This window comes from Silurus meridionalis, chromosome 17, assembly GCF_014805685.1.
Source record: "Silurus meridionalis isolate SWU-2019-XX chromosome 17, ASM1480568v1, whole genome shotgun sequence".
NCBI classification, from domain to species: Eukaryota; Metazoa; Chordata; class Actinopteri; order Siluriformes; family Siluridae; genus Silurus; species Silurus meridionalis.
In genome coordinates, this window is record NC_060900.1 from 18,613,707 (window position 1) to 18,732,134 (window position 118,428).

The following is a 118,428-nucleotide window of genomic DNA, read 5'->3' on the forward strand; positions in this document are numbered from 1 at the left end:
GTGTCTGTTACATGGCTTGTATCTAAACAGTAGCCTACCAAGAAAGTCATAGTTCACTGTCTTCCTCCTTCCTTTCACAACAGTTTCTCTCGGGAGATTTTCTTATGGCATCGTTGTGCGTTTAAAAATCACCATCAAGATTTTCTCCCGATGCCGTGCAGCTCAGAACACAGGTGAAGTGCGTTTTTTCATGCCCGGTTGTTTTCAGCGTGACGAATGATTCGCATTTCCTGTTGACAGTCCGAGTGAGCGGCAGGTCAAACGTCAGAGGAACCGCATCCATATTTATGATGTGGTGACTTAACTGAAATCAACTAAGGTATACTAAAGATAATGTGGTGATAAAAATGAATAAGATGTTCTTTATAAGTGTAAGTTTGTCCCTGATAAACGAGCCAGTGGCGACTGTGGCAAGGAAAAACTCCCCGAGATGGCATAATGGGAAACCTTGAGAGGAACCAGACCCAAGAGGGAACCCATCCTCATCTGGGTGGCACCGAATGTCCATTCATTACAGATAAACGATGTTGTGGGTTGCAGTGATGGTGATCAGAAGCAAACTGTAGTCCTGAGTCAATGTAGCAGACTGTTAACTACAGTCCAAATCCATCCTCAAGCTCCTGTTCTTACAAATAGTTACAAATAGCAGGGGGGGTTAAGAGCCCCAAAGTTGCATGTTGGTGGTGCTAGGATCTGAGCTTACAGTCTAAATTTACAGTTAAACAGAAGTCCAAATGTTAAGCACTGAGCTACCACCTACATGCAAAGTCACTTGGTCATGCTGCAAAATGTTACATCAGAATATAAACACTAACTAAATAGAGGATGATTTGTCTAACAGATTTATGTAAGCAAGTCACATAAAATATTTGTAACTTATATACTTTATGTACTTTGGCTTTTATGAATGAGTATATAAAACCCACAATGCTGAACCTAGTTCAGAAAAAATCACATGCAGCATGTGGGCTTTGTGAAGTGGGTTTGCAGACATGTAAAAATATCTTGTTATGTCTGATTTTGTAAAGCTATGTTGAATCACTTGACTAGAGCAAACTATTAAACCTGGCAATGCGTTGACTCAGGTGTGTTAAGGGTTGGGAAATCCCCCAAATTAGATGTTCAACTGATGCAGACATGTCCACCCATGGCCTAATGTGTTTTTTTCACAAAATACGTTTTTTCAGTAGTTAAATATAAATGTCATTTGAGGGCAAATTAACTTGTTTTTAGGTTTATACAAGGTTGAGTAAACTACTTATTTCTTTGTCTGCAGTACAAACATTAAAAGTAGAGGTAAATAAGAGTTACATTTTCTTTCTTGCTTATATGTTTTCTTTTTAAAGCTTTAAATATCATTTTAACTAGATTTATGGAAAATAATGTTAAAGAAAAAAATTTAGGCTAAAGGGAGATATACCATATTTAAAATGTCTTACAATTCACATGAAACTGTTTGAACAGTGTAGCAGACAGTGTTAGTTTATACTGAGATGTTTTTTAAGATATGCTTGTCTGGGACAGGATGGAGAAATTCAAAAGTTCTTAACTATATATTAAATATTAACATAATTAGAAACGAGTTGTACAAATATCAAAAAGTAATACCAAAAGAAATAACACTGTGAATGTGATATGTGATACAATAATTAATAACATAAACCAAAAGGAATGACAAAAGAAATAACTAATATTAAAGTGATGTGCTAATGTAATATGTGCTACAAAAAACACCATACAATGCATTCTTTCCTTGGCCTGTGCATGCAAAGGGTTAAGTAATTACCTGATGAGTTAAAGCAGGTGTTTTCACCATTATAATGTCTATAAATTATTTGTGCATATGATGGATTATGAAATTGGCTCTGTAGCTGGCAAGAACCTTGGAACATTTCTGGCTGACAAGGTTAAACTGTCCACTCCCCCTCCCCGAAACACACACATACAGTTATCTAATAACCATAATGGCCACCTTGCACATCCTGTTATAAGTTATAAGACATACTGCAGTTTTGTCTTATTTTTAATGCAGCGTGTCCTCTGATTTTTTGGTGTTGGAACGCTTGTGTTAAAAGTGATCAGTGGATGAGGATGGTTGGAAAATGAAAGCTTTATATATTTGGCCTACAAACTAACTGTTCCAAACATAATATGTCTTATGTAAAAGAACCATCGATTGATGTGACAGATGATTTCCTGGAGTGTGTACGAGAAACAACAGAAATGCAAACCTGTCAGAATTTACCTATTAGACAGACAAAGGTAAGTTTGTAAAGTGATTAGTGTCAAGCACCATTTGTCTGACATTTAAATGCTGTCAGCAGTAGCCCATGCACATACCTGCATACACAGATACTGTAATACACACTCGTACAGTATCACCACAGAATTTTAGGCCACTTTGCAAAATCATGTGTTCTTTTGGATGAGCGTGTTTTTGAAATAACATCAACATTATCATGGTCTCTGTGTGGCTTTTAGGAATCCTTTTATGGCCACCCTGACTGAGTATTCAGGCATGTTTAACCTTGGCCTTGTTTTCTTTTATTTCATGTGAAGTAAAAGCATAGTTCATATAGTTTATCCAGTCTGGGTATAAACCCAACCTTTGTAGTTTAATCTTTAAAATAAAATTAGCTGAACCTTTATATTACCTCACATATTGGATTTTGACTGTACAGCTAAAAGTCCTACATATTACAAATATGTAAGGCCTTTCTTGAAAAAGATGTTAGAGTATCTGGATGGAAGAATGGATAACATGGTGAACTGTGTTCATGGACATTGATAGCTGGAGGTGTTTCTGAGTCCATGCAGTGATTTTCATTACAGAATCTTGCCCATTTTAAATGCAGTGCCACCTGAGGGCTCGAAGATCAAAAGCATCCAATATAGATTTTCACCCTTGTCCTTGCACACAGAGATTTCTTTATCTTTATGTCCAAATACCACATTTGATTATTATGTACTGTAGATGGTGTGATATTCAAAGTCTTCACAACTTTATGTTGAGGACCATTATTCTAAAATTGTTTCATAATTTGAAGAAGCAAAAAAGATGTACCCTATTCTTCCTTAAAACTGTTTATTTTCTCAGTTTAAATAATTAATATGTTATGTTTTGGCGTGGTTGTTGTGTGGATGACTGCCCCAGTAGGAAGATAACTTACAAAAAAGCATTCCAACAAAGCATTTTAAAAGTCTCTTCTGTCTATACTGCAGTTAAAGCGCACTGCTGTTTCTGCATTTACTTGTCGGTGTGCCCTTAGTTTGTGCAAAGTAATTCTGTACATTTTTAAGGCAATATATTAACTACTACATTTTTACAACCATTTCTTAGACTCCAAGCTGGAAACAGTGTGAAGAGGAAGGGTGTGTGTGGTGGAGAATCCACAATGAAGCACCTGCCCATCTCTAAATGGCTTAGGCAGCTTGGATTACCACAGTACTGCTCACTGTTTGATGAGGAATATGATGGAGTAGAGGTGAGATGCTCAAATCTACATGTTCAAATGTATACACATTCTGTGCAAACTTTATGAAAACTATGCTGTGGTGGACTACAAATTCCAACACAGCCACATCAGAGTTGGGCCATTTTGCACTTGGGTGTTCTTTTGATATTAAAACCTTGAATCTGTATATATGTATATACAGTACAGACCAAAAGTTTGGACACACCTTCTCATTCAAAGAGTTTTCTTTATTTTCTTGACTATGAAAATTGTAGAGTCACACTGAAGGCATCAAAACTATGAATTAAAACATGTGGAATTATATACATAACAAAAAAGTGTGAAACAACTGAAAATATGTCATATTGTAGGTTCTTCAAAGTAGCCACCTTTTGCTTAGATTACTGCTTTGCACATTCTCTTGATGCCTACTTTGAAGAACCTACAATATGACATATTTTCAGTTCACTTTTTTGTTATGTATATAATTCCACATGTGTTAATTCATAGTTTTGATGCCCTCAGTGTGACTCTACAATTTTCATAGTCATGAAAATAAAGAAAACTCTTTGAATGAGCAGGTGTGTCCAAACTTTTGGTCTGTACTGTATATATAATATATATAAACTTTTGGTCTGTACTGTATATATGTGGATATATGGTAATTCTACGTATCTTATCAATATGGCCAGCTTTGATATTTTTCATCTTTTATGTGACAAGGAAACAAGCTAAATTCAAGCTGAAAACTTATAAAACAATTGGAATCCAACAACGCCATGATTGTATGTGTGCACACCCTTCTTCAATATTACTTGCTGTGTTCAGAGTTAACTGTGGCCATTATACATACAGAATATAAGAATACTAAAGGTATTGTGTTAATCATGGAGCACTGCAAAGAGTTTGGAGAAAATGTGGCACCACAGGAAAATTAGCCTAGCTCAGGACAACCCTCCAAAGTCGATATCAGGACAAGGAGAAAACTTATCAGCAGGGCTACAAAGAGGCCTACAACAACAATCTCTCGTAACAAGAAGGAAGCAATTTCTCATAAAAAAAGGAACATTCGAAGCTGTCCAAATTTTACAAAATATATTTTTACGGTCTGGAGAAACAAAGGCTGCATATTTAAGGCCCCATTCACACCTGGTATTAACACCTGTCCCACAACAGGATGGCCAAGACACATAGCTGTTTACACCTGGCATTAGAATGTGTTTCCTGTGGCCACTTGCTTTCGGAATTCAAACATTTTTTTGCGAAATAAAGGGTGTCATACATGTTATTACACTATCATAGTATTAAATCAGCCTTCCACTGCACATATTTGTTGGCAGAAACATCCCACAAAATCCAGAATCAGTGTTAAAATGTCAATTCCTATGGTCTCTGCATCATTCACCAGGTTCCTTTTTTATTTACCACATTGTATGTTTTTTATTATATTCACTAGCAATGATTAGTTAGTTTATATTGTCTGGAATGCATCAAGATGATGCAGTAAGACCATAATCACCACAGACCACCTCCATATGTGGTCTGAGTGATTGGATTAAAGTGTGTCTTCAAGTACATTTCAAATTTAGCACTGACCCCTTATAATCTGATCACCCAAGATGCATGGGGCCTAAAATATTTTGTTTTAAAATGAATAAATTGTTTTAAGTGAATAGATAATGCAGCTACTTATCTAAAGAATACTATTCCTACATAGCAGCATAGTGATGGAAGCGTCATGCTTTGGAGATGCCTCTCTTCATCTGAAACAGGGCGTATAGTTTATAGTAGTGAGATTAGGATCGGCTAAGGTATTGGTACAAAACCTGCTTGCAGAATGCTGAAGAACTTCTCATCCAAGACATGGTTTCAGGCAAAGAAAGATCAAAGTTTTAGAATAACCCTGAGCCCAGAGAAAACCTGCAGAATGGCCTAAGGAGTGCTATGCAGATGGGGTTGCTTGGCACTGTGAAGGAGTAAAATTTTTTTCAAGGAATAGTAGGATAAGAATTTCAGGTATGCAAAGCAGATAAACGTCTCTCTACTAATGCTACCAGTCTCTTTACCAAATAATTGCTGTAATGCAAAGTGCACTATTAGAAAGTATTACAGGGTAGTAGACACTTATACAATCAGGGTATTTTAGGTTTTTCCTAATATTTTTTTTAAACACAGTAAATTAAATATTTCTGACATTATTGTATCACGATTTATGACTTTTGTCATGAAAATATATAATGGTCTGTAGCAGTGGGATTTTTATATGTTTTGTGTAGATTAGGGCTGTAGCTATCAGTTATTTTAGTATTCCAATAATTAAGCGAGCAATCAGATAAGAAGTACTTATTCTTTATTCAAGAGTAATACTAAATATACAAGAGAAAATAAAACTAAATTGTAAATTGTTTCCTTTTTAGAAAAAGTAACATTTGATTAAAAACTAAACCCATTAAGTGCATTTAATTGCCAAACTACTTTAAAATGCAAATACTGATATATAAATAAAAAATACAAACATAAATTTCATATTATTAAAAAAAAAAATTTAAATAAAAAAAAGTAAACACATGTATGGTGTTTTATTTATGTTTTAGTTTGAAATTAACCAAAACTTTGGAAACTTTTTGTCATTTTCTTTGGCCTGAATCCAATAGAAGCCCATTTCTGCCACACAAAAAGAAGTTAACATAATTACATAACATTTCTTTATTTTTTATTATGCAGTGTCTTCTGTGTTACCTGTCCAGAGCGCCTTCAAAGTTAAGTGGGTGGTGCGTCAGTAATAATGGTCCGCGGAGAAACACAATGCTCAGTATGTAGTTAAATGGACTAAACGAAGAATCAAGTAAAACTGTTTTGTATTTGAATTAATCGAGTTACTCGGGAATTGTTTCAGCCTTAGTGTGGATACTTCTTTTGTGCACCCATGTCTTTTGTTTAACCATGTTTAACCATGTTTAAGGATAATATGTGGGATTAAGTTGGAATGGTGCTATGCAGAGATCATAAAGACTAGCACTGGGTTTCACACAAACTATATAGCTGAAAGGTCTTATCTCTCCATCCAGCTCTCACGCATACATGTACACACATACGCAAGAAAATGAATATTATCTTTACAAGGGTTTGCTATTTACTACCAGACCCCGCAGAGGTCTGCGGAGATTTGTATGCTATCTCTGAAGAGCTTAGAACTGTCTTACCCCAGTATGAGTGAAATCTGGCAGCAATTCTTTGTTTAACGTCATTAAGTCCATCAGCAACCAACACTTAAGACTGACAGACATGTTTTGCCTGCCATTTTGCCTGTCTGCTTAATCTTTATTCATCTTCTCATAGCCCTGAGCTTAACCTGCAAAGCGAACTCTCACTCAGTGTTGGAATGCGCTATTGTGATGACAGAAGCATCCAGAGATCGTAAACAGTAGCAAGCAGGAGAATTGGCAAACCTCATCTCACGTACACAAACACCTGCCTACACATAAGCCCTCACACAAACATGCTTTACTGCTCTTTTTTGGCATTTGCTGTGTTAGGAGCTCATTCCACCCAGCCATTATTAAGACAAAAGCATGTATTCAGGTTCAATGCGTTTGTTTGTTTTGGCAGTGTCAGGGCTGTAAGTAGGAGGAGAGGTTCATGCTTAGGCCCAACAAGGAGATTTATGGTGAACGGATAATTGCTGTTACACTGATGGTTTTCATAATTATTACATGTCAGGATATTTTAACACGTGCAGAGGAAACATATGTCCATAAGAGGATAAATATTGGACCTGTTTCAGAGAGGGTGTCACTGTGAGTTTATTTTTACACAAATTATTTTGTACCAAAACAGTGGATAGATTTCATATGCAATTTCTATGCACAATTGTTGAAAAATTAAAAATAAACATCCCCTTATAATTATAATTAATGATAAATTAACTGTAATTTATTCCATTTTTAAACAGTTCAGATGTAGTTAATTCTGTTTAAATTCTCTTTAAAACCCAACTCATCTACCTCTGCCATGTAGAAGCCTTAAGAAGTCATGATAATCAATGCTTTGAGTGAAACACATTCACACTTGATACTTTCACACATGAGTGAACCCCAGAACACAGAGTTGTTTGAAATATATCCAGTGACAGCTGTTTGTGATATTAGATGGCAAGGGTAAAATCAAATATTTAGAATAGCATAAGCAGAAAACAGAACATTTGTAATTGTTTAACTCAAAACAAAAAAACATAAAATTCACTGTTATGTCCTTTTGTGTAATTTGTACTTTCATTAGAAAATGTGTACATATTTAAACTGTGCTTCTCATGCATGCAAAGGCAATTTGGAAAAAAAAAAGATGAACAAGTAAATAATACACCTTATTCGTGTTTATTACACCTATCTATGTGTGTTACATACACTTTATGGACAAAAGTATTAGGACACCCTACTTTTCCAGCCATATTGGGTTCTGTTTTTACAGAGTTCAAGGCACACTATTGTTTAGGATGAATTTGGATGTGGTCGCATTAAGATTTTTGTTAAACTAGGAGGCCTTAAGCGGTTGCAGCATGACAATATCTTCACTAACATCCTTGTAGCTGAATGAGCACAAATCTTCACAACCACACTCCAGAATCTATTGGAACATCTTCCCAGAAGAATACAAGTGATTATAACTGCAAATAGTATGATTGGATGTCCAAAATGTACATGCGAATCTTATGGTCAGGTGCCCACACACTTTCGACCATATTGTGTAGTTGTGCCTTCCTAATCATTGCATTTACCACTGAAAGAGAGCTCAAATCCATGGGAGGTTTTATTATGGAATCAACTAACATGAATATCATTGATAATCTCCCTAAATTTGCACTCTGTCTGTATGTGTATTTTCTTAGGAGCAAAGCAGTGGGCTTTACTCTGCTAGCAAATTTATATATTCAATTCTTGCCTGGACTGTACCCATGTAAAAAATTACAATTCAAGTTCTCAAAGATTGTAAATTTGTATTGTTGAGCCTGATTAATTGCAAAACCATTAAGATTGTGTGATGTGCAAACTAAGTAGAAAAAATATAGTTTTTATTTTATTAAATAATTAGTTATTGTACTTATTTTGATTTTGGAAATCATATAGAAAGTGTCCATACTGCATATTCATTAAGACAAATGGAAAATGGTCATCACATTTCACATTTAGTCGGAATTTACTCTTATAATTCCCTCCATTTGGGAAGCTGTTCCACTGTCCACTTTCCAGTGGACATTTGTGCTTCTTAACCACAAAGGTGTTAGTAAAATTAGTAAAGTGTGTGAAATCAGAGCTCTATAGTAGGCCACACAAAAACTTCCTCTCCAAACCATGTAAACCATGGTGCTCTCTTTGTTCACAGGGTCATTGCTTTGCTGGAAGAGGTTTGGGTTTCCAAAATCAAGTAAACACAAAATTGTATTATATTGCATCCAAAGGCATCCTACACAGTTGTGACCACACTTGGCAGAAAAGCCAAGTCCAAAAAAATAAATGTCACCGCCTGGATTTAACTAAGCAAATAAGTAAGAGCCTCCTATTGGATAATTACTGCATGGGTGATTATGTTTTAGCTGGCAAGTTATTTAACCCTAACTGATGCAGTGTGTAGCTTCTTATTTCTTAAACAACCATGTTGGAAGACACATCCTGTGGTCATGGAAAAGATGTTAATCTGTTTTAGAAGGGTCAAATTATTGGCATGCATCAAGCAAAGAAAACATCTAAGGAGATTGCGGAAACTACTAAAATTGGGTTAAGAACTGTCCAACACAAAAGTAACAACTAGAAGGAGATTGGGGAACCATCGCATTTAAAATTTAGCATTTAAATCAAATTGTAAAAAACAACAGTAGAACTCACGGCTATGTTTAATAGTAAAAGTAAGAGCATTTCCAAATGCACAATGCAAAGGGAACTCAAGGAATTGGGATTAAACAGCTGTGAAGATTTAAGAAAACAACTTATCAGTAAGGCTAATCTGAAAAAAGGCTTCAATTTGCTAGGGTGCATAAAGATTAGACTCTGGAGCAATGGAAGAAGGTCATGTGGTCTGATGAGTCCAGATTTACAATGTTCCAGAGTAATGGGCACATCAGGGTAAGAAGAGAGGCGGATGAACTGATGCACACATCATGCCTAGTGGCTACCGTACAAGCCTGTGGGGGCAGTGCTATGATCTGGGGTTGCTGCAGTTGGTCAGGTCTGGGTTCAGCAACGTTATGTTTAAAGAATGAGGTCAACTGACTACCTGAATATACTAAATGACCAGGTTATTCATCTATGGATTTCAGGGAGCATGAGACATCATTTTCACACATGGATTGGCCACCACAGAGTACAGACCTTAACCCCATTGAGGATCTTTGGGATGTGCCGGAGAAGACTTTGCACAGCAGTCTGACTCTCCCATCATCAATACATCTTGGTGAAAACTCGACAGGACAGGAATAAATGTTGTGATATTGCAGAAGCTTTTCCAAATGACAAATTATATATATAAGGATTATATTAGGGGTGCACCGAATATTCAGCCACCGAAAATCTTCGGCCGAAAATGGCCCAAAAGTGCATTTTCGGTTTTCGGCTGAAAGACTTTGAGCACAGAAAAAACATGGCCGAAACAGTTTGTTGTGATGACGCAAACCGAAACCGCGGCCTACACGTGCATGTCTAAAGCAACATGTCTGCGGTGTGGACGTATTTCAGTATATCTGAGAAAGACTTACGGATAGCGATTTGCAAAACATGTAATGCCGAAATTTCAAGATGGGGTGCGTCTGCAAAGACTTTCTCCATGTCGGGTTTTATTTATCACCTGAAATACAAACATCCCGATCGCTATGCTGAATATGAGAGAACGCGGCACAGAAAAGCAAAACCTCTACGAGCATGCGCACTCCGTCTGTGGCGGACGTTTTTGAAAAGGCAGGAAGTTTCCCAGTGATAGTGTTGTATTGTATCTTTAAGCAGTTTCACTTGTTCTGAATGCACTTTGTTTTTAGGAAAGAACATATTTAATTTTACAACCTTTCAGCAGGCCAGAGGGCCTGTACATTATTATTTAATGTACACATGAGTGCATTTAAGTTAAACATTTAAGTTAGAATTTTTATTGATTTTATCTTGTGCATTGTTGCAATGTGCTATAAATAGATATTTTCATAATTTGTAATTGATTTATTATTTGAAACTTTAATATTAATTAATGCAATTAAAATGCTTTGATTTTAGTAAGTTTAGTACACAGTCATAGCCATAAATGCAATGGTAATAATAATTGGCATAATTTCTTTCGGTGTTTCGGTTTTTGGCCTTGCTTTCCTCTTTTTCATTTCAGTGCATCCCTAGATTATATATAAAAGGGCAAAAAATAAGGATATATTTTTTTTACTTTTTTATTCTTTGTTTGTTTAACCCCAGGCAGTATTTAAAGATGGCTCACTCAGCACTTTTGGTTCCTCTGTGTCTGAGTCAGAGGGCTACTCTTAGCAAGAGCAGTAATGTCTGTCAGCTGCTGTCTGTGCTGCCTTTAGTCACTTACTCCAGTCAATACAACCCGTATTTTACCTATACTTATCATGTTGGACAAATACCACTGTTTTGTTTATGAAAGTCATGTCCGTCTTTCAGGAAACACTGAAATGAGACATAGACTCTTCTTTTCATTTGTCAAACTGAGTAGCAGTTGGCTTGTGCACAATGCCCTTGTGAAATATAAAAATTGTCACCTTACTATTTTACCGTAAACTTTCACTGCCTTCACCTCCTCACCACAGCATTTCCACAAACACAGAAAACAAATAAAAATAAAAAATCACATATTGTAAATTTGATGCTGCTTTTTTAAGGTTTAGATAAACGTATGATTTATGGACTTCTTATCACTTCTGTAATGAATCTCCAGCACCACATGGCAGACCCTGCAAGACGTAAAGAGCTAATGCCCATTACTGCTCCATTACTGCAGCAAGCAGACAGGCAGAGAAAAAAAAAAGCAGATGCTATTTTTGCCTGGATATAAATAAGAATGTGTACTGCTTGCGCTAACAATCTTGCCTACTGGCTTTAAAAATAGAGTATAGTAGCAGTATTCTACTAGCACATTTTGCTACTAGGTATAATTACCAAATGTAATGTATTCGTTAACTTGTTAGTTATTTTTGCTCAATCTCAATGTCAGTTACATCATGCTGAGAGGTAGCATTAGTTACAACAAATAAATTAACTAGTAGGCTTGTGCTGCCAAAATATACTGTAACACTGTAAATATAACAAGTATTTTATGTTAAACAGCACAGTAAGCCAAGAACTGAAAAAAAGACTTCTGGTAATATGATAGAGTATGAAATTGTATGGCAAAGCTACCTTAACTTATCTATTTCTAGTGAAAATAACTGTATAGTGTGAGCAGTTTAACCAGGCTCAGCAAGTGCAGCATCTACTGGATTGTTAAGAGAAAAGGGAGAAGCCCATGTAAGATTAATGACATTGGGAAACACATTCCACCAGTTTTCTGATAGCAAAGTGAAAGTGATAACTTGATGCTAATGCATTACAAATGTCCAATTTAGGTTATGGAATCTGAAAAAGATAATTGGAGTAAAGACAGATAATGACAAGGTCGTAACTTGGTCTGTTATAAATCCAGCATTAATAAATGGTGCCTTGCTGTTGCTAATTAGCTTAACAGTAACTGGGTGTTAACAAACTTTGTCCACATTCTAAAATGCTTTAAACGGTTTTCTTCATAATGAAAACCTCAACTTGCAGCAAACTCACATATACAGTACCCAGACACATGTACCTTCAGGATTGGGAAAAGAAATGTTACACTACGAACAAAAGTTTTGTTTTATATAACTTTTCTAGCTACATGTGGATCTTCCCACACTGTTACCACAAAGTTGGAGGCACACAATTGTATAGGATTTTGTTGGATGTGGATGTTTCACTGAAACTAGGAGAATCAAACCTATTTCAGCATGGCAATGTCCTTGAGCACAAAGCAAGCTTCATGTAGAAATGGTTTACATGGGTTGGAGTGAAAGATCTTGAGTGGGCTGTTATAGAGAGCTGACCTCAACCCTACTGAACATCTTTGGGATAAATTGGAACACAGAGTGCACCCCAGGCCTCTTCACCCTACATCAGTACCTGACTGACAGCCGTGACTGAATAACCACAAATCTCCACAAGCACTCTCCAATATCTAGTGAAAAGTTTTCCCACAGTAGTGGAGGCTATTGTAACAGCGCATGGGAAATAGGATATTCAATAGGCACAATTCAATCTTATGGTCAGGTGTTCACAAATGTTTATCCGTATAGTGTATTTAATTGCAAAGATTTTGTGTCAGGATTTTACTTAAGCAAAGTGTTTAAACAATATTCAATAATAGTAAAAAGAAAAAAGAAACTTTCTGGATATACACAATAATAAAAAGCAAAAAGTAAACGAAAATTTAATAATGGCATTTACATTTATAGAGCGACATAAAATTTGAGTTCATGCTATTGATGAACAGAGTATGGAGTACAGAGCATGAGGATTTATAGATAGTTTAATGGCCTATATTTTGAAAAATGTAAGGCACAAAAAAAAGTAGTTTTGTCATGGAAATGTAATTACGATTACAAATATTAACTTTTAGTATCAGTCAAGTGGAATATAAATATTGCAACCCAGCAACCCAGCTTGAATGTACATTTGTATACGGTAAGTTGAAAGGCATTAGAGAGACTTAATAATTTCATTGTCCACTGCTTTTGAAGTGTCTCTTATCAGAGTTGATTTGGACAGAAACAGTTTGAGTTGCATATTTGGATTGAGGCTGGTTTTAATCGTTGCTTGTTAAAAGTGGCTGTGATCTGGGAAGAAAGCCTATACACAAGGAACCCTTACCAGCATAGCACACTATCTGCTCCTTCTGTCTTTCTTTTTCTAACCAAACAAGCCTGAAAAAACAGAACATGATGAAAGAGGGTGAAAAAATCAGAGAATAGTTGTTGATAGTAAAGATTCAGCTGGGCTGTGATTGAACTCATAGGGCTTGTCAGATAAGATGCACAATGAGGCTAATGCAGCATAAATCTGTTTCTCCAGCCTAAGACCAACTGCTCCTACAGCTCACTGCATTTTTGCAATCACAAAGTATACAAACATAGCGTGGGAACAAGCACAAGTATTTTCACATGTAATAATATGATGTAGAAATCAACCATATTAATCAGACTTTATACTTATAAGTTAGTCCAATTCAAAATTTTATAATTTAAACAAGAGTGTGTTTTTTATTGAAAGAGTTTGGAATTACATTTCTATGAGTATAGAGTGTGAATTCCTGAGCACAGAAAATAGCTAACTCTTCTTGTTTTGTCTTGTTGGAGCATTTCATAAACAAACAACACCTTTTTCCTGCATCTCAGCAAGAATTCACTATTATTGGAACTCAAACAAAGTCAGACAGGCAGGACACAGATGTAATGACAGACTACTGGCTTAGCTCACTTATTTAGCAGTGTCAATAACAGTGATCAGGTGTAAGTGTGCATGGTGCCAGGCAGACTGCAATAACCCCTAAAACTGTCCATCTATTTCCTGTAGGACCTGTTGCACTTGACAGAATTGGACTTGTTGCAGTTGGGTGTTCACAGTCATCTCCATCGCATTCACATTCTCTCAAGCATCCAGGTTTTGCAGGAGAGAGAGATCAAAAGAGGTCAGTGTCACCATCAGGCCAACACTTTTCTCCCTGCATGCCTAGGAAGGTAAGGCTATGTGTGTTTCCACTGCAGTTACTATTAATTTTTTCACAAAATGGACAAACCTAATTAAAACGTAGATATAGTTTATTTAAAAGAGGAAACCAAGACACTAATGTACAACATTAAATAACACAAACTGGCCAATGGTTGTGAACATTCAGCAGAAATTGACACATTTGTACAAACAAAGCTATTGCAAAAAACACACTGATTTAGTACTTTTTTAGAAGGCATGTTTAACATAAGGAACTGTTTTAGGAAGAGTGCCAGAACCCCCTTAATGGTAAGTGGTAGCTCAGTGCTTAAGATGTTGGACTTCTGCTTGGAAGGTGAGTAAGTCAAAATTCCAGCAAGGAATTTGAGCAAGGCCCTGAAGCCTCATCTGCTCAGTTGTATAAGTAAAATAATTTGAATTTAATAAAATATTTTATTATAAGATTATAAGACTAAGATAAACTTGTTTGGCTAAAATAGTGTCCAGCATGTGTGACGACATCCTGGTGAGAAGTACCAAGAAAATTGTCTCTTGCCTACAGTCAAGCATTGTGGTGGTAGCATCATGGTCTGGGGCTGCAAGAGTGCTGCTGGTACTGGGGAGCTGCAGTTCATTGAGGGGAAACATGGACTCCACATTTACTGTGACATTCTGAAGCAGAACATGATGCTCTGCCTTCAGAAACTGGGCCGAATGGCAGTTTTCCAACATGAAAACAACCCCAAACACACCACAAAGATGATATCTGCCTTGCTGAAGGTGAAGGTGATGGAGGTGCCAATTATGTCTCCAGACCTGAATCCTATTGAGCACCTGTGGGGCATCTTCAAGTAGAAGGTGGATAAGCAACATGTGTCTAACATCCAGCAGCTCATGTCATTATGGAGGAATGGAAGAGGATCCCAGCAACAACTTGTGCAGCTCTGGTGAATGCCCAGGAGGACTAAAGCAGTGTTAGATAACAATGTTGCTCACACAAAATATTCACACTTTGGGTACATGACATGTTTACTTACGGTGTACTCACTTTTGTTGCCAGCTATTTTGACAATAATGGCTAATGGTATGTTGAGTTATTTTTCAGAGGAGAGTAAATCTGTACTGATTTCACATTGACTACTCTAAAATATCACATTGACTAAAATATATACAAGTTTAATTTCTATAGTATTGTCACTTTAGAAGATATAGCAATTAAAATGAATAGCATTAAAATTAATTTGCATTAATGCATTAATTTTGACAGCCCTGAAATATAATATACAAACAATCAGTAATGGTTAGTATGACCATACGGTAGTAGTTCTTGTTCTGTGGAGAATCTTCTACATTAAAATAAGGTCTTAAAGAGTTTCTAGACTTTTTAAAATTCTTGCTCTATGTAGGGTTTATAAACAATGCATCAATAAAGTTAACCCTTTTCTCCAGAGAATGCCCTACTCTCTGGATTGGAGAGATTGCATACTTTTTCACTCTTATCAGTCAGAGTGGTACTAGCCAATTGTGAACATCTGTGATCTCATGTATGTAAAAAGAGGGTGGATAGGGCGTTTCTTTTTGTATTATGCTGCCCTGTGATGTGTCTTAAGCAGCAGTTTGAAAAGATGCAGTTGGTCGGCTTCACTTGTCTTGAAGGAAGCATGTGTTAGCCTTCACCCTCCCCAGCTCGTATCTATATGAGAGGGGTGAGCTGGCAGGAGGGCGGGAATTGGCAGGTTAGGGAAGGGTCATGGAAGGAAAAAAGAAATGGATGAGTTCTACTTGTAAATGCATACAACCTTTTGCATACAACTTTTGTTCTAATTTTCATTTTGGAAAAAGTTTGAGTGGAAGAGATATGAATTATTCACAGTCAGAGTACATCTATAGCTATTTAGTGCCTTATGTGGAAATGTGTACTATGTAAGAAGTCTATGAGCCACTCTGAGCACAGTCATATGACTACTGTATGTGTCACATGATATACTTCTACATGACCTTGTTTCAGTGTTTGTAGGGAAAAACAACTATTATAAACTACCTTCCTCTTTCCAGATAAGTTTCATCCACTGTCACAAGAGAAGCACATAGACACACGCACAGCCCTGCTCTTTTCCCACCCAAACAAGCTTCATCCCAAATATCACAGGCTGACTAAACAAATCCAAGAGTTATCATATCTTTGCCAGTTGGGATATGACACTGACGGCTCACTCTGTTTTTGTCATTGCTACAATCTCTATCTTCGTTTGTTTTTATTGTACAGCCTGTGACTTTTAGGATGTAGTGGTTGCATTAATTTTGCTTGAAGAGGAGAGACAGTATGTCTGTGTGGTTTGGGATAAGACATTAGGCCTTATCCTACTAACAGACACCATTTCACTTAGGGGATAAAGGAAATGTGGATGTATCAACAAGGTTTAGTTAGGAAAACTAACCAGTGGAGCACAGAGAGGATGTGTGTGTGTGTGTGTGTGTGTGTGTGTGTGTGTGTGTGTGTGCGGGTCTGCATTTTCTCTTGAAGCCAGCTCAGCTTGCTTGGAGGTCTTCATCAGAGAAAAGTGTAATTAGATATTATGCTAGGATTTCAGGACAGAGCAGCACGAAAGAGATACAAGTGTGAAATTATGCAGCATGCTCGAATTAAGATCAGACAGAAGCTGAGCTGGAATCAGTGCCCGGGGAATACACAGTAACACTACACTGATAAGTTTACTGTCAAAACAAAAAAATTGTCATGCAGGGGCTTGTTACAGTGTGTGTATGGCGCATGAACACACACACACACACACACACACACACACACACACACACACACACACAAACAAAATAGCTGTTAGGGGGCATAAAGGAGGAGCAGGCACACGTTTGTAGTGTTTAAACTCCTCTCCCCTCAACCACAAACCTCACGGTTACTGCAGCCTTAGGGCTAATGTTCTCTGTGTGTAATTAATTCTTACACACACACACACACACACACACACACACACACACACACACACACACTCTCACAGTCAGAGTGCACACACTCACAGTCAGAGTGCACAGACAGGCTCAAGCTTGTTTGCCTGCATTAAATCTCTACACTTTTGCTATAGCAGCTCTTGCTGCATTTATACATACACGTGTTATGGTTTGATTTGGATCAGAAATCTCTGATTTCAAATAGAAGCAGCACTGATTGAATCTCTCAATTTTTTTTCTTTTCATTTTTTACAATATCTTGTTTTGGTGGGGTATTGTTAATTAGTATTATTATTAAAAATATTTGGAGGCACATTTGGGAAAATGTAAAATCTAATGTAGTTTGTTTCCTTGAATTAAAACTGAATTGCCTGCTGTCACACAGCATAAATTCCAAAGTGCATACTATCATTCAAAGTACCTGATCATTCTACTCTTTAAAGTTATATGCTATGATTCACTGTTTCAACATACTAATTAGTAAACTGCTATACAAATTGAAACAATACACATAGCTTGTATTATGAAAAGAGAAGGCTTATTGTTAGTATGAGAAATGATGGAAACTTAGAATAAATTTGAAGAATTCTGGAGAAATTAGATGCTTTAAAGTGGCAAATAAAATTCTTTACTTGATTACAAAAAACATTTACTTTCATCTCTATCAGACAGCATACCAAACACACCCATGTGAGTCTGACTGCAAGCATTTGCTGGTAATTATTTCATGGGCTCATGACAAATACCTCATGACAAATCAGTATGCTTAGCTTTAAAATAGCAACAGATTACAGAAGTCTGGTTTGATAAAAGTTACTTTTGTTGAAAAGGCAAGGTTATGAATATTGAGCATCTGGTTATTTACTTTATGAATATTAATGAGTAGCAAATAGTGTCAGTGAATTGCTGAGGCAGAAAAATATGTTTTACAAGTACATATAAAAAAGCACACATTTTCATACCATTAAAATGTGTTTAGGAGACACGTAGGCCTAATATATTTTTAATACTTTAATCTGTACACTTAAAAGATACAGAACTTTGATTTTTCTTTAAAGCTTTGTTTAATTTAGTGAATTTCTTTCAGTACATAAAGATGACCACTCCTACTTTTTTTGGAAAACAGTTTTTAGCTGTATGAGAAGTCAACAGGAGGTCTGCCCAAACTAGCTTCAACACCTCTAATGGTTCATCCTAAATGCTGCTCCACCTAGCCTCACATCCTGTGAGAAATGCTAACGCTTTTCACACAAAAGTTTCTCGGGAGTTGCATAGAACAAACAGCTCCTGTAGCTTCCCAGGTGTCTTTGGATGGACAATCAGAGGTCAGCGTGGTCTCTGAGGCGGCTTCCTCCCAAAACAAATGATAATGGCACTGTTGTGGCTGTTTCTTCATTCAAGGCTAACTACTGCTAAATTTTTATATCAGCCATTGTTTTGTTTTTTCACGGTGGTTTTCAATTTTAAATTCAGTCTACAAACACCCAGAGGCATGTATAAGAAAGTACAAATTAGTTTACAGCACGGACTTGCTCTTAAATTGCAACATCTTTGTTTCAGTGTTATATGTATGAGACTGTATAGCAAATACAAAGAAATTTAAGAAACCTAAAGGTTATTTGAAAAGAGCCCAGTAAGTAATCTGGCTTGGTTTTCAATATGTGGCACATGACTATAATTGTTCCTTGCATGGACTAAATAATATATACCCTTAAAGAGACACATGATATGGCACCTACCCTGCTATTTCTTTTTACAGATTGCAGATTTGTAAGCTAAAGTGGCAATTTTTGTGCATTGCCTGTCTTATGCAGAAGAATTTCTGACCTAGACAAGTGGACTACCAGGTAAAGAAAAACATTTTAAAAGTAAAGAAATGGATGTAGTGTTTAATTTAGCAGACTAAATCAATGGTTGCTTGGCTACCAAGCTACTATACTAATGAGTGGACTATCAGATAATTGCTGTTTATACTCAGCTGCTTTAGTGTTGCATTGTATTGCATCCTACTTGTGTGTTAAATGATTGGAAAATCCCAGCACAAACCAAAATATCACTGCTGGGTCTTTGAGCAAGGCCCTTAACCTTCAATTGCTCAGTTGTAAAAATGAGATAAATGTAAGTAATTTAGTTCTCAGAATTTCATTGTGTATATCTACATGTTTAGTTTAGTTATTGATCATTTATTCATTTGTTCAATAATGTTAAACAAAGATTAGCCAAACTAAAGTGCTCTTTCAGAGGGGAGTGGTGACTCAGTGGTTAAGGCCCTGGGTTACTGATCGGGGTATGTAAGTTTGGGGTTTAAGCCCTGGTAACGCCAACTTGCCACTCTTGAGCCCTTGAGCAAGGCCCTTAACCCTCTATGCTCCAGGGGTGATGTATCATGGCTGACACTGCGCTCTGACCCCAGCCTCTGAGCAAGCTCGGATATGCAAAGAACAATTTTCCCTGTGCTGTAATGTATATGTGACAAATAACGGGTATTCATCTCTCTGTTCTCATGCTGGTTATGAGGTTAAAAGTGTTCTCTGTCACTTCATAGCATGAACATACTGCTAAAAATGGCTCTAGTGTTTTTTAATCACATTGTAATGTTGTAAGCACATTATACATACATTACATGATAGCATATTAGGGTGTACTTTATAATGTAATGTAAGATAAGACAAGATAAGATATACCTTTTTTTGTCCCACAGTCAGGAAATTTCTCCTTTATAGCAGCAGAGAAAAAGAAATGTGCAAATATATAAAAAGAAAAAAGTGAAAACATAATACAGTATATACAACACAATGTATAAATACAAAAGAAGAAAAAGAGACCACCAATATCAAACATATTGCACAGGTTTTAAATTACTGTTATTACACATTTATTATATAAAAAACTTTGTTGTTATTATTGCTTCGTTAGAAACATAAAACTAGTGTATATTTTAGTGACTGGTTCACTGGGAGCAGCTCTGATTGTAAAGTCTAATAGCAGCAGGAAGAAAAGACCGTCTGTATCGCTTCTTCAGACACTTAGGGTTTAACAGTCTGTCACTGAAGGAGCTGCTAAAGGATGAAACTGTATCATACAGGAGGTGAGAGTCGGGATAGTTTAGTTACCATCCTCCTTTCTCCCACCTCCTGTACAGTGTCCAGGGGAATCCAGGGGAGCCTTCCTGATCAGCTTGTCCAGTCTCTTCCTGTCTGCAGTAGAGATGCTGCCGCACCATCATACCACACTATAGATGATGGCTGAGGCCACCACAGAGTCAAAAAAGGTCTTCAGTAGTTCTCCCTGCAATCCAAATGACCTAAGTCTCCTCAGCAGAAAGACTCTGCTCTGTCCTTTCTTATAAATGGCCTCAGTATTATCTGTCCAGTCCAGTTTGCTGTTCAGATGAACACCCAGGTATTTTTAAGAGTCCACTCTCACAATGTCCTTTCCCTGAATGTTCTCTGGTGATAATAAAGTTTGTTTGTGTCAACAGTAATCCACCACCAGTTCTTTTGTTTTTTCCGCATTTATCTGGAGGCAGTCCACAAAGTTCTGGATCAGTCCTCTGCACTCCCTGTCATCATCATCCATGATCAGACCGACGATGGCAGAGTTATCAGAGAACTTCTGCAGGTGACAGGTTGCTGAGCTGAACATGAAGTCTGCAGTTTAGATGGTGAAAAGGAACGGGGCCAGAACCGTTCCCTGCGGGGCTCTAGTGTAGCAGACACCATGTCAGACTCACAGTCACAAGTCCTCACATACTGTGTGCGGTCTGTGAGGTAATCCAATATCTATTTAGACAGATGATGGTCCACTCCCATGTACACCATCTTATCCCTCAGGATCGCAGGTTGGATGGTGTTAAAACACTAGAGAAGTCAAAAAACATGACTCTCACTCTCAACCTTTTTCAGGTGCAAAAAAGCCAGATTTAGGAGGAAGATGTCAGCGTCTTCCATTTCAATGCCAGGTTGGTTGAGGGGTTGCAGCATGGGGGGATTGGGTGGGGGCAATGAAGGATAGCTAAACAAATCTATTAAAGAATAGATTCGGATCAATTACCCACTTCTGGTCACTCTCAGCCTGAGAGCTGGGCTCCTTATGACCAGTGATAATTTTGAGCTTTTTCCACACACAGCTGATGTTGTTCTGCTGCAGCTGATCCTCCATCTTTCTCCTGTAGCATGCTTTTCCCTCCCTGATCATCTTTCTCAGTTCTCTCTAGACAGTTTTTAGCTCTTCCTTGTTTCCTGATTTAAAAACCCTCTTCTTCTCTTTAAGAAGAGTCTTTATATCAGGGTTGATCAAAAGTACATAAATATGTACATTAAATCATAAATGCTAACATTTATTAATTTAAATACTATGAAAATCATTTCTGTACAAAAAAGTATAGTTGATTTTTGACAGTTTAGAGGAGACACTTTACCTTGAATTTAGCTATATATATCAATTACACAAAAACCACCATAGACGGTGATGAAACAACAAATATTTGCCAGTAGTGTGTTTAATTACTCATATAGCACATTTAAAGGAAACATTTCAGCCAAAAATTTTGCATAGTTAGTTGAGTTGATAAATAATCAAAAGCATAAACAAATTAGTTTTATAACCATAGCATTATTAGGGTATGATTGTGCTGTGTGGCACTGCCAACCCTCAGCTCAAGAATGATGAGCTGTTTGATCATGAGCTGTGGGCTTTCTGTTCATATTCCTTTCATGTTCATGTGGGTTAATTCTGGGTTCTTGGGTTTCCTCCCAATATCCAAAACTATTTGATTTCTTCAGGGTAAAATTTTATTAGGTGTGAATGTGTGAGAATGTGTATACATGGTGCCCTATGAAGGATTGGTGTTTCAAACATGGTGAATTTTCCAGTTTCCCAGGATTGGTTCTAAATCCCCGTCCTCCTGATTATGATAAAGTGGCTGTTGAAAATGAATCAATAAAAGGGTGATGATAACTTTTACTACTATCTGGCATTGGACCAGAATGCATTAGTTTGTTTTTCATATCAGATATCAGCACAAATATCACAGTAATTTATTTAGCATATTCAGAACATTTATCTCAGCTATTAGTTTTACATTTTATTATAAAGGCCACTGCAGCTACCTTCAGCAGACACTTGTGTTTATTTGAGAAATGTCACTTCTGTATGTAGGATATTAGTCTTTGGAAAACATAGATAACAGTCGTAAAGTAACCAAGGTCACATATGTAGACTTGGATACTCAGCATGCCGACTGATTTCACTCGTGCTGACACTGACATCAATCTTTTCAACTGTTCATTGAGCAGCATAGGTCATAGTTATCCTGTTTCTGAATCAGCATGGCCTCTGACCATATAGGGTCAGCTTGTCCCACTCTGTCTATGTATCAGCTCTAAAAGTGAGCACTGTTAAATGTATTACTATGCTCCTGGCTTTTCTGTCCATCACCATGAACACCATGTGTGGATAGTAGCTAGACCACTAGACCTAAACCTGCTGACAGCACTGTTGTAATGTGAGAGGGAGGATGATGTTCAGTTATGTTAGTCATGTGAGCTGTCATTTCTTCCTGGTGAAAAACACTTGCCATAAAGAACTTATTCCACACTGTATCACCATGAGAAGCAAAGTTAAAGTCAAGTAACTGCTTCAGTTTTTAACTTAAAAAAGGGCATATTATTATTTTATTTTTTATGTAGATAGATTAAATGCAAAAAAATATATAATAAATGATATGATAAATAATAATAATAATAAACTTTAGATTAAAAATGTTAATGCCGGCAGTAATGATATCTTTAAAGTTTGATTAAAATACAGTGTTTTATCAGGAAATAGGAATTATTTTGAGCTGAAAATAATATCTGTCACACCAATGATTTAAAATTGTGAAATGTGGCATTTCACAAAAATAGCCGTACAGTTTACATTATGTGATCCCGACAAATTGCTCTTTCCTTTAGCCTTGGGCGGCGCACAAACCATGAGTTTCCTCCCTGAAAGGAAAACACGCAGAAGGAGATGGTGAGAGGCATCACAGGAAGGCGTGTTTAGTAGAAACAGACTTCCGCTTGTACTTGTTCTGCCTGATTGACACTGTTAAGCTTTGGCAAAAGAAATGAGTAATCCAAAGCAGATAACAGATTCGAATTAGTGACTCAGCGTTAATTAGTGATAGGGAGATTCCAGAGACGTGGTCTGCGTGAAATGCTTAAATATAATGTAATTACAGAAAGTGAGTCATATATGTATACATCTTAGACTCTTTAAGGTTTGCTTTTGAGTTCAATGCATAACTAGACCAAAAAAGTTTAGTCAATTTAGTGTCCTAAAACATTCCAAATTGATCTGCAATCCTTTTAATGTATCTCCACAAGTCTTTGAACTGTCTACTAAACCATTACTTATTACCCCATTATCATTTCGAGGTAATTACTTATCTAACATTGAGTGTATGTCATTGTGGCACAGTGCTGCAGTGTTCATGTTAGACTGAAGTGTCATTAGTACGCAGTATTTAGTGAAATCCAATGAGCTACTTGACAATTACATCATTCATGTTCCTTTAATGCTGTTGAATTATTTAATGTATTTGTTCAGACTGTGTTGATTCCTTTTTTATAATAAAAAGGTTTTTTTTTTCTATTTCAAGTCAAGTCAAGAGGCTTTTATTGTCATTTCTACTATACATAGTGGTACACAGTACACAGTAAAAACGAGACAATGTTCCTCCGGAACCCTGGTGCTACACTAAACAACAACAAACAAACAACATAGAGCAACAACACAAGCTACATAAAGTGCATCGAGTGCAACCTAGTGCAAACAGTGCAGACAGACAGTGCAGACAGACGTCACAAGACAAGACACAAAACCCAATATAGCGCTGACCAGTAAACCTACTGTATACTGGATTATACAGTACTGTACGAGAAGACTGTAAAAAACTATACAAACTAAAAACTATTCCCCGGAAGTGAATATAAACAGAACAATGTAGTGCAAAAATACAGCAGCAGTCGAAGGTGCAAAAAACAGCATGTAAACAGTATAATACAGTGATAAATGATAAATGTGCAAAAAACAGCAGTTAAGAGTGTGGTACGGTTGAGAATAATAAATAATAAATAAATGAATGGTGGTGGAATGGATTGAGATGAGTGATGAGTGTGTGTTAAGTGTTAAGCCCATCAAATTGTACAGTTCGGTAACACACATTTGAGTGAGTGTGTGTGTGTGTGTTTGTGTGAGAGTTCTGTTTCATTTCTGTGTATTGAGAAGCCTGATGGCTTGTGGAAATAAACTGTTGCACAGTCTGCAACAGCTGCAGTGTACATAAGTTTATAGATTATTTTTTATTTAGTAACAGCTCATTAACAGGGACTTCTATGACAGACATACTACATAATCAGTCCCCAATACTGAATAAACTATAAAATAACAAATAAATTATTAAGATTATATATATGTAACAACATTTATCATCACACCATTCATTTTTTTTTTTCATAAAACACACACACCTTAATGAAATTGTTCCTTATTCATCGCTTTTCACTTAATTGGTTAAGCAAGGAGACAGCTATTTAAGGCAGGTATTCATGACATGAAACAGTTTAAAGCAATTCCATTGCATTGCATTTATTTTAAATGTGGCATAAATTCCTTTATATAGTAATACCACTGAGGTTAGAATGAAGTAAGGACAGTGAAGTAAGGACAGTGTCTGCTGTACCCCCACTGCCCACCCACGATTTTGGAATAAATTGCTAGAGGGCTTGCAGGTGGACTGTCCAAGCACTCTGGTTCAGGGTTCAGGTTCCTAAGGAGATACAATTTATCAGATTAAAGCATTGAATGGGGGAGAAATGAATACCTGTAGACTGTCCCTCACAGGTATGGTCACATCAGGGTGCAACAGGCTAGCAGCTGCAGCCGCTGACTCATCACCTTAACTCACCTCTTCATAACATTCATCCTTTATTGTAGGAGTTGTGGAAGAAATGTGAATTTTTGTTTTAAATGCATGCTATCACAGGAGTAGTTTGATATTATCATCGCTGCTACAAATCTTTTTGAACGTGTCTCCACCTGACTGATCAAAATGAGTTATGGGACTTTATGGAGTCAAGGCGGTAACATAAGAAGATTCATCTTTATCCAGATGTTTTCAGTCTGATATTGTCTGACAAATGCTACATATAGTAATGAGTATATTGAGAACATATCTACTGTTACAGCTTAAGTGGGGGTTCTAAGTTTTCACAGACTGGGACCCATCTAACTGTAAAATAAATTACATAGATATGTAAAGTAGGATGGCTATTGCAGCCATATAATAAGTTTTGCAGCCATAAAACTTTCTATTCTTAAAACTTTTTCTTTCTTGAAGTATTTCAGTAAATCCATGCATTCAAATGACCAGTGACCAAATAATTGTATTGATATAATCTATAACTATATATACTGTAATTCAGCAATATTCAAACTCAACATGAATATGAATGTGAGTAAAAACACTACTCTGTAAATAAATATATCAGAGATTCCGAACATTTGTGGATCCCAGAACAGTTTGGTATGTGGGAGGTGGAGAGATGGGAAGGGGAGCAGGATCAGGGTCATGGGGTTATGTCTGAATGCATAAACAGTGAATACAGTGATAATGGGATTGATTATGATGTATTAGTGGAGAAAGTTATAGTATTAGCGCACCTATCCATCCAAAAGGAAAGAATATTTGGTTTATATCCACCAAACAAATACATACAGTATAACATTTTACCCCATTAAATGTTTGTTAAGGAGATATAATATCAAATCAAATCAAATCAAATCAAAATGATTTTTGTCACATACACATACATACAGAATATGACATGCAGTGAAATGCTTACGACTGACCGGCACGAGGGAATAGGATGGGGGAAAGAAATAAAACAAGGAAAAAAAGAAGGCAGATCAATAAATACAATAAGCTATGTAAAATATAAAAATATATAAAATATCAAATATCAAGTCTTTATCCCACTATTTTAAAATGTTTTCTTCATGGCATAGTAGTTTCAAGCAAGTATTTGGCAAACATTCTCATCCAAAGCAACTTACAGTGATGTTGTTTTACGCAATTAAGCAAAGGCCCATCAGTGATAACTTAGCAATGATGTGATTTGAACTCAGACTTTAGAGATGTTGACATAATAAAGAAGGGGCAGAAAAGCAAAGTACCTGCATCTGCTCTCCTCCTCCTTCTGTTTTCTTGTCTCATTCAAGACCACTACAGGCAGGAAGGGAAGATCGTAGCTCTGTTTGTTATCATTCTACAGACAATGAGGAGGAATCTGAGGACAAAGAGAGGGGAAAGTGTGCTTTCCACAAACAACAAGAGAACTCAATCTGCTCCCCCCACTGCTCCTGTGCTTTATTTGCCCACATTCAGTTATTTAGGCTCTTTGGCTTTACTTTGGATTGCATTAGGTAGCAGTAGAAATTAAACAAATTATTAATCATAGTTCAACAGAAGCTGTGCTGTAATAAATGCATAGTTACACACAACTAAAGATTATGTTCGAGGCCACTGACATGACGACATACACAAACACACATACTAAGTGACAGACTTGGGGGCAGGGGCCGGCCAAGCTGACTGGGCGGGAGAGAGTCGACTCCTCAAGTTCTGCCCAATGTTGAGGGTGTGTCTGGGAAATCCTAAATCACTCCCCTGAGGGGGAACACAGAGAGTGAGAGAGAGGGAGAGAGAGATCGTAAGACACCTAAAGAGAAAATCACTGGCACAGCTCATAGCGTGAGGCCACTGGCAGCAGAGCAGGAGTGTTTGTAGGAAAGGTGAAAGCTGTTTGGAGTGTTCATTAGTCTTGTCATTGGATGTTTTGCACTAGTTTATAATGTAATGGAGCTGTGACAGAGAGAAAAAATACACATCTGTCTGTTTACCCGGATATTCCAGTTGACGTTTAGACAGGTAAGGATCTAAGTTTTTTAATTAAATGATTCGGATGTTTTAGTTGTATTTTAAATACAAGGGAATTTAATATTTAAATCATATAATTGATTACAAATGTCAAATAATTTAATCCAGATCATTTTACATTTAATTACATGCAGTTTAATGGTGGACAGATAAGCAGGCATAAAACATGAATCCAGTTTCTGACTGTTGTTGTGTTGTAATGCCTAGTTTGTGTCTTTGCCTGGATTTATGAATGTCCTAGAGGCAGTGGCTGCAGGTTCAGTGTGTGTGTGTGTGTGTGTGTGTGTGTGTGTGTGTGTGTGTGTGTGTGTGTGTGTGCATGTGCATGCACTCCAGACGACCAGACTGGCAGACACCACTGTGAGTTTTAATAACTTTGTGACAGATATGTTTCCCATCTCTTGGCTTTCCTCATGCCCTGTTTGAGACACTGTGGGATGCATCATTTCAGCAGCAAAAAAAAAAAAAAAGGGGGGGGATTGGGGGCAGGGGGGCTTAGAGATACCCATGTCCTCTCACAAAACCCTGCTAAACACTTCTAAACAAAAGCAAGGATTCATGACATGTATTTTCGGTGTCATTTAGTGTTAAAGACTCCAAACACAATGCAATGTTTGCAGTCGGCAGTAACTTGTCAAAACTTGCTGTTGAGGACTTTGGAATTATGCTGGGGGGTCTGCTTGCATTTTGTTTTTATGAAAGCCAGTCCTAGCATTTGTTAATTAGTTTGCTGTGGATACACGGTTATGTAGGGATGAACAAACAGGCATGTCACATGTGATCTTGACTACATTTAGCAGAGGAAGTGCGGTGTTCACAGCTCTGCTTGTGTGTGTGTGTGTGTGTGTGTGTGTGTGTTAATATCTATAAAAATGTCTAAAGTGATGTCCATAGTGAAAACTATGACTGTGCCTGAAGTGATATATATGATATATATGGAAATCTCTATGGTGATGCTTATCATGATGACAATTTTATTGGTGATTTTTTTTTAGTAATGTCTTTGTCTTTGTCTCTTGTGCCAGTGTATCACTGGCTTTGGAAAATGCTAGGTCCACTCCACTCTATCGTACACATTTACAACACACACTGCATCTGCAAAGCCAGCAGCATTGTGAACAACCACACACACCCCTCACACACTCTTCACTCTCCTACCATCAGACTGACAGTTTTTTTCTTCAAACCATCAGAACTGAAATGTACAAATCTCACACACACACACACACACACACACACACACACACACTCAACTGTGTGTTACTGAACTGTTACAACCTGAACTCAAACACACACTCAATACTTATTTAAATTCATACACATCCATGTCTTCAGCACCACCCATATTATATTATAAACATATTATACTATTATGCTGTTTTCACACCCCTTGATTGTTGCTCATGCTGTTTTTGCACGACATTGTAGTTATGTTCACAAATGCACTCTTGTTTATAGTTCTCTTTTGCACATTGTGATGTTTAACATATTATACAGTAGGTTTACTGGTCAGAGCTATTATGTGCTTTGTGTCTATGTCCCACACTGTCCTGTATTGTCTGTTTGCACTGTTTTTTGTTTTGCACTGTTTGCACTCAGTTGCACATGATGCACTTTATGTGGCAAGGACAACTTTAGTCCTTGCTCTGTGTTCTGTTGTTTTATGTTGTGTGATGTAGCTGTTGTATATATAGGTTTTATGTAGCACCAGTGTTTTATGTAGCACCAGTGTTCTGGAGAAACCTTGTCTCATTTCACTGTGCTGCATCAGCTATATATGGTTGAAATGACAATAAAAGCTTCTTGACTTGACACAAGACTTGTCATTACATTGTTTCAAATTTACCTTCTAGCACATTTATAGTCTTATCTTCTAATCTTTCTGACCCCTTTTTGCATAACAGAGTAGAATCTTAATCACATCTAAGTTACTAAAATAGAAAATTATAAAATCATATCCAATAAGGCTGCCAAAGAAACATGTTTGAGTCTTGTAATAGGGATCAGGATAACATTAGTAGATAAAGCTCTGCATAAAAGCTGTTGTACAAAATAATTCAATGTTAGAATTAATTTCCCAAGATAAACCACTGGTGAAAAGTATTAGCTTTATTCTTATGGATTTGATCTGCTGTTATGTCAGTCTGAACTCTACTGTTTTCCTCTTTCAGTCTGTCTTGCTTGATGCATGACTCTGGCCTGAGAGCTCTTTAAACCCACACACTCACCCAGGCTTTTGTCCCTAGTGAGCAGGTTTGAATTAATTAAAACAGAACTGCATTATTCACAAGATTCCCACCAGCTCCCGTGGGGGGTTAGATGGGCCGTGAGAGGACAGAGGTTGAGAATGGTGAACTTGTTGTTTTGAAATACACTGAATTTTCTCCTCCTTCATGTATTTAACCTTTTGGTGCATGCGCCTTAGTGTTTGTCAATGTCTCAGTGTTCTCTGGAAGCTGTTTATACTGCAAAGAAGATTCTGATTTGTGTGAAGTTCATAATGTGACCTAGTCATGGTCTGTTATTATTGCTAATCAAATCCCTGCATGAGAAGATAATACCAGCCTTGTTTTATCCAACTAATCCCTGTAAGAATCAAGAAAGAGGGCAAGACATTGGCTCATATTGATCATTTGTTGATTTCTCTGTAAAATGCAAATGCACTCAAATAACAAAGTATGTACACCTCTGTGTGTGCATAGTGCAAAGGATGATGTCAGGAACAAACAGATGTCTTTTTAAGGCAGAAAAGTGAGCTCAAAAGGGAAGAGGAGTGAAGAGAAGGATAGAGATTTATTTTAAAAGCAAATGTTGCAATTTTTGCAAAGTTAGTGTAATTCTGAGCTGCATTCTTAAAGACAACAGCTGTCTCTCTGCCACACACAGTGAAAAGTCCTCTGGGCAGCGCCATCTCAGATACCAGCCTACGGTTATATAAAGCATGGTGCTTGACCCACACTGCATTCCAGTGGCGAAAAAAAACTTAATTACTGTACGTTTCAGGCATGCAGGGCATTCGGTGTGTACTGCTTACAATAGGAATGTGTTGTAAGAGCAGGTAAGTCAGTGTTTTGGATAAAGGTTAAGAGCCAGTACTCATTCTTAATATTTATGAACACTGTCATGGCGTTTCAGTCATACTGAGATGATCCCTGTTAAGTAGGTGTGAGGACGTGAGCTATCCTGTTGCTCACCTTCTCTTGTCACAATCTTGATGATACTGGATCAAATGAGTAATACAGCATAGCTCTGACTCATATATAGCTATCATGTCCAGGAACACATAGAAGATATCTTTTTTTTGCTGTTGCTATCTTGCTTCTATTGCAAAACCTTGTTCTCTATTTTCTAAACTCAGCTCAGGAAGTAGGCGGTTCTTATTTAATGCCAGCAAATGGTTCATTGATTATGTACAGGGCATTTGAGCCTACAGGACTGTATGCATGGAAAAAGAGGTGATAATACTGCAGGGGATTTCTAACCAGCCATAATCATTGGTCAGAGATCACTCACATAGATCTAGGGATGTCACCATAAGCTACCTGAGCCACACCACATGAAAAGTGGTAGGAGTGAATGGGGTGTTGCATTTCAAGGCTCCGGACACTTCAGGTGCTCCAGGTGTACAAGTCTGATGTGTAAACACAGAGCTGTGGTCTTTAGATTGTGTATAGTATTCTTGGTCATATACCTCCCATCAGGATTAAGTGATATGGTAGGATACATGCCAAGCTAAAAAAAAAGCAATTAGGAACAGGAACCTCTTCAGGAGAGTGAATAGAAAAGGTACATTTAATGTGCAGCATGATAAAATTGAGATTTAAGAAATAATGTGATCTTTCTGTTTCAATCAGTGATTGTAAAGATCCCATAACTGTATTTAATAATGAAAAAATAATAGCCTATAAAATGAAAGGTGTTGCATCGAAACAGGGGAATGATAGCACTGGTGAAACAAACTGGTCTAATGTCAGGCTGGAATCTGCCTTTGGTTGCAATGAGATCATGAGTTAACATCAGAGCTATAAGAGAGGACTTGTCATGTTCGGAGATTGAGTTTCAAACACACACACACACACACACACACACACTCACAAAAGGACAAAGGGTCATGTGGCAGCACAATCTCTGTGATGTGTTTGTGTGCCTGCATTTGTGTAGAGTGAACATTACACTTAAACGGGATCAATATGCACAAAGACTCGGTATGCGTCTGGGGCAGGGAAATCACAAACCCACAATTTTCACCTGGTGCAAATATGTGCATACATTTCATTAATAACAGTGGCTTTCAATTTGCTGGCATATATTTAAAGGTCCTGTATATAACTATTATAGGCATTATTGTATTATTCATATATACAGTAGGGTCCAAAAGTATAAGACTACATTGAAATTGTAGGAAATTGTAGGCTTTAGAAAAAAAAAAAAATGGAAGAAACATTCTTTAAGCTTGAATATTTAATATTCAAGGAAGTGCACTATTTCTTAGTCATTATGTAAATGTAAAGTAAATGTGATACTGACTCTTCCCTCAATCTCCTTTATTGAAGCACATGTTAAGACAACATTCTGAGGGATTTGATCTAAAATGGCCCCTAAAATTGTGAAATCCATGCCAGCTCAAGTGCAAACTGTATTCAATGCGAAACTGTTTATAAGGTCGAATATGTACCTAATCGTAATGCAGGTTTAAAATAATAGACACCAAATGCTTATTAATATCTGTTAGTTTGAAACAAACGTTGTATGTTTCAACCCCCATTAGATATGAAGTTCTTTTTAGGATATAAGTGAACGGAGATATTGTACTAAATGTTGGAATAAACAAAATCTAAAACTCCAGATGCCACCAGCTGCTGTGTTAAACTGATGTGTAAATAATTTCATAGGCTAGCAAAATACACTTAATTTCATGTGGAAGCCTGAGGTATAAACCCGCTAATAATGTCCTGTAGATTGATTATCACAGTGAGCTCTTCAAATGCTAGTGAGACACATTTGTTTGTGTTGGAAATTAATTACAGCTATATAACCAATCACACCAATCTTATTAAATAATTCCATGAAATGGTGTAGATAATTAGGGAATGGCATGTACAACTAAGTTTTTGTCAACCAAAAACACACAGCAGATTCACATTTCAATCTCAGTGCTGAGATCCTAAGGAAAGATTACAGATAGAGAGCCAAAAAGCACAGGTGAACATGACCTTACATGAGATGTTTATGCACAAAATTGACAAAGATTGCATTTTAAATGCAAAAAAACTTAAGGGAAATATCATAAATCTGATCAGATTAGCTCTGCATTTTCTTTTTTACAAGAAGACAAACAAACTCTGTGTATGTATTGTGGATCTTTGTAAATACGTACGTGAGTAAGGCGTTTGTGGTTGGACTTGTGAGAACAAGTGTAGAGATGTTATCAGACTGTGACTGTAGATCTGCAAGTAAAATGTGTCTGTCTCATGTGTAATGTTAAGTACAAAAAATAAGGCCTCACTTTTATGCCCAATTAGTGGTCCCACAGGCAGGCTGTGGAATGCTGAAGTAAACAGTTTTTTTGGAGAAAATGTGCTGCTCATGTGGTCTAAAACAATCCCCTCTAACCAGCCATATTACTCAGTCTGTCAGAGCTCTGTAATAGGAGTAAAGGATCATTTGTACATTTGCCTCCTATTTTTTGCTTTTAGGAACAAAACAGCACCAGTGTGACCATATTTTGATACCTATAAGATGTGCTTTTTCATTAACACTATATTACCTGTTCATATGTCCAACTAAACACCAGTGGAAATGACACCCAACAGCGAGACAGCTTAGGCAGGTGTTTCCCCAGAGCCACAAAAACCAAAGCTTAGATATTAAAACTCATGCAGGAAGTATAAAGCACATGCATCTGATTGTGGTTGCAGACCAACAAAACATCTAACTCTGACTGAAATAAATCAGTACTTATGCCTGTTATCTGATGTATTGTTCTCTTCAATGTCATTCACAGAGCTGAGAATGATGGCTGAAGGGAAGTTTGCCAGCCTGCCCCGAAACCTGCATATTAGTCGCCAGTGCACCTTGGCCTCCTCCATGGACCTGCTGAGCTCTGGCATGACAGAGGTGCCTTCCACTAGCTATCAGGGAATCTCTATCCATGGCACCCTGCCTCGAAAAAAGAAGGGAGGTGCTGCCGCTCATTCTAGGATGTGGGAGACGTGCGGGTCGCTTCAACGCCCAACACGCTGCCGCCTGCCCTCTTCACCACTCATACAAAACATCATAGAAGAGAACCATCCTTTTCAGACATGGAGGGAGGACTACACAGTACAAAGGTACCAGCAATATTTAACAACCAGCAGTCTATTATAGAGATATAGTTTCATCATAATGAAAATATATGGTAAAGGATCACAGGAAATGTGCATGAGTGTGTGTTTGACAGAAATAAATATTTTGGGAGAATAGGGAAGTACATAGAAAAAGAAGATTAGGTAGAATGAATTCATTACCAGTCTGTGCTTTCCAATCAAATTGCATTTACAAATTGAGTAGGTATTATTAGTGGTTAAGAAACATTGGCTAATTTTGCTGGCTTGTTTTGGGTGCACTTACTATTTTTAAGGAACCACCATGATAACCTGACCCACAGGTTTCACTAAAAGCTTTGACTAATAGAAAGAATGTAGATCATACTCTATGGCTGTCACAGTCTCCCAATGAAACCAAATGCACAAATAGGGAAGATTTTGTAGCGTTGTGTTAAAAGGATTTCCCAACCACCATCATTAAAACAGCAATCAAGAGAAAAGTCAACAACAAACAAGATGAATGAGCTTGTTTATATTGACATTGGTGACAGAAAATATATTCATTTACAAAAACCAAGCTGTAGGAAATCACACATCTTTCCATTCTGTGTTTAAAGTCATAAAAATGCTTAATTGCCACTGTGTTTGGACTCAATAGTCTCAGTAAGCACTAGAATGAACTAGGTTTTGAAATCCCATTTTACATTAATTTCTGCTTAAATATGAAATTGTGTTTGAAAGAAATAAACCCAAGCAAATGAGAAACAGGCCTGGGTTATATCACTAAATTAGGTTTGAGCCCATACACAAATAGAAGCCTAAGTCAGCTAATTGACACAGTGGAACAAAGTTGGCAAGTTGTAGGATTTCTATTCTTTCCGTTCCTTTTTTAGCCATGAAGCCTAAACATGATCTTAATTAGGAGATCTGGTAAACATATTTATTATGCATAATTGAAAAAACTAATAATTACAAAATCAGATGTTTCAAGAATGGCCTATTGTACAAAAGCTAGAACGTTAATGTGTATACTGTATGCAAGTAGAAGTGTCTACAAAAAGTGTAAAATTAAGATTTAAAGAATAGGCTAATCAGCCCAAATACACTACACCTTTATCTAAAAGCCATTATATCACATAAGAGTGATGTTGCTGGATTTCATATATATGAAGTTCATACAAATTCTCTTGGGGTTGCATTTGTGAGATGGTGCTGATTACATATCAAACCTTCACAGACTTTACAGGCCTGTTATACATTTTTCTATCAATCCTGAATTTTTGTGATTATAAGCAGATGAATTTTGACCCTTTGGAAAACGTATTTTTCTGCTCCTACATGCAGTAACAGTTTATTTTATTGTGCAAATCTAAAGAAATTTTAAATCATATTGGTTGCTTTCATCAAAGTCTTTAAAAGTTATTATATGGATTTTTATGAGGTCTATAAAATAAAGGTTTACCAAAAGGGTAGTGTGGAGAAATTTGAGTGTCCTGCACACCTTTAGGATGAAATGGAATGCTGACCGTAGCCCCAGGCCTTCCCACCCTACATAAATGCCTGACCTCACTAATGCTCTTCTGGCTGAATGGGCAAAAATTCCCACAGCCACTTTTAAAAGTGCAGTGGAAAATCTACTCAGAAGAGTAGAGGTTGGACTGTGAGTGGGACTTTGGAAAAGGGTTTGTTTAGCAAGGACATTCGGGTGTGATGGTCAGGTGTCCACAAACACTTGTCCATACATTGTAGCTATCAATAGCTATAAATACAAACAAGCACATAACCAAATTAACAAACAAACCATGTCCTGGACCTGATATCAAACTATGTTCCATTTTGCTTCCAGATTCAGGAAGCTGTTCATCAAGCGTCTAAAATTAGTAGATCAGTCATAACTCTAGGAATATTCTAAATGATGCAATTTTTGGCCAAATCTATTACACACAAGTAACAGCAAGTTATATACATTCCTAAGACAGGAAACGGAATGTAGAAGACATATCTGAGTTATTTTTTAAATGAGCACCATAGAGCAACCAACACACATCTTATTCAACCAGTATAGTGACCATTTAGGATCAAATAAGAGAGAATTCCTGTAATGTTAGTTATAGCCTCACAGGTTTTCTTAGGTCAGTGCAGCAGCGTGGGTCAGTCAAACAAACACTGTTAGCATGTTTCAGTATAGCAAATTTTTTACACAGCACTACACACGTCATTGACAATTGCACAATTGCATTTCGTGAGACACTCAAAAAGAAACTGTAAACAATATGCCAATAGTACATGCAGCCAGGTTACACCAGAATAACTGTTGAAACTGATAGAAGGATAAAGCCTCAATTGTTAGATTTTACAGGATAACAGGATGAAACTCCCCTTTCTCTCTCTTATCGGAAATCCAGAAAGTCTTGATGAATAAAGAAAGTACTGTTCTTTCTAACAGTTCTATTATCTTTCAATGATCCTTCTATCAGGATCATACAGTCGTCACAGTGTTAATCTCCCAATCAAAACAACACTCCAGTTGGACATACCTGCATACCATGTTTACACTCTTATTACCATGTGTACACTCTTAATGAGTGAAAAGGGAAAATGTGCTGCTCGTTCCTCATTACTCTGTATTTTAATTGGGTAAAGTGGTGGGTACTTGGTTGGGGTAATTGGTTAGTGTTTAAACATATGTTTGTCAGCTGTGGTAAACTTGGGATAACTGCTGTGGCAGTGAGGACATTCCTTCTATATTGTTGCCAGAGACCAGAAGTAAACAGAGATCATGAACTCGAACCTATTATGTTTTCCAGCTGCTGCTCTTCCCGTAACAGTAATAAATACATGTGAATGACACATGGTGGTTTTTAGAGGGGGACCAACCTCTTCAGCCTGCTTTACTATGTTATTATGTTTGACACATGCTCCCTTTCACCACTAAAGTGCTGCTTAAAGCAATGCATTCATGACACATCCGTTTCATGAAAGGCATACAGCTGTTCAGCATATCATTCTGTACGTTACAAAGCATATTACAGTGAATGAAGACTAACAAGATGTCCTGGGCATTTAAGGGGTTAATCTTTTTGATGGTGGTAGTAGTAGTATGGCTTTTCTTAAAAAAAAAAGTGTCCCTTCTCAGCTGTTTCTCTCTGACCTTGTTATTATACCTTTCTTGTCTCGCTGTTGTCTCAGTCCTCCTGTCCCTGTCTGACTGCTACACCGACAGACTTGTGTTTCTCATCTCTAGTGATATTATCACAATACATCAACAAAGCTGCACTGTTCTCATTTGTCCTCTACTTAACCAGGTCGCCTTTCTCTGATAACATCTCGGTCTCACAAGAGGAGACCTGGCCGGAGTGGCAATGCTCTTGACAAAACTAGAAAACATTTACTGAACACGCTTCAGAAGCAGCACAACAGAATAATAGGGGCTTATTGCTTCATTCTTAATTTTAACTTGTTTTCCTTAGAGGATAAATATGGCTTTGGTATTGGCTGAAATAGGTAGAAATTGTGCTTCTTGGCATTTTTTTATAATGTTTTTTTTTTGTTTTGTTTTGTTTTTTTGCACAGCCCTGACAAACCAGCAGCTGTATAACGAACAAGATAATTACATGCAACAGACATGGCCGTTTTTATTATCTACAGCAATAATACATCAAATTCACATGCCAGGTTAGAGCAAAATGTAACATTCATTTAACATAATAAATTAAAGTATTCTGTTTTAAAGCACAGAGAATAAATGCCAAAAGACACATTATTATGCATTAATAAGTAAATAATTATATAACTCTTAAAGATCTTTTAGCTCTGCGCATTAATGTTAACACTGGAATCTCCTTCTAAAAATATCAAATAAACTCCACCTCGTTGAGTTACACCATATTAATAACTATACATTTTTAATATATATTAGTCTAAGAACATGTACAACTATACAAATATAACTTTACAAATGGGCTGTTACTATAGCAGTGATAACGTTAGAAAAAAATGCACTAATGTAAATGTGATTTAATGTATGGCCTGCACTGCGGCCTGAGCTGCTGTTATAGGAAATTAATCAACCGCAACTTGTGAAGTGAAATAACTCATGAAATGGAAAATAAAAAAAATGTCTTTGGTGAAATATGATAATACTTTATGAGATACTTTCTAGCTGCTCATATTACAGGGCAGAATGATTATATAGTCTAGACATGAATTTTTACTCTGGTAGTGTCTTGCTATACAAACACAACTTCTGGAAATGAGCCAGGCAGGTAGGGTTCTAGTGCTCTGTGTGCTCTGTGTGTGTGTGTGTGTGTGTGCTAGCAGTGCCTTTGGCTTACCATAAATACAAGAGCATATGTCAGCTGACATTTAGAAGGTTACCAAACAAATGTCTGCTATTTTATTGTCACTGAGCACTGGAGAGGTGAAAAACGTTTATCGCACTCTAAAGAGCACCGCCAACTGTACAGCTAGCAACGTCCTCTCATCACCATAACAACACCTGGTTGCAACTCTGTGTGACATGTGGAAGGGGTGATGAAGGCTGTATTTGTGAGAGAGAGAGAGAGAGAGAGAGAGAGAGAGAGAGAGAGAGAGGAGAAATCCTGAGTGGACAGGAGAACATAGAGCAACACACACAAAGCAAGCTTTTCGCATATATTCCTGTGTACTTAAAGTTTTCTACTTAAATGTGGATTTAATGGAGAAGAACACAGCAGTTTGACTGGCTTTCAGGAGGTCTGGCCTGAGATCTGGTCTGTCATTTGAAGCACTGGAGTATGTATAGGTTCAGGTGAGTGATTGAGAGAATGTTTAAAAGCCATGCCTCCTTTTACCTGTAGTCTGAATCTAGTCTGAGAAGTTTGCAGATGTCATGCTTGCTGATGTATTCACTATTAATGTTTGGATTTCAGTGCAGAATATCTGATATTATTTAGTGAAATGGCTATACTAAGACTCAGAGCTAATCTACACACAGTGAAGTAGACAGAAAATTCTGCATTTGTATGATTCCATCCGGGATTTTGAATGGGAACGTGAGAGAACTGATAAATAGAAAGTTGAAAAAAATAATTAAAAAGCAGCAGGAGAATTTATTATGTATTTAATATTAGTACGAATATGGTACATTGTGTGTTGATATAGTTAGCAAATTAAACAACAAAATTCGAATTAAAATACTGCTAGATTAACCAGTAATACGGCAGAAACCAGTTACAATTTAATAAGTGGTATTACTAGTAAAAAAAAAACAATCACATTAATTAGAAGGGGTGTAAATATGAATAATATAAATTATAAAATAAATACATTCAGGAACCTTTCTGCCAGAGGTCTACTCTGTGTATAATATCTTTCATACAAACTGCAAGTTGCCTTATAGTGTTTTTAAGTGGCTGATTAGAAAAACATTGAGCCTGTGTTATAAACTTTTTGTAAACCTGTAAACTCAAAACATAGTGAACTTATATTTGCCTACTACATGGACTTCTAAGGAAAAGTCATTGGGCTTGCACTGAAGTAAATTTTAGTTCAGAGCGTTTTGTTTGTTCTCATGGCATACTATTTCAGATCAGATTGTGTGTCAAGCAGCCTTTTGAACATGAAAAAGTAATCATAATAGCAATTAAAGATGACAAAACTGGCACAGTATGAATACTACTGTGGGTGTGGCAGTGTAACTGTGGAGATGAAAGATAGTTAATGAGGGACACAGAGTACCGGATCTGATACAAACGTTTCCTCTTGAGCACCTAATAGCTGACACTGCTGATTATTTGTGTGTCTGTGTGAGCTTCTTCTGTAAGGGTCAGGCACACTAAAGGCTGACAAAAGCTGATTAAACATCCGCCTAATTCTAGCTGTTGATAGCCGGTTGATTGCTTTCTGCACCTGCGTCATCATGAAGCCCTTCTCTTCCTGGAACAGCTCAGTTTTTCTCACCTTGTCATCATCGTCCCCAAACAACTGTGATAAGTCCAGCAAACAAACAGAACGAAGCACAGTGCAGCCCCATGAATCACACTTTTCCCCTTCATATTCATCACTAATCAGATAAGCTGTGGAAATGTTTTTTGTTCGGAACTCGTGTCTTTTCTCATGCCTCGGTCTTTTAAGTTTGTTTTTGGATAATCATTCTCGTCTCCTGCGCCACCTAGCAGGGGGTTTAAGGGATTTCCTTTTACTGTGTGTGCAAACAAACATTTTTAACTATCAGGTTTGTGTTAGATTGTCTCTTACTTATTTCCGTTTTCCTCACACACACACACACACACACACACACACACACACACGCACGCACACACGCACACACACATACACCCTCGGTAGTTTAACTATAGATATCCTACACATGCATCAGTACCTGACTTTGCCAACACCCTTGTGAGTGAATAAGCACAAATCTCTTCAAGCACATGCCAAAATCTAGTGGAACTTCTTCCTGGAAAGAGTGGAGATTATTATAACAGCTAATGGTATCAAAATTTGAAATGGGATGTTCAAAAAACTCATATGAATCTTATGGTCAGGTGACTACGAACATTTGTCCAAATAGTGTATTTACATACATGGCATACATGGCAAATTATGGTTACAATAACAGAATTCAACTCTATAATCTCAGAGTGTTTGTGAGTGTGTTTATATGTGTGTGTTTTAAAGTGTGTGAGCGAGATAGAGAGCGAGAGAGAGAGAGAGAGCGAGAGAGAGAGAGAGAGAGAGAGAGAGAGAAAACCAACAGCTCAAGCATATACTCTAGCTATATATATACAGTCTCATAAAGTGTACATAAAGTATTTCACTTGCTACAGAAATCCAGACATGGCGTTTCTGTGGCCTGCTCCTGACCAGAGAGGTTTGGAAAAAATCAGCAGTTCAACTGGGTACAAATCGCTACTTTGAGACACAATGCAGCTGTGGTTTGGCAGAGGTACAGGAGAATGAGAAGTGAGATGGATGAGTGTCTCAGAATGGCTGTGTCCTAAATGCCTCAAGCTGCTCTGCGGGATGTAGACCATATGGGTTGTTTTGACGAGCCCCAGAGAGCTAACAAAAGCACTCCAAAGTGTACACAGGTATTCAAATACCGAGTTCTTTGTTTGAGGCACCAGGATTTGAATACTGTAATTCCTGTTTTGGTATTCATTACACAAATATTCATGCTGTGTTTTCAAATGAAGTTGGTGTGAAAACATATATACAAAAAAAGAGAAGAGCTCAGAGTGGCATTGTGCACTTCACAAAATTAGCACATTTTCAATGATTAAGTCTAAAAGTCAGTAGACACAGATGAGGGTCCTTAGATTCCCAGAATAAGACCATTTTACACCATAAGTGTTGCTGCACACTCAACCTTTCTATGACTAATAGTCCTTTTACACCTGACACTGCTCTGACCTGAGCCATTCATATATCTGTCATCATTCAATTGCTTGGTGGACAGAACATATATATGACTGCAATCACACAACAATAATCAATCTAGTTACGGACAATAGAATATAAGACGTTCATTTACAGTGAAAAAATAAAACAATAATTTATATATTTGGGGTAACAACAAATATCAGCTTATTGCCTGCTCATTAACATTTATGGATCTTTGAATATTAAATCTATACAGTATGAAAAAAGTGATTGTGATGCTCCAAGCGGCAGTATGCAGCTTTAATACAGATGGATTAAAACATGGTCTCATGTCCTTAAACATTTAACTAAAATGAGCTAAAGAAAAGAGTAAAAATGAAATACTTTCATTTGCATTTTTACTTTTTAAAGTTAACTGCATGTAACATGCTCATTATGTTCAATCTTTGTGAATGTACTGTCTATGCAGCTATATTTCCATATTGTCAGTATTATTTAAGGTATGTAGCTAAAGTATTTATGACAATACTTTTTCATATTGGCCATATGAATGGAGTTTAATGTCAGAAACAGCATAAACCACATGTGGCTTTTTCTGCAGATTTTTTAATGGGCATGTTCATCTTGTATATCCTACTGAAATAACAAATGCTCGAACAACACATTATATTTTATGTCCATCCATTCAAAAATATCTGCATCTCCAAGGCTACCTAAACTTAGATGTTTAATTGTTTGAATGTTTTATAAGATCCTAGGCTCTGGAACAGAACCTGAACACAAGCCTTTATTCCCCTGAGGGTGCAAGACACCTAATCACACTGCCTGCTGGAAATCAAGACAGAAAGAAGAAAGAGGGAGAGGGCGTCATAAAGAAGGGAGGAAAAAGAAAGAAGGCTATTTTTTTATGTAAGCCAAGATGAAAGGTGGTTAGCTGGGGGCAGGCCAGGTCATGGCCGGTGTGGTGGTGGAGACGGAGCTAAATGCAGAAAAAGCTGAGCAGCATGCCTCGCCACTTTAACTAACAATGCGCTGGGACGAAATTCTTTTCTGATTTTACCACCACATTTCCTGCTTTCCACGTTGAGAGAAACATGCAGCATGCAAGAGGACTGAGCATGGGTCACTGCTGCAGGTAGCGTAAATTATATGTGGATTACAATTTTAATTTCATTAGCAAAGTAATGAAACTTTATATTTAAAAGAAATATGTATATGTATATTGATTTTTGCTTTATATCAATGTACAGGTAGGCTTGTTTAACTGCTGAAAATTTTGTATATCGTGTATCGTGAGGCATTCAGTCTATAGTCCACTGACTGTAATCCAACTGAATTTCAGAAACTGGGGGGAGATTACCAACAAATTTAAGACTTTGGGTTTTCTTTTATATTCTTGGTTTTCTTCTCGTGACTTTATGTCGTTCTTCATGAGGTATTTCCTCTTGTACAGTATTTGGCTTGATATGATCTGTTATCTGTGGTTGTGTGTGTGTGTGTGTGTGTGTGTGTGTGTGTGTGTGTGTGTGTGTGTGTGTGTGTGTGTGTTGGGGTTTCTGAACTTGCATGGCTGTGTGAAGTGGTAAGTGATTAGTGGTCAGTGGTCAGTCTTCCACAAAAGCACAGACTGCAAACATTCAGGAACAGGGCAGCAGACAAAACTCTGTGAATGTGTTCATTAAAGAGAGTTCTGTCTCTTTGTCGCAGGGACGCTGGAAGCTTGGATCCTACCGTGGAGTATGTCAAGGTAAGATTTGCATTTGTGTGTGTATGTGTGTGTGTTTTGCTATTTCTGTTTAATGGCTCTTGACCTTGCATGCTAATGTACAAGGATGTGGTTTAAAGGGTTTTAGCAGAGTGGACAGTGTGGATATTATGTATGGGTTTATGTTAATGGTCTGCATAGGTCCTGTACTAAGTGATTACAGATCAGTAAGCTTAGATGTGTTACTAATAAAATTCACTATGGACCATATCTCTGATTATGTTCAAAAAAGATTCACACATACAGTGTTAGAAAAAAGTTCTGTAGATGCACAAACGCACACAGTTCCGCAAGGTACAAACCACACTAAATGTTTCTTCAAAATAATAACAACTGTCTTAAATGTACAAATATGTTCCTCTTACTTAAGCTCTGTTTAACAAAGGTCTATGGAAAATTAGTCCAAATACATTTTAGCATGATTTGATTTTCAAATTTAGGATCTTTTTCTCATTTACATGTAGTCTTAACTGGTGCTTTAGTAGGAAGAGCTGAGGACATGCAATCCCAAACCCCTAGAGAGCTGCTACTGAAACACAGGAAACACCAGAGTTTACATGAGCAACAAAACAAAAATTGGAGCACATAATTACATGTAAATGAGTTTGCTTGGAACTATATATGACTTTTTAGAAACTATTAAGAATTTTGCATTAATAAATAACCAAACACACTCCGTGTCACTGAGCACAGACAAGCAGGTTTTTGGAGGTTATAAAACAGCAGCACAATCTGTCCTCATAAGCTGTCCACAGACTGTGATACCAAGGAATATCATGTGATCCAGTTCTTATAAAGTCCTCCATCATTATCATCATCACCATCCACACAGTGACCTTGTTCCAAAGCTTTCGCTCAAGGGCTGTTGTTTCTGTAAATTGTGTGTTACCATGTGTATTGCCGGAATCACCTTTTTTTTGTGTCAGTTCACTCTGTCACCACACATCCAGCTCCCTCAGCCAGCCGAAATGCTATTTTTTTCACACACACTCAAACACTCACAAAAATCCTGATCATCTAAGGGTTTGCAGGTCTTTGTGAAGAGTAAACTCCTTACATGCCCACCTCAGACATACAGTACACACACACACACACACACACAGGGGCTGAATTTCATTCACCAGCACTCATAACACTGAAGCATTCCAGTTGATGAAGCACACAGTGAGTCAGATTGCTGACTGAATAGAGTCTGAATCACAATGTGATAGGATGTAACCGGATAATCCATGTATTATGAGATTTGAGTCAACCTCATAACAAAACTGCCTACTGCATGTCCAAAGCATGGAAATTTAAGATGCATAGGAAATTCAAATAAATTTGTGTTGTTTTCCATGTAAATAAACTACATGTAAAGGACGGCACATAATAACCACTATAAGTGGCTGTAGTGGCTGAACTGATTATCTAAGGAGTTTATATAGAGTATCAGATGTCATCTTTTAAAATCAGTGTCTTATTCAAGTCAAATAATTTTAATACCATACATTAAAACTAAGACCAATATAAAAATTCAGATGTTGAATTATATTTTTAATGTTTATCAGCTGCTAAAAAAGGGACATATCACTCATTATCATATCACTGATTTCTGTAAAGCTGCTTTGAGACAATGTCTGTTGTGAAAAGCGCTATAAAAATAAACTTGACTTGACTTGACTTGACTTGACTTGACTTGACTTGACTCAAAGGCCAGTGTAGGTTTGTAGATTAATGGTCAATGAAACGCAAGCCTTCAGCTTATATAATGTCTAAATCTGCAGTATTTAAGTGTGATTCAATGACGCAAGAGTGTTTTGGGAAATGTAAATCCTTATATACATGCAGGACCATCGAAACAAAAATTATGCTGAATCATTAAATTTATACTCAAAAGAGAGATGACTCTGCATGAATGTGTGGTCCAAAACATCTTTTATGCCAAGCCTACTACAAGTCCTACTTGGTTAATCCTCTAAGCCACTCGCTGTCCACATCTCCCTGGTAAAATGCACCCCGGCTTGGCCTCATTAGTTGGTCTAGAATTTCCTGTGATCTGCTAAAGTGACACTACAGCGACAGACACTTTATCATGTGTGACCCATGGACAAGTAGTAAGAGCAAATCTTTGTATCTCACTTTTACTAATGCACAGTATATGTGTACTGTAATACCACAACTATAAATCCATATATGACTTACACTATGAACTGACTCCTTCAAACGGTTTTTATAATTAATTAATATTCATATTGCTTTGAAGAAAACTGCTGCTGTTGTATTTGGTTTAGTCATCGTTTTACATCCCATCCCCTGCCTGGTTTAAACACTGCTGATATTGTTTTAACAGGAAGTCAATTTGAATGAATTTAAACATTGATCTATAGAAGACCATCACGTTCTGTGTTAGAAGGGGTGATGCCTGTTTAAGCTGCCCTTTAAGGTTAAATCAGGGATTTGTTCATTAGTGACGGAAAGTTAAAAATGTAACTTGGAGTCACTGATATAAAATTGTCATGATAGAGCCTTGGAACACAAGATCTCATCATACACATATAGACACTACACATGGCTTTAGGGCTCCACTCATTAAATCATTAAAAGATAAAAGATAATCCAACTTTTACAATGTTTATTACACTGCAAAAAAATAACAGCAAAAAAACACAATATATTATATATGTATATAAGTATATATAGTCTCTCTCTCTCTCTCTCTCTCTCTCTCTCTCTCTCTCTCTCTATATATATATATATATATATATATATATATATATATATATATATATATATATATATATATTTGTAAAAAAAAATATTTTTAACCCTAACCCTAACCCTAGATTTTTTTTAATGCCAATTATTTTTGCTAATTTTCTTTAAAATAGACAAGCTTAAATAAAAGTTGAAATTTGTAGGAAATAGGTTAGAAAGGAGGTCAACAGAACAAATAGAAATAGGTTGAATATTCAGGATATTTTTATTTTTGGTTTTACATTTATAGATATTTTCAGTATCTTGCAAATAATCTCACTTGCTAATATGTCCATTTTTGTGTTGTGTTTGATGTATATCTACTCAGTCATTGCTGATGATGTCTTATGAATATATCATGATTTGAAAGTATGGGCTAAAGAGAAATCAACTATAATATCATTATGTATATTTTAACTTATGGCTCTCAGTGGTTCTCCTGTTCTTTGCTCCACAATGAACAAATCTACTTTGCCCCATGTGGTACATGAGATAGGAATATGTGTCTATTTTTCTTTTCTTTGAAAGAGAAGGATGGATCAGTTCTGCTAACCCAGTTATATCAGACCTCTATAAGCAGACCGGCTTGCCGAAGCTGGTCATTTTGGTTAGAATAGTTCAAAATTCGTAATATTTTTGTACTACTGAGTTATCTTTATACACAGCATGGCATGATTAAGTGAAAGTGACAGGCATTGTTCTATCTTGTCCTCGCATTTCAGTGACGTCAATCTTTGGTCCAGCTAGTGTTGCATGTAAACCGGAGATCGCTTTTCTTCAGATGTGACATGAATATTATCATCAAAGAGTATTTGAAAGAGAAAAGGGAGAGATGGAGAGAACTGCATGGACAAGAGTGCCTAAAAATACCAGTGTTTCACTGGGTGGGGAATGCGGTGTTACCCCAGGGGGTTGAGGATGTTTTGGAGAAAGGGAGGCTGCATCATAAATTACAGTAGCAGAATTATACTCTTTATAGATGCAACCAGATAGTCTTTTGCCAATCAGGAAACAATGTCACTCTCAGATGTTTTTGAGCAAAAATCACTGGCTAGGTTAAGAAACAGGAAACAGTCATTATGATGACAAATTGAGAAGGAGGTAAGAAAAGTGGCAGCTACTTAACAAACGGCTGATCTCAATGTGACGAAGCAGAAACCTCTATCCAGGGCTGTTGAGAGACTTCTGTTTCTCACAAACACACAGCCAGTTGCACAGTAATCTACTAAGAGCTCATGAAAGAGCTTATGATGAACAATGCGCCTGTGTTCACGCTGTGAGATCTGCTGTACTCTGAGCCTTGTGAGAGACCCCTTCATCCTGGCTGAGCTCTGCGTCTCAGCTCACACAATTACAATGGCGTTTCAGGCAACCCATCAGACAGTCACTGACCAGTAGTTTCAGATTTTAGACTAGTTCTGTAATGCCTTCCAGCAGTGGATTTCATAACATGGATGATTAAGAGAACAGCTGGTCTTAAATCAGCACCTGAAGACAAATGATCCTTAGTAAGCCACATCATCTACCAACTTTAGATCTCTTTTAACTGGAGCAATTAGGCTTAATGGGTTAAATTGGTTAAGAATCACTGAAGGCCTTCATATACATTAAGAAAAAGAAAGATTTTTCATTAAGCAATGATAGATACTGCTGCAGAATTAGATTTGGCCATTACAGACATTTACAAAGTGGATCAATAGCACTATTTTAAACTGAGCTAAGAAGGGATGCTTGCAGTTTGGAAACAGATTCACACCCACTGTTCCTTTCTCTCTACAGCCATTGTGTCAGTGATGAGTGCAATAAAATTCTGCCTAACTGATTTTGGCTTGAAAGGTTTTCAACGCCAATCCCGTCACTCAGCTGCCGTTAAATACACCTGGTCTAAAACAAGGCCCGCACTCACCACGTCTGGAGCGGTGTACAATTTAAATAATGGTTCTCGTGTGCTTCCAGAAGGCACACCAGCCCAACAAATAAACACATCATGCAAAATGATTGGAATGAATAGATGTGAAAGAGATGTGAAGAAAATTTCTCTCACTGAAACTACATTACAAAGCCTGCTACGCTACTCCCTCTAGTGGTGATATCCGTTTATCACAGCAGTTTGATTAGAAAATCATGTTATAAAGGTGATAATGATGTTCATGATTTTTATATTAAAATTGTTTTTAAAAGTATTTAATTATAGCAACAGTTAACTGGTGTGCATATAAAAAAGTCTTTAAAATATTTACACTATTATGTAGCTTTGCTAGATCTTAAAATGACAAACAAGGCAATCTGATAATGTAGAAAAGTAGAAGACATTCATGGTTACAGAAAGCATTAGCATGAACATTATTATATTTTGTATTATATGTAAAAAGCATCCGTTTATTATTTTTTGAATGTATTTTTTTTAGACAGCAGCTTTAACAGATCTATTTACTTGGCAGAATTTGATGAAACCAAATTATTGCCTTGATATATTTAAAACTGTTATTTAAAAGTTACAGCTTCATTCCTGAATGTCATTGTTTTGCTGTTGACATGAGAACATGTGTAAAATATTGCGTGTGCAGTATTATAACACCCTGTTCCCATCCCAAATCTGTGAGACAGGAAGTTTGTCCTTGCCGTGTTCTAAGGTCCAGATATCATCACTGAGTTCACATGAATCTTTGTATATATAACATTTATATAATGTTATTTATCAACACGCAAATCGGAGGCACATAATTGCACTAAATGTTTTTCTCTCAGTGGAACAATGTCATAACTATAAGCCATTTTTATATTTGGATATCTTTCTTGCATTCCTTTCTCTAAGTTCTGTTTTTAAACACACTCATTTATTCTGTCACAACTAAAACACACTAGGCAGACTCCATTTCCCACTGAGCCATGCAAAAATGTATTTTCTTGCAGGGCTCGGGAGCTTTATTGTGTGTAATTAGCTAGTATGGTAGCTGACCCTCTGGGAGAACATTCCTGAGTGGTTCTTAGGGTGTGCCAGGGACTCATAATGTTTTTGTTTACCTATTACAAGTTATAAGAGGGGGGAAAAGAACAAGCATTGCTGATAGAAATCCAACCGTTTGAATCCCAAAATAAATTTGGTGCAATTAAAGTTAGTAACGATAGAAAGATCCCAGCTGCTCTGTTAAGTGTGGACTTCTTGATGCATTGGACATGCTGAATGTCCTTGTTTGTTAGTCTGTGCAGTGTATTTGAAAAGTGTACACTCAATTGTCTATGATGCTTTTAGGTTGGCCAACTAATAACACATACTGCTTTATAATTATGTAAGTGTATGTAGTTACAAATGTAGACAGGAAATCATTATATTTTTGTGGGATGAATAAAGTGATCTAACTATCTACCTAACCAAGACAACATTCTGTCATCATACTGAGCGATATCTTTAAATCTCCCAGACTTTCACAAGGTGCTCATGCTCATTCCAAATATCATTCAGCTAAAGACAAATTTCCCTCAGTGGTAATGGCAGAATTCCTAATACTCTTAACCAAGTAGCTAATCAAGAGAAAGTCCCAGTCTACCCTCACCCCATTTCATGAAAAGTCCCCTCTAGTTAGCCTTCAAGCTAAACAAAGTGCAATAACTCTAAGTGTTGTGTTAAGTCAGGGAAAGAGTGGCCGGTGTTTACAGCCCCACAGGGAGCGGTGTGGTCATTTGGTGCACCCTGCAGAGGATCACAGCAGCTGGGTGGCAGAACGGCATGGTGGGAAAGAGTGACCCCCGCTGGGTAATGTTTTATTCCATAAGCCCCCTACAGCCCTACTTCAGTTGAGTGCAGACTGAAACCGGACACTACCATGCTGCTCTCTGAACACTGAGCTGTCAGTTATGATCACAATGCTAACACTCTCGGTTGTATTAATGCATCACAGAGGCAGCACTGGCTGCTCTATAAATGTCACTTGTAATGTAAAACTAGTAGGAAATTTTGAAACTGTGTGAAATTTAAATCTTATTCATTCATCAGAAAAGCACTTACACAAACAGAGATTATGGCAATTATATCACTGCACTGTTGAATTATCAAATGCAAATTTCAAGGTGTTGTGTAGTCTTATAAAATGATCACACACACACACACACACACACACACACACACACACACACACACACACACACACAAAGACTTACCATATATATGACCAGAGTGACCTTGAAAAGGGCAGTAAACTTAATTTGCTTTAGGGGTGTCAGTGACCCTGTTTCCATCTGCTCTTTTCACACCACTTCTATTTGCATTGTTGTAATAAGATTTTATTTTTAATCATAGGCCATCATATATGTGTGTGTGTGTGTGTGTGTGTGCATGTGTAAATGTCTTTTGCAGTTAGATCAACTCCTATAATTTCATCATGATCCTGTGTTGTTCTCCTTTTTATGTAGTTTTATGTAAAAGATGGTTGCCTTATTAAAAATGTGCGTTAATACGGAGGCGTCGATTTCCTCAGAATTTCCAACTTTTGTAGTCACAGACAATGATGTTATGATGAAACGTGTGATGTTTTGGCCACTCAAAGGGACAGAAGTGTTCACACATGTAGGACATTTATCATAGCGTTTCTGAAACTGTTAGAGATTAAAATACATTTTAATTTGCATCTTATAAAGTTAATCTCTAGCAAGATATCTGTGTAAATATAATTAGAATTAAAATGAAGCATTAAAGTGTGTATAAAATAGTGACCAATAAAATAGCCAGAAGAAAAATTTTGTTCGGTGAGTATCACCAGAAACAGACATTGATTATTATTGGCTGTAAATGTGTATCTAGAATAGATCCACTTGTAGGAAATATACAAGGAGCTATTGAATACAACCTGGGCGCCGTTCTTTCAGTGGTGAGGCACAGAAACAGTCTCTGTCCACTGTTTCTCCTGACTTTCCCCTCCCATCTGTACTCCATCTCTCTTTTACTCCCTATAACACAACACACAAGACATACTTACCTTTTTTCCTCCCTCACCCCCTGATTGCTTCTCTACTACCACTTTCCCCCCCTTCTCTCTCTGCCAAAGAGGATGTTGTGTCTGTAAATGGCTTTGATTTGATTGGCTGGATCCTAGGGTCACATGGGAAAAGCCCATCTCCATACATGGATTGAGTGGGGCTTAGAAAAACGGCATGGGGAGGAATAGGCAACGCTGATCTCACACACACACACACACACACACACACACACACACACACACACACTGAACTAAACTGAGAAACCAACACAGACCCAGAGTCGTGAGCTTCCATAGAGTCATATGATGAATTTATGAGTTTTGGAGATGAGTTTTGGTGCCGCTCACTTTTTTACACGGAGGAATTATTGAGGCACAGAAATGTCTGAGAGATGCAGTGTTTTGAGGACCATCACTGCAGCCCTGTGCTGTTTCTACCAGAAGAACTCGGTCATGAGGGCCAAGGTGAGTAACAGCTATACCTGTTCTTACTTTTGCCCTGCACTTAAAGGATTCATTTTTCACATAGTACATAGTAATGCTGTTACTATCGTATACGGATACACTTAGTACACATTTAGCCTGGATTTCTACACATGCTGAAAGTTAAAGCAGTTAAGTACTGGGCAAATGTGCACTTGTCCATGTCAGTGCTGCTCTTAGAGAAGTGTGAAGGTAGAGATGTCAGAAGATATATGGGTGCTGTAAAAAGCAGGTTATTGCACCAGGTTTGCTCCGGCTCTTTATATCTGTTGCAGTATTCATTACAGTAAGTGAAGGTGTCTGACATCATCTGTGCCTCTTTGTGATCCATTTAGTGAAGTGTCTCTCTACCTATGTGTAAATGAGTTCATACATATAGATCAGCATTAATTAATATGATTTCATTCATTCAATGGCAACTTTAAATTCTAAAGTGAATGGGGTACAAGTAACCTGTTTTGTAGTTCTGATTAAAATGTGTTCAGCGTGTTGAATGTTAGATAGATGTGACACTGACATTCCAGTGCCAGACCTAATTTAGCTCCTTACATGTTGATACACACAGTATGACACTATGTAATGCAAGACTGGTCGCTATGTCATGAGGCAGTGAAAAATAAACATATTAATAGCATGGATATATTATTATTATTTTTTTTTATATATTTATATGTCAGTCGACTGAAATATTTAATGATTGTCAAGGACAAAGCATGAAGACAGAATATTCTTGTAAATGTTTTCAAATGAATTATTATTAATTATCAAATTAAATTTAAATTACATAAATCATCAGGACACCTGGAAACATGGACATTTTTAATTGCAGGATTTGTGCATCATGGCGGATTTTAGTGCTTGATTTGAGACTTGGCGCATCAGTAAAACAAATATATTGTGATTTTGAGTTTTTGGGATTTTTTAAATATATCTGAGTAAAGAAAGAAGGTTGTGAAGAAATGTGTGTTGCTTTGAAGGTTTTTTTTGCGTTTTATATTTATTTATTTATTTTATATTTTTAATCCCTTTAAAATTAATTAGCGTTAACGGTATTAACTCGTTTATTTTGACAGCACAAATAAATTAAAAATGTATGTCATAAGGATAGATAGATAGATAGATAGATAGATAGATAGATAGATAGATAGATAGATAGATAGATAGATAGATAGATAGATAGATGTGTGTATCGCTCTCTCTCTCTCTCTCTCTCTCTCTCTCTCTCTCTGTATATATATATATATATATATATATATATATATATATATATATATATATATATATATATATACCAGAGGCATTTTGGAATTAGTTTTGATTCCCTAAAAGGGGAAAAAAGTAACTAACCTTTCTTTTGCCTTCTGGCAGTTATTAATATGGTGATGAAGAACCCTGCTCGAGTTACTCCTGAAAAACTGTTTTCATGTAGATAAAACGAATGACTATTAAGAAAATGAGCCTTATCTAATTCTTCAAAGAAATCCTAGCATTCTAGATCCTAAAATCACTGGAAAAATTTGCCCAAAAATAACTGTCTGTTTATTATTTTGTGTCTGGCCTGGCAGTCCACTGGACCCTGGCAGGATCTGCTCAGACATTCAAGCTGATGCTTTTTTTCTGGAAAAGACTGTTCCTAAATATAGCACTTCCGACGTTTGGTGTGGCACTGGCCTGTTTTGGGGGTCATTGAGAACAAGAGAAACAGAGAGGGCAGTGTTCATGTTGGCTGCATGGCTTCTTTATTTCGACTGGGTGGCACAACCTTTCACACAGATGGGAGAGGAGTTAGCTAGCCATAAAGCCGGGTGGTGACCGAGTTCACATCATCTGGTCGAAAGTGACATAAAATGTTTTATTTTGATGCGAATGTGAAGGCGAAAAAGTAGGTGCAGGACAGCTGAAATAGAAAATGATAGCATGGTTTTAAATAAGCAGGCTTAGCAAACTGCTATATTAACATTTAGGATATATTAACACACTGCAGCGTCCTCATCACACACTGTGAGCTGGCAAAGGGATCATGAGTGTGACAGAAGTGTGAGATCAGCACAGATAGAAGACCGTGGGAAGCCCCTTAGCTGCTGACACAGCCTGGCAATCTCTCATCCATCACCACGAACAACTGTGGTCAGACATCACCTCCTGTATGACACTGTTTTAGAGGTCTAGATCATCACCATGTGACGTGCACTGTCTGTGTGGTCACTGGCATTGTGAAGCCACACTGGTGGTCACTTGTCTGTTACTGTACCTATATATATTGCAAAAGCTTGAAGTCAAATTAATTATTATGACTGGACAACAAATAAAACAATCAATGATAAAACAAAATATTGTTAAAATAGGTTTGTACTAAAAGTACACATAATAGTAAATGTACAGTATGTGTGCCAATGTTTTTTTTTTAAGGAACAATTTACTCTATAATCTGTGAGGCCATCAGCTGAGTCCTAAATAAAAATAGCTTTATTTAATTTTGAAATATTCTCTTTACTGAGCTAAAAGTTATTTTCTCAGGACTAGCTGAGAATAGTAATAGTAAAACCATGAGTGTATTTTACATGTATGACCTGGTCAGTTATTCAAACTCAAAACACAGCTCTTTTGTGTGTATTTTACTAAGTTTTAACAGTGTCAGTATAGGCCTAGTTTAGCTCTGTTTTCCACATTGCTAGCATGTTCTTTAAACAAGCCAAGATTGTTTGTGTGTGCCAGTGTCTATAGCCAGACCACGCTGGATGAGACTGTACATCATCATCATCATCATCATCATGGTCCTTAGTGTTTCATCAGTTATCAGTGCTTAAACGAGAGGTCATCTACTTTTGTATGTGAGGATTTGTGCTGTAAAGTCTCTCCAACTACAAAAACCACAATCTACACGGAATGCAGTGTGCTGAAGGAAATACTGTAAAGAAGACAGTTAAAAGTGATCTGAGCCAGTTGCCCCTGGCCCCAATTCACACTCCATGCACCCTCCTTAGGCTCAGACAGAACTGATTTGGACTGATAGTTGAGAGAAGAAATATTTTGTAACCTTTGAATTGAATTGATTGTGCCTACAGTAAAGATTAAACAGAAACATGTAATGTAGATATAAATAGAAAGAACGTCAGAAGAATTGGAGCATAATATTTGGAAAGGTTGATAGAAAAAGAGAAAAATAGGGCATCTAAATCCAAGTGTAATGGCAGTTCCATATTATTAGACTTCAGCCAAACAACCAAACATGGGTGTGTTAGACAGTTGGAGATTCAGGTACATCAAAGAAAGCACTGTGCTATCTATCTATCTATCTATCTATCTATCTATCTATCTATCTATCTATCTATCTATCTATCTATCTATCTATCTATCTATCATCTATCTATCTATCTAAAAGAGAGGAAACGAAAAACAACCTTGCAATCACTTTAAAAGGGTCATAAATCCCCAGTAGGCATCCACCAACCAGCCCATTCTCTGATTTCTGCCATTCCCCTTGGGCTTTGCTTTGCCTGAGTAAAGCATGCATGGACACAGGAGACAGGACAGGACAGGGAGATAGGGTGATGTGGATGGAAGCTTGTGGGTTTTGAATCCCAAAGGACTAAATACTCAGATGGACCACTTACATTGATGTGCCTCAGAGTTTACTTTAGCTCAGGAAGGGTAAAACTGTATATGAGGGCACATGAGACTGCGACTGCCCACTAATTGCGCTGAAAACCTCTAGAGAGACCTGGTATCTTCATCCAATGCTTATCTTTGAGGTTTCACAGGAAGTCATGTGAGGAAAAACTGGCTAATGTGGTGGGAATTTAATGTTGGTGTATGAATTTATATATACGCAAGTTCATTTGTATCTACATGGTGTCTTAAAGGAGCGTTGGATAGTTTCAACACATTTACTAATACATATAGTATATATTTATAAAGGATCACTGATCACACAGGCATCTCTAAAGTTACTTATTGACATGAACCACATCAATGCACATGTTTGTAAAGGTCAGTGTTATGAAACGCAGTAGCATGCTGGTGTTTGAATTGATGCACTTTGATAACGCCATTTCTTGATGAAAAGATTAACAGCACTCACAGTGACCTGGAGCCACCCTTAACTAGCCATGCTTTCACTATTTAAAAAAGTTTATGGCCTCAATGCACTTTAAAATGCTGCTGAGCTCACTCTCATAACTCTTAAGCCATGCAGGAATGGCGTACAGCAGACTGAATGCTCTTAAGATGCCAGAAAATCCAACAGCAACTGGCACAAAAATCACATATTATATTGTTCAAATAAAATCCGCCAGCAGAGACTCCGAACTATTAGAATAGACGTAAAAAGTAAATTAGTTTAAGTAACACTAGTTACTTACACTGGTATCCATTGGAAATTTGTGTATTTCAATGCTTCATTTGATCCACATGTTGCTTAAATGCTGTGATGATTACAAAGAAAACAAGGACAAAACAACCAGTTTCCAATGGAATCTCCAACCAATTGAAAAGTATGTGTTGTCTGGTGGCTGTAATTTGTGGCTTGTGGGGTGATGGTTCGGCCCGCTGTTGACTAAATTGTGAGAGAGCACCACCCGTCTCTTGCTACAATACCAGTGGAATCTAGGTTTATTTCCGTCATGGGCTTTATATTTATTATGAAAAAGAAAAAAATTATATATATATATATATATATTATAAGCATGGGAGATGCTAAGCATAGAGATCAACCTACACATAGGGCAGGGCTGTCAGCTGTTGCAAATTAGTTCCTGGAGATGTTTAAAATTCTTGTTTTATGACGTTTTCATTTTTTCTAACGTTTTACTGTTATGTTTTACTTATTACATTTCCTGTTTTATTACATTTCACATTTGCTAATTTTATCATGAGAAATCTCTAATGGCTGTGCACTATTCAGAGCAAATACAGTTAGCATTCAGATCCTGATTAAATAAACTGTTCCACTTAAGGGAAAGCCCTTAATGTAAAGTATACTTTCAAATAAAAACAATAATTTCATGCTCATTTTTAGATAATTTAATTCAGTACAACCCAAATATGGCTTTGCCAATCTATCCATTGGAATAAACATACTCGAATTGGGAATTACTAGGCTTTTCCTCCAAGCTGCATTTTGTAAAATAAATAGGATATACAGGGTTTGCTACTGGATGCGTTTAAAAATGTTCTTTATTTAAATAATTAGTAAAAGGCTAACATCATGATAGATGATTAATTTGCATCGAACACACAACAGAGACAAAACAAGTGAGTGTTTCACCCAGTCTTTCAGGTTTGACAGAAAATAAAACAAGCCATTGTGCTCCTTTAAACACTTCAACGACCAAAGAACATTGTATTTCAAAAGCAACCACTTCCTCTGCATTAGGAGTACATTTCTAAACCTTTCATGTGGTTTAGAATGAAGCTTGGGAGCTGTACCCCTACACTTGTTGCTTTAAATAAAAACACGATTTTTTCATGACTCCAGTGTTGAGGTACTTCAACTAAAAATTAGTGGTTGCAAGGAGCTTGATAGGTGGAAGGAAGAAATGAAGGGAAGTAGAAAGAAAAAAGAGTGAGATATAGGAAGTATGAATATAAAAATATAATATATAAATAAATGAATAAGAAGGGAAAGAATGAATAGCTGTGATGTGTGTGACAGCAGAGCCACTGATGGGTCTAAAGTCCTTTGAAACATCAGCAGTGGCAGCTGGAATACATTTAGTGAACTTAAAAGCTTTATTGTTGATAAAAAAAAGACTTTTAAATTGCAGTATAGACAATGTTTTGGACTAAATTAATTAAGAATTAGCATGAAGAAGTGGTAGATCAGTGGTTGAGATGCCAACAGGTTGAGATATGGGCAACTGCTTAATGCTATATGTGTAAATGTATTAGGAGAGAAAGACAAATATAAGGCGTTTGCCTTGATGCCTGTACTATCTGATAGGTCAGTCATCTGCTAAGGCAGAGCTTCATTAACTACAAAGGTACACAGCACATGTATTTACTTTGCAATGTTACTGACATTGATTATAAATCTCTAAGGATAAACTCCAGTAGGTAAGATGGAATAAGGTACTATTGGAGAAAGCCTAGATAGTCAATAACTCCTCAACCATATGTAAATGGAACCTATATTTTAAATCAGAAAACATTTATAAATCGACTTATTTGTCCACAAATTGCTCCCCCTCACCCTAGGCGAAGTCTTCCTTCTGCCTTCAGTTTTATTTACAGGCTGGATGACTGGATTATGCGATAAACAGGACAACAAATAATACATGTCCTCTGCCCTCAACAATCAGCCGGATTAAAGCATGTCAGAAGGCAGCATTGTATGTGAACATGACTCGAGGCCTTCCTGCCTCTGAATACAGACTTATTTCTGTTTTACACACACACAAAATTTATTCATGCTTTGTCTTTTTTGTTTCCTGCATCAATGACATCACCACAAACGTCTTTTAGTTATACATATACGCAGCCGGATCCAGCTGAGTAGCAGTATATCAAGCCATAAAATCTATTTTAATCCAAAGGGCTACAGGGACACACTCTTTTAAACGAGCCACACTAATAAAATACGCTGCTACATGAGGTGTGGTTATGTGTAAGTGCATGCGTGCGTAAGCCAGTTCCCCGCTCGGTTCATTAAGCGCTTGATGAAACAAACTGTCATTGCTATATCAGTCGGAGTTTCCACTACACAAAGCAAACAAAGCGCACAAATTCGCTCCTAATTTCCTGCAATTCTCTGCTAGTTTTATATACCGTGTAACACACAGGGTCACAAAACAAAATGTGAAGTGGTGCAAAGTTCTTGCTCGTATAGCCAGATTTAGCCTGAGGTTAAGCACTGATACCACATGAAACAGTCTTGGGCATGAAGCTAGTAGTTTCTAGACTCTGAGGTTGGGTACCACACATAGCAAGTATTCCAAACGTTCGGCGAACAGGATGAACAAGCGAGAATGCTCTTTAAATAGCTGGTCCCCAACCTGATGTTTGCCCTCCTGTAGTCAGATAATAGCGATCGGTGCTCCAAGAAGAAAAACATAGTATACAGTGAATCATAAGATCTTTTTTTGGAAACCAATTACACACAGTTTCAGCCGAACTAAACCAGGTAAACAACAAAGAACTCAGGTGAATGTGAATCAAATAGGTCTCATCCAGTGTATTTTTCAATTACACTAAGTGTTCTGAGTCCAGCAATATTTTGTCCTTCAGAAAATATAGTATACTTCAGTACATTGTAAGTGTAGTATATTGTATGTACATACTATGTACTGTACATTTATCATTTACCTAAATATATGTATTTTATGTCCTTTATAAAAAGAAAGAGAAAGTTTGGTATAAAAAGTGGGAAAGAAAAAGAAAAAATAATGGAAGAAATAAATAAGAAATGAAGGCAGAACAGACAAGGACAGAGGGAAGAGTGCACTACACAGTCCACATGGGATGTGCATTTGAATTCAGAGCTGTTGTCTGGTCGGCTGTGACACTCATGACATCAGCAGGTGTGGCTGCTGGAATTCAGAAAGCATGGCGTCTTTTCACTCCCTTGTCAATCATAGTGACAGCCAATAATGTGCACTTGTCAGCTCATGTATGTGAAAGACTGTGGATATCCCTAAGCACATCTTCAATCCCACCCTCACTGGTTGGTAGCTGTTGATTGAGAGCTGGCTGGTGGGTTGGTATTGGCGGGTGACCAAATTCAATTAAGGAGAACATGAGGAGAAAACGAAAAAAAAGAAAGAGAGGAAAGGAAGCCCACCCTTCCTGTGTGCAAACCTTGATTTAGAAGCCAGATCTTCGACACATGCTGCAACTCCATTCTGAAAGAGGTTTAAATATAAAAATAGTTTTTGTTTATCGTCACATCGCGCAAATTTAAATTATCGCCTGAAGTTTTATGCTGTAAAACCAAGCTGATATGAATTCAGGCAATGAGAAATAAAAATGTCTTCAGTAGATACACAATAGAATTACCTTTTTTTAAAATAAAAGTTTGGGATTAACTTTGCTTATATAAAACTCTAATAATGCAATAGTTTACCTGGCATGTAGGTGTATTTTTCGAGTAGATAAGGATCATAAAATTTTGTGCTTTTTGAACATCCCATTCCACATTTAGAGCCCATTTGCTATTTTAACAACCTCCACTCTTCTGGGAAGATGTTCTACTAGATTTTAAAGAGTGCTTGTAGAGATTTTTGATAATTCAGTCATAAGGATGTGAGTAAAGTCAGATACTGATGAAGGTGATGAGGCCTGGGGTGCAGTCAGCATTTCAATTTATCCCAAAGGTGTTCAATAGGGGTGAGGTCAGAGCTCTATGGCAGACCACTTAAAATGTTCTACTCCAACCCATGCATCTACTCCAACATGCATTGTGTCTTCATGGAGCCTACTTCATGCACATGGTATAGTCATGTTGAAACAGGTTTGGGTCTGAAGTGAAGGGAACATTTTATGTTAACACATCCAAAGCCTTGCTATAGACTTGTGTGTCTCCAACATCGTCGCTCTGGATAAGGGCGTCTGCTAAATGCCGCAAATGTAAATGTAAATGTAGTAACAGCTTAAGAAATAATAACATATGGCTGGAAAAGTCAGGTGTCCCAATACCCATATATTGTATTTTAAAAAGAAACACTTATTTTAAAAGAATGTTAGTATTAATGGTGTACTTCTCTTCCAATATACACTGTGTTATAAGAACAGTAAGTATATTAGGATAAAAGTATAAATAGTAACAACAGTCTGAATTTTTTTACTAGTTTAAGGGAAACGATTAAGGAAGTCAGACAGAACTTTCAGTACTTTTGTTGCAAATCTGCAGGTTAGTTCTTGCTTAAGTGTGGATGCTGTGTATGTGGGTGCGTATGTGCATGTGTGTGTGTGTGTGTGTGTGTGTGTGTGTGTGTGTGTGTGTGTGTGTGTGTGTAGGGGACACTTTCTATTTGACTGTGCCTGCTATAAACGGTTACTCAATGCCCCTGTATACTATTGACAAGTTATCTAATTCACAGAAATAAACTTGTATTGAATTTTCAATAATGATTTGCCAATTGACTAATAAAAATAAATCCTACTGATTGTAACCAAGAGACCAGTATAAAGAAGTTTCATCAGCTCTGGCCTACATTATCATTTTATATATTAAAGGTGATATAATATATTGACGGTAATTCCCACTCAATCCCCGATTTATTACTCAACGCTCCTCTGGTTTCTACAAAGAAAATCTCTCACAAAAAAAAGGATGAGTCAGATGGGAAAGTAGGTTTTATTTGTGTGCATGTGTGTGTGTGTGTGTGTGTGTGCACCTACAGGTAAGGGTAGGGCACATTGCCGCAGAGCCTATCAGAGGTTAGGATACAGTAAAAGGGGAGGGTTTTGGGTCACAGAAAGCATGAACATGTACCAGGCGTACTGAAAGTGACACTGGCAGTAGATAGAGGCAGGGTTACAATAAATAAAAAGAAAAGAAAAAAATAAAACAAGTGAGCACAAGGGAAGGAGTTAGGTGTGAAGATTGCTTTGTGGCACCATCACACATACAGTGTTTATGGAACAGTCATGGATTTGAGGACACTGAAAGACTTAGTTGTTCCTATTTATGTGCAGTTCTCCAGGGACAAGCATATCATGGATGGAGCTCCAGAGAAGCTACGCCGGGAGCTGGAGGAAGAGCTAAAACAGTGTGGGGAGGAACCTCACAGCCATGCATGGTACCATGGAGCCATTCCAAGACAGGTAAACTCACAGTGATACACATAAAAATGAAGGATAAGAAAGTGCTTTTTGTGTTTTGTGACTATAGGAATTTTTTATCTGAGAGAGAATTGAGCATAAATTCAGTATTACTAAAATACAGCACTCACTTTTCTGCTTCTTCAGCTGAGCACAGCTTATCATATTTTGTTGTTCTTGTGAAGTGAGATCTGATCTCTAGCAGAGGATCATTCAGTCTGTTTATAAAACATGATAATGAAAGAAATACATGCGTTGTTTTCATTTCATCCTTGAGACGAGGTTAGTCTACAACTATATGGAAGGCACCTTTGACGTTGGTTACACTTAAAACTTGTGGCTAATTTTAGTACACCTGCAATACGGTGAACTGAATGACCTGTGCTTAGTTTCTATTGTTGCGAGATTCTCGCAGAATGCAGCTTGTAACAAAAGTTCACAGAACACTATTCAGTTTGTAGGAGTCAAACCTGCTTAGAACTGGTAGAGCCACATTTAAATATAAAAAGCACACGTGTTTTAAGCACAAAACCTGTCAGCGGAGCATGTCGTACCCTTTAAATCTTTACTAGCATTCTTGTTATTTGTCTTTCAAAATAATATTCAACCTAAAAGTTATTCAGCTGGAATTGTTTCTACACAGACTGAAATCTAGATGCACTTCAACACTTCTGTGTGTTCACTAGAGACGTACCAGACACCAGTCACAGCCCCAGTGTATGTTTTACTGTGCACATAGCAAATGTAGAGGCTGAGTCTCATGCTAATTTGCACACTTTGGTCATAAACCATTAAGGATAGATACAGTATCTCACAAAAGTGGGTACACCCTTACATTTCGGCAACCATTTTAGTATATCTTTTCAAGGGAGAATACAATAGAAATGAAACTTGGATATATTTTAGTGTAGTCAATGTGCAGATCGTATGGCAGTATAGATTTACTCTCCTCTAAAAATAACTCAACATACAGCCATTATTGCCTGAAAAGCTGGCAACAAAAGTGAGTACATCCTAAGTGATGGCAGCTGTTTGTCGTGTAACCATGCAAAGCCACATGTCCTATTCATCAGGTTCATGTTTTTGTCTGCTAGACAGGACCCTTCAAATTTGTGTATTTGAGCAGTTAAAATTTGGTGCATTGGGAACAATTCTCTTATACTGACCACTGGATGTTTAACGTGACACTTCACGTCATAGACTCCCTGAGAATTTCAAAATTATAATTGTTGTGCTCCACAAAGATGACCCAGACTATAAGAAGATTGGTAACACCCTGAAACTGAGTTACAGTTCAGTGGTCAGGGTCATACAGAGATTTTCTAAGACGGATTCCAATCAAAACAGAACTCACAAGGCTCAATAAAAGAAGTTGAGTCCTCATGCTGTGCGTCAGGTGCAGAAGCTGCTTCAAAAAACAGACGCATGAGTGCTGCCAGCATTGCTTTAGAGGTTGCAGAAGTGATAGGTCCGCTTGTCATTGTTCAGACCATACGCCGCACACTGCAACAAGTCGGTTTGCATGGCCGTTGTCCCCGAAGAAAGCCTCTTCTGGAGCTGGCTCACATGAAAGCTCACAAACAGTTTCTGGAGACAACCTGTCTAAGAGCAGGAATTACTGGAACTATGTCCTGTGGTCTAATGAGACCAAGTTAAACTTGTTTGGCTCAGGTGGTGTCCAGCATGTGTGGTGACCCACTGGTGAGGAATACCTAAAAAATTGTGTCATGCCTACAGTCAAGCATGGTGGTGGTAGCATTATGGTCCGGGGCTGCATGAGTAGTGGTAGTGTGGAGTTGCAGTTCATTGAAGGAACATAGATGTACTGTGACATTCTGAAGCAGAAAATGATGCCCTCCCTTCAGAAACGGCAGAACGGCAGATTCCAACATAATAGTATGCCTCCAGACCTGACCATATTGAGCACCTGTTGGGCATCCTCAAGTGGAAGGTGGAGAACATGTGTCTAACATCCAGCAGCTCCATGATGTCATTGTTGAGGAGTGGAAAAGGATCCCAGTAACAACCTGTGCAACACTGTTTAAGTCCATGCCCAGGAGGATTAATCTTCAGAGGACAGTAAATCTGTACTGCTGTACAAGCTACACATTGACTACACTAAAATATATCCAAGTTTAATTTCTATAGTATTGTCCCTTGAGAAAATATAAGAAAATGGTTCCTGAAATGTGAGAGGTGTACTTACTTTTGTGAGATACTTTAGATAATAATCATGTAATCATATTAATAAAACTTCCTCTGACTTTTAAGCATAAAACCTCCTGGATCAGACATGATTCGTCTGGCTGGCCATAATCAAAAGTATATATCATGTTTAGAAACGACAGATGAGCAGCTTTAAACAGAAACGAGTCTGACCTGCTCAACTGAAGGAGATTAAACTAATGACACTTGACGAAAAAAGGGAAGCGAGTCAGTGACTGATGCCATTTCTAGGAAATGATGCCGGTTGTGATTTGTTGGCAGGAACGTCTGGAAAGTGCTGTGCAAGTTGTAAAGCGGGAAAAAATCAAAGTTAAATATTGTTGAGGAAATAAGGGTTTATGTTATTACTGGGCAGGTAATAACTTGCAGTACAAGTCCACCTGGAAAAGTGAACTAGCAAAACAGTGTAGTGTAAATAAATCAGTTTAACCAAACAAGTTGCTTCCTTTGTCATACAATGAACAGTGGTGCAAACATAAAGCAGTCTAACACCAACACCTCTGCTCACTTTTTTAATGACAAAAGACTATTTTATATATCATGTATATACTATATATTTATATATCAATCACTTAAAACACTATACAGAGAAACTGTATGTAGTTGCATATAGTATATATTTTTTCAGCAAAGCTCAGTTCAATGAGAAAGCTGTCATAATACAGTCGCTTTAACCACCTAAAACTCTAGAAATTGCATTCCCTCCTTGCGGTATCGTTCTTAATTTGGTTATTCTGCTTTCCATACAATTAATATTAACCAAACATAAACGTTATGCTTATTTACATATGTCACCAAAAGACACCTAAAATAAAAAATAAGTTATTTTCTTATGTAAAAGACCAAAATAAACCTGCTTATTGAAACCAGCCAGATTGTTTGTTACACATCAATTAAATCTAATATACAGTGCATATTGTACATTTTTAGCCAGTTCGATCATTCTGATGCTTTGAATATGTAGTCATACTGGATTTTTAACAAAACATTTAAAACTCTACAAAATGATATTTTTTACTGTAAAGTCATAAACTGTAATATTTAGCAGTCAGTCAGGCTTCCGTTTATCGTAGAAAGAGTTTTTATGAGAGCAATTTGAGCAAACATAAGAAGATAACTATAGAGAAAAATATATATAAATTTTTGTAGCATCTAGACGTTACTACGTAATTGTTATATACTTAAATATTAGGCTGTGATGGCCTTCTACTTGCACTTCTCAGGGTGTGTTATGAAGGTTTTTACAGTATAAAAATACAGATAAAAGGGAAATCATTTAAAATTATGAATCAGAATAATAATTGCAAAGCGAGTACAGTTCTTGCATCATGCTCACTGTTCATTTAGACATCTCACTAAAAGGAAAAACGACTGACATTTTGGAGATTAATGCCTGTCTGAAACTCATTTCATCTATAGATGAAGCTATATAAATTTCAGCTAACAAACATTAAATCATGTGCTGCGTTTTAGGTGGCGGAGAACTTGGTCCAGCGTGATGGTGACTTCCTGATCCGTGACTCGCTGTCTAGTCCAGGAAACTACGTCCTGACATGCCAATGGAAGAACAATCCCCAACACTTCAAAATAAACAAGAGGGTTGTGGTGATGAATGAAGCCTACTCGAGAGTGCAGTACCTGTTTGAGAAAGAGGGTTTCGACAGCATCCCTGCTCTTGTAAGATACTACGTGGGTAACCGTGAGCCTGTGTCTGAGGTAGTTGGAGCCATTATCTTCCAACCCATCAACAGGACTCTGCCACTGAGGTCCTTAGAGGAAAAGTATGGAGTTGGATCTGTCCATACCACAGAGTCTGGCTACAGAGAGAAGAAGAACAAGAGCTCTAAACGACTGAGCTTGAATATCATGAACGGACACGTTCCAGATCACACCCTTGGCCGTGGTAACCTCCTAAGGTGAACACACTTCTTATCAAACCATGAGGAAGAAATCACAGAAATAGGAACTCTGCATTTTAGCACTGATCATTATGTAGGTTATGGTCTGTTTAAAAATCTATAACAGAAACACTGCATTTATGTCAAACCAGCAAAGATAAGTACACGTCTATAAAAAAAAACCTCTCTGTGGCTAAGCAGGGGATAACCCAGTCATACATATGTGTAGCAGAATAAAGAAAACCAGCTTGATGTGAAATGCCAAGGCAAACCAGGACAAAAAATACCCCAGCAAAATTACAAGCTTCTATGCTGCAGAAATCCACACATACACAGAGAGCATATAAAATTCTTTCCCCAATGTTGTGTCGAGCAGAAAGGTTTAGTGATGCCTCAATTCAGGAGCACTAGGAGACTAAACGACCCATCTTTCTCCTTCACAGCAACAAAGACAAGTGCGGAAGCCAGCCAGCATGTCTAAACCACGTTCAGGAGAGGAGACGGCCGTTGAAGACCCATCAGTCTGAGAGTTTCCTTCCGCTCGGTGAGCATGATCGCTTCGGCTTTCATCCTTGTTTGATGCACTGACACATTTCACGGCTGATGGTCCGCTGCTCTGACAGCCTTGAAAACTAGTCATTTTCCATCCAACTGATTCTCAAGTCAATTCAAGTGGCTTTTAAAGTCATTGTAGTGTTTTGCCTTTGAAACTCTTTCAGTTGCTGGGTGGAGATATATGTAAAATTGAAATGCTCAGTTGAACTGTTCTGCTGCAGAAGGGTGGATTAGAATGCAGGAAGACACCAGTAGACACTTAATGTCCGTTTTATTTTCATTGACAGGGTTGGAATAAAAACATTCTTTATTTTTTACTATTCAGGGTTGTATCTCGGTACTTCAAGGACAAGCTATAAATTGAACACTTTCCTTTTTCCATATTCAGTATGGAGCGCTTGTCATTAAAGCAGCCAGGTGATTAAAATGTAAATAATATAATAAGGCAAATAATTAATGCATTCTTTCCGGCTTCCAGGATCAAGACCTCATGCCCAGACCCACCATATGGAGGCTCAGATGTGCCCAAAATCTTCTGTATTCAGGACAGGCAGTGAGCCAGCCCTCAGCCCTACGGTCCCTCGCAAGGTGGCCTTTGAGACACAAGCAGGTGAAGCCATCCGTGGTTCTGACAGTCAGCTCTGCCCCAAACCACCTCCTAAACCCAGCAAAGTGCCCTCCACGAGGCACCCTCACTCGCCCTTTGTAACTCCGGGACCCCCAGTGAAGCCCCAGAAACACTGGCCTCCAAGCCCACAGCAGTCAATCAGCCCAGTTAGCTCAGATGTGAGCTACTGTGAGCTGAGCCCATGCAGTCCTGCTGAGTGGGAAAGACTTAGTGCTTCTAATGGTTATGTGGCGAGGCTGAATGCGGAGGAGAAAAGAATGAGCAGTGGGAGCATGAAGTTGGATCGTAGCTCTTACCATCATGCCATCGAAGCCCTGCAGAACAGCAGTGAGGACGAAGACAAAGAGCAGGAAAAAGAGCAAAGACAAACACAACACTCCCGTACCAAAAAGACTAGAGAATTCTGGAGGCCTGTGTTTGAGATGGTCTCGGCATTCAGGCCAGGGGAGGTGGAGTTCAGGTTATTGCCATCAGAAAATAAACCACTGGAAATGTCTGTGCTAAAGAGAGCCAAAGAACTGCTGGTCAGTCGGGATCCCAAAACCATTGCCAGGCACATCCTGCAAGCCGATTGTGAGGTAAGCTGAACAAGATCAGATTACTCTGTATGATAAATCTTCAGGTAGCATATCCTAGAACCATACGTAGTGCCAGCCATGTAGATGTTGAAAACAGTGCTATTAAGTAATAGCTGCAATTTTGCAACGAGAACCTCAGGCAACTTTCCAGCCATTTTTGCGGCAATACTGAAAAAGTGCTAAAGGATAATCCACCCATCCACACCCATAGCCTGAATACAATCAGAAGTGACAGTTTCATAGCCAGCACTTCCTTATGACCTTTTTCTGCTTCAGACGTTTAGAGCGTGAGACCGGTTCTTCCTGCCAGCCTGGTATATTGTGAAGTTTTTAGCTGTGCCAGACAAGAGCAAATGAAGAAATGAGAATATAATCAGTGCAGCATTTAAGAGTGTTTTTAGGAGTCTCAGCCAGTGGTGGACAAAGTGCACAAAACCATGTACTTGAGTGAAAGTAGAGATAAAATTAAATTTGACTCCAGTAAAATTGAATTTGCTCCCTTTAAACTTTCACTTGATTAAAAGAACAAAGGTATTTGCCTTCAAATGTACTTAAGTATCCAATAACTATGATTTTGTATGGTTATATTGTTCCTATTTTTGTCACAAGACTCTTTTCTTAATCAACTCAGTACATGTGAAAAGACTCTAATGTTACTCTTCACACACCAATCTATTAATAAAAAAAATTAATGAGTCAAAAACTGACTGATATCTATTAAAATTATCATGAGCCCAAAACCTTTTTAACTGCTTAAAAAAAGCGAGCAAAAAAGGCCAAGGGTGTGGGGTAAGTTATATTCAGGAGTTTTCCATCATTTATTACTCTCAAAGCTGCTTGCTGTTGAACTGACACTGAACTGTATGTTCGTGTTAAGTAGATACCACCAAGCAGCAGTCAAAACAAGTTCAAAACAAAGCACATGCTCGACCCTGATTGGTGGCTTGCTGTGTGATTGACCAAGTTTTTATACACTCATAAATAAAAAGGACTTCGAAATGTTGTGAAATTAAAGTCTTCCCAAATGGAAAAACTTTACTAAAGGACAGAATTGCAAAAAAGGTTGCATAAATTATGTATACTTCATTACTGTCCTCCACTGGTCTCAGCTCAGGGGTCCAGTGTGGAGAAATGTGTTTTTTTTGGTTGGGAATGACGGCTCTTTTTAGATACTTGTATTTCATTGATTTCGCATAACAGAACTTACAATGTAAATGTTTGATGCATATTTGCCAGGTTGCACGGATTCTAAATGTTTCAGACGAAATGAAATGTCAGATGGGTGTGACCTCAGGCTTGGAGTTGGTAACCCTACCACACGGGAAGCAGCTCCGTCAGGACCTCATGGAACGGTAAAACACAGTTACTTTACTCACTGATATGCTCCACTGTAGAGGCTCAAATGCCAAATAATCACCTGAATCCCCTCGAGCTAATGTTACTTATTCAAAATAGGCATAACACTATGGCGATCGGGGTTGCCGTGGACATCCTGGGCTGTACAGGAAGCCTGGAGGAGAGAGCGGCCACGCTAAACCGGATCATTCTGGTTGCCCAGGAGCTGAAAGACTCAATGGGAGACCTTTATGCCTTCTCTTCCATAATGAAAGCACTGGACATGCCTCAGGTAGCACTTCTCAGAAGCTGAGCATTGCATGGATATAACAAGTGTATGCCTGTGGTCAAATTGTAAGCAATACATTCTTTCTCAATGTTTTTTTTCCTACTTACAGATCACGAGACTGGATCACACGTGGACGTCCTTACGCAGGAATTACACACACACCGCCATCCTTTACGAGAAATCTCTCAAACCATTCTATAATGGCCTATATGATGGGAATGGTGAGTTTTTGTTTATGCCTTTCATTATGCTGAATCACTAATGGCTCATACTGTGGTGTATATTAATGTTTTTAATATGTTTAGACATCTATACTGCAGTAACATGATGCTGGATAGTTAAAAGTAGCCGCTTAATAGTAACAGAATCCTTCTGCCCTCTGCAGCAGAGGTTCCACTAAACAGTGCCACTGTGCCGTTGTTGATGCCTCTCCTCACCCTGATGGAAAGACCAGTAGTTGCATTTGAGGGGATGGAGCTCTGGGAAAGCAATGACCAAGGTTGTGACATCATGGTGCGCCATCTTGAGGAAGCCCGTGCTGTTGCACGCAATGCCGACACCTACTCCTATAATGCCAAGCGAGTCCTGCAAGGTAAGACAATAAACCAGAGGGTGTTCGACTACAATTCTCTAAAGGAACGCTTCCTAGAGTTCAAAGGTCCTACTAGGCAACTAACATGCCTAAATGTGCACAGAATGTTACAGCTTAATTCATTATTGATTAACATTATTGATTGAAGGAGACAAAATGGTTGAAATAGTTATTTTGGGCTAAACATTAATGATACTCACTCCCACAGTTATTTCCAATTGTACTGCCTCCAAAATGGTGAATGTAAAAATAAAAAATAAATAAATAAAAATTAATGTGATTATATAGCTCATCTGCTACAGGAGCCATGCTGTTTCATGTTTAGAAAATTATAAACATTTAATACAATGGGTTCTGCCACAGTATTTATTCCTTGGAAACTTTACAGTAGACAAACCTCTAGCATAGACTGTATTCTCTGATTTAGACCACTGGGGTTAGGGGTGTATTTAGAAGCAAAGCCTTTTTTCCCCCCAACCTTCCAAAAAGTGTACTAGATTGTGTAAATAGCATTTGTATTGATATTATATCATGAGAATCAATTCTATTTTATTTCCCCCCTAGATTTCTGTCCTGATGAGGACATGTTGGAGATCCTGAAGACTGATTTTCAGTTACGCCTACTCTGGGGCAGCAGAGGGGCCGGGGTAAACCAAACAGAAAGACATGACAAATTCAAGCTCATCCTGACTGCACTGTCCAGAAAACTAGAGCCTCCGGTTAAACAGACAGAACTCTGAGGAAAGAAGACACAGATGGGTTTAAAGCACCAAATGGAAGGATGTGAAATACTCATTTAGATGACACATGGCCCAATAGAACTGCTATGAAGAACAGAAGCTCTTTTACAAATGCTTTGGTACAATGTATTACAAATAAACCTTAACACAGACTCTGGAATAAAACGCCTAATACATCAGAGTGTTTTCTGCTCTATGTATAGTATCACACATGTTGGACACCCAGATAGACATAGGTACAGAAAAAAGACAACAGGAAACATTCACATAACATAAGTGGCGATTATACTGTACAGTTAACTCCATTATTTAAAGGATGATCAGAACGACAAATGGATAGAACTATGGCTGTTCTGGATGTTAAAAAAGTGCATTTCATATTTATACAGTACATTAACAGTTGGTCAGTCAATGCTTTTAGTCTAGAACTGTATTGTAAAGAATAAAATTGTTGCAATGTGTGAAAGTAAAAGATGCATTCCTGTAAAAACAGTGTATATAATCGTTATTACGATAAACAGGTGAATGCTAATGATGTAATATAGTTCATTCGTATTTGTCCGCCATGTAAATACTCAATTTTAATATCTTTCTATGAAATGTCGCAAGTGTATAGATAAACAAGTCTAAATAAAATGTCTAACTCAACAAAGTCATGTTTGTCTTAATGTTTTTAACATTGTATAGGTTATTTTTATATACTGTAAAATATTTATCAATAAAAAAGGAAAGGAAAAATATTCTGTACATTTTCAAGATTCAGTAGAACATTCACAATACTTCGTATTTGTAATTATTATGTGTATTGTAGAATAAATATTGATCTGAAAATTATTTAAATATTAAAAATTTCAATATTTTAATATATTGCCCAAATGTAGTAAATCTTAGTTATGAATTGGTCTCTTTTGCTGAAAATGTTAAAACAATTTTTCCCATTACACACACACACACACACACACACACACACACACACACACACACACACACACACACACACAGTATGAACACACACAGAAAAGAATGACACAAAGGGACTTTAGCATTTATTTCCTATTTGCTCTCACTCTTGATCAAACACCCCAGTAGATAGTGGTCACTGTTCTCTTACTGTACAATATATTTATACAAAAAGTAGCAGTCATAGCCAACATCATTCATTCACTCACTTAAATCAATTCTAAATTAAACAGGGTAAAAAGTGCATTGGTTAAGACCAGGGTCCTATGCCAAATAGTGTTCAGACTTTAAAAGAAGCACTGATTACAAAGAGAAAACAGTACAGAGTTGAAAAAAGCGAAAATCATTCACGATTAAAAAACTCTATAAAAAGACATTGTGGTAAAAACACATTCAGTATGAAATAAAAGTTGTTAAAACGTACAAATCAGTAATAAAAACTAACTAGGTATATACATATGCATACATATATTCATATGCATACATGTTTTAATATATGCATGACATTTCACAAACATACACACAGAAGGATAATGCAGACACACGTTTGTATAATGTGGATGCTTATTGAAAGAAACGAGCTCTTTAAGCATGGTACGAGAGCTAAAAGTGTTCGGATTGGCTGTAAGGAAGTGTTGGAGTGTTCACTGCATTTCTCACAGATCGAGGCTTGGGGGGGGGTCCGTTTGTATGATGGTGTGTCACCCTCTACTGGTCCAAGGCGGTATTTTGATCCACAGCAGACACTGAGAACTGTCATAATCATGTTGGGGATTGGTAATAGGGCTGCTGTGGTCCAGTATTGTGTCTACTCTGGTTCATTCATGCTATTCTTAGCATTCATGATGGATGCATTACTGTAGATGGATAGTCAAAAATAGGGGGGAAATGCAATAATGATATGAAACAAGACATCACAGAAATGGGGTGAGGGAAGAATTAGAAGTGGTTACATTTTCATACTACCAGGTGCTGACAGGTCAGCCATGAGAGAAGGAATGACATGTTCATGTCGTGCATGTTAAGGCAAGCAAAAGGGATGACGCAGGAAAACGTTCCTATGACAGCGCTGGAATGGAGTGCAACAAGGCGAAATTGTTAGGGTCAGGCACAGTCTAGAATAAATGCATCAGGTTAGATCAGCCTTTGGGTTTTCTACTCATTCTACCATGCAAATGATTCTTTACTTTATATGCCCACCAGAACTATTCCCCCATCCCTTTCCCCTCTTCTACACGTCTATGTCACAAGTTTCCGCTAATTCAAAATGATGTTAATGGAAATGAGACTCAGCATGCAAACATGCAATCTGCTTGCTTCTCCCTGTTCCTGTCTCTTTCAGCTGAAACCCCCTGCACTACCTACTAATAGCCCAAGAGCAGCATGTCCCTTCCACCAACACCACAGAGCCCCACTCATCCACTCAGGAACCTGTAGCCACAGAGAGAGGAGAGAGAGCACCGTCACTTAAACAACACAGGACAAGAGAGAACTGAGGGCCTTAGTGGAGACTAACATTGGTATAGCGCAGATCTTTCTAAATCATAGATGGCAAGACAGCACCTGCATTTCAGTAATATGAAAAATGTGTCTATTAATAATGAAATGCTGAACAAAGCTAATAATCCGAGTGGCAAACTTCTAAATCAGAAACCAAAAACACTTAATAAGACATAAAATCTGAAATGTGAAAAAGAGAGTAGCCTGCCAGAGAAGTAAACATAGTCAGGGTGACTTTCCCCAGTATGTGTGTGTGTGTGTGTGTGTGTGTGTGTGTGTGTGTGTGTGTGTGTGTGTGTATTTATGTTTTTGTCCATGAGCTCACACAGTGAACAGGGTATGACGCAGGCTGTGGAGCTGCAAATGCCAAGAGTCAACATGACGAGCACGGCTGGGTGACCGGATGAGCTCAAATGTAGGTGACCGCACCTTTGCTGTGCTTCTCCAGCGTGATCTCCACGTAGGACGTGGGGACGTAACCCTCCTCACCGCTCTGCTTACGAACCCGTGTCCAGCCATCACCTTTGTCTTCCTCGATAACGTAGAGCACCTCGTCCTCCTTCATCACCAACGTGCCCTCATTAGTGCCTGTAGACATGAGAACACAAATGAGAATGGTTATGTAAACAAAGACACACAAAGACACTCATATGATACAGTATCTCACAAAAATGAGTACATCCCTCGCATTTCAGCAGCCATTTTATGAGATCTTCTCTAGGGACAATACTATAGAAATTTAACTTGGATATATTTTAGTCAATGTGTAGCTTGTACAGCAGTACAGATTTACTGTATACTGTAAAATAACAACATACAGCCATTATTGTCAAAATAGCTGAAAACAAAAGTAAGTATACCCTAAGTGAACATGTCAAAAGTGTCAATATTTCATGTGAATAACACTGTGATCTAGCACTGCTTTAATCCTCCTGGACATGGAATTCACCAGAGCTGCACAGGTTGTTGCTGGGATCCTCTTCCACTCTTTAATAATGACATCATGGAGCTGCTGGATGTTAGACACATAGTGCTTTTCCATCTTCCACTTGAGGACGCCCCAGGTGCTCATTAGTGTTCAGGTCTAAAGAGATACCCAATAGAAATGGCCACTAACTCACCTTCACCTACAGCAAGGCAGTTGTCGTCTTGCTGGTGTGTTTGGGGTCATTTTCTTGTTGGAAAACTTTTATTTGGCCCAGTTTCTGAAGGGAGGGCATCATGTTCTGCTTCCAGGATCCATGTTTTCCTCAATGAACTGCAGCTCCACAGTACCAGCAGCACTCATGCAGCCCCAGACCATGATGCTACCAGCACCATGCTTGACTCTTGGAGTGGATCTGTATGTGGGCTGATCATGGACTTGTCCTTCAACAGCTACAGACCATGATCAGCCCACATACAGATCCACTCCAGTTTGCATACCAACAGTGACTATGAGTTTAAGACGCAATCATCTACCTGCTAAACCGGGTGTACTCACACCTGGATAAACTGGCAAGTACTGTGAGGGTCATGTTCTTTGACTTCTCCAGTGCTACTGACACCATCAAGCCAGCACTTCTGGGTGAGAAGCTGACATAGATGCAGGTTGTCTGCACCACAGACTTTAATTACCAGGCAGAGTCTTGCCATCTTCAGAAGTTCTCAGATGACTCTGCGGTAGTGGGTGAATCAGTGACAGTGATGAGAAGGAGTACAGGACAGTAGTGGAAAATTTTGTCGCATGGTGTGAGGACAACTTTCTGCAGCTAAATTTGGCCAAGAAAAAGGAGCTAATTGAGGACCTGTAAAAGAAGAAGGCACCTGTGACTCCTGTCTTCATTTAAGGCATCGGTGTGGAGATGGTGGAGGATTACATAGATTGAGCAGAACACTGAGGTACCCTACAGGAAAGACCAGAGCCGCCTATATTTGCTGAGGTCCTTCAACATCTGCAGGACAATGCTGGGGATGTTTTATGGGACTGTTGTGACCAGTGCTCGCGTGTATGCTGTGGCATGCTGGGGAAGCAGGCTGAGAGTGGCAGACACTAACAGACTCAACAAACTGATCCGCAAGGCCAGCAATGTTGTTAAGGAGGAGCCCCAAATGACTTTTATAACTATTATTGTAATCTGACTTTTCCGGCCATCTGTTTTTTTTTTTACTGCTGCTATAAATTATATTTAATGCTGTTACAAACTCTTTCGTCTTGATATATACTTAAATATGTATCATTTATTATATTTATATCATCTTTTCTTTTACTGTGAGCAACTGCAACCAAACAATTTCCCTATGAGATCAATAAAGTATTCTGATTGGTGCTCCTCACCAGGGCGTCGCCACACATGCTGGACACCATCTGAGCCAAACAAGTTTAACTTGGTCTCATCACAACACAGGACATGGTTCCAGTAATTCCTGCTCTTGGGCAGGTTGTCTTCAGCAAAGTGTTTGCAGGCTTTCTTGTGAGCAAACTTCAGAAGAGACTTTCTTCTGGGATGACGGCCTGCAAACCGACTTGTTGCAGTGTGCGGCGTATGGTCTGAGCACTGCTAAGCGGACCTTCTACTTCTGCAACCTCTAAAGCACTGCTGCAGCACTCATGAGTCTGTTTTTTTGCAGCAGCTTCTGCACCTGACGCACAGCACGAGGACTCAACTTCTTTGATGGACCCTTGCGAGACCTGTTCCGAGTGGAACCCGTCTTGGAAGATCTCTGTATGACCCTGAACACTGAACTGTAACTCAGTTTAATGGTGTCACTGATCTTATAGCCTCAGCCTTCTTTGTGGAGAGCAAGAATTTTAATTCTCAAATCATCTTTGCCATAAGGTGCCATGTTGAACATCCAGTGGTCAGTATGAGAGAACTGTACTCAAAGAACCTAATTTTAACTGCTTTGATAGACAATACACACATTTCTATGGTCTTGTCAAGCAAAAACATGAACATGATGAATAGGACATGTGGCTTTGCATGGTTACACAACATACAGCTGTTATCACTTAGGGTGCACTTACTTTTGTTGCCAGCTATCAGAGAACAGTATACTGCTATACAAGCTACTGAAATAGAAGTTTTATTTCTAAAGTATCGAGAAGAAATATTAAAATGGTTGCTGAAATGTGAGGGGTGTACTTACTTTTGTGAGATACTGTACATGGAACGTAATTACTATAAAGTTTGTTGAAACACAAGCAGGATGAGGGTTAAAGGTAAGAGTTGTGTACCATCAAATGAGTAGAGTGCTTTGCAGTGGCCAACTGCAGGAAGGGGATCGTCGTCTTCAAATTCGTCGTCAAACTCATGCTCGTGTTCGGGTTGGGGAGGTGCGCGGTGTTCCTGATTGGGATCATCTGTGTAGCTGCCCTCAGGACTGCAACAGAGAAATAGAGAGGTAGCTCTAGGTTCTTATTGGCCATGTAGGACATGTAAATGGCATGTAGGACATGCATGATAATCGATACAGCTATAACCTAAAAGCCCCTATATAATTCTTTTGCTTGTAACTGTTCCTTATTTTTAAGTACCAAAGCAAATTTTAAAACCAATTTGAAGCTAGTGAGATCTAATACTTGTGAGTATAAGCATTGTGCTCTCATGCTTTCCCATTAATTCAAATCACATGGATTACACAGACCTAATTTGCTTACCCTTTAAAGACTTTTAATAACAATCATTTGCTGTTTCAATGTTTTTTCAATGTCTCAGGAGGCACTTCATTCTTTCATAACTATGTTTATTGTTTTTTTTAAGTAGAAATGATGTAGTCAGGTTAAGATGTAAATGCACACACCTCTCTCTGCCATGAGGTGCGTGATGGTTGACATCTGAACTGGGTCGCCGTTCGCTACGCGAGGTCTGTTTTCCCTCCACTTCTGCCAGCCATGTCTGCAGTGGAGCAACAGGCAAATATTGTATGTGTTGGTGTAGGAAGTGTTTAGAAAGAACTCCAAGGTAGCACAGATTTAAAGAAGCCATCACAACTGGCCAGACAGACTATATTCAAGGTCAAAGACAAGCATTTTGGTAACCAGGAGTCCTCAAGGCACTCAAGGCAAATGGTGACGGATTGATACAAGCACAAATGCAAAGTGTGAATTGCGCCACTAGGGGTCACTAACACACAGTCCAGTGCTCTGTCATTTCTCCAGATGTGCCTTTGTGGGCTGAATTTCCTTATATGACCACAGCAGCAATGCAGTTCACTGGGGAGATTACCTCATTTTTGTGTATCTCAGACCGTAGCTTCTCCATGTTGCATATGGTCTCCGAGATCTTGGGCTGGAGACTCCCTGGGTCACCCATCTGAGGATTCTTCTCATAGACATCCTTCATTTTATTTAATGCATCTCTGTAAGACAGATTTACAAAAATAAATAGGTCACAGACCAACACTTTAGGACTGAACCTAAACCTTTAACTCTACAATAAATCAGTATAAATCTAAAATAAAAGACAGCAAGTAAACAATCAAACAGGCAAGAATGCTTCCTCTATATCTATATATATATATATCTTCCTTTTACTCATTTGTAAGTTCTAACCTTTGGTCCATTTCTTTCTGCAGTTCTCTGCTGAGCTCGTCAATCCTCTGTTGAAGTTTCTTGCGTCTCTGTTCCGGAGGCAGGTGGCTAAGATCCTCGAGGTTTGGAGCCTTAGAAGACAGGACTTAGCGGTTAGCCACAGACATGTTTAGACACATGCTCAAACACCTTTATGCAGGTACAGTCTCAGCGGGCATGACTTAATGAAAACAAATCCCAACAGTTTTGTCCTTCATTAGAGTTTCAAGGGGCCAATGTACTGTTTCATGGAGTAGTTTGTCAATTTTACATGTTTTTTTAATGTATTATATTTAACCCAAAAACTGTAAGAAGGACATGAGAGAGAAACAGGCATCCTAAAACTAGAACTCCTAACTCAAGTCGCAGCTACTTATACGGCACTCCGTGCTAAAGCACTGCTTTACTCACCAGCTTCACTGACCACTGAGCAGTTGCGGTTAGACCAAGCCATTCACAAATACACAAAAAACACACAATAGCACATGTAGCTCATGAGCATTGGTCAATACTGTGGCTCCACAGAGGGCTTTAGACATTAACCGACAGCACTGCATCATGCTGATACAGCAAGCCTGGGTTGAAACCCAGCACAAATATCATGCCTTAAAATGTTCCCCTGGGTGAGATGGAGTTAACACAGCAAGGACAGAACAGCATTGATAGTGCTGTGAGGTTAGTTCACACACATTGGCCACAGATTACAGACCCTTATTGACCTCGTGAATCTTCTTTAAGCAGTAGGCTTCGAGTTGGCATTCTTGGAAAATATCGTAAGCACAAAGCTAAGCAGCGTTTCATGCAGACGGTTTGTTGTCAGCGACCAGCTGCTAATCGCGAATCTGCTGAAGATCAGAATTTACGGGTGATTACGTTTAATATTTTCTTACAGAACAACGCAAAGTGCAGCTAGATGTCACTGTACAACACCATGCAAAGCTCTATTCACCAGGTTCAGGAGGAAAAGCAGGCATACACAAACACAACCTGCAGCCCAATAAACAATAATCTTAAGCTTTGTACTACCCACATAGTCTAGTATCAACTTCCTCTGCTCTAATATCAGTGCTCTACATGGGCTGAGACACACCAAGTAGACACTGTAGAACTACCAATGTCAACTGATCATTTCCTGTCATCTCCTCATTTCTCAGTGTTCTCTGTCAAACACTGTACGAAGAATGTTTCACCAGAGCAGCAGGGATTAGCCTTAAATTACTAAAAATAGAAAGCAAAGGACCCACTAGAGTAAAAACCCAAAAGCCCAAAGAGCACAATACTGTCTTAGTATCTTTGTATACTATATCTATAGTATAGTTGTGTAATAAAGCGAATCAATATCAAATGCAGTTTTAAGCCTAACCGCTAACTTCACACCAGTGTGAATGTATTTAAGATGAAAATGCAAATACAACGAGCTTTTAGCAAATAAGCAGCGCAAATGTGCTCGGCTCCACGCAATACAACACCTAATTCGAGTTGACAAGGCGACTTTATTTTTTTTGTGAAAGACACCAAAAACAACGAGCATGGCTCACCCACAAGCATGAGAGCCATCAACCAACTTGGGCTAAGGCCTAAATAGGGCTCATAAAAGCTTCATTTTCTATTGTCTATATTTATATCATCTTACATTGCAATAAGATAAAGTAGGAAATGGAAATAATTAAAAGCACTGCAACATACAGATGCACACAAACGCACACAGATACCCAGCTGTTCTTACCCCTCTCTTTAGACCCCGGAATGTTGACATCCTGGACGTAACGCTTCTCATTTCATTGAAACAGTATACTATTTTCTCAGTGGGAAATTTAGAAGACTGAAAATGGGCAGAAAGGACACCAGGAATGGGTGGGGGAGGAGCAGGAGGGGGAAACTGAGGCAAAAAAACCCAACAAAACAAAAAAAAAAAAGGCATACAATTGATTCAAAATAAAAATGTTATAGGGTGCATTAGCTACAGAACTAAATATGTTCAAAGATATGCAATAAAACATTACGTATCAAGGGTGATTATTACATCCTAAAATAAAAGGGTGTGATTAATGGAAGCTGGAAGTAAAAAAATAAATAAATAAACAAATAAGCATGAATAAATAAATTGATCTTGGTCACACAAAAATGTTAACCGAAAAAAAAAAAGTACTTCTATGAATAGACCTGCTTGTACGTCACTGTGCGGCCTGATACCTCAAATAACAGGTTAATGATTAACTGCATGTCAAACTCTTTTACAGCCCTGGCAGGTTAAAGTCTTGTACCGGCTTGTAACACTTCGCTTATATAACCTGCTCTAAAAACAGGTGCACTTGATTTAAAAACACGATGCCAACAGCTGCATGGCAATTTGCAATTTGTCAGGTTAGCCAGGTATGTGTGGGAGCATGCCAAGTTGAGTGTCTGAGTAGGTCCAAGTGCCTGTGTGCGAGTCTTACCTTGGGCTTTTTCCCAAACAACCAGAGTTTGTTTTTGGCTTTTCCGATCGAGTGTTTGGGGTCAGGTTTGCCTGGGTCATTTTTGGGAGTACCAATAGTGCCGTCTGACCCTGTGCGCTGGATGTTCTGACTAAAGTCCTCGAATGGAAAATCAGTTGGTGGCTCGAACCCGGATTTAAACGACTCCACCACAATTAATGAGTCCTATGTGAAACAGATATTAGTTTAAAACACTATGCACAAATAATCGATTCAAACAAGTGTGCAATTACAACGACAAGCACTGTATGATTAAAATAATACGATTATGCATCATGTCTTACAGGTACTGTCACATGTATAGTGTGAACAGGTTGCAGATTATCAATCACTCTGTAAAATGTGAACATTCCCAGAGGTGTGGTGCAGCCCTTCTCGAGAATAATATTCGTTTCTAAGGCAAGGATGAGCTACGCTTGTGAATACAAGTGCAAACACGCCATCGTTATTCAAATGTTCCTCCGTGGACAGTACAGGGAAGCAGTCCAGTCTGTGGGTGGAGGGATATAGTCACAGTGAAACCTAGCCAATTAAAAACAGAATGAGAGGCTGAAGACTGCTTAAGGAGCATCATGGGAAAGGTTATGTAATCCTGGCTATGATGCTAAGCTTCCGCCGAACCCCATTCCTGTTTCTGACCATGTGTATTATACCTCAACTACTCCTTCCCAGAAATGATACAAGGCTAGTAGAAACATCCCTCAACAATTTAGACACACAAAAACAATGTGTCACAGCTAATATAACACCATGTTCATACACCGGATTAATAATGTAGAGCTGCCAATATGAATTTTACTGTTCGAAATTGTCATAATATTTACATCTAATAATCCACAGTCTGTGTGCAAAACTGCAAAATAAAGGAATATTCATCTGACTCACTGTCATATATGTGATGCTTTGTAGGAAGTCAAAAGACATGGCCGTAGATGTGAAGTTATAGTGTGCATTAAAGAAGAATAAATATTAATGACACTACCGCGAGGCAAAAATCTGAAATACAGCAGTTCTAATTGGTTTATGCAATGCTTGACTGTTTGCTCAGCAATATAATTAACAATAATCAAACAATTTGTTTGGAAAATCTAAGTTGAATGCATAATTTAGCATATTTAGCATATTTAGTTCGTCATGTTCAATAGTTTTTCCCTTTCAACCCAGTAGCTGTGTGTCTTGTTGGTACACAAATTCTTAAAGGTTTTGCAAGTGGAAATATTCATGTGCATCCCCACACACACCTTGCGTTCATCAACATTTTTGGCAGCGGTCACCATGCCCTCTAAACACTTTGAAATGATCGGGATGACTTTCCTCTCCACCTCCGCAAAGCTCCGGTATGTCTCTCCCAGTTTCACTGTACGCCGCTCATCCATGTCCTGTAGATTCTGCAAAAGCACATGCGAGTACGTATATGTGCAGGCACAATGCATATACATAAACATTAGGCACACAAATACCTTTTCTCTAGTACTTGCAACTTTTAAAGGTACAATATTACCCTTTAATGCAGTGTAATAAAATACAATTTAGCAGCAGAGTGAAAAGGTACCTTGAATATCTGCGGGATGGCCACATGGAAGTGCTTCCACTGTTCTGCGTTAAAGTTCTGCAGCTGAGCTGCATACTCATTTTTACTCTCATCTGCCATGTGGGTTCTCATATACAGCTGGGACTTGGCCTGGAAAAAAAGGACTTCCTTAAAACTGTGCTTGAATAATAATACAAATAAATATACATAAAGTAAAAAAAAAAAAAAAAAAAAGTGTGCATGATCTGACCAACACAATCCTGCATTTGTAATCTATTTAACTAAGAATGAGGTCACCACTAAGTGGGTGTGACTAACCTATTACGTCCGACAGCTGTTTGCTTACCTTCTCCACCTCTGACTTTGTGGCATTGATGTCGTTGTCTAATCTCTCAAAAAGCATCTGGGATTTCTCCGCTTCTCTGCACTCTCGCTCAAACTTCTTCTTGCTCTGCCACGTTCACATGTACACACAGACACATTTCAGGTTGGTGAATGGGAAACATGATTCAATTCCACAGGCAGTAATAATCACTGCTCACTGATGCCTGCAGTCAGCTGCCTGCTTTTTACATCAGGAGCGTCTCCCTCACAAAGAAAGACAAACAAGAATCCAAAGTATTAGTTTTATATGATGTATCGATCTATAAGCAATCAGTTAAGCAAAAGGAGGGGAAAGTGGTAAAGAATTTCGTTTTTTTGGACTTTTTTTCCCCCAGAACATCTGTGTTTAATTTGGTGACAGTGCAACAGAAGAATACCTAAGGCATTACAACATGGCCACTCTGGATGCGAGATTCAGCTGTTGCTGGCTTGCACTTGCACTAACCAAAAAGCAGCAAAAACAATCAATTTTTTACTACAGCATACATGAACTGCTCCACACTGTTCACTGTGTGGAGTAAAGATAGTGCATGTAGTGTAAGGATGGCAAAAACGAGTGCACAATATATCGAAATAGATACTTTACACAGACATGTACTGAATTCTTTTTAAATTAAAAATCTTTCTGTCACGCTCTAAATCAGTCACACATGCATGAATGACAAAGTGGGAGACCTGGTCCCAGCTGGTGGACAGTTTGCAGGTTATTTACACACACACACACACACACACACACACACACACACACACACACACACACACACACACACACACACACACACACACACACACACACACACACACACACACCTATAATGTAATACTCACATTGTCCATCTGTTTCCAGCATTGGTCCAAATACTGCTGGGTCTTCCGTCCTTCCTGGAGGTGCTGCACAACACATCACACACACAACACGCAGTGTAAAACAAGGGTATCGGCTATTTATTCCACCAGGTTTACATGACAATAGGTCCTGTGTGCTTGACAAAAACTGGCCCATTGCACAAAAAACTTATTTCAAATTTAAATATTTAGAGTAGTATTTGGGCATTGTGTTTACTCTTTCACATTCCTTCATTGACTTGGAACAACATTGATTTGACACACCTAGGTACAAGAAATGCACAAAAATTACTCCTTATCCTACCTAAATATCTGTTAGAATGATTAAGAGGTCAACTAGAATAAATAAAATGTTCATAGAAACACTTCTATTTGAACTGAGTAACCAGTTCAGACCAATCCAGTTGCACAAGGAGATTCATGATCTTTGATAATCAGTTAAGATGATGATAATGGCCACGTAAACCTTTGTGTCCGATTATTTTTAATGGCAAAACAAACGTAAGAGATTTGCGCATGTGCGTTTGAAACATGATGCACTTCTGTTGCGGTCAAACAGTCCTGTAAACAAACACAGCTCATGTTACACATTTCAAACTTTTAAAAAAATGATTCCAAGTGTTTATAACAGATAAAAGCGCTATAAATACCATCAAAGGGCATCAAGAAAATCTGGCAAAAACGCAAATTAACCTAAATCGCCAAAGCATCACAGTGTATTAAGCAATTCCAAATCTGAACAGAAACTCTGGGCAAGTGGAAAAAAAACCCTCATATTTCCGAGTGGGAATTACAAATTGGACAGCTATACAAACAGAACTTTCTTACTGGGAAGTCAGGAACTTCCTAGTCCTCTTTAGTCATTAACGCAGTACTACCTCTTTTCAAAGCACTAACATACGCACGCATCCTTCTTTCAATCGCACTATATAGACTAAACAATGGTAATATCTTATAATAATGATTACTTTGGTCCTATTTCCCATGATGTTGCTATAACTGCTGTAGTAACATGCCTACTGAAAAAGACTTGGCATTTTACACTAAATCAATCACATATGCACTGCAGTGAACTGTATGATCACAGCACCTGCTAGATGGTAAAAATTTTTTATTAATAAATAAACAACTATCCTCACCTGTTTCCTCTCGCATTTCAGTTCCTGCGAATACCTCAGCAGCTCACCGTACACCCTGTGGCCCATCTCCTCAGCAACGACCTCTCGCTGACCCGCGTAGTCATTCAGCTCGTTCAAAATGGAGTAGAATGACAGGCATGACGTAAACCTGCAAACCAGTAACACACGCTCAGTCAGTTAGCATTTTGATCAAAAAGACAAAAACCCACATTATTTAAACGAAACGCTTGTAACCAGTAGCGAGTTTCCCATTATACACTAATGAACCACATTAAAAAACAAACAAAATACACTTTTTGAAAAAAAAAAAAACTGCTTCTTTAGAGAGCACACTTATAACAATAAGAGGAACCTGAGCTCACTGACTAGAAACAGAAAAAGTCTGTATGCAAATCACATACTCGCACCTTGACTCCATCCAGCACTACACACCGCTATTAACACAAACACAAGGGTTTTATTAATGAAAGCTTACACACAATGTGTTCACCAAACGATCAGATGTAAATCCCCTTATGCTCCAACTGTGACTGGTTTCAGAGGCACACACTGAGACAGACATGCACACACACACACACACACACACACACACACACACACACACACACACACACACACACACACACACGAAAAAACAGACAAATATGCAGGGACTGATACTAAGCAACAGACCCACATCCTTACACAAACAGAAAGACAGAGCCACAAACACTGATGAAAACACACATACATACCACGGCAAAGAGACGGTGTCACAAACACACCTAACACACACACACACACACACACACACAAAGACTGATAAAAGCAGCAGGACATATATATATATACACACACACACACACACACACACACACACACACACACACACACACACACACACACACAGATGTTAGACACAAATAGATAGATTGATAGACACAGACATACCCATCACACACACACACACACACACACACACACACACACAGAGACTAATAAAAGCAGAAAGAGACACACACACACACACACACACACACACACACACACTGATAGATAGATAGATAGATAGATAGATAGATAGATAGATAGATAGATAGATAGATAGATAGATAGATAGATATAGATAGATAGACAGACATATCCATCACACACAGACATACCCATTACACACACACACACACACACACACACACACACACACACACACACATTATTGCGGCATATGCTCTTAAGGCCAGGAGTCTGTTGATGTTGACTGTCCGCCAGGCAGACGAGCGTGACCTGCTCACTTTATTAAAAGCACCCCCTACACAAAAACACACACAGCCTGCGGGAAGGAAAACGTTTTTTGTAGGCGTGTGTAGGCTTCATCGGAATCGAGTCTTCTTAATATCGTTCCTGCTCCGGTAGCTTGGGATGGAATGTTCCAAAGACAGAAGCGCTCCACGTTTAATGATGCACGTCTAATGGAATTCATTAAAGCACACGGGAGTCTACTGATGTGACGGCTAGCCGATCCTCCCTTCCCTGTCTATAGCTGAGCGCCAAACTCGCGCACACAGATCGCTGACAGCCTACAGCGTGGCATGAAGGCCGCCCATGAATAATTTGTTGGTGGTAAACAATCCAGGGTATAACAGGGATCTCAACAATATAGCAAACGCTGTCGATTCCTGTTTACTTTAAATAAAGGCCACTTATGATAGTCCCCCCCCATGTGCCCTTATAGTACAAGCAATCTAACTGTGAAATACTCTCACAAGACTCACAAGTGTCCACACAGAGCTATCCACAGTTTGAGCTTAAAAAGTGGGATTTAATCAGAAAATTCAACAGTCACAACAAAAGCCTTAATAAGTGGAACATTCAGTTTTATAGATACAGAATGTGTGCGTCTGCAGAAATAATTATTTAAAGTGTTGATGCTGCAGGCTTGTGTGTGTGTGTGTGTGTGTGTGTGTGTGTGTGTGTGTGTGTGTGTGTGTGTGTCTGTGTGTGTGTGTGGTGGTGGTGGGGGGGGATAGATGTAATTTGTTAATGCTACAAGGAAAACATACCTGGGCTCATCATCTTTGGAGCGCTTCGGGCAGTATTTCTTCACCAGGTTCCTGTTGGTCCACAATTAAAACAAAGTTTAGATCATATCACAAACATACCATGTACATGAATTAAAGACATTTCACTGCATGTCGTACTCTGTATGAATGTGTATGTGACGAATAAAATTCGAATGAGAAGACAGGAGAGTAAACAGTTGGAGAGCTAATCTAGGTCAAATACAAGAGGGGGAAACTCAACACTGTGTTAAAATTCTCCTCCCTTTGTCCCAATTCTTCCTAAATATGCGAGGAGAAGGGATAGATTTCTGATAAATAAGAGCTCTTGAGAGATGGGGGCCTGCTGTGTTTAGGCACGTTGCTCTTCAGGGACATGATGTAGGATTGCATTGTGTGTGTGTGTGTGTGTGTGTGTGTGTGTGTGTGTGAGGATTGCACGAATTCACATCCCTCGCCTAAATGCCACAATGTACTTTCATTACACACACTTCCTCTTATTCACTGACATATAAACAGCTCACGGTAAACGCATTTCCCTTTAAAGCCGATCCGCGATTATTACGATGACGAGGACCACTTCCTCATTACTTGAAGATCATCCATATTACAAAGTACTGTATTAAAAGCACATCTCATGTGGAAGTGTGTGAAAGGTGGAACAGCAGAATCCGACTACACAGAATCACTAAAACTAAATGCACCACAGCACTGCTGACTGCAAAAAAATATAATAATAATTCAAATCGCAAATCATTGGTTTACAAGCTAGATAGCTATTTAAGTACATTTACACAGAAAAAAAACAAATGACTACATTTCTGTGAAAGAGACAACAATATAGTTTTTCCATGTAGCATGGGGTTTCAGTTCCTCTAATATGGTATTCGTCACCTCAAAACTGAAGCAAAATATATGATTGTAACTGCATGTGCATATAACCAAACGCGCTTGGTGATCATCCCCTTCCGGATTTTGTTCCTCATTAATATAATAATCACAGTCACTATTCTGGGCTCTCCACTAGATTTGTGGATGCCTGTGCAGATGTGCTCATCCAGCTACAAGAGAATTAGTAAAGTCAGATATAGAGTTTGTATGAGAAGGTCTAGAGAGCAGTACATCCTAAAGCTTAAAGAAGTGGGTTTAAGCTCAGGGCTCTGCTTAGGCTACTGGAGTTCTTCCACACCAAACCTGCTACATAAAAGCCACGTTTCTATAGAGCTTGCATTGTGAACTGTGCCGTTGCGAAGCTGGAACACATTTGATTCCACTTGATTCCAGAAAATGAATTCTACAGCAACAGTCTTAGGAAAAACAATATACAGGTGTGTTGATCAGACATCCTCAAATATATACACCATATTACCAAAAGTTTGCGGACACCCGGTCATAAGTATGGTATGTGCTTATTGATCATCGCATTCCACATTTAGTCCAAATTTGCTCTTATAATTCCCTTCACTCTTCTGGGAAGATGTTCCACTAGATTTTGTGGTGTGCTTGTGGATTTGTGCTCATTAAGACTCAATGACTTTAGTAAAGTCAGGTACTGATGTAGGTGAGGTGAGGAGGCCTGGGGTGCAGTCAGCATTCAAATTCATTCCAAAGGTCACCATTAGGGTTGAGGTCAGGGCTCTATAGCAGATCTTCCACTCCAATCCATGCAAAGCGTATCTTCATAGAGTTTGCTTTGTGCACAGGTGCATAGTAATGCTGGAACAGGTTTGGGTATCTTAGTTCAAGTGAAGAGAAAATTCCATGCAACTGAACCTAAAGACACTTTAGTGCCTTCAGATTTGCGACAACAGTTTGGGAAAGAACCACATATGGCTGGGTCAGGTGTCCCAATACGTTTGTCTAAATAGTGTATCTATAGAGAACATCTCAGACATCCTACCAAACACCAAAACACCGGATCACCACATGGCTGATGTATGTAGTGCAGCAATGACACTTAATTCGTTTTAACTGATTTACTCACCCCTGCACCATTTGCTGAATATTTGTGTCTGGAATATAGGTCAGTAAATCACCTACAAAATGTGTGTACTCATTAATAAACTGAGGAAAAAGGTTTAGTGTCTTTAACATAGGCTTCTAATCTCATCTCTAATGACTTTTCCACAGCATGACTATCCTAGACATTAGGAAGGATGAGAGTGCACTCAGCTGCTGTATCCAGGCAACAGTGAAAATCCTAGAGGGAGGGCAGGAGGCCTTACTTCCTTAAAAGCAAAGACAATTGGAGGGGAGTGAGAGAGGAGATAGAAAGGCCACAGCTGAAGCTCTATTCAACTCTAGGAGCAGCTTTAAGGCATGTGATTGATTCTTTTCGATTTTTCTTCGCAAGCACAGCTTACTCCCTCTGCTACAAAACATAAGCTTCTCGCAGTGAAGTCTTCAGATCCACAAACAAAGTCAGTTAACGGGTTTAGTGAGAATGCGACATTTAACTGCAAATATTAGAAGTTAGTTTAATGAAAGCTGCTGGACGTAATACGGTTTCTGCTCTCGTAAAATTAATGTCTCTGATTACTTGAGCTATTTGAAATTTTGTACTGTGGGCTGTGCTGATCTCTTCAACACAGTGCAGATTATATAATCGCACTATCCAGTGGCAGCCAAAATATGGCTTCCCTTCTCAAGGTTTTTTCTTCATGCTGTCTCAGGGGGAATTTCCTTGCTATTGTAGTAAAGAAAACGCCTTCAATCTGTCAGTGTGTTTCTTTTCATGTCTGCCGAGTGAGTTTATAAGCAGAATATGTCCTCTCTTTTATGATGTCTGTGGCATTGTTTAATTTGTGTCCAGGTCATGGGTTGTACTTTTTTCAGGTGTACTTTCACCAAATTTGAATCTGACTGACACTGTGTTAGTAGATCCAAACCTGTTCCAGCATGACAATACATCTGTGCACAAAACAAACTCCATGAAGATATGCTTTGCATGGGTTGGAGTGGATGATCTGCTATAGAGCTCTGCCCTCAACCCTATTGAACACCTTTGGGATTTAGAATGCTGACTGCACCCCAGGCCTCCTCACTTCACCTACATCAGTACCTGACTTTACTAACGTCCTTCTGTCTAAATGAGCACAAATCTTCACAAGCACACTCCAAACATCTAGTGGAACATCATCTCAGAAGAGTGAAGGAGACTAAGTTGGAACTAACCGTGGAATGTTATGCTCAAAAAGCACATACCGTACTTATGACCAGGTGTCCGCAAACTTTTGGCAATATAGTGCCTGTACCAGACAGATGTTAAGAAAAGAGAGAAATGTTGCACAGTGTACTGTAGTAAATCAAACAACCTATTAAAATGAGTGTCTTTAAAAACATTTTTAAAACGAGAACAAATTAAATTATATTTAAAGTTTACTTAATAGTTTATGCAAACATTAATTATGTGCATTAATACATTTTTGACCCTGTGTGCCCCGTATTTTAAAGATGGGTTATTATTAGAATACTCACCGCAATTGTTTTGCATAGTTTTGCTCTATCTCCAGCCTTTCCTTCACAAACTTTGCATAGCGCTCCAGGAAGTCCATGCCCCATTGCGTGTGCTTGTCGAGGTTCTCGAACTGGTCCTGTGGGAGGAAGTGCAAAAAAAATGTTTTTGAAAAAAATAAAAAATCTATGAAAAAGTGATGGTGTTTCAGAAATACTGATGAATTTGTTGTACAACTGCAGCCTGTGAATCGATGCTGAACAAACCTCTGACACAGAATACCGTTTTAGTTGAAAGGAAGTTACACCTAGTTTAGATGTGCTACCACCAAAAGCTTGTGGGTCCATAGAGGTGTTTCTGACATAAGGCCATTACAAACGTTAATGCAATTTCGAGTTGGGATTAATGGGTGTTCCGTGACGTCACCTGATAACACAGCTAGGACGGTATTTTCAGAAAATGAACAGGTTTCTATCTGCCTACATACAAGCTGTTGCTATCCTTACAGGCAATTACATTATTGTGCCAAAGCAGAAGCATGACGTAAGCCTAGGTAATACTTATGCCAGTTTATTCAAAATCAATCTGGCAACACATGTACAACAAACACGACCTTAAAAAAACAGCTGCGTGCCAATTCTTTTTTATACAATCCCACAAAGAATTTATGGTGAAACCGTCTGTACTGCCAGTGAGAAGGAGAAAAAGAAGTATTCCACTATAAACCTGTCCGTTTTAACCAAAAGCAAGTAAACGGATCCACAGGCCGTTAAAGTGTTGGCCTACGTCCATCCTGGGAGAGTCAAGCCTGGGTCTTTGTGAAGAGCATGGGGGAGGAGGCAAAAGGAGAACGATACTGAACAAAACAAAGAATGAAACCAAAAGAATCAAAGAAACAGCAAGCAGACAGAAGCCTTCAGGAAATATAGTCATAAAAACCAGCCTGTTTCTTCAGATGAGTCGAGGTAAGATGGAAGTGGACAGGAAGGTGAAGAAGAGATACCGTGAAAGGAAGTGTGTACTCTACACTGTGAGCTCTTCTCTCTTACAGTCCTGGCACTGCATCTCAGTAACACACTGAGGCAAACGAGATTCATCAGAAAAATGCAGGCTTTTCTTTCGTTTCTCATCTCAGTGCAGCATGGATCATGACACCAATGAGGCAGAACATCATTCATAGGATCAGCATAAACATTCATACAGAAGGTTCCTTCTTTTGTTTGACAATGCACCAATATCAGTCAAGTATAAACAAAACAAGCTTTTAAATCTTCAACATCACCACCCACAATAACATAAGAAAGTGTGGAGCTGTTCAGCCGACCGTCAGTTAGACAATGTTGACAGTAACATCAGTCAAACTGCTAGCGAAACTACACTGCTATGACTGACAGCAGCCACATAGTCTGTGGTGTAACATTCTTTACCTGTCATAACAAAAAAATGCATTTTGGAACAGTTACACCTGCTCAACATACAGAATTAAATCTGCACTATGGGATTGTTTTAGTACAGTCATGATTTAATTTTTTCTTTATTTCATTGCACCAAAGAAGTTTGTGGACACCTGAGCATTAGATCTGTAGGTGCTTTTTTGAACATTCCATTCCACATTCAATTCTAACTTGCCAGTATAATAACCTTTAATGTTTAAAGATGTTCCACTAGATTTTGGATTGGACTTGTGGAGATTTGTGCTCATTAAGTCACAAGGCTTTAGTAAAGTCAGGTACTAACGTAGGGGCGAGGTGACCTGGGGTGCAGTCATTGTTCAATTCATCCCAAGGATATTCAGCAGGGTTGATGTCAGAGCTCTGTAGCAGGCCACTTAAGATCTTCCATTTCAACCCATGTAAACCATATCTTCATGGAGATTGCTTTGTGCCTCCTAGTTGGAGTGAAAGTAATATTTCTTGCTATCCAATTACATCCTATTCAATTGTGTTTCTTCAACTTTGTGGTAACAGTTTGGGGAAAAAACCCATATGGATGGAAAAGTCAGGTGTCCCAATACTTTTGACTGTAGCACTAGTTTTTAACCAACCCATTGGGTAAATTTGTGGATTTGAACATTTTTCAGATATTTGAATTTAAATGTATATTGGGTAGATATTACTAATAACAATGTCTAAGGCTTTTGACTTGGACTTAAAACCTTACCAAGTTTCCAATATCTAAGCTTGTGCAACATTTCATCCTGTCTGGGAAGAGGTGCGACTGTGTTTGGGATGCCCAAGGTCACTCATTCGCTGTCTAGGTGTGCAAGTGGTACGTAGGCACCAATATTAATGTTTTAGATTTTCTATATGATTGAGTTCTTCAGCTTTAGAGCTCAAGCACAGATCTGGTCTTACGCACCCGACAGCCGTCACCCTGGAATGTGGGCGTGTCAATGTTTAAACTTAAAAAACGACAGTTTGGCAAACAAATCATCACCTTCAAGTAGCACAACAAACGTTATTGCCGTTGAAGCCTTAATGCTCGGTCTTCCCAAAACCCACTTTCAGGCTCCTTACAAACAATACTAGCTCAAATATTTTTTCCTAAAAAGGGCGTGGGAGCATGTGTAAGTTAAACGGTAAGACAGAACGAGGCCGAGATAAGAAAATGACCAGTCGATTCATGATTACCTTTAGCAAATGCCTTTGTGTTTGTTATACATTACTCAGGAGTTAAAAGCTCCATATCAGCCCCATATCATTGAGCAGATCATTTATTTGTTTTAGGAAAGCGATTCCATGAAATGTCACAAGCTGCACGTCAGATGAATGGCTCTCAACCTTTAATTCTGATTGTGATTCATGTTCTAGGCAACATAATACATCAATTAAAACCAGGACCAAGTCTCAAACACACACTTCAGAACAGGGCTATGCCTGAAAAAGTTTCAAATGCGTGTTGAAGATGCTGCAGTTGTGGGTGGATGGGTGACGTTTTTTGCGTAGATGGACTGTAAAGATGACAGCAGTGCATTGGCTGAATACTTGTGTGTATGTGTGTGTATATGTGTGTGTGCACCAAGGGTCTATGACAGTTTATTATTCTCAGTTGAGTAGGCAGTTGGTGATGGCCCTTGGAGCTACAGTGTCTGACGGAAATCACTTCAGCAGCAGACTGGTGATTCACTCAAGTGGAATAACAGCACTCCCACAGCCATCTGGACAGATTTAACTATCATTTAACTTAAAAGTATACGCACAAACACACAAACAGAATAACTGACACACATGAGTAAATGCATTGCATCACCCAAGTCAACATTACGCTGTTAGCCTTGTGACTGCTCCACCCTGTAATGCACCTGCTCACACTTGGGATTTTCAGGTTTATGCTGACCTGAGTGCAGGTTGCTTTTTCGAAGCCTACACATTCCACAAGCAGAAAGGAAATAATGACTCTGCTCTCTGAAAACAGTGAAAAAGATCTTACACAAAAGATTAGTCAAATGAGTTTCTATTCTGAAGAACTGAATAGTTTTCTGACTCAGGTGTGTCCTAGCTTAAAGAATGGGAGCAGCCTGCGTTTCACACGACTGCAATCTTAAGTGGCTAACAGGAAAGAAAAACAAATCGTCTCAGTGGCTGTCTAGTGTGGATTACACTCGCAGGCTACCTGTTGAAAAAAGATCAGGCAATGTTTTTCCAGACTTCAATTGTCCGGATTCATTGAGTCTGTTCCCAGTACAGCCTCAGATTGCTGCCTGTGGCTGAAAGGCTTTAACTCAGTCATAGACCTCTGCACTCAAAGTCCAAGTTCTATGCGTTGCGAGACACGTGTCTGCTCACCACGGGTGTAAAAAGTGGTTATTTGACATTTGCAATCCATCTGGTCATTCTCCTCTGAACTTTCTCATCAGCAACACATTTTTGTCTGCACAACCCCCACTAGCTGCATGCACCATTTATGAACCGCACTGCTGTCACATGATTGACAGATTGCATAACTTCATGAAGATGCATTTTGTTTTTAATTCAAATGTACATCTAGATTGAGTGCAAATCAATAACTCCTGCTTTAAGAGCTCATAATATATTGAATATGCAAAGATCTGAATCGTCTTTCCTTTCTCCCTTGCATTGACATCTGCTCATCAGCCAATTACCCAGCCTGGTAGGAGCTGAGTCACTGAAACACTAACACTTAAGGACCCCAATGTGGCAAGAACAGAGGAGGAGTTGTTGAAGGTTCTCAATGGGGGTGTGTGGGGAGGGTGTGTGGGGGGGGTGTTTAGACTCAGATCTGTAGCATTATATAAAAATATCATGATGGAGGATTGACTGTTTTGTGGGTTAAACCTTTGCAGCGGTGGTAAAAGTGGTGATCTTTAGTGTCAGTCACATTATTTGCTATCGTTCTCTCGGAAAGATTGTGTCTGGCTCTGTCCACAATGAAGAAAGACCACAGGACTGTAGCCTTTAAAAACTAAGGACGTCTTTTTGTTGTGGAAAAATCTTTCTCCGGCCAAACACTCCTGACACATTGACACTCGTAAAAATGTGAGAACCACAAATCTTTGATTTTCACATGATGTAATCACACTTGTCCGACTGATGTATTTTAATGGCAATGCATACATGAAAGCTGTCAATCCTACATTTTCAATGAGCACTTCTGTTGGTTTGTTCTTGAGTGTGAATGAAACAAAAAGATTCCTAGCGAGCAGTTTTGCATTTCTGCCCCAACATCATTTTTACAAATGCTACACTTGATGGGTAATCTCAGTACGTATGTTAGTATGCAGTTCCACTTCCTACGTCATCTTCCTTCTCCAAATGCTTGACATTCATGAATAGTTAACGAAGCGTACCACTTCTTTGATGACTGACATTCCGGGTTGCCGGGTGACACGGACCGGTCGAGCCTGCAGCGCTCGGATCTCGGCTTACAGACACCTGATAGGGATCCCATTGTGGACTGCTACAGACCCCCTGCTGTTGCTGACTCCATGAAACAAAGCGAGCGCCAGGAAAAGGATCGTGTTTCAGTGGTTAGGATGCCCACGAAAGTGGATTTTGCCTAGAGTCCAGAGAAAGTTATTTTGGCTTCCGGAGAATTTTTAGCTTAATCCGCAAACTTTCCATAGTCTGCTGAAAGATATTGAGATTTATTATTTTATTAGTGTGCCCCCCCCCCACCCCCTTCTCCACAGATGTCCTTGTCTCTCCTCTCTCCTCTCTCGACCTTGTCGTGTGCAAATCTGTTTGCTTGCATTGAGCTCTGGTAGGATCATTGCTGCGGTTTGTACACTAAATCTCATTTTGCACAATTTCCACTTACAAAAGCGCAGAAACATTATGGTGTACATGCTTACACCATGTTGTGTATTGCACCACGTTATTGCCGTGCACATTCATTTCAATAATGGTCAGCCAAAAGTCACATGCCAAAATATCTTTTTTTGAAAGATATGCTAATTCAGCAGTTACAGGAATGATGGCGAAATAGAAGCATAAGCTTGGCAGTAACTGGCCTCAGAATTGCAGGCAAAAAATTTGCATGACCATAATGATGACCAGTGATCTGATAAAAAAAAAAATCTATAATCATAATATTTTTTTTTCCCTTTTTTTTTTTTTTTTTTTTTTTTTTACAATGATCTAGATATAGATTTCAGGAAAGGCTTTAATTTAGAAAACAGAAATGAACTAGGACAACATTGTATTGAACAAAACAGTTACCATGGTAACCAATTTTTGCTGAGAATGAGAAAAATCTGATGGTACAAAGTCAGGAGTTTGTCTACAACCTTTAAATGATCTGTATTCAAACGTGATTTACTGCAACTTTACTACGTTCAAATTCTTGATTTCAATGTATGTAAATTTAATTGATGCATAAATCATTTCACTATTGTACAAAATTTCATTTATATATATATATATATATATATATATATATATATATATATATATATATATATATTTTATATGCCATCTGCAATTATCAGTAAAAACAATACAAATGTTGATTTACACAAAATTGCTTCAACCTTTTTAAAGTACATTTTAATACATAAATACCCTGAATTAGAGTTTTATATACTTATAATTAAGCAAAACATCTAATAAAATGTTTTTATCCGATTAGTCAGTCAATTAAAAGGGGGGGAAAATGAAATAATCGTCCTATTAACTGATTCTCAAAATAATTGCAGCCCCAAAGTTAACAGAAAGCACACAATATCCAGAAAAAATTCATTACAATGGCCGCATATTCCTGGCAGAAATATCCTGTGGCAGAATAATGACAGGAAGTGATGTCAAACAAGGAGTAGGAGCATCAAAGCGTTGTTGGGCTCTGCATACATGACTCAAAGTAAACGTGCATGGCTTTAACCAATCTTGAGCAATCGGGTCACAGGAAATTCCAGTTTCAGCAGTACCTTGATGTCATTGTTGCATTTACACAGATGGCTTTAGAGTAATCAGAGCTAGTCGTGACATAAGGGTGAATTAGGATGCGCAGACACACAGACACGCCTCATCTGGCGAGCTCGGGGGAGGTCAGGGAGGGAAATGTCGCGGTGTCAGAATCAATGGGATCGTCAAAGTGGGAGCCTGAGGCAAGGTGAAAAGTTAACACGAGTCCTGCCAACACGTTACCGAATCAGCAACTCAAGAAATATAGGCTGCTGACTCAATGCAGCAAGCAGGACTGCTTTTCTTTTCAGTGTCTGCATTGTGTTGTAATAGAGGAAACCATGACAGTTGAAAAGGTTGAGATTGTTACTGGAAATCTTTTTCTTCTTTCAGCTGCTCCCATTAGGGGTCGCCACAGTGGATCATCTGTCTTCATACCCCCCCACCCCGAGTCTCTACATCTGCCTCTTTCAACCCAACTACCTGCATGTCTTCCCTCACCACATCCATAAACCTCCTTCTTGGTCTTCCTCATTTCCTCCTCCCTGGTGGCTCCATCTTCAGCAGTCTCCTCTCGATATACCCCATGTCCCTCCTCTGCACATGTCCAAAACATCTCAATCTCGCCTCCCTCACCTTGTCTCCAAAACGTCCTACATGTGCTGTCCCTCTAATAAACTAATTTCTAATCCTGTCCATCCTCGTCACTCTCAACACAAATCTCAACATCTTCAGCTCTGCTACCTCCAGCTCCACCTCCTGTCTTTTACTCAATGCCACTGTCTCTAAACCATACAACATCGCAGGTCTCACCACAGTCCTATTTCCCTCTTCACTCTTGCAGATATCCTTCTATCACAAATCACTCCTGTCACTCTTCTCCACCCACTCTGCCCACTTTTTTTTTTTTAAGGAAATAACGGACATAATATAATTCGGCTGCCTATAAATGATCAGCTACGACTCCGCTTTGTGCCAGCTAGCCTGTTTATATAAGGGAAGAGGCAATGTTCAGATTTCACTCCGATTCAACTTTGACCCAGTTAATGCTAATTATTTAAAGGTGTGACCAATAAAAACAAGCCTTCAGATGTGAGGTAGCAAAGTTGGGACTCCTGTGAGTCACAAGGGTGGAGAAGCTAATTATTTACGTGTCTCATTAACTCATTTCATTTATCATGAAAGACATGCAATGTACTACTGTATAGCATAACAAATTGTGGAATATGGTGAAATATCAGCACAGAAACTAAAAAGCCAGGTTTCGTTTCTTGAAAAGAAAATATCTTTTTAAAATATAAAAACATGCTGGATTTAGAAACATTCAGAAAGCTCCTGCACATGAATTAGCTTTGTTTTAATGGAATAGCAATGCTTCAACCTTGTGGTAAAGAATGCTCATTAAAAAGGAAGTGGTAGCCCAGTGGTTAAGATGTTGGCTTTCTAATCCCAAGCTTGAGAAGTCAAATCTCAGCACCACCAAGCTGCAGCTGCTGGGCCCTTAAGAAAGGCCCTTATTCTTCATCTCCTCCATGTATAAAAATAATATTTAATAGCTCTGGATAAGGGTGTATACCAAAAGTATACTGAAAATCTAAAATGTATACTATAGCACTCCTATCTTTTCTGTAATACACAAAAAAGCTTATCTTCTGTAGCCAGCCTTACAGTGTAGCTTACTTTCTTTTCAATCTCGAGTCTACTGGTCTTGTTTTCCAGTGTTGCTTTTGATGGGTTTTTCCAGCCTAACGTTTCAACACATCCTCTCTGCTACCTTTTAACATAAAATACTCAAAAAACACAAACACTACCATCCTCCCAACATTAATCTCACACAGCCACATTTATGTCTGACAAAGAATGAAAGAAAAATGGCAGAAAAACCATATTAAGTTTGTTAAATATACTATATGGACAAAAGATCTACGACCCCTGTCTTTCACCAGGCGCTACTAACACCTTTGCGGCGGCACGAGCACAAATCTCCACAACCAACCTCCGAAATCTAGAGGAACATCATCCCAGAAGAGTGGAGATTATAATAACAGCAAATGGGGACTAAATGTGGAATGGGATGTTAAAAAAAATAAATAAATAAAATAAAAAATAGTCCACAAACTTGTGTTCATATAATTCATTAGGCTACTAGAAATGTTAGTTATTCTAGAGCGCTGTTGCTGTGCATTCGGTTTAAATGCTGACTTGTTAGAGAATGACAGCAATAGATACAGTAGCATGAATCTCTCAAATGGCGGAGGAGCATGTTGGGAAGATCAGCAGGTTTTCAAAGCTCCGATCCCGGTGGAATTTAGTAGGCATGACCTACACCCATCTGGTTTTAGCCACAAAGTGAGTAAGAGTGAGTATTATCTGTTAACCAAATTTCACGTCTCTGTGAATGACAGTTCTGTTTCAACAAAGAATCAGAATAAAAAGAAGAAGAAGAAGAAGAAGAAGAAGAAGAAGAAGAATCCTAACAGCAGCAACAACAACAAAAAATCTATTTACAAAATCATATTTCCAAAAATGTTTCTGTCTTCATGAAAAGCTCTTTGGTACTCGAGAAGTTAACAATTTAGTATTAATAGGATCCGTTCCAGTTTTTGAACCAGTACTAGTGCATGTTTTAATTTTTAAGGAGTCTATAGGCTCTGTTCTGCAATTTGAACTTTTACAAACCAAAAGCGATCTAATTTTAGGTTCTAATTTTTCTTCCTCAGTAGTTAACTATGGAAAGCCCAGTTGCATACACTGCATGCAATTAGGCTTTCCGTTGAGAGCACCAAGAAAACCTATATAAACGGTGTCTTCACACTGCCTCGACTGACTCATATATAAACGGTGTCTTTACACTGCCTCGACTGACTCATATATAAACGGTGTCTTCACACTGCCTCGACTGACTCAGTTTAGAAAAATACCCCTCAGAAAATAGCCTGCTTACTGACACACAATCCTCAGGCTGGTAAAGATGATGACCAGAACAGGAAATGGTACGAAGTGAAACTTGTGGTCTTTCATTCGCAGGTCCAAGCAGTGGGGTTAGATGTGTGACAGCAGTAAAAAAAAGATAGATTTATCACTGCGTGGTACAGTTTCACTCACTCACACCACCGCTCAGAATATATCGACTTTAACTTAAAAGCCAGCTGCAACTGTGATGGTACGCCGCATCACGCAAACACAGCTGGGTTTTGACGACTTCAGTCTCCTGGTTCGAAAAAAACAGTGATTTGTGTAATGAATTATAAGTTTGGAAATGCCTCTGATTATAAAGTTATGCAATAAGAAAGTAACTTTTGGCAAAGGTGGTTTTTAGAGGAAAACCAGCAATAGGGATGAAACAGGGAACGTGGGATGTGTTTATGGTCATAGGGCATGTTTAGAAAGCAAACCCTTCTGATGAAGCCATTCAACCAAACACAACAAGGGCCGTAAAACAACCAGTGTCTTGTGACGATAAGAGTGTCACATCCGCGAGTACTCCAAGAACAAAGGCTCTTTTTCTACTTTTGAAAAAGAAAAAAAAAGGTTTTAATTAAAAAAAAAAAAAAAAAAAAAAAAAAAAAGTGTATTGACAGTTTCCAGGGGTAACAGCCCATGTAACCAACAGTGAACATCATCTACACACAACACAAGAAGAACCACTGCAGATTGTGCAAATCGTTTTTCTGGGCAGCTGACAGAATAAAGAGCATTTTTTACATAACAATTGCTAATAAACTATACGTGGATTTAAATTGGTGCAGGGAGAAAGATTTTTTCCCAGCTTCAGGATCCACTGTTCTCAGTACTGTAATGTGATGTTCACCCATTATGGCTGCATTATCTCATCCTGGGATGTCTATATGTGTGTCTGTGGCGTATCCAGGGTGTATTCCACATCTGTAAATGTCCTGAGATGCTCTGGATACACCCAGGCTCTAACCAGGATTAAGTATTTACTGCATATGGATGAATGAATGAACTGTACATATGATGTGAGAGAACGTTCACTGAAACGGTCCAGTTCTTTCCTGAATCTAAATGCTGAGTGAAGCTACATTGTGATCAGTAATTAAATGTTCCAGCTGATATACAGGCCAATGTAGAGCCTAAGCTCCTTTGATAAACGGAAAAAAGATGTGTGGATACTCGACTGCCATAGCAACATCTATAATTACTGCATGGCAAAGTTAGAAGGTTGCAGGAAAATGTTCAGGCTGTGTTTTTCGGCCCTATAAACGGTTCTGTTGGCAGAACTTGTGGTCTTTAGCTGTAGCTGAGAGAGAGAGACTGACCATTTACACCATCTGTCCTCGAGCTGGTGAGGTCATGATTGTTGAAGAGCCAGAGCATGACTGAGAGGAGCATGGGTTCATCACCCTAAGGAGCACGAGGGGGAGGTGGAAAGGCACATTAGGCACCTATTAACAAAGGTTTAATCATTAAACTGCCTGGGGTCATGCAGGAACACAGCGAGGGGTGGAGCATGATCATCTTCCTATGGAGGCTCATATACGCTGGCTTGTGCAAAGCAGTCATACAAACACAAAAATAAATAAATAAAAATAGAGAGACACAGAGACGGAGACGGAATCTGGCACACATACAGACACAGAACATATAGGCAGGAACAAAGTCAGACAGAGTAGGAAAATCAGGAACACAGAAAAAAGACAAAGAGAAAAGGACAGATACACTGAAAGACATGCAAACAGACAAAAAAAAAAAAAAAACTAGGACACATGCCAAGAGAGACACACAAACATCACTGATAGTGGTGTCTGATTATTACATCGGTTATAAATTATTATATCAGTCATCAAAATGCCCACAATCGAATTAAAGTTCAAGTGAACCAAACGGGCTGAGGTTAAAAAACTACTTCGCATCTTCTGGGCCATTATGGTAAGATGGCTCTAGATTGAGATGATGACATTAACAGTAATAACAGTCAACGTTAATGTGGAAACGTAGCGCTAAACACACTCGGGCGCGGCCAGTTTCACAATGAGCTTCAGGCGAACTGCCAACGTTATGGGGCTTCCTTGGAGCGTTAACTCCTGCTCCTGCACCTGCTGCTCAGCCTCTGCAGAGCTTCACCAGGAATTTCCTCTTCGCTTGCGTCCTTTGCGTTACTAGAACATTTAAGGCTTGATTATGATCCGAGATCGAATAAGATTTCTATTCGGTAACTTTGGGCTACTTTTTAGGTGATCATGCCGACATCAATCTAGATCATGTTGAAAGATATACACTAACTGGCCACTATATTAGGAACACCCACCTGTTCACGAAATTATCAGCAAATCAGGGAACGGAAGAGCAATGCCGAAAAATCAATGGCAAGAACTTCCAATACATTATTAATGCATTAGCGGTGCCATGCTCTTTGGAGGAGGCCATACCCCCTCGTTCTCTGCCGACTGTCCGTCTGTCTGGCGATGTGGCATCTGTTGTAACTTGTGGGTAAGTGAATAAAAACGATCCGTCTGCTCACTCATCTCGCCATACTATCGCTGCAGGTGGGCAACTTTTCCATAGCCCAACCTTGTATTATTCAACAGAATGTAAAAAAACATAGAGGTTTCTATTACACTTTTTTTTTCTTCTTCTTTCTTCAAGAAAATGCCAGTCTAGAGGTTTGCGCAATCATGAAGGCTAAATGTAACCACTCTGTACAAAGAGTGAGCAGAAAAGCATCTCAGAACGTCATATCTTGGACGTCATGGACTACAACAGCTGACATCTACATCAGGTTCATCCAGGACCAGGAATCTGTGGCTACGGTGGAAATGAACCTGGACAAGTGAGGACTGGAAAAATATATGCTTGTTTTTCCAATCTTTATCAGTATCTATCTGCTCTCTTAACTTTGACCCCATTAGCAAACAAAGGTGTTTATGATAAAAATTTATTAATTAAATAAAAAGTGCTGATGTGGAGGTTCCCATAATGTCGTTAGTTGTTTTAAGGTATCAGATTGTTATTTCAGAGCTGAATCACTGAGCAAAGCTGTACATTCCATACTGCATACACTTCTGTGTAACAAAGGACACTTCACAATGTCAGGTGCTTTTATGCCTTGATTACAGGACATTTCCTTTACTGTCACATGAGCTGCAATCACAACAAGACACATATATAAAAAAAAAGCAATGACTCAGAACAAGGGGGGAAAAACTTGCTCTCAAAAAAAAAACATGGACGTTGGTATATTTGAAGCTGCATTCCTGCAGCATAAGAGTAGAGCAGATATGAACTACTTTTTACATGTGGCTCTGGACTGGACCACCATAAGATTAAAAAGAATGTGAAGAATTTTCAATTCAAATCGAAGTAAATATATTTTTGAATTAAAAAAAATAAAATAAATACATTCACTTTAATCTAAAAAAAATAAATATTACACTGGAAACATACTCGGGGGTTGGTGGGGCAGAGTGATGAACTGACCATGCGGTCAATAGGTTACGTTTTTGGTCTCATCCCTTCATTTGTTAATGGTAACGCAAGAAGGGAAAATCTACCACATGCATCACACTGAGGCTGTCTATGTCACACAAAAACCTCCATGGTGTTGGGATATATGAAGCGTTGCAAAATCATGAGCAGCTCAAATCTTCTTCATTCATCTGGCCACATTCCTTTTCAGAGATTTCAAATGATTAGGAGCCATAAAGCAAAGCCGTATGAGACCTACTAATGAGTAAGGAGGAGACCCCCTTGATAAAAGCAGTACACTGCACACAAAGCTGAATTTCACCGTTCATTTCCAGCACTGAGACGCCTCATTTCCTCTCCATCTTACTCTGAAAATGTGAGCAAGAGCCAATACATCCCTCTCCTTCTTCTCCTCTGGGAATTTCCAAGTGACTCCTCTGAATAATATGTGCTATTTAAACAGGGATTAACAACTGGGTGCATGCTTGGCTTTAATGTTAATCATTACAGCAAGGATTGAAATTGCATGATGGAAACATTAGTCAAACATAGAAAGTGACTAAAGCGAACACCCTGTAGTGCTCACAGCATCCTGCTCTCATGACTCTGGGCTAAAGTCATGGGCTGCCTTTATAGAGCCTGCTCTGTGTGGAGAAAGAAATAGAGGGGCTCCAAACATCCGCAATCAATTAGAGCTCTGGCATGCGGACCGAGGCAGGGAGCAGGCTTCCTTCCTGCATCGCAGCTCGCTGGAGACAAGGCCACGAGGAGGGAGAGGGTGAAACTCAAATTGGGTTTCTCAAGCAAACGCTTCCCCTGACAGATTCCAAAGTGCAAACCGAGCTTCAACTTAACCTTTATCTTATTGGAAAATTATGTACAAAACTTTTATTTTATTTTATTGCTGCTCAGGGGTATTAAAGGTTAAAACCATTCTGAATGATCATGAACGGAAATCTGCTCAGTGCAATATCAGCTATTCTAGTAATGATTAAACACCACATTATTTGCATTAGGACATTAAAAAGATAAGTAATAAAGTACAAGCTTTGTTTTAATTCCTACTCTAAAACAATGTTGTACTGCATTAAAGAACAGGATCTACTTCTTGGCTGGAGATGAGGAAGTAAAAGGAACAGAACACTCGTTTTGTCTTGTGTGGTTACAGACAGTCTTTATCACCTGTCAAATAAAATTAATCTTACTTATTGAGAGGATTTTACAAGGAACAAAGCTCTGATTGACTTTTCCCCTCATACTGCTTAAGGATTCCTGAAGATCATGATTAGGGCAACTTTTTACAAGATGCATGCAGCCACCACAAAGTGGATACTGAGTGTTGACCAAAAAAGCCTTCAATCTATTGTTAAGAGTTCGAATCCGAGTCATTTGTGACCAGGAGACTAGGAAAGCGATGGATGGGAGGGACAGAATACGCAATCTCCGGTCAGTCAGAGTAGGTGTGTGTGTGTGTGTGTGAAAACCGACAGTAGCCACGTTTACATGAATACCTTTTTGTCATTCCTATTAATATCACTCCAATTGGAAGATTCTTTGGACTGTTTACATGAGGCGTTCTCTAATCCGATATGTCAAGTCAAGTTTATTTCTATAGCGCTTTTCACAACAGACACTGTCTCATAGCAGCTTCACAGAATTTAAGAGTTTAGGTAAACGATGTGTATTTATCCCTGATGAGCAGACATGGCGACTGTGGCAAGGGAAAACTCCCTTAGATGTTAGGAGGAAAAAACCTTGAGAGGAACCAGACTCAAAAAGGGAATCATCCTAATTTTTTGTGACGTCAAGAGTGATTATAGTCTTTAAACAATACAGAACACTGGAGAGTGAGAACTAACATGAGTACTGGAGTGTTAGATTATGAGTAATGTTCTTTCTACAGTCTTATACAGTCATTTGTGGTTATAAAACTAGGAGCTGCTGAGCAACTCATAAAATAGCTCAACATTTGCGATCATCACAGATCCAACACCAGCTTCTCCATGCCAGAGCCTTTAAACACTCAAAGAGGTCCAGTGTCCAAACTCCACATGAAGTGGGATCCAATTGGCGCTGGCAGGTCGCTAGATGTTTTGGGATAAAATGGTGGTGTTAAATATGGTGTTTTCGTGTGCCGGCGCTTTTAATCGGAATGACTTTGTGACATGCGCACATTAGCATACTGTGTCTTGTCATCAGGAGTCCCATTATTTCTTATGCTATTTTTCTTTTAATCAAGCAAAAGTGTGAATTTGTAGGCAGACTAATGCTGGAAGGTGTGAGGAAAAGACAGGTGCAGGAAGCTGAGCTTTTTGGTGGCATCTGAATCCTGCCCCTCAATCCTCTGAGAAGTAGAAGCGTGTGGATGAAGATCCATAGTGAGGACTAGTGTGAGCCGGTTGTATTGCTGGAATTTAGTGACCTGGAATGGAAACTAAACTTTCGCATGAGTCGCTGGTCATTTTATTGATTTTTGATTTTATTGATTTACAAGTGACTAAATGCGTATAAAAATAGGAAGCAGAAAAATATGTGCATAAAAGATTTTTCAGTTTATATTTGTGACAGTTCAAATAGAAACTTGCATCATTACACTTTACTCTGACATACAGGCTGCTTTGTTCTGAATTTTTAAACTTTCTTTTGTTGTTGGTTACATAATACATACAAATTCTTAGCACATTTCCTCTCAGCACACTACCTTACTCAACCTTACACACACCAAAAAAGTAATCTATGGTACACACTTGATGGCGAAAACAACATAGATATGATGATCTAAAATTTACATCAAGCCTGTTGTGTTTGTGAAGTTAATTAACATTAATGAAAGAATCAAGTCTTTGGTTGTTCGATAACAACACGTTCTCTCAAAAGGAATATTCTACAGGTCATTCAATCACCTAAAAAAATAAATAATAATAAAAAGCTAATTGGTGTGTTATAACCTTCACTGTTTTAATAAACACTTCTTTGAACTTGACTGGCAAATAGCGACTTTGCACAACCTGTGCTTATATGAATGAATTAACAGTTGCATGTGCAGAATTTCTGCTTATGTTAACTTACGTATTAAACATGAATGAAGACAAATACACTGCTTGTCCTTCTCTCAGCACATCTCTAGGAACAAAATGGAACAATTCCTGCTGTTTTCTTATTTAAAGTCTAACTAATATTCTTGAAACTTTTTCAAGTCTAGGTTTGACAAGTGCATTTCTGCAAGACAGAATGGCAGAAAGACGTGCTTTGACAGTGGGGGAATGAAATAAACTCTGCCCAGTACAACTCAATGTCATGGGGTGAAACTCAATTTAAGGCTAATTCACAATGTTTTGGGGGGAAAAAATGCCAGAAATGAAATATTCACTTCGTTCTGAAGTAAAAAAAAAATAAAAAAAAAAAAAAAAAAATAAAAGGGTATTACAGTTAAAGATTGTGTTTTTTGCTAGTTTGTTTCATTCAAATCACTGCAAATCTGCTTTCACATTTACAAGTATTACCTCGGTGCAGTTTTGCTGCCATGTACTTTGCTCACTCTTGGTCTCGGGTTTGATACATTTGCTGTTGGCTTTAAAATGCAACAGTTTCTACGAATGAAGGGAGATCTCATCGTAGTCGAACTCCTTAAACAATAATATGTGCAGAGTGATTGTGAAGATTCCTGTACACGTTTTTCACTCAATGCAGTGAGTGAACACCAGCAGGCTGTGCTGTCATCTGAGGAAAATTGCCTTCATTTGGAAATCATTAAGAAGGAAGGCCAAGGAGCTGGACGATCGTGCTGATTTAGAAACATCTGGAGAGGTTACAGCAGAAGGACATCACTGCTGTAACTTTTCTCTGATGGCTATTTAATTAACAGCAGTTTGCACTCTAAGATGGCCCTTTTAGTGTTGGCTGCGAGGTTTGGGAAAGCAGGGGGCCGAGACAACGACCACCCCCTCTTCCTGTACTGACTTAACCTCTGTTTTAAGGGACTGGAGACTAAAAAGCAACCACTTCCTTTACATGCTGGAAAACAGACGTGGTATGCACACGGCACGGCAGGAGTGCCACAGGAGCGTCACAGATTCAGAGCTGTAGATTATTTTAGTAGTCGAGTAATCTAGCGATTATTCTGAAAATAAGATGTGGCTCTTGAAATGAACAAGTAAATTGTTTCCTTTCTAGAAAAATGTTAATTGTTATTGCTGGAATTCCATACAAGGTTATCAGTGAAAACAAAACCCATTTAGTGCATTTAATTGCCATATTACATCAAAATACAAATACAGTTGCATTGAAAAGGCCCCTCCAATTTTTTACCTGTCCAACGTGCTCCAGAGATTAGAGGGTGGTGCGTCAGTAATAATGGTCAATGGGAAACACAATGATCTGTGTGTTCTTGCACTTGAATGCACTTAAAGAAGAATCTCTGTAACCGAATTACTCAAGATACCCAAGGAATCGTTTTAGTGCTTTACAGAATAGGAAATTCCCGCTATATATTCACAATCTAAATAAAGCGTGAGTTATGTTTCACCGTGTGTTAAAATGAACACAATGTACACTTGTGACAGCTTTATATGACAGGAGTAATACTCTGAGGCATTGTTTTTAGTTGGTGTCAAAAAAGATGTACTGTATGACCAAATGTATGTAGACACCTGACCATAACACTCCTATGTGTTTCTCTGCCACTGTAGCAAAGAAGCATATACTTGTCTACAATGTCACTGTATAATGTAAGCTTAAGATCTCCCTTCCACTGGAACCAAGAGGCCAAAAACTTGTTCGAGCATGACAATGTGCTTACGTGTACAAGATAAGTTGGAGTGAAAGAACTCCAGTGGCCAATGGGATAAACTAGAACAAAGATTTTACATCAGACTTCCTTACCTGACATCAACATCTAACTTCAGTAATTGATGAATAAGCACAAACCCCTGTAACTACACTTAAACATCTACAACAAAGCCTTCCCAGAAGAGTGGAGGCCATAAAATTTACTCTGGAATTTACTCCAAGTTAAAATGTAGTGCAGAGTACAAGCTTTTTTTTCCCCTCAGATAAATGGTATTTATAACCACAAAATACCCCCAAACAAACAAACAAAAAAAATTAAAATTAAAAAAAGAAACAACGAAATCATATTGTAGCCTGTAAATATGTCAGAAATATCAGTGATCAGACTTCAACAATAGAACACGAGCTGCCTGCGCTCTTCGTTTTATTCGTTAATCCAGGAACAGCGGGACACTTCCTTCGGCAGCCAGGTAACATGCTTTAAAAGCAGGCTATAAAATATAGCACGCTCACAAAACACGGAGCCTAGACAATCTCTCAGATAGGGACAAGTACCCTGCAAATTAAAACAAATGATGCACCCTGTAACAATCAGGAATAACAAAATCTCACCCTGGAAACCAACAGGCTACTCGATCTTATACACAAGTACATCTAATATGTTAGTATGCAGGTCACTAAGAGACCCTGGAACTTTTGCTTGTCTGTGCGTTTTACAGGCCGAGACGTAAAAAAACGGTCTCTCGGACAGCGATAGTGGCGAATAAAATTAGCGTTCCCAAAACATTCTGTTCATTGGAGGAATAATCACCAAATGCTCCTGAGAACCTTTCACCGATTTTCAACAAAGCTTTGCATGTCATCTGGACAAAGGTGAAGGAGGGGAAAAACCGCGCAGTCCGGTTCTCCGTGTTTTCTTTCTCTCTCTCTCTGTAAACAGGGCTGAGTGATCAGTCAGGGCTGTTGAGGGGCCCTGTAAATGTGAATGGGGGGAGTCTGAGAACAATGAACTCCGTTACCCCTCTACACACATCTCCAGCCAATTCCCAAAGAGTCCAAGCGCCTGAGCTCAGCCTGAATTCATTTTCCTGGTCCTCAGAGGGAAACGATGCCGGACTGAACGCTCAGGTTTTGGTTGATGAATTATTAAAAAGATACATTAAAAATATATATCTGGCTGTGAGACATCCTGGAAGGTATCAGAGTCAGCCCTGTGATAGCATCGGCTTTTTTTGTGGGTTACTCAACACGCAGACCGCCTACACGGGTTTCTGAAGAATTCCCAGGACATGGGAATATGTGAATAAAATGCTGTGCTTGTTGGCTGAGGTTTTTCGTTTTTTAATGCTGGATGGTATCTTATGCCAGATTTTATAACAACAGCAAAATCTGAACAGGGATGGAAAAATCTGTAAAATACATCAAGGATGTGAAGTATTAAAATATAACCAAGTGTCGGTAACAAAAAATAAACGTTATCTGTTGTCCGCTGACTGACCTTCTCACCATCCTGTGATGGAGTAGGAGCACAAATTTAGCCTAAGCGTTAAAACAGCACAATCGATTAGAAATCTAATAGTCACTTAGTAAACACGTTCAAAAGGTTATTAAATAGTGATGTAAAGAGACGGCAAAGTCCAGAAGTGGACAACTGGTGTGCCCAATGTCTGATTTACGCAAAATATTATTGGATATATAAGAAATAACACATAGTGTGAAAAGCATGATGGTGTGATGTAGCCTGACTATATACAATATACTATTTCTTGTTCTTCTTTCGGCTTCTCCCGTTAGGGGTCGGATCATCCGTCTCCATACCCCCCAGTCCTCTACATCTGCCTCTTTCAAACCCACTTCCTGCATGTCTTCCCTCACCACATCCATAAACCTCCTCCTTGGCCTTCCTCTTTTCCTCCCTATTGGTGGCTCCATCCTCAGCATTCTCCTACCGATATACCCCATGTCCCTCCTCTACACTCTACACCAAATCTCAATCTCACCCCCCTCACTTTGTCCCCATATATATGAGAGAGAGATAAATAAATAGATAGATTTACTCTACAGCCATCACCACAGACATATCTGCTGTAATAGAAACATAACCAGCATCTACTGACCAATCAGTGTTAAGAATTCTGCACTGTTGTTTAAGACGTATTGTCAGTGACTGCTGAATTCCCCCAGTTTATTTCTCTTATGCTTAAAAATCAGTTTGGTAACGATGCAATGATTCATGGCAATCTGTGACTCAACAATGGTTTTCTAATTCTATAGTAACAAAGATTTTTTTTTTTAAAACATTCATTTTACGAACTTTGGCAACTCGTTCGTAAGGTGGGGAGCGTGTGTATAATGACTTCATTAAATTTAATGAAACGTTCATTATTATTTACACTTTTTAATTTTTATTACTATGACAAAAGCTTGAAAATTAACGTGCTGTTATTGGAAAATAATACAATTCTGTAAGAGCAGCTTTGCTTTATGTCAGACTCTACAACACCATGCTGTCTTTGATTATTTTTAACAGCATGCCTCTAATCACATTTTATTCCCTCATTTAAGCATAAATTTGTTTAGACTGAAACACTGTCTGGAGGATTAACGTCTTCAATCGGAGTTCGAGCCATACATCAAAATGGCCTGAATGTGGTACTTGACGCAAACACAGAGCAAAAGGCTGCAGCACATCAAAACGTGGTGGTCTCGCACAGTACAGCTGCCACGCTGCAGCTAATATTTATCCAATTAGTACATCATTCTCCGGCATGCATTTTTGTATATGTAAACGTTGACATCTGAATTGAATAAATCTTTGTTGCGCGGTACAGGGACACATTTACTCCCAGCTGCTTGTCTTTTTACGGAGTGCCAGCGAGCAACAGACAGAGCCAAGAGAGAAGATTATGAACTACAAAGCTCTGCTTGTGAAGAGCCACAGACACACAACAGCGAGAGCTTGTGTTTGATCGAGACAGTCTTGCAGTATTTGGGGCAGGAACGCCATAAACACTTCAAGGTTGGCGACAAGAAAAGCCTTAACCCGACGCAAAAGAAGAACTCTAAGGGCCATGAATAACGTTAATGTTCCTTGCAAACAAATCTAGTTCTGTAAGTGGCATGAAAGTAAAACTAGGTAAAAAAAATATATATATATTAAAAAAATTAGCTGTGTGTATTCTTTCCTGCATGGACCATGGCATTCAGAAAAAGGGAAAGTTTTTGTGAAACCACCTGCATACAGTCAAATGAGAGCAGGTCAGCAACAACAGTTGAAAAAAACTGGTTTTATCAATACACGCATGTATGATTTTGTTGTATGTAATCAGAGCATAGCCAGGGCTCAAGCAAGCGGTTTCCTGACTTGTGCTTTCACAGGATTCTCTCCCTCTCCCCCTGTGTATGCACAGTCTTGGCAGTGCTACTAGACTTGGCACACATCACACTTGGTAAAACACCCGCTCAGACTGCAGGCATCACGGATTACTTCTACTGTGCAACCTGTGCACTATAACAAAGCCAACATAAGCACAGGCTCCAAACTATAAATATAAAAATCATCATCATATACATAATAATACTGTCACTAACGCTCCGAGATTCGTCCTGCATCGCACATGTTCACATACAACATCTGATCTCACGTAAAAATATCCACACAAGTTGATGTGCAAACAAAAAGCAGGTAGGCAAAAAGGACGAAATTATATCACTGGCATGCATCATACGGTTCAATAATACACTGCCAACAGTAATGTTGCTTTAAAAAGATTTTTTTTTTTTTGGAAGAGTTTAATGATATTCAGAATATTTAAGGTAAATAAGAGTAATACATTTTATATCACAATAAAATGGAAGATACATTTTTAAAGATTTAGGCAAAATTTTACCATAAAATCTGCTGCTTTTCAAACTTTTATATAACAACAACAATAATAATAATAATAATAATAATTATAATAACAAATATAGATGCAAGCAGCAATTGCCGTGGTTGAAGCACCTACGGCATTTAAGCTCATAAGGAAAAAGACATTAGGAACATGCTTATGAGTATCACTCCTTCCCGTTTCGTTAACCTTGCACAGGTGCCAAAAATTTATTGGCTGCCATGTTTTTTGAGATACGCACATGTCTTTATGGACATATTGGACAGAGACACTGCATGCAAATTTTCAAGTTGAATGGACTAACAGTTGCGTATTTATAGTCATTTTAGTTTTTTTCCTTTTATGGTGCTAAATAGTCAAGCTCTCAAATGTATTTATATGACCAGAGATTGAGCTCATACACATTTAGTAAAAGATGTCCCATTCCCTTCATGAGTTATAGCCATTTTAGTAAAAGTGGCCCCTCTCTATTGAACATTTTGGCAACCATTTGCGAGTCGAAAGTTAAACGTTTTTTTTTTTTGATAATTATTAATTTTCACTGCACTGGTTTGGTTCGATCGGGTGAAAAACCTAGGACTAGTTCTCGTAGGTTTCTCGTGGGGAAAAAGGGTTGAGCGAATCCGTAAATTTTTGTTTTGGATTTTTATGGATTCCAAAAATATAAAACATTTATGTCTACGACAAACGTAGCTGCACGAGCCATAGCTAGGTCAATTTTATTTTGGACTGTAGAGCCCCGTTTGGCCAACTGGGTTGATACGGTAAACCTCTCTCCTTTAATTGAGCTCTACCATCTACATTTAAAACGTACAAATAAAAGTCAGCTAATGCTTAAATTAAAGGTTTCTTCAACCTAAATAATGGTAGAATGATTACAGTAATGTGTTAATGTTATAAGATTGAGTGCCTACTTTAATACGTGACATGGTGGTAAAGAGGATTGTGGAAATAAATCAGATGTGCTTGCTGGTATTTTAGAACCGACGCTACTCACTGCCGGAGTAAACAATAAATCAATTATCTCATACATACACACACACACACACACACACACACACACACACACAAATCTATTTCTAGCACTGCAAGTGTTCAGACAGGTCTAACCAGTTGGGCATAAAGAGAAGGAAACTGGCATACAGGCAGTATCTCTACTTTAGCACCACTCACCCAAAAAGGCTTAACTGTTTCATGTGTAATAACCCGTACCTCACCATAAAGTGCTACATGGACTGTCATTCAACTGTTTTTTGGAAACGACTACAAGTATCAAGGCAGTAAACAAACCCATGTGACCAAAGATAATCTAACAATTATGGTTAATTACGCCTAAATCACTGGATATCATGTGACTCATTCCTGATTGTCTAGAATGATGTCCGTTTCCTTAACGCAGTTGATGAACTGATTGTGTTTCCACCGCCTTTTCGTTCGGCATGATTTGACTGAGCTAACCCATGTTTCCCCTTCACGGCTATAGGAGACCCCTGGGAGAACACAGCGACGCTCTGACTCCTGAACTCAGGAGGCGCCTGCAGTGTTACAGTGAGCTAAAAATCCTTCAGCTATTTCTTTATACACACTTAATTTATTATGTTGTACCAACATAAAATGCAGCCATTAACATACCAAACTCTTTTCATTGTAATGCCACACCATTTGCCTTCGTTTTCTACTGATCACATACCTGCAACATAGCAAGCAGTTCCAACATTTATAATACTGATCGTGTTGAATGAATTAATAACAGCATCCAAGCTCACAAACTAATTGCTCATGGTTCAACCTGCATGTTAAAGTATTTACTACTGCATGATTAAGTGACGCTTAGTCAATAAGAACTAACAGCTATGCCTTTTTAAACACTGCGGGGAAAGAAACCCAGAGGTAGAAATGCCAGCACTTTCAGCATGGGGTTGAATTCTGGCTTTGACAGACAACCTCATTCATATCACTCAGGTTTTTCAAAGTCAAATAGCTGGTCTCGGCTAAAGATGTGCACAGGACATTAATCACACACATGCGCAGGTTACATCTGTTTGCATCTGCCGGATATAATTTCACACATTTACACCACTACAAGCCTGAATAGGCAGTTACTAAGGATGATAAATACACTATATATTTATATCCATATATGATGTGATTTCGCAAGATAGATAGATAGATAGATAGATAGATAGATAGATAGACAGACAGACAGACAGACAGACAGATGAAAAATTCTCTCCATTACTGATATATTTACTTTAATATACAATGTGTATGATTATTGATTACAATGTCACAATACTATAAACAAAGCAGTAAATTGTTTGTCTACTACTGTACATATACACTGGATTACAGAGACATTAGAGGACAAATAAACTGATCCTGGATGAGGACATGGAGACAAGGTTCTGCTTTAGTTTTGGCACAGGTTGCTTTAGGGGTTGAGTGGTTTCAACCATATTGTCCATAAAAATCTGGATAAACACCAAAACACACAGCGAATCACAAAAGCACCAATGTGAAACAGTTTTACTCCGGCCCAACGTTCACATGCAGGTGGCGTGACAAAAACATTGCACAAACGATCTCCTGTATATCCGGCAGGGTGACACTGTTACATTAACATGAGCGCAGTCTGAGTTCATGCAACGCAATACACATTATGAATCAGGTCTTTGTACCCAAGTTTGATGAATGGTTTGAATATTGCATCAATAGCAGAGGCTACAGAAACAAGACACTGGATAAACACCAGGCAATACTTTTCCAATCCTGAATTGTCTGGCCCAGGTGAGTTCACTCAGACTACACTTACCTCTTACATCCTTTTAAAGTGTGTCAGAAGCGGCGTCTCCTGTCCTTTGCTGTCTACAGCTCAGATTTAGGAAGTCATGATTTAGGACACTGAAGCCAAAACCCCTTTCTTTAACCTGGGACCATTTTTCCCCCTCAGACTTCATTGTCCATTTTTGAACAGGACAAAACAACCAATACTCATCCGAAATGACTGTCTTAGTATAAAAATAAAAAAAAACACAGGTGAAAAATAAGTCATGGCACCACCCAGGTCTTATATGTGAATTTAAACGTGCCTATACTGGTCGGTGCTACAGTGTCACTGTGCCTAGTGTCTTCTGTGATTCTTTATGCACTAAATGTCGTACTTTAAGTTTGTTTCGTGTTATGTAGCACCTTGGTCCTGGAAGAACATTGCTTCATCACAGTGTACTGTACTGTATATGGTTAGATCGATAATAAAAATCCTACTCCGTCACTCAGCCTAGTGAGAGATGAATTGTTTTGGGGGACGAAGCCCACAGCACATTTTTTCAACCTGTGTTAAGAAAAGCTTAACTCTGCCCGAATACGGCGTGACTTTCTGCAGCAACTGTCAATGGTGACTGGGGACAGCACGTGAGCCGTTTACAGATCTGTTGTCGAACGTGCCGACCAACATTTAGAACACCGACTGGCAACTTTACAGTGAGGCGACTGGCGAGTTGCAGTGATAAAATCCACCTTGACTTATGACAAGGTTGTTACGACATGCGAGCTTTGGCAGAGAAATAGGCCAAGATGCGTGAACAGTTAGTGTTCCACATCATACACACAATCTTGTTTGAGATTTGAATAGAAAACGACAATTTCCTTCAGACAGATTGTGTTTGATGGAAACCGCTAAGGGTTTTTAAGTTGGGTTGTGTTTTCATTTTATGTTGTTTGTCACAAGCTGCGTCTCCTGTCCTCTGTCCTCTGCTGTCTACAGCTCAGATTTAGGAAGTCATGCTGTAGGACACTGCAGCCAACACCCCTTCCTTCAGCTGGGACCCTTTTCCCCCCTCAGACTTCATTGTCCTTCATTTTGGAACCAGAGGACGGGACAAAACAACCAATACGAGACCAACCTGACTGCTTTTCTTACTATTTGAAATGAAACACATGAAAACTGAAACCGTGACACCACCCAGGTCTTATACATGCATTTCAACGTGTCCATGTACGTCAAGACTTAAACGCGTGTCTATACGAAACCTGAATTTATGATAAACGTGTTCGAACCCAGACTATGGGAATACGCACTTAAACCAGTCAAACCTAACTGGTTTAACAAGCTAAAGGCTTAAATCTGGCTTCAGGAAAATAAATATATATATGTATAAATGTGTATGTGTGTGTATATGTGTCTGGATGATGAATAGTTGACACCGTATCCGCATTGTTTCAGCAAACGACACCCAGCAACACTGACCACCACAGGCATTACCGCTTAGATATTATTACTATATATTAGAATAATACATATTAAACAAACCAACGAAAAAATAAATGAAGGTAATAAAATATATACGGTGTGTATAAGTGCATTGTGTCGGTTGGACCAACAGGGTGTGAAACCCGGACTGAGGAATATCCACACCAGCCTCCTGATTCACAGCTCGGTGTGAGGAAGGTGTACGCAAGGTACAAACATAAAACATATTTCTTTATAAATAAATGTATAAAATGTTTTCCCATATATATATTTGCCGTTGTAAATAAGTTCGAATGAAACACGTTAACCAGCAGTCTGAGATCTCATTTTTTTTAAATGAGACGCCACACAAAAGACAGCAGCAGTTCAAATTTCTTACCCAAAGATCGGTTCCCCAACTCATCTCTGTGGTAAAAAGGCACTCAGTCCAAATCACGGTGACGTTGTTTGTTATTTTGCTTGTGTATTTATTTGTTGGTTGTATTCCCCCGCTTTCCGAGCCGCGCGAGACGCTCCCACCGCCGTAGAACCGAGAGCGCGTGAAGCCAGAAAGAAACAGCGCGCGACCAAACGCTGTGTCGTTTCTCCACGTACAGCCGCCTGAGATCCTCAGTAAGCACAGTGCAATTCTATAGGGAGGGGGGGAGGGAATCATAAACTTGGCTCAATGCTACCCTCTACCGTCCAGGCTTTGGAAGTGCAAGGTCCAGGTTTTACACGTTTACTTCAGAAGTATTTACCGGTATTACCGAGGTTGCCAGATCATCCCGGTGCACGCTCAACTGCGTTGACTCTTCAACGCTCGTGCATTTTTGGTAGTTTGTATTAATAATAAAACACTCCTGCACGCCATATCTTATTCTTCCAGCCACTTCCGTTAGGGGCCCCCACAGCGGATTATCCATCTCCACATTAGTCTGTCCTTTACATCTGCCTCTTTCATTTATTTTTGAATACTTTATTGATCCCACAAGGACATTTTTTTCACATATCCCAGCGATGTAAGAAACTGGGTTCAGCAGCCCTTAACAGACATTCAAGGACCTTTCACAAGGGCCCCAATAGCAGCATCTTAACCGTACCAGGGTTTGAACTCAAAACCTTCCAAGTAGTAACCCAGAGCCTTAACCACTAAGCTACCACCTCCCCAAAACCAATCACCTGCATGTCTTCTCTCATCACATCCATAAACCTCCTCCTTAACCTTCCTCTTTTCCTCCAGCCTGATGGCTCCGTCCTCAGCATTCTTCTACCGATATACCCCATGTCCCTCATCTGCACATGACCAAACCTCAATCACAATTGCATCCAGCTTGTCTCAGCTTGACTCCAAAACCTCTGTAATTTGTATAATTGTTTTCAATACCATTGTCTCTAAACCATACAATATAAACCCTAAAATACAGGTCTCACCACAGCCTTATAAACTTTTCCCTTCACTTTTGCATATACGTATATGTTGGTCCCCATTTTCCTGCCAAAACAGTTCTGACCTGTCGAGTATTAACAGAATGAACTTTTGCAACAGTTTGAGTTACAGGAGCTCGTCTGTTAGACTGTTCCTTCCTGGGACCACTTTTGCTAGATACTGACCACTGCAGACTGGGAAAATCCCACAAGAGCTGCAGTTTTGGAGATGAAATAATCTACAATATAATACATCACAACTCAGCAGCTTCGGATCGATGTGACCACCTTTGTTTGGTCGAAGGTTACTGTTCATTCATTAATGATGGAAATATTTGTGGAAATCTTTTAATTAGACAAGATCGAGCTAAATGACAAGATTGGATCAAGTTTCCAGGAAGGATATAGAAACCATGGGGAGCAGAAAAGCATCTCAGCATGCACAAAAAATTAAAACTCACAGTGGACGGGCTACAATAGCAGAATAATACATTGGGCTCCACTCATGACATCCAAGAGCAGATATCTGAGGAAATATCAATTATGGGTTCAGGCTTACCTAAACTGAACTGTTGACAATAAGGGGCTGGGACCTGGTTGTTTTCCAGTCCTCAAATTGTGCAGTTTGTCGAAGCCTGTACCCATCATAGAATAATATTCTGGTTCTTCGCTGAAAGGAACCTCAAGGTTTGATGTGTTTCTGAGGTGCTTTCCTACTCAACATGATTATAAAGAATGAGTATATTCATTATTATAGCCTTGCTGTCATCTCAGCCAGTCTGGTCATTCTCTGCTGAGCTCTCTCATCAAAGTAGTGACCTTCTGCTCGTGTTTTTTACTATGCTATGTAAACTCTAGAGACCATCGGTTTCTGAAATAATCTAACCAGCCCATCTGGCACAAACAACCATGCTGAGGCTGAAATCAAAGATCATGCCTTTCCCCTATTGTGTTGCTACCACATAAACACTAGTCCTTAGCCCTGTATTTTCTGTGATTGTTGTTGTGTGTAGCACCAGGGTTCAGGAGGAACATTGTTTAATTTAATTCTGTACTGTGTCAGCTATATATGGTTGAAATGACAATTAAAGCTTCTTGACTTCATAATTGGCTGACTGCATAAATGTGCAGGTATATGAATTGCAAGATGTCCTATGTGTCATAAAAAGACACTAACAGACATGCCATTATTAAACAATACTTGAATAGACATCTATATTAAGGTTGCAAAGGAACAGAACATTTCTGGTAAATGTCTGGAAACTTTCCGAAAACCTTCCATATGAACTTGGAATTTTGGAAATATTCCAAGTTGGAAACTAAACAGGAATTGATGAAAATGTATTAGACATTTGGGGAAATGTATATAAACTGTACCATATACAAACATTTGTGTTCATAAGCTGACATGCATGCAAACTAATACAGATTTAAAAAGTACCGTAATTTCCGGACTATTAAGCGCACCCATATATATATATATATATATATATATATATATATATATATATATATATATATATAAGCCACTGAATTTTACAAAGATTAAAGATTAAGATTTTATTTTGCACATAAATAAGCCGCAGGTGCCTACACTGAAACTAATGAACTTTACACAGGCTTTAACGAAATACAGAGTCTGTTACATGGTGTAACGGGTGAAATATGTTGTGGCTCCTTTAAGAGCAGAGCGGCGTTTTGGGAATGGCTTGCCGCCGCATTTTTCCCGGTATTACTGCATGTGTGCAAGACTGAGGAATATGTCCTTATTATTTTCTGATGCTCATTTCTGAGTTTCTTTGACTAACCCGTAACGCTGTTGCCAAGAAAAATAAAAAAGCATGAGTTTTGGAAACCTGTCTGTGCTTATATGATTTCTGTTTCAACTGGAGTTAGTGAGCTCTCCCTTCACCCAGACTCAATGCGCTACAATGACTTGTATCTAAACAGTAGCCCACCAAGAAAGTCATTGTTCACTGTCTTCCTCCTTCCTTTCACAACTATTTCTCTCGAGAGTTTTTCTTTTGGCATCGTCGTGCGTTGAAAAATCACCACCGGTGGAAGTTTTTTCTCCCGATGCCGTGCAGCTCAGAACACAGGTGAGGTGCGTTTTTTTCGTTTCCGTTCGGAAATTTCATTTGTCTGATTTTATTTCGTTCATTTTTTTGGCTTGAAGTTTGTGAAACCGGGGAAAACCCAGAAAAAATATATAAATTAGCCGCTTCGTTGTTAAAGCCGCGGGGTTCAAAACGTGGGAAAAAAAGTAGCGGCTTATAGTCCGAAAAATACAGTAATAACATTTTTGGCTCACGCAAAGCACAATGGAGTTTTAAACATAAATATTTAATATTTATGCAATTTAAGTGAAAACTTACTGAGATTGCCATTTTTACATTTTTGTGTGCAGGATTGAAGAAATGAACTGTTTTATGTTCTGGAGGAATGCACAGTGCATGTTGGAGGTGTGCTCTTAAAAGCCCTGCAGTAAATCTGCTGTGTGCATGTGATTGATGAATGTGCAGGGTAGAAATGCTACTGAAATTGCATTAAGTCTGGTTGTTTTAACCAAGATTATCCTGCAAGATCCTACATTTAAATTCATTTCCCCATTTATTCCAATGGAACGTTTCTAGTCTTGGAAAAATTCCTGGAATTTTGCAACCTTAATCCCCAATTAGTATAACTGGTTTCAACATTTATAAATGGAAAGTTCAAGACAACACAACTAAGATTAGCTCTATGATTTCACAGCAAGCTCATGTTAATGATAAGGAAGGTAATAGAGTAACAACAAAGTGCTATTGTTATTTTGTGGTGCCTGAATTTTCCCCATAATTTAATTTGTAAAAGGAATTTTGTATTGCTTTTGAATACATCCTGTGTGTTCATATTTATTTAATATACGTATGTGTAGATTTGGTTTGGCTATATGCACTGGAAATACATATTAAAGAAATAGCAAAAATAATTTTTAGTACTTTTAGTCTTCAATAGCAAATATAATTACTGCACTGACAAACTGTATACTGTGAACTTTGAGTGATT

General features: G+C 38.5%; 2 protein-coding genes and 1 long non-coding RNA gene across 9 annotated transcripts in view; 2 read left to right on the forward strand and 1 right to left on the reverse strand.

The window, feature by feature from the left end:
• Window positions 1–14,186, forward strand: part of LOC124400473 — a 19,000-nt gene extending 4,814 nt beyond the window's left edge. Inside the window, exons 2-3 of the long non-coding RNA XR_006928389.1 lie at window positions 3,341–3,485; window positions 14,078–14,186. This is a non-coding gene — a long non-coding RNA (uncharacterized LOC124400473). The remainder of the gene's footprint in view (window positions 1–3,340; window positions 3,486–14,077) is intronic.
• Window positions 14,187–26,906: 12,720 nt separating this feature from the next.
• On the forward strand, window positions 26,907–70,033 carry bcar3 (BCAR3 adaptor protein, NSP family member). Of its 5 annotated transcripts, none has more exons than XM_046872334.1 (12): window positions 26,907–27,149; window positions 33,163–33,487; window positions 42,536–42,575; window positions 60,419–60,547; window positions 64,244–64,686; window positions 65,112–65,212; window positions 65,702–66,429; window positions 67,666–67,781; window positions 67,885–68,056; window positions 68,163–68,274; window positions 68,442–68,645; window positions 69,210–70,033. In XM_046872334.1, the coding sequence occupies exons 2-12, from the start codon at window positions 33,171–33,173 to the stop codon at window positions 69,383–69,385; spliced, it is 2,538 nt and encodes an 845-aa protein (XP_046728290.1). In that variant the 5' UTR covers window positions 26,907–27,149; window positions 33,163–33,170; the 3' UTR covers window positions 69,386–70,033. The 5 variants fall into 5 exon arrangements, with proteins under 5 accessions (XP_046728290.1, XP_046728289.1, XP_046728293.1 ...); XM_046872333.1 differs by having other exon boundaries at window positions 26,908–27,149; window positions 68,439–68,645; XM_046872337.1 differs by lacking the exon at window positions 26,907–27,149 and adding an exon at window positions 41,580–41,963 and having other exon boundaries at window positions 33,368–33,487; window positions 68,439–68,645.
• A 376-nt stretch (window positions 70,034–70,409) lies between these two features.
• fnbp1l (formin binding protein 1-like) lies at window positions 70,410–114,594 on the reverse strand. 3 transcript variants are annotated; one of them, XM_046872340.1, is made up of 16 exons: window positions 114,356–114,594; window positions 88,288–88,403; window positions 84,814–84,864; window positions 82,775–82,922; window positions 81,618–81,680; window positions 80,752–80,856; window positions 80,427–80,555; window positions 80,116–80,262; window positions 78,836–79,039; window positions 78,124–78,276; window positions 76,380–76,489; window positions 76,054–76,186; window positions 75,629–75,723; window positions 75,063–75,208; window positions 72,275–72,433; window positions 70,410–71,776 (listed from the first exon to the last, which is right to left on the reverse strand). In XM_046872340.1, exons 1-16 carry the CDS (start codon window positions 114,377–114,379, stop codon window positions 71,769–71,771), a joined length of 1,791 nt encoding a protein of 596 aa, XP_046728296.1. In that variant the 5' UTR covers window positions 114,380–114,594; the 3' UTR covers window positions 70,410–71,768. The 3 variants fall into 3 exon arrangements, with proteins under 3 accessions (XP_046728296.1, XP_046728295.1, XP_046728297.1); XM_046872339.1 differs by having other exon boundaries at window positions 70,410–72,433; XM_046872341.1 differs by lacking the exon at window positions 78,124–78,276 and having other exon boundaries at window positions 70,410–72,433.
• Window positions 114,595–118,428: the final 3,834 nt, after the last annotated feature.

Coding starts and splice junctions, on each gene's coding strand:
- bcar3 (XM_046872333.1), top strand. CDS start 33,171: ATGATGGCTGAAGGGAAGTTTGCCAGCCTGCCCCGAAACCTGCATATT. Junction 33,488..42,535: donor GAGGACTACACAGTACAAAG/GTACCAGCAATA, acceptor TCTTTGTCGCAG/GGACGCTGGAAGCTTGGATC. Junction 65,213..65,701: donor TGAGAGTTTCCTTCCGCTCG/GTGAGCATGATC, acceptor TCCGGCTTCCAG/GATCAAGACCTCATGCCCAG.
- fnbp1l (XM_046872339.1), bottom strand. CDS start 114,379: ATGAGTTGGGGAACCGATCTTTGG. Junction 81,681..82,774: donor TGAAATGCGAGAGGAAACAG/GTGAGGATAGTT, acceptor TGTGTTGTGCAG/CACCTCCAGGAAGGACGGAA. Junction 80,857..81,617: donor GCTGGAAACAGATGGACAAT/GTGAGTATTACA, acceptor TGAACGTGGCAG/AGCAAGAAGAAGTTTGAGCG.